At 47.4% G+C, this 121,896-nt stretch overlaps 5 protein-coding genes across 6 annotated transcripts; 2 read left to right on the top strand and 3 right to left on the bottom strand.

Moving 5' to 3' along the window:
- Positions 1-4,039: 4,039 nt before the first annotated feature.
- Positions 4,040-12,328, bottom strand: ABCG4 (ATP binding cassette subfamily G member 4). Its single transcript, XM_050911017.1, is given in 16 exon segments — positions 4,040-4,265; positions 4,377-4,495; positions 4,664-4,822; positions 5,018-5,118; positions 5,694-5,862; positions 6,060-6,158; positions 6,482-6,621; positions 6,923-7,037; positions 7,288-7,411; positions 7,743-7,888; positions 8,101-8,151; positions 8,429-8,561; positions 8,645-8,762; positions 11,317-11,554; positions 12,150-12,227; positions 12,230-12,328. Coding segments are annotated over 16 exon segments (2,115 nt in total).
- A 7,255-nt stretch (positions 12,329-19,583) lies between these two features.
- On the bottom strand, positions 19,584-24,927 carry HINFP (histone H4 transcription factor). 2 transcript variants are annotated; one of them, XM_050911043.1, is made up of 10 exons: positions 24,640-24,927; positions 24,184-24,410; positions 23,863-23,974; positions 23,221-23,373; positions 22,534-22,611; positions 22,320-22,440; positions 22,068-22,206; positions 21,646-21,770; positions 20,801-20,930; positions 19,584-20,503 (listed from the first exon to the last, which is right to left on the bottom strand). In XM_050911043.1, the coding sequence occupies exons 1-10, from the start codon at positions 24,800-24,802 to the stop codon at positions 20,408-20,410; spliced, it is 1,344 nt and encodes a 447-aa protein (XP_050767000.1). In that variant the 5' UTR covers positions 24,803-24,927; the 3' UTR covers positions 19,584-20,407. The 2 variants fall into 2 exon arrangements, with proteins under 2 accessions (XP_050767000.1, XP_050766998.1); XM_050911041.1 differs by having other exon boundaries at positions 19,584-20,930.
- A 5,717-nt stretch (positions 24,928-30,644) lies between these two features.
- POU2AF2 (POU class 2 homeobox associating factor 2) lies at positions 30,645-36,842 on the top strand. The gene is made up of 4 exons (XM_050910846.1): positions 30,645-30,797; positions 34,725-34,767; positions 35,518-35,813; positions 36,441-36,842. Exons 1-4 carry the CDS (start codon positions 30,645-30,647, stop codon positions 36,840-36,842), a joined length of 894 nt encoding a protein of 297 aa, XP_050766803.1.
- A 3,667-nt stretch (positions 36,843-40,509) lies between these two features.
- POU2AF3 (POU class 2 homeobox associating factor 3) lies at positions 40,510-48,617 on the top strand. Its single transcript, XM_050910845.1, has 5 exons — positions 40,510-40,532; positions 43,422-43,539; positions 45,898-45,955; positions 47,542-47,768; positions 48,279-48,617. The coding sequence occupies exons 1-5, from the start codon at positions 40,510-40,512 to the stop codon at positions 48,615-48,617; spliced, it is 765 nt and encodes a 254-aa protein (XP_050766802.1).
- Positions 48,618-51,241: 2,624 nt separating this feature from the next.
- On the bottom strand, positions 51,242-69,511 carry POU2AF1 (POU class 2 homeobox associating factor 1). The gene is made up of 11 exons (XM_050910844.1): positions 69,463-69,511; positions 68,703-68,745; positions 68,341-68,612; positions 66,630-66,901; positions 63,275-63,380; positions 62,513-62,659; positions 60,106-60,157; positions 59,526-59,692; positions 59,054-59,170; positions 55,199-55,363; positions 51,242-51,313 (listed from the first exon to the last, which is right to left on the bottom strand). The coding sequence occupies exons 1-11, from the start codon at positions 69,475-69,477 to the stop codon at positions 51,242-51,244; spliced, it is 1,428 nt and encodes a 475-aa protein (XP_050766801.1). The 5' UTR covers positions 69,478-69,511.
- Positions 69,512-121,896: the final 52,385 nt, after the last annotated feature.

Below are 121,896 nucleotides of genomic sequence, written 5' to 3'. Positions count from 1 at the left end.
CAGTACCTGATACAACTGTGCCTGTGGGCTGAAGGAGCCAGGCTAAGGGGCTGAAGCAGTGTTAGATGGGTTGAGGTTCAACCAGTGCTCCCAGGGAGCTGGAGCCACGGCCTGAACCACATCCTCATCCATTCAAAGTGCATTGCAAGGGAAGGCAGGGGCCAGGAGGGGAGAGGAGGTGTGGGGGAAGAAGCCTGCTCTCCTCCATCACACTCCTCATGATTATCCAGACGCATTCCCTGGTGGGATTCCTGCAGCCAGAAGCACCCACGGCCCCGCTCCCCTGCTCTGATAAAGTGCATCCTCGCTGCTGCGTGCCAGCCCAGGATGTGGGTGCTCCCCACCCACTCAGGACAACGCAAGACCCAGCCTGGGCACCCCTGGCCCCACACCACAAAACGACCAGTGTTATTGCCAAGGAGTCCCGCCACAGCCCGGCTTGGTGCCTATCTTGCCCTGAAGAGACTGTCCCAGAGAGATGCCTGCTAGTCAGTGGGCTGGAGCAGCCGAGCCTTGCTCCACTAAGGGCCCCCTGGAGCAGGGCGGCTGCACCCATGCCAGGGCAGAGACAACCCCTCTTGTCTGGCTCCTGGTGAGGCAGGGGGCCACCCGGGCAGCGGAGGGGCAATATACCCCGAGTGCTCGGCTCAGCCACGACAGCCTGCGGGGCTCAGTGCAAATGTGCTTGGTCCTTTGCATTTCTCTATGCCTTCCACCATCTCTGGGATTGTTGTCGCTGAGAGGGAAGGGGAAATGGATGGCCCCATTCTGACACCTTGGCTCAGTTCACTCCTCAGGCACCATTTGCCCTTGGGCATTACCAAGGGCGCCTTTGCCTCTGTGCCATGGGATGCCCAGATCCCTCACTCATTGCGGTCCCTTTGTACCAACACATTCACTTGCTGGTTCCACTGGGAGTGCCAGTGCCCTTCTCCGGGGCACTTCAGGCCTCCCGCTGCCCTGGCTGGGGGGATGAGGGGCACCTGCCCCATAACCCCCACTCCCCAGCGCCCTTGCCCAGCTCGGGGACACAGCCATCCTCCATCTCCAGGGCTTGCCCTGGCCCTCTGCCCTGCAGTGGCCGCGTACCTGGTCAGCTGGGACTCTGCAACCTGTGCACTCACCGGCACAGGAGGCCCAGGCTGTGCTGAACTGTTCTGGAGATCCTGGGGATGCTGCCATCTGCCCCATCCTGGACAGGCTGGTCCAAGCAGCCACCTGTGGAGCAACCTGCCCCGGCAGTCTCCCTCTGGCCATGCCAAGCTCGGGCAGCCTGTCCCGTGGGGTTTCTCTGCAAGCAGCAGAGGCTGGTCAGCAAAGGCTTCTGTTGCAGCATCCCTGCACGTGGGGGACATGGGCAGTGGCAGTCACAGGTACTTGCTGGTAGCCCCCTCCGCTCCACACATGGGCCGTCACTCGTCCGTCTTGTCCTGGTCCTTCTGGGACTGGCGGTGGCACTGACTGCGATGGCACAGGGGTGTCCCAGGAGGCGCCGTGTGCTGGGTGCAGACGGCAGCAGGACACAGTGCTGGGAACGGCAGTGCCTCTGGTGTGCAGGAAGCAGGACCCACCACAAGAGTCCCCGCTGCCAGGGAGTGGGCAGGAGGCAGGAGCTGTGCAAAGCTGCACCACTGGCACCTCCTGCTGTCTTCGTATCCATCCAGGGGAAAACCCTCAGCCCAGCAGTCCACACTGCGCTGGGCAAGGCTTAACTAGCCACAGCCCAAGAACCAGGACAGAAGTGGGACATCAGCCCCACAAACAGTGAGATGGAGAAAGGTGACAGCCCGCAGCTCCACCATCCCCCTGGCTCCCTGCCCATCCATCCATCTCATGACAGAGCAGACATAGGGACCATTCCCCGCTTGACCATGCCCCTGTGGCTGTGGTTGGCAGCATCGTGCCCAGGAAACTGCAGCCCCCCAAGCTGGCATGGCTCCATTGCAGAGCACGGCACAGGGCTGACAGTGAAGGAAGATCCAGGAGCACAGGGGAATTTTGTGAGGGACAGTGGTAAGTCAGACAAGAGCCCCTGGGGAAAACCCCAATGCTCAGCATGGAAAGGGCATCAGGGCATGTCCTGCTTCCAGACTCTCTGTGCAGGAGAGCCCCATGGCTACAAGCTCCTCGCAGCGATGCTGTCTAGGCAGGGGAACCCTGACCTTGCTGAGTGCCCAGCATCAGTGCTGCCACACGTCTGCTGTCCACCTGCAGGCCAGCCAGACCCTGCTGTGCAGAACCGTCCCAACACAAGCCAGTAACAGCAAAGAACAGTCTCAACGATTTTGCTGAAATCTGGCATTTGCCCTGCAATCCCCTACTGCTCAGAGAGTGCCAGCAGCAGCATCTCACAGACTACACTTGAACCAGGGCCCAGCATACCAGGATGGGGCAGAGCTGCCTTCCCCATGTCCGTGCTCACTAAAAAGCAGTGGGTTCCCATGTGTGTGGGTGACCGGTGCAGCCCTGCGACACCAGTGCCAGCACACCCACAGAGACAGGCCTGTGCTATGTAGCTAAGCAGCGTGCTGTGTTCCCAGCACAGCAGCATGTGCAGATGCCCCACCAGCTCTGGTCTCAGCTCTGTTGCTTTGGAGAGCCAGCAAGGTGCCAAAGAGCCTTCCTTCTGCAAGGGGTGTGGAGAGGCAGGTGACTTTGGAGGAGCCACCAGAGACACTCGCCAAGAGGGACCTTTTCCAGTCACAAAGTGCAAAGCCCTTCCCAGTGTCAGGGTCGCCCAATGCAAGCAAACTGCTTTGAGATCTCACCTGCTTTCCAGTCTGGCACTGCTGGGACCCCCTTCTGTACAGTGTTATCCTGGGAGGTTTGCACTGTGATGAGGCCGGGTGTCCTTGGGGCTGGCATCCCCTCCTTGCACAACTGGTGCTGAGCAAGGCTCATCCCTGTTCTGCTGAGACAGCCACAGTTGTGCCGGGGGAAGAGGAGTGAGGAGCGAGATAGTGCAAGGGAAGGGCTCAGGGCCAGTTGTTCTCCTGCAGTAGAGGCTCCAGCGATGGCATGGCTGAGCCCAGCCCTGCTTTTCAGCTGCCTGGCACCGGCAGGGTATGGGAACCTAAATCCTCCCTGCTCCATGCAGCACTTGAAGGGACCAGTCACTTCTCTCCGTGTTGGTTGACTTTATCCTCTTGACTTGGACCCCAAAGACAACAGGGTCTGAACGTGAGACTCCCTAAGGTCTGAGAATACTGTCCCATTCCCACAGACCCTGCCACATCCCCGGGTTTGAAGATCCCGTCTCTGAGGATGGCATCCCAGCAGAAGTCTGAGACAGAGCCCCAGGTCCTTCTCTGCCTGCTGGCTTCCTTTCCCCTCCATGCAGACTGGGAAGCAGTGGGGCTTATAAAAAAAGAGAGAAAAGAAAAAAGGGGAAGGAAAAAAAAAAAAAAAGAGGGAGGATTTGTGCAGAAAGAAAAAGAGGATGCAGCAATTTCTGTGGCTATGGCAACAGGAAACACTAAAGCCTTGTACAACTTGGCCTATTGCATCTTTGGGCTCTTCTTAGCACTGACACACATGCTGCTGGCCAAGGCGAGCAACGGGGCTATGAGCTGCACTACCGATCCAGGCTCTGCAGGTGTCTCCTCCCGGCTTCAGCCACAGGCTCAGGCAGCCCCAGGGTGCCGCTCCCCTCCTGCCCGGAGCAGCCGGCTCCTCTCGGCCTTGCTCAGCAGACAGCCACCTCCACGGGACTGACCCCGGTGTCCCAATGTGTTTGGTGGAGAAGGGCAGTGCCGGGCAGGGGCAACAAGAGGGGACCCAAGCTCTGTGGGGTTCGGCAGTCCTGGGGGAGAGGGTGGCACATGCCAGGGCTGTACAAAACTTTTGCAATGAAGAGTGTGTGGAAAGGTTAAAACAGTTCCGAGATGTCTCAAAACCCTTCTCGACTGAGCCAGGCCTGGCTGGCACCTACCGACGCCTCCGCCGCGGTCCGTGACCTGCTAGGAGCACTGTGTCCATCTGCAGAACGTCTCTCACAGCAGGCCAGGCCCGGGAATGCCACTGGGGCCCCATGGCCCCTTTATCTCTCTGATTTGACTTTGTACCTGAGGACCAGGTAAGCCAGGAGCCGCAGGATGACAAAGAAGATGCCCAGGATGAGGAAGTCCAGGTAGAGCTTGGCCTCCTCCACGTCCAGCTCCTGCAGGATCTTGATGGGTTTTTGGAAAGGGCAGAAGTCCTCGAGGCACTCCAGGTCCTCGCGTTCCATGGCATAGATGGTGAGAATGACGCCCTCGAAACCATACCTAGGGCAGAGCACACCACGAGAATCACCGCATGCCCCAGGCAGCCCCATTCTCTCCCCAGCCCATGGAAGCCCAGGGCAGGGAGCTTCTGGCCAGAGCACAGGGTCCCACCTGACATACGAGACGTAGGAGCTCCACTGCAGGTAGGTGGGGATGGTCTTGAAGCTGACAAAGAAGCCCGAGAAGAGCAGGACGGGGATGGCAGTGACGGGTCCCACAAAGGTGGCCACCTGGGGAGCAGAGGCCACTGGGTGTCATGTCCCTGTCCACAGGCACACCGCCTGTGGCGCTCACGCCTGCCTACGGGCAACGCTTCCCTCCACCCGTCCTTGTTGTGGGACCCCCTGCAACTCTCCTCCTGTTTCCACATAACAGGCAAAGCTAGGGCCCCATCTGACCTGTAGGGAAGTGGAAGCAGCTCCAATGAGAAGCCCAAGGGACTGGGCCACCAGGGCCGTGGCAGTGGCCAGGGCAGAGAAGAGGAGGAAGCGCGTGGCTTCGGGTGGCTGGCCCGTCATCCAGTACACAATGCTGCAGTATGCGATGGGGCAGATCACCTGGAGAGGGACAAGCAAAGAGACCGCTCTGCTGGACCCATGTCCATCCTTACCCCACAAACCCTCCCTGGGGGATGGAGGGCTGCAGGGACCCCTCCAAGGCCAGCCCAGGGTATTGGGGTAGCCAGGCAATTGGCTGTGCCAAGGAAGGCACATCAGCATCAGGGCCACGCTTTAGTCCAGCCAAAAGCTCACCTGGAAGGGCACATCTGCCATGGTCTTTGCCAGATAATAGGCTTTCAGGCTGTACCAGTAGTTCAAGTGCTCTCGCAGGAATACAGACATCTCCTGGGGGACTGCACAGAAACAAGGGGTTAGCAGCCAGCAGTGCCCTGGCCTGGGCTGCTCCAGCTCCCACTCCCACCGGCTCTGGTGCAGGCAGATGTGATGCTGCCTCGGCACAGAGCACCAGGCAGCCTCCTGCCTGTGCCATGAGTGGGTACTCAAATCTTCACCAGGGAGAAAAGTCAGTGACCGATGTGGGAACTTTCTGCATGGAAAAGTCAGCTTGGCTGGGGGTTTTTAGGCAAACTTTTTGAGGAAGTGAAAGAGAGGTGAAGCAGCTGAAAATGCAGCTTTACAGACATTTTCTCAGCAAAAAAAAAATTCCAGCATTCTGCTTTGAGCCAGCAAGTACATTATAGCCAAACATTAAATAAAGGGCAAAACTGCAATACACCCAAACAAAAGCTTTTCCCCCTCTTCTTTGTTTGAATTTTTTTCCTCTCCTCTCTTATTTCCCCCCTTTTGTCCAACTGATCTGGCTCCACCATACACTGCCCAGCAGACACGCTCCCACACAGCTGGAGCACCCCCCTCTGCCCCAAGGGTTGGGAGCAGTGAATGGGTGTTGGGGGAAGGAGCTCCTTACAGGTGAGGATGGTGGGCATCAGCGCGGCAAACATGAGGAAGAGCATGGAGAAGAAGAGAAAGCCAGTGTTGTTGAAGACTTTGCCCGCATCGTTGCCAATGTGCAGGTAGAGCAGCCCAATCAGCACCCCGATGCAGATGTGGGACATGAACCGCAGGTGGGTCAGCACCTGCAGGCAGAGAGAGTACAGGGGCTCAGTGAGGCAGGGCCGCATCCCATGAGCATCCCAGGGGAGCACAGGACAGCCTGCCTGCTCCTCAAGGGGTGAGCCCCACTCCAGCCCCCATTCAACTCCTGTCTCTGCCTGCCCCCAGTGACTGACAGGCCCCATCCCCTCAGCCCTGGCCCAGCCTCCCCTGCCCTCACCGTGTCTCTCAGGATGCAGATAAAGGTTCTTTTGAAGAGGATGCAGAACTGAGTTGAAGTGCTGGTGGCAAACGTGTGGCTCTCAATGTGGTCCACGTCCTGCAAGACCACAGGCAAGTCAGGGACATAGGTCAAGTTCACAACACATCTCCCTACTAGGATGGCACCCAAACGCTCCCAGGGTGCTCCTTGTGAGCACCCCTGGTGAGAAAAGGCACTGCCAGCTGCAAACACAGAGCTGTTGCTCAAGACAAGCAGAGGCTGGCTGAACACCTCCATGCTCCCCACCATATCCAAGGGGCTCTAGGCATCACAGGATATCCGTGCACTGTGGGGCAGGGGGGACTGAGGTGTCCCTGGGTGGGCATCCCATTATCTGCTGCTCCCCGTCACCACAGGAGGCTCCTCTCATCCCCACTCACCGTCACACAGTGTGCCGGGCATGACGGATCTGCCTTGTCGGGACTGCTCTTCTTCTCAGCCATGGTGCACATGCCATTCTGGACGGCGCGGAACAGGACAGGGTTGAGGTCCCCGTACTCTCCTGAGGCCACCTCAATAACTGTGGAGGAGGACAGGACCCCTGAGAGATGCTGAGCCAGCCCTTGCCATCACTTTGTTCAGCCTGCCCAGACCATGACCCCGTGGGGCAGGGGGGTGGGAGCTCAGCACAACCACCACCCTGCAATACTGCACCACGTGGCAGCACTGCCCAGCCAGCACCTAACAGGAAGGGCATGGGCAGCCCTGCTCCCTGGGCAACCCGGGGGAACACTGGGCAGCCCCCAGGGCTTGGGCACTGGGTTTGGACCTTGCCACCCTCTGCTCCCCACCACAGCCCCAGCTGGGGCAGGGGCACTCACTGAAGTCGGCAGGGTTGTGGTATGTGGGGCAGTGGAGGCCAAGACCCTTCAGGTAGGGGATGAGATTGGTCACGATGCCTTTGAAGATGCACTGGCCCTGGCTCAGGATGTACAGCTGCAAGAAAAAGCCAGGATATGGCAGGTGCAGAGCAGCCAGGAGGGGCACTGGCGCCTGCTCCTACCCACCTCCCTGTCCTAGGGTGAGACAGGGCACCCTTGCCAGACCCCGGCCATCAGGGCTGTGTGCCACACAAGCCCCAGGTCAAATGCCTGCAGCCCATCCCTCCCATGGCCTCTTTCCTGGGTCTTGGGGCCGGAGGCACCCTGCACCCCTGAAGAATCCTGTGTCCTAGCCCAGCCCAAACCTTGTCGAACATCTCAAAGAGCTTGGCGCTGGGCTGGTGGATGGTGCAGATGATGGTGCGCCCACCCTGAGCCAGGGACCGCATCAGGGAAACCACCTGGAAGCAGGAGGCACTGTCCAGACCGCTGTGGCCACGCAGGATGGGGTGGAGGAGAAAGAGACAGCAGAGAGAGAAGGGGAGAGTTGAGAGGGGGAGAAGAACATCCTAAAGATGCCCGCGCTTGCCTCCCCTTGTGGGCACCCTTGTCTCAGATCGAAGGAGAAGAGCATCCCTTTGCAGCCCCAGCCCTGCCATGCCCCAGCCTTCTTGGAGCCCTGGTAGGCACAGTCACATCCCACCCTCAGGTCTCGCAGCCCTGCTGTGCTCCAGAGGGTGCCGGCCACCCCGGTGTCCCCTGGCAGGGGAAGCCCAACTGGGCAGGCAGTGCTGAGGAGCCCCGGCCCCTGCAGCCTCACCTCGTGGGCTCATCGAAGAACATGACCGGAGGGTTGTTCACCAGCTCCAGGGCGATGGCCAGGCGCTTGCGCTGGCCCCCCGACAGCGAGATGGTGCGGGTGTAGGAGCACTCCAGCAACCCCAGGGCCGTCAGGATCTCGTTCACCTGTGAGACAGCCTCATTCACTATGGGCTCCCACAGACCCTCACCCCATCTCTGCCACCTCCCTTCAGACCTCCATTGCTGGGAGCCCCTCGGCACCCCCTGGTCCCCTCAGGGCCCTCCCTTCCCTACTGTCCCTGTCTTGGGGAGACATGAGGGGGCCTCTCCCCAAGGAGAAGGATGAAGGAGCTGGGACCACCTTCCTCTGCACTTACCAGCTCCTTCTTCACCTCCTGCTTCTCACTCAGCTTCAGGTTAGCAGAGACCTGCAGGGAGAGGATGGGCAGGGAGACATGACTGTCAGATGTAGGGAATAGAATCGGCTGCACCGTGGCCCTGTCCCTGCCTGGCTGAGGGCTGGGAGCAGTGGCTCAGGATGAAGGGAGCAAGAACAGCAGGATTTTGCTCCCGTGTCCCAGAGCCCTTGAAAATGCCTGATGTCAGTGTGGGCTCAGTGCCCGAGGACACAGGATGCCCCACAGAGCCCAGCATCGATGCCCCACAGAGCCAGCAGGTGAGCTACCTGGCTCCTGCATTGCTCACCATCATAGCCTCCAGCACGGTGAGGTGTGGCAGGAGCATGTCGTCCTGCATGATGTAGCAGGACATCTTGCGGAAGGTACGCAGGTCCCGTGGCCGGCCATTCACCAGGATCTGGCCCTTCATGCCGGTCTCCCTGCAGGAAAGAAGCGCGGGGGAATGTAGCACAGGGCCCCCAGCCCTGCATCCCCAGACCCGCTGGCTTCCCCCCAGCCTCACCTGTAGCCAGCCAGGATGTTCATGAGTGTGGACTTCCCAGCACCAGACGGCCCCATGATCCCAATGAGCTCCCTCTGGCAGAACTTCCCTGACAGGCATTTGAGGAGAGTCTTGTACCCTGGAGGGAGAGAGCAGCATGGGTTGGGCTTTCCAGAGCAGCAGCAGCGCTACAGGGACTGCGATGCCATCCCAGCACCTGGGGGACCTTAGGACCTCCATGCGTCTTGCCAGGGGCTGCATGTGCCTGGAGACTGTCCCCATCAGCATCCCCAGGACTATAGCCACAGCAGTTGTCATTTCCAGCATGATTCCTGACCCTGGTCCTCGGCCGACCCTACCAATTTCCAGCACTGAAGAGGCACATGGCCTGGATCGTGGCAAAGACCAGGGAAATCCTTGGGCCAGGGCATGTAGCTGCTGAGGAAGATTACCAGGCTGTGACATTGGTCCTGGGCATGTTGTCAGATCCCAGTCCCTAGGGCCAGTGGAGAGGGGCAGTGAGAAGCAGGGTAGCAAGGGGCAGGCAGAGTCCTCAAGCCTGCTGGATGCCCGGCTGTTGCCTTCATTGGCATTCATGCTGTGACACCCAACAGCAGCCACTGCTAATCAGACCTGGAATTATCTCTCCTTTAAACACAGCTGATTAGCATTTTCTGGCAGAAGGAACATGATGTGTTGGGAGTAGGGAACAGGCACAGCCATAGGCTCTCAGGAGCTGCCCCCAAAACACAGCCCTGGCAGGAAAGCAAGGGTATACAGGGTGGTAGGACCATGCTGAACCACAGACCAAGTCTAAGCATCTCCCTGCTGGAAATATGCCCCCCCTGCGCCCCGTGGTGGCAGCTAGTGTTGGGCCAGGGCAACACGTCCATCCCCTGCCCACAGGCTGGGGCAAGCCTCAGGGCCAGACCAGCTCACGGTCCTAGTACCTAGGTACCTAGTACTCTAGGGCGGCAGCCTCTCTAGCTTGTCCATCCCCAGGACAGGGGGGCCGGCACCACAAGCTCCTGGTTCCTCCTCTGCACCTCAGAGTCAGGTGCCCTGCATCCAGGAGCAGGCCCCACTGGCAGAGGGGCAGCGAGGGCTAGGCTAGGAGGGGAGGGCAGGGGGCTGTGCATGATGACAGCGGAGCGAGCATGCCCGGCAGCTCCCCCCCCCCCCCCCCCCGGCGCATCCCAGCACCACGCACACAGCTCCGGCACCGCGCATGCTGCTCACGTCGGCGCCACTGCAGCTTGCACAGCGGTTACTTGCGTTCATTGACTGCCAGTAACCTTCTGCTTCAGCAGAGCAGGGCAGCCCGGCAGGATCCTGGGGACCGTGGCCAAAGGCCCTGGCAGCTCCCCGCCAGCTCCTCCACCTGTGCCTGGCCTGGGGGAGAGTAGAGTCCCTCCCACTGCCACCCCGGGATCCCAGCAGCCCTCGGCATGCTCCTATCTGGTCCAGCTGCCCGAGCCTTTCCCCCTCCCTCCCTGCAGGGCACCGGCCCACTGGCAAGCAGCCGGTCCCCAGGACTCCTGGGTGCTACAGCACACTCTGCCGTGGGGAACCCATGGTCGTGCCATGGCTCCTCCTGGGATGCTTCCTCAGCATCCCAGACAAACAGGCAGACCTCATCCTGGGGGATGTCAGGGCTGGTCCCGCTGTCTTTCAGTGCCTCAGTTTCCCTAGCTGCAGAGCCTGGTTGGGGACAGGGTCAGAGGCCTCACCCAGCGCTCCTGGCTGGCAGGGCACCCCGCTGAGCTTCCCTGCGCCCTCGGTCTGCTCACCCCAGGTCCCCACTCATCCCTGCCTGCCTTCAGCTCCTGCAGATCAGCTCCCCCTCCATCTCATGGGGCTGCCTGATTGGCATCCCATTAATTGAGAGAGCTAATTAAAGCAGACTACCACCCACCAGCCGCCATCTGCCTCCCCCTCTCCCCTCCCTGAGCTCTCGGCCAGAGTTGCACACAGGAAAGGGGACCGTGGCCTCAGCTGCACAGGGAGCTGCTGGAGAGGAAATCCCCTGGAAACCACACATATTCTCCTTGGCAGACTCTGAGCTGGGGCACCCCTTGGGGTCTCCTGCTGTCAGCACGTCACACACAGCCATCACATCCCAAACAACAGGGTGGGGGAAACTCATCCATCCTGGCTGCCCCTGAACCAGGACATCTGCCCCATCTCCCCCATGCAGCCCTGGCCAAAGGCTTCCCTGGGATGTGATCTGCTTTCCTCCAGCATTGCACAGCAGAGGCACGCAGCAACTGCTGTGGGACATGAGCCTGCCCTCCACCCATGGGCGCCCAGCAAGGACAGCCAGCCACAGCATGGTTGCAAACAGCACCTGGCACTCAGACAGACCACAGGGCCGGACAGCCTGACCACCCAGCCAGCCCCCACTGCCGCACGGGACAGCAGGGCGACCGGCTCCAGCATCTCCCGCTGTGGCTCCCTGTGTGCAGCCCCGCTGCCACGCACTGAGGCAAGCTCCTGCCAGCAGGCAGAGAGCTGAGGCGCTCTGTGCTTGCAGAGGCTGGGACTGCCTGGAGCAGGAATTGGCGGAGAAGCGACGAATCCAGCACAGAGGCAGATGCTGGGGACCTGGGTGAGATCAAGGCATACAGAACGGGGAGGGGTGTGATAGCCCTGCAGGTCCCCTCCCCTGCCCTTCTACAGCCAGCAGCTCCTACCTCTCTTCCTCCACCAGGAGCCTTCACGCACAGAGTAGGACAGGTCAATGAACTCAATGTTGACGGCCGAGCGCTTCGGGAGGTGGGAAAACCTCTGGGCCTCTGTGATGTGGTTCTCCACCTTCTTCAAGTGGGTGGTGAGGAGCGGGGCATCTGGGGGGCTGGCGTGGCACACTGTGTCCTCCAGGGCAATGGAGACACACGCGGGATCCATACCCTTCTCTGCCATCTTGCTGCTCTGTGGGAAACGCACAGGGATCAACTCACAGTAGGGCCCTCTCTCAGGGCCAGGGACTAGCCCACAGCAAGTCCTCTCACACCCTTTCCTGCTGGCTCCAGGCCTCACTGCCCCCCTCCACCCTGTGATACAGTGCCCAGCTGTGGTCTAGCACCTACAGCTGGATAGAAGGATGGACCTCGCCAGGGCATCCAAGCCTGCACCGAGGGGCTCACAGCAAGGAGCAGCTGATCAGCTCCACAGTCAATAAATTCATCTACCTCCTGTGGATGGGTCCAGCTCTGACAGCAGAGCTGGCAGGCTGTTCAGCTCCCCCGGCCCCACTGCTGCTGGGCTCCCTGCCCTGCTCCTGTCTGCCATGGTGGGTGCAGAATGAGAGGTGGGAGAGCTGATGTCTGCTTCAACAGGGGACACCCAGCTGCACCTGGATGTCCCTAAGGGCTCACCAGGAACTACCCCTGCCTGGCCTGGCCAGGGCTCGGGGGACACAGGTGTGGGGTCCCAAGCAACCAAACTGTTCTAGCCAGTTTCTCGGACAAAGTATGCCATGTCTCACCCAGGCTCCTGGGGCAGAGCACTCCTGGCTAGATTAGACCCTCAGCTGGTGCCCACGGTCCCCATGGGCTTGCTGGGACAGACTTAATAGAACCGGGGGGGGGGGTGGGGGGTGGGCCTGCTAGTGCCAGTCCTTCTCTGCCTCCCTTGGCTTATTTCACCTTCCTAGCTCTTACCAGCACAGCCTCAGAGACCACGCCAGTACTTAACTGGGGCCATTGCATGATGCTAATACACACACCTGCCCAAACGCTCTCCTGCTGGGCAGTGTCTTCTGCCTGCAGTCCTCCCTACAGCCAGCTGCAGCACGGCCAAGCTCCTCGCATCTCTGCTTGGCTTGAGGACTCTCTGCGGTGCTGGGGGGCTCTTAAGCCAAGCAGGGTGGGGAGCACGCTAACCCCAGGTCCCATTGCGGCACCAAAGACTGGGAGGGGGTTGGGGATCCCCACAGCATCAGCAAAAGGAGCCTGAGCTGTGCCTAAGCAGGCTGGGCCCAGCACTCATCTTGCCTCCAAGGCTGGGGTCACAATGCTTCGCTAACCTACATTTTGCTGAGGCGCAGGATGCAGGCAGCTCCTCGCTACAGCTGCAATGCACACACACAATCCCCTGAAAGGGGAAGCCGGCCTCACGAGGAGCTGTGCCGAGATCTTCCTAGCCCTCTCTCCATTGCAGACAGATCCCTTTCAGGGCTGGAAGAAAGCCAGCCCCAGCCCCAGGGAAGAAGAGGTGGGAACGAGGGCTGCGGGATCCCAGCACTCAGATCCCCCTCTCAGCAGCCGCGAGGTCTGGGACACGCTTGGCACAGCGGCTCCGCCGTGGCACGCAGCCCCAGGGTGCGGGCCAGCGGGAACGGGGGTCTCGGGGGGGGGGGCGCAGGCATAAAGCGCCCTCAGGCTCACCTTGACTGCTTCGGCCAGGCGTTACAAGGAACGCTAAATCCCGCAAGCCGCTCTCCGCGGCTTAGCCCATCCCGGAGGCGAGGGGTGGGGAAGAGAGCTTTGCCGAGGATGTTCTTCCTTCATCCCGGCTCCTCGCCGGCCTCCTCCATCCCCGGGCGCCCCCAGCCCCCCACCGCCCCCCCCCCCGGCCCCCGCCCCGGGCAGGGGAGGGGGCCCCTCCGGGGAAGGGGCGCCCGCAGGCTCTCCCCGCAGGCTCACCTGGCAGGCTGCGGGCGCGGCGGCTCCTCTCCCCGCCGGCAGCGGCTGTGCCCCCGCCGCCGCTCTGCGCCCAGCCGTGCCTCCGCCGCAGCGCCCTCCGCCGCTCCCTCCTCCGCAGACAAAGGGGCGATGCCCGCGGCGGGGGCTGCGGGACGGCGCCGGGCGCCCCGGCCGGGCAGGGAGCGGCTGGGCGGCAGCCGGCCGGTCCTCAGCGCCGGGACCCAGGCTGGGCGCTGCCCCTGCGGCTCCCCAGCCGGGGTCTCCTCCCCATCCCTCCGCAGGGCTGGGCTGGGCAGCGGGCTGGGCTGGGCGGCGGGCGGGCAGGGCAGGGCAGGGCAGGGCAGGAGGGGGGGATCTCCGACCCCAGCCCAGCAGTGGCTAGCCGCCCCCCGGGCCCGGCTGCTCGCCGGTGCCCCTCTCCGCCAGCTTTGTCTCTGCTGCTGCTGCCTGTCGGGGCGGCAGGATGGGCTGCCCAGGCAGGCAGCACTGCCAGGCAGCGAAAAATCCTCTTAAAGGGACCGGCCCTATTTCCTCTCCCCGCAAGCCAGAAGGCCCTGAGCATCCCCAGCGCGCAAGCCTGGGATTTGCCAGCCCTGTCCCCGCACCCCGCCTCGCTGCCTGCTCCTGTTCACACATGGGGCAGAGCCCACCGCAGCTCCCTCCATTGCCACCTCAGCCCAACACCCCGTGAGCCCAACACCCCCTAAGTCCACTGCTGCCCGGGACGTTTCTGCCCCCCGCTCAGCCCCGCACTGACCTGGGACAGAGGCCGCACCACCATGCAGCCACGCCAATGGGGGCACAAGCTGGGTGAAACTGGGGCTGCAATGCAGAGCACTGCCTGGGAAGCCCACACCAGGCATCAAGAGCCAGGGCTGGAGGGGTTACAGCTGGCTGCAAAGGGCCTTGATAGGAGGGTGCCCCCCCAGGGCTTTAGCCCCAGCACACACTCCCCTCTGCAGCTCATCATGCAGGACCTGCCATCCCCCTGCACCTCCACCCTCCACAGCACCACGCCTGGCTCCATCCTCACTGTTACTCACACCTCTCACCCACGACAGCACTTAAACATGAAAGACATATGGAAATGAGTGTCACTAACAATAGCATTAATTAAAAAAACCATCTGTTGAGCCAAGGAAAGCTTTCCCCTCCCACAGCCAGCCTTGGGCTGGGACAGAGCCTAGGGCAGTGATTTGGCTCTTTGGAGGAGCAGGATCCAGCCAGAGAAGAGACTGTGGGGCAGGGCAGCCCACAGGCTGGGCAGGGGCAGGGTACAAGGAGGTAGTCATTGAGCCAAGCTCCACATGGAGGTCTTAAGCCATCTCCTCATGGAGCAAAACGCACACCGGAGCCATCCAGTTTGCTCTGCATTCAGCACGCTGACTCCCATCCCCAGGGCACTCACTGTTAGCAGGTCTCAGCCCAGGCCCCCTCTGCACAGTGCCAAACAGCCCCGCTTCCCTACAGGTGGGCACAAGCAGGGCCTGGGAGTGAAGCCCCTTGATGCTAAAGCCCCTTCCTTCTTAACTGCTCGAGGCTGGGTCGGGAGCTCCTGAGACCAAGCTGGTGGCCATACAGCAACCAGCAGCTGCTGCAGCAGCATCTTGCTGTGGAGTCATTTCAAGGTGGAAGGCCAGCAGGGATAGGAGTCCAGTGCCCAGAAAGGCTTGGTGGCCAGTGCCACAGGCACATTCAGCATCCATCTGGTCCCCAGCTAGGACCTTCCTACAGTGGCCTTGACCGTGGCTGTGTCCCCATGGTGGCTCACATGTTCAGGACAGTATCAGTGGCAGAAGGAGCCTGACCTGGCTCTGTCAAGTATGTCCAGGGCTCCAGGGACAGAGCAGGCAGCAGAATCTCTTTGCATGACTGGAAAACCTGTGTGATTTCCTGTAAACATATTTTTAATTACCCATGGTGGTGCTGCTGGTCCTCCAGCTCCCCTGGCAATCCCATCACACATGCTCCAGACCACCTTCTCCTTCCCTGGGCGAATAAAAATTCTGGCTTTTCCCTTGCTGCTTCAGAGGGAGCCAGGATGGCTCCCAAGGAGCACAAGGCTGTTCCTGGCTGGAGCCAGGTATGAGCATCAGCACGAATGCAACCCGCTGAGCACTGCCCCAGTGAGAAGTGAAGGGCCAGTAGGGAGAACAAAGAGTTTAGGGAAAGGAGCCTGGTCAGAAACCCACTCCTGAGAAGAGAGGTGGCATAGCACAGGGTTACAGCAGTGCCCATGATGGCTGCTCCTACCAAGGGCCACATTAATAGCAGCTGTGCACAGGCTGAAAGGCTCCATGATAGGCAGTGAGAGCCTGCAGCCCCAGCTCCCTTCTCAAGTGCCTGGAAGAAGCCATTGGGGGCCCACACCCCAGGTCTTTTTCTCCAGCTATAGGACCAAAGGGGGCCCTGCTGTGCTCAGGACACCCCCCTTATATCTCCTTACCCACCTTGGCTGCAGGGCATTGGCTACCATGTCTCTTTGTGGCCTCAGGCTGCTGGGAGAGAAGTCCCTGGGGAAGGGGGCTCTCAGGGCAAGACTGTAGACCCCTGGAAGGAGCATGCCCTGCAGCCAGTGTGCAGATCAGGCCATGGGAAAGACTTTGCATCTGAGAGCTGAGACCTTCCCTCACACCGTTAGCTGTCCTGGGAGGCTGTAGGGCAGTTTGTCCCACTGTAACTCTTGATTCTTCAGCAATGGGTGGTGCAGCCCTGGCCAGGCTGCTCTGCCCCAAGAGCTCTGCCTGTGGCATGGGGATAGCAGGCAGACCCCACACTCCAGCTCTGCCTGACAGCTGCAGCAAGCACAGAGGGCAGATCTAGCTCTCAGCCCAGGGCCTGGCCCATGTGCAGGAAATACCTGGCAGGGAGAAATCACAGCCTGCAGCACAGATGGGATAGATACTTCTGCAACAGGCACAGGCACATATGCTATCTCCCCACTAAAAGGGGGTATGAGCCTCCTCTAGGAAGCAGCCGGGCAAACGGAGGCCGAGACACCAATGTCCCCAAGCCCAGCTGCAGGAAACACATGCAGGTCCCCAGCACCTGCTGCTCACAGAGCATCCCCTGCCGCTGGAGAGTCACGGGATGGGGCCAGGCAGGAAGGCAGCCCTGTGAGAGAGTGAGTCCAGAACATCTCCTCTCCTCTCAGATGACAGCCTTGGGACGGACGGAGCTTATGGAAGGAGCGCAGCGATGGAGACACGTGGTGAAGGGAAGCAGACATCCAGGGTGGAAGCCTCCCTCGGCATGGGGCCAGTGGCCACAGCCCTGGACAGCCCAGCTCTACCCAGAGGAAGCTGTAAGGAGAGCAAGAGCAGCAGATTTTGAGCTGTTTGGCACCCCCAGCTCTCAGCGTCAACCCTTCCCAGAAAACAGTGAGACAGGCCCTTACCAAAGGTGGGCAGCTGCTACCAGGACTCACCGCATGGAACGTGGCAGTCACACTCGCAGACGTTGCAGCGCAGGAACCAGCGGGCCCAGCCCGAGTACTTGGTGACACAGGCTGAGATCTTGATGCAGCCACGGTTGAGGAAGGCTCCCAGGTGGGCCTGAGTGCTGCAAGACGAAGAGCACCTCCCAGTAACGTCCCGCTCGCTGATCTCGATCCGACCTCGCAGACAGATCCCTGCAAGAGCAGGGCCGGAGCACATCACAGGGTGCCCACCAGCCCTACAGCCCTCCCGCAGGGGGCTGGGGAAAAGAGGGATCAGAGACATGCCTACAGCCCTCCCGCCTGCTCCCCATGCAGGCAGGGTGCCCCCTCAGGCGCAGTGTGACACCCAGCGGTACTCACGGAGGCAGGTGGGCTTGGGGGTCCAGCGGCCATCAGACTGGCAGGCGCTGGCCGGGTCCCCCAGCAGCAGGAATCCAGGCCGGCAGCTGTACCTCACCACCGAGCCGACCCACCAGTCGTTGCCGTACACCACCGAGTTGAAGTCTGCTTCGGGTCGCCCGCAGTTCACTGGGGACAGGGAGGTTCCCGTGGGCAGCGTGGGGCTACCACCCTGTGCCGCCTGCTCAGCAGAGTGGCAGCCCAAGGGGATGCACCTAGACAAGGTTGTGGATCCTGGGCGAGGACCAGGGTGCTGGGCAGGATCTGCAGGTGCCCCAGGCTGCGTCCTCTTGTGGCCTGAGGACCAGGCTGCTGGAGAGACTCCACGCACGTGTGCGGCACAAAACCTGCCCTCCCCAGGCTGGCTGCGCCAAGCCCTGCAGCCTTTCCCAGGCCCCCCAGTCTCCCCCCTGTGGCTGTACCTCGGCAGAAGGACTTGTAGCCCAGCCAGCAGCAGCTGCCGTTCCCGCACTGGCTCCTCTTCAGCTCCTTGTGCTTCCCTTTGCAGCCCCCCAAACAGATCGGCGCTGTGCCAGACCAGTAAGTATCCAGGTCTCCTGGTACCACAGGGAGCAAGACAGAGCAGGGCTGGGCTGGGGGCCGAGGACCACCCTTCCTGCCAGCTCCCCATCCCTCAGAGACCCACAGGGAGGTGGTGTAAGCCCAGTGAAGACTCGTCTCAGCCCACCCCCTGACCCCTGCTGCAGCGAGGAGTGCATCCACTAGCAGCCCCCAGCTCTTCTGCAAGCCAGCTCCCGCTTCCCCTGTGCCAAGCCTCGGCATAGGGACGTGACAAAGGTCTTGCTCCCTGCTGGGGAAGAGCGGTCCAGCCAGGCGCCAGCAGCTCTGGGGCACCCTGTAAGCCCCTCTTCCCCCAAACACCCTGTTACCTTCTGGGTCCTCGCAGGAGACCAGCAGGGCCAGCACGGCGAGGAAGAGGAGGCCCAGTCCCATAGCACACACTCTTCTCTCCTCCCCTTGCCCCTCAAATCAAAGGCCTTCTCTCTGCTTGCCCAGGAGAAAGTGAACTTGGTTTCCATACACACAGGACAGGGGATGCTTAGGACATGGGGGAAGGGAGGAGACATTCCCTTTAATGCCAATCCTCTCCCCAGCAGATAATCTCTGGCAGATTACCCTCCCTGGACCCAGTGTTTAAAGGGACAACTCCTCCCAGCCACCACAGCCTCCCCTCCGCTCCCGACACCTAGCACTTACGTTGTGCAGGAGCACTGTAGTCCAAGATAATGCAGGCGCAGCCATGGCTTTGGCAGCAGAGCCCTGAGGCCCGCATGTTGGAAAGAGGGCCAAGCTGGAAGTGCTGCGAATGCAAACCTGGCAGGAGGCCCTTCTCTCGAAGGTATCCTCGGCCCAGCTCTGCCAAGTACCAGGGAGCAAGGGCCAGGCAGTGGCGGGAAAGGCTGGGCAAGGCCCGGCCACATCACATGCCGGCAGCCCAGGGATGCTCTCCCCAGAACTAGAAGCATCCTCCTGCAGTGCATGCTGTCAGGGCTTCTGGGACAGCCAGCTGCCTCCTACCCTGCCTCACCCCAAGCACAAGGTGCCCATCGCATGGCCCTAGCTGCGTTTCACTGGCCCATGGGAGGCACTCTGCGTGCACGCCCCTGGAGAGAGCAGTATTGGGGTGCATGGGTGTGCGTTGCCCTTCACACATGGATCCAGCCCCAGGAAACCTGGGGCGGGCAGCTCTGCCCACTTCATCCCTGCTCCTTACCCAGCCCCTGTGTATGGCAACTACGGAGCATGCTGCCCCTCACCCAGGGTGCAGGCCTAAGGGGCTGCTCTCATCACCCCATCCCAAGGGCGCAGCCACAAATCACACCCACAGTGTTTGTAATTAGAAAGCAACCAGATGGCCAAGGGTTTAGTATAAAGTGGTTTCCTCCATTAACCTGGAATTCCAACAGCTTTTGCTGAACTGCTTGAGAAAGGAAGCGAGGGGAAAAAGTCAGCGTTCAGCCTAGGAGATGAGCAGGACGCCTCCCTGCCTCCATCTGGGCACATCACCTCCACACACAGGGCAGTGAGGGCTCGAGTGTCACTCCAGTGACACCAGCTTCACACTGTCCTCATCCAAATCACTTGACACAGGGCAAGCTGGCTCTGCTCACAAGCCCAGGCTACTCTCTATATTAAAAAAATGACATTGCATGCAGCTGACATTCACGCCCTGAAGGAGGCAGCAAAAATCAAACCCACATCAGGACAGCAGGGAACGAGAGTACCAGAGCTAAACCTGGCCTTCCAGTGCCACCTCTGGGGACGTGGCACAACACACTCTCCAAGGCAGTCGCCAGCTGCACCAAGCGGCAGCACACAGGACATGTCAAGAGATCCTGGCAGCTCTTCAGTGCCCACCTCCCACACTGCAGGCTCTAGGCAACTCGGTCTCATGCTCTCACCACAACATGCCCCAGCTGGCAGGGATGGGGCTGAAACAGACACCAGACACTGGTTGGCCGGGCAGTCTGACTTTTATTTGTCTTGCCAAAGTACACTTTGCCCAACGAGGAGCCCAAACCCCAATGTGGGGAGGAAACCCAGGGAAGGACAAAAGCAGTAAAAAGCTCCCAATCCCCCAGTGCTGCGGGGCAGCAGTAGCCTGCAAGGGACAGCACCACCAGCCCTCTCCTCCCAGAGATCAGTGCAGTGTAATGGGATCAGTGGTACAACCAACCACCAACAGCACCAGCTGATCGACCTAGGAAAGACCATGTGCAGGGAAGTGCTGATGAAGGCAGAAGCAGAGCATGCCATCCCTTGGAGAACAAAGTATGGATGGGGGAGAACAGGCCTGCTAAGGGCCACACATCTCCCCAGGGAAGAGGCTTCAGCCGCAGTGTCTGCTCAGCACACCACCCTGCCTGGGGAGATCCCAGCTGAGGACCACGCTCAGCAAGGGCTGACAACTTAGCTGCACAGCAGCAGGGACCACACCACCCATGAGTGACCAAGAGGGGAAGGCCTGTCAGGCTAAGGCCAAACCTCCTGGAAGGGGGGGAGAGGCTTGCTAGTCCCTAATCCCCAAAAGGAGGAGGCAGGCAGCTCTTTCCAGCTCAGATCGCTTGACCCACAACTGAGAGAGACCTGTCCTTCCCCTCTCCCCATGCTGACCAGAACCGGCAGCCAGTGAGGCTGGGGCAGCAGAGGGGGAAGTTAGCCAGCTGCAGGTACGTGAAGAAAAGCTCAGCCCTCTCCCCCAAGCACTTCCCAACCTCCCCCACCAGCACATCCCATGGAGGCCCAAGTTTTCCTCCTGCAGAGAGGCAAGTGAGCACCTCACACAATCTGGATGCCCAGCTCCTCAGCTGTCTTCTGCAGACGGTCCATGACGTTCTCCTCCAGCTCCATAGCCAGCCCGCCGGGTACTGCCACCTGCTCCTCTGAGGATGTGCTGGCCATGACATAATACACAGTCTCACTCTCCCCATGCTCGTTGGTCCGGTTCACCACACGGATGATGGGGTTGGCCGGGGCACCGGGTTCTTGCTCCGACGACAGTGCTGCTCCTGGGAAGGCACTCGGTCGTCCTGGCTCAGGGTTGTCAGCAGAGCAAGGGGCCGGGCGCGGCGGGGCCACCTGCAGCTCAGCAATACTGTTCTCCACCAGGGGAGCCTCTGCCGGGGCCTCCAGAATGATGCCCTGCAGGTTGCCCTCACCCTCGGACAGCACCACACACTCAGTTGAGCCATCCAGTGCCTCCCCCCGCTTCTCTCTGTCCTTCAGTAGCTGCTCTGTCAGCTCCACGCTCTCGTAACGCACCAGCTGCAGCCTCATGTAGCCATCCTCATGTTCCTTGTACCTGAGCAGAGATAGGCAGGAGTGATGGAGCCAGTCACACTGCAACCCCTTCCCAAGAGACAGGCAGCAGCCTGAAAAGGCAGCCAAGGAAGGGGTACTATATTCTAGGTTCCAATGCCCAGTGCTACATAGATGATACTGGGCAAGTAAGACAAAAATGCTTCAGCCCCTACCCCTAAAAGCACATCCATGTGGCAGCTTCTGAGCTTTCTGCCGGGCCTCTATCATCTCCCAAGCCCATCTCCTTCCACCACTCTGTTTCACTGGGAGCATTTGAAGTCCATCCTCTTCCCCTCCCAGCTTTTAGGCTCTGGAAACCCTTTGGAGTTTCCTAGAGAGGATGCAGCAGAGGCATCTGTCAAGAGACTGATCTGCAGCAGCTCTCTATCTAGAGTGGGACACCTGAACCTGGCCCCTGCCAAGCTCAGAAGCATCCCACCAGATGCAGCTGTGATGGCACCACTGCTGCCCTTGCCCCTAATCTCTGACCCGCTGCTGGAGCTGCCACCCAGCACTGCTCTGTCACTGTGCCAGATCCCACCGAACGCTTGCTGCCCAGTGCCTCCCAGCCACTTGGAAATGGGTCTTGAGCGCATTACAGGCAAATGTCAGAGCCCGAGCACTGCCAGGTCTCTGCTCCAGCAAGACGCAGGATGCAGCTCCAGCTGCCTCTTGCACTAGAGAGGACGTAGTGAGGAGCTAAGGATGGGCAGTACCTGAAGCGAGGATGCCCCGAGGGCCATTTGAACTGGTGTTTCTTCCTGAGGTGGACAGTGAGGTTGTTCCCACGTGTGAAGCACTTGTCACAGACATGGCACTTGTACCGGGGCTCTGAGTCACCCTGAAGGGCAGAAAGAAGGATGTGAATACCCCATAAGCCTGATCAGAGGGCCTGGTACCCACACATGTGCATAGGAGGAGGAATCAGGTTCTCTGAGAAGACTGACATGATATATCATTGCAGCAGTAAGAGAGGAACGCAACCTGACCTCACATTCCTACAGCCCTGGTCAGCATGGGGCACTCCACATGACTTTAGCTTTTTTCCTCATGCTTCTGTACAGCATGTTGCACTTAGCAGTTCTCAGCCTCACTGGGAGAGAGTACACAGCAGAATAGCCCTCTGCTCCCTTCCCACCTCATGGACTTTCCGGTAGTGCAGTTTGATGGAGCAGAGGGAACGTGCAGTGAAGCTGCAAGCCTCAAACTCGCAGCGATAGGCTGGCTCTTTGCTGTGCGTGTCCAGATGTTTCCTCAAGTCAATGAGATTCTTGCAGCTAAAAGGAAATGATAAGGGAACAAAGCTGAACACTGTGTAGCACACACACACATGTGCCTCTGGGTGCTTCTCCATCACCGGTCTGGGAAGACGGAAAGCCCTGGTCCTCACCTGTAGTCACAGTAGTCACACTTGAACGGCCGCTCCTCGCTGTGCCGAAAACGAATGTGATTGCGCAGGGAGGAGGGCAGCGGGCAGGTCATGTCACACAGAGGGCACTTGTAATGGTTCACTGTGTGAAAGAACGGGTGGAAAACATTACCAAAAAGCAGGGGAGAGCACACACTTTTCAGAGCCTCAGCTGGGAGAAGGGGCCTCTACTCACCGTGGTTCCTCATATGGTCACGGAGCAGCCTCTCTGTGGCAAACCTCTTGGAGCAGTGAGAACACTGAAACCTCTGCTCTGCAGCATCAAGGCCAGGGAGAAAGGGGAGAGGGTGGTGAGAAAAGAGATCAAAGCAGAGAGAACAGCACAAAGAGCAGCAAGTGAGAAAAAGAGGTGGTTACAGTGGAGCTGGGAACTCTTCTCTCCAGGCAGAGATAGAAGACACTGACTACAAAGCCAAACAAAAAAAAAAAACACTTGCAAAGACCAATCTGCTTCCCCTTCACACAGCCTCCTTGTGCTGCCAGTGCAGGAACAGGGGAGCAACGATTACACACACATCGCCAGCACAACACAAGGGAACTCAACAACAAGCAAATCCTGGTGCTGTTGCAAGTGCCCAGCTGCTGCCTTTGACTTCAGTCCTGGGTCCCGACAGGAGGAACAGCTCTGGCTGCAGCAGTGTGAGCCCTGTGCAGCCTTGTCAGCCTCCAACCCTCCTGCCTCTGCAAGAAGACACTTCTCAGAGATTCATCAGTGTCTGAGTTCCCAGCCATCAGAGAAGCCAGGCTGTTTCCAAGCACATCCGTGCCCTTTGCTTGCAGAGAACAGGCAGCTCTAGCAAACCAAATGGCCCAGCCAAAGGACTGCTCACAACCCCCTCCTCCCCCGCCTGCAGGAGCTTACGGTCTAGTGCAGTCTGACGGCGGATATGGTCAAAGAACTTGGTGTTGTTGGCGAACATCCCCCCACAGGTAGGACAGGCCACCACCTTCTCCTGCGTGTGGCTGCGCAAGTGCTCCCGCAGTTTGCAGCGCCCCTTGAAGGTGCAATCGCAGTCTGAACAGAAACAACAGAATGCCATTAAGATCCTTCACACGTGGGCAACGATTCACAACCTGACTGAACGGCAGGCTTCTTGCTTCTGTTTTGACTAGCAAGGATCAACTCCCTGCTCCAAAAAGCCCACAGAGTAGGGTCACAGCAGGATGAGATCACTAGTGTACAACTGGCATGGCTCCCCCCACCGCAAGCAGCTAAGGCAATTGCACAAACACAGGAGAGAGGAGTTATTGAAAAAAATAAACTGGAGCCTTTTCTTCTAGGTACTAATTAATATTGAACTTTTCATTTATATTTAAGCACTCAAGTGGATCCCCTGAAGGAAATTCTACAGGAACATTTCACTGCTAGGACCATACACTCATATTTTAGAAGTTCAAGAGGCTCTCTGAAACGCTGCCAAGGAGTGCAGAGTTCTCCTGTACAACGTTTGCAACCGAGCCCTGTGCAAAGCTCTCTAGAGAAGCCTTGCATGCACCCACTAACCTTTCCAGCCACAGAGGACCACGTGGTTCTCCTTCCCTGCTGCCTTGTACTCCGAACAGAAGCTGTGATCCTCCACATGCCGATAGAACCACTCAGGATTATCAAATGATCTCTGTTGGGGAGCAAGGACAGACAGAACAGGGCGAAGAGATCAGCACAAGCTGGCCTCAGCCAGAGCACAACAGACGCTTTCACACAGATACAAACACAGCCAACATGCAGGCATGCAGGTGAGCTGCAGGACAAAAGCAGCTCTCCTTCCCTTGGCTGCCACATCACAGATAACACATATGAAAGCAAAACTGGGTCCCCTGTTCTCACCTCACAGTACTCCCACAGACACTGAAAGTTCTCCTGGATCTCAGGGATGATATTGCGGCTCTGGAAGTCCAGCTGGCAATGGCTCACATCTGACTGGCTCTGCAGGGCCCGCAGCCCCCACTGCTTCAGCTTGGTGTGGTAGCAGTGGAAATAGACGTGGCGAATGAGGTCAGCGGAGCTCTCTGGGGAACAGAAACCACATTCCTGCCACAAACACGTGTATTCCTCTGCAACACAAACAGGAGATATACAGGCTATAACGGTCTGGTGGAAGCTCTCCAAGTAAAGCTCAGGTTCCCGCAGACTGAGAAAGACCATGGCTTTTTTCATGAGATTCCAGTCCTGCAGCAGGCAGTGCTGCTCTCCTCCGGGAGAGGAAGATTCTCTCACAATGAAATATCTCAGAGAAGAGGGCGGGCTCATGAGCCGCAGCGGTCGCGGCCGCCAGCTCCTTACCGAGAGGGTCCATCTCGTCCCGGTGTTCCCCGGGAAGGTGCTGCTGCAGGTGCTGGGCCACGTGCTCGCAAAACTCCTCCATCTTCGAGGCCACGTAGGTGCACACCTCCCACTCGCACTGCAGCACCAAGGCCCCCTTGCCGCCGGCCTTGGCGGGCGGCATGGCCGGGGCCGCCGGCCCCGAAGGGCAGGGCGGAGACGCCAAGGGCTCCCCTCACCGTCGCGGTCACCCACCGCCCGAAACCGGCCCGGGCGCTGTCCGGCAGGCCTCGGCGAGGGCAGGGGCGGCCCCGCGCTCTCGCAGCGGCGGGGGCCGGAGTCGGGGCTGAGCCACCGCGGCGGGCCGCCGGGCCCAGCGGCACCGAACCGGCGGGCGGGGCAGGGGGGAAGCCCCGGGGCGCCGGGCAGAGCGGGGCGCGGCAGACCGCCCCACTCCCCTCCGCCCGCCCCTGCCCCGCCGGGGGGCGCCGGAACCCAACGGACCGCGCCCGCCCGCCCAATAGCAGCCACCCCCGCCGAACGGCCGCCCAATCCCCGTGCAGGAGCCGGCTGCGCGCGTGCAGCGCCCGAGCGGGCCCGCCGGGAAGCGGCGCCGGCTCACAAAGGTTCCCAGGTCGGTTGGGGCAGACGCGCTAGCGAAATGCTTTCAGACACCCGCGGGACTAAGTCGCGTTTGGTTTTGGGAAATTCGCATCCCGGGAGCCAGGTCCACTTTTGTTACTATACGGTTTGGCACGGGACCTGGCTTTGCGGTGGTGGAGCGTGAAGACCAGCCCAGGCTTTGCTACCGCCACATGAGCTGGTTTCTGGCGCCTCCAGAATCATTCCTCGCCCAAACACGGGAGTCCTCGCAGCGCAAAGACCGCAGTCCAAATCCACACAACTGGGCATCCCGGCCAATCGCCGAATACAAACCCCATCAGTATTGCAGTTCCTGCTGTGAGATAATGCAACATATTATCTTTACTCAGTAAAGAGAAGACAGATTGAAATGACAGTTTGAATTAAACAAATATACATTGACTATTACGTCTGCTGTTCCAGGCTTTTGTAACACAAAATGGAGACACAATTCTCAGAAAGTTTGCTTTGGCACAGGTAAATGCCACGCTAAAACCAAATGGGATTGTATAAAACGTGCCACAAAGCGCACCTTGCCAATACACAATTGCTTCTGCAACTCCTGTCGTGCACACAGGCTCTCCCCTCTGGCATGAATGGGAAGTACATGCCCAAATTCACTAAATTATATAGAAAAATCTGGGTCTGATGCTTTTTCAAATGAAAATGTAAGGTAAGAGAAGGATCTCATCTAAAAACAGGTTGCCTGAGTTTTTATTTTATCTCTGTTTATTTGTTTTCTGCAGAATCTGTTGTTTTCAATGTAATTATTGTGTAATCAGTATAGAAAACACCTGGACTGGCTAGACAGTGCAAACCTATTAGCTTGATTGGGGCTGGAATTTAACTTGTATATCCTAACCAAAGTATATAAATATCCGGCACAGGAGACAAAACTATCTGGGAAGCCTGCCAGGAGGCAGGTGGCAAAATAAGCCTATTGCGGACAAAGCAAAGACAGCCCTCTTCTGTTGTGACTTTACATCTGCCAATGCTTCCCCGACCTGCCTGGTGCTTCCTGCCCATTCTATTACCTGTCAGCCAAATCCAAGACACCTGTAGGTACCGGGAGAGTTGGCCAGGAATGGATGGGCCAAAATAAGACTTGTCTTATATAAGAGGGCATATATACATGGTGAAAGACTCTGTATACAGGAGCTCGAGTCTTCCATGACCTTGACTGTGTGATGTCCTCTTAGTCCTGAGCTCCGTGTCTGACCAGGCAGAATATTCAAGTCATTCTGCAAGTTAAGAATATTGGGAATTATTCAGGATGTTATTTCAGCTCTGCCTTCCCCACTTGCCTCAATGGCCTGAGCAGATGCAGCCTTTGCAGGTGCTGCTCTTTGTATTTTATTTTTCTTCTGAAGGAAAAGAATAATTACACTTAAAAACCCAATAGCCTTCCCCAGGAAGGCAATTCACATGACAGGCCAAATTCATCTCTGGGCCAATGCTGAGGAAAGCGCATGGAATTACGAAGAGGGACGGATCTTACCTAATAGACCCGCAAGCTGGCAGCAGACTCCACAAGAGGAGAAATATTCAATTATAAGGAACGTATTGGCGCCAGTCTTGTTCTGCTCGTGTAAGATGAGCACAGCAATGCTGCACGTCAGCCCACTCTGCTTGTACACAAAACACTCCAGAGATCATCTGCCTCACCACAGCCTGTCCTCACTGTATTGATAAGTTGTGCTAGCCATGTTGCAGGGAAAATGGCTCTCTTACAGCAAATGCAGATATGTTTCAGAACTAGGATATAAGCTATGGTGCTTAAAGAAGAATTTAAAGGCTTGACTCTGCTTCTTGGTTCAGATATTGCAGAAACAGACTTGCTACCATTTGGAGGCTGGGACCAGAGGAATGGCTATAGCAGGCCTGGCCAAAGGTCCCTTTAATCTGGGTCCAGCAGCAGTGTAAGAACAGATCCTTTCCTAGCTGCTGTTTCCCCTCCTGGCACCTCACTGGAGACCCACCTCAGACCTTCAGAAAGGGAACCCCTCACTTCATAATGGAGAGCCAAACCCTGGCCTCCCCACCAGGAGCATGTGGGTTTGCTAAAGGATGTTCCTGCCAGTCCCATGAGCATGCTGTCCCCGGCTGACTATTACCTCTCTCCTCACAGGTGCTAGTGGATGCCATGCAAAGTCTCCTGGGTTCACAGTGTCCAAAGATCCAGTTTTAATTGTGTAATGCACAAGCTAGCCTGTGAGGTCCCAGAGAGACAGTACTACTCCCCAAGTAAGTGGAGTAATGCGTGCATCTTCAACAGCACATGGGCATCTCACACTTACACACGAGAAGATGCTCTTGTCCCAAGCCTTGTTTTTCCAGCCAGGTTCCTCACCTGTAAGGAGATGGCTCATCACTGCAAGACTTACCAGCCTTTCACTTTAACCCAAGATTTTTCCATCAGTAAACCTCAGCTCAGTTTTCATCCATGACATGTCAGTTCAGACAGGAAAGAGACTTTTCGGGAATGATCCACACTGGCCATGCAAATTGGAGTGAAACACACATCAAGACATTTGCATTTAAGCAAATCCCAAACAAGGTATCGTGGAGACACGACTAAATTGTGGAAAACATATTTCCGTCAGGCTCAGCTGGAACTTTACCAGTGGAGTATGAGCACCGACTCCACTCTCCTCTGGGAAGCTCATGACGGACGGCCTTTCTCCAAAGTCCTGCAGAATCTGAGAGCTGGGACTTGTCAGCAGTGACGACAATGGAAACAGGTGAGTTTCAGCACCTTGACTTTTCACAAGCTTAAAGATGCATCTTCATGGAAATATCAGGGAAAGAACACACTGTGCCATCCTTGGGCTCATATTAAAAAAAAAAAAAAAGTCAGAAAGAAGAATTGTCTAAAATCCATGTGTGGCATCTTTAATGTCCCAAGAATTTAATAGTATCTAGTAGCATGTTCTGCCTTCTCTAGGCACCTTTTCCAAAAGGTGATCAAAGCCATGTGAAATATGATTCAATTTGCTTGAAAATTATATAAACTCGGGCCTAAATTAGCATTCCCTTCCCCGATGCTGCCAATAGCAGAGTTATCTGGAGTTTTAATAGCACAGCATCAGATCCTGCTGAATAACTCACTGAAAGCAACAGGTTTATTTATGTGAGGCTGGACTGCTAAGTTAAAAACAAGGTTAAAGGACAGAGCCATTACATTGCTTACTTATAAGAATTTGAGCAGAGGAGTAACTGTGAGTATATGAGTGAAGTAACTTCAATAGCACAGCACCCATGTGTAAAAGTAAGGAGGTGTGGAAGTGTTTTTCTAATGTCTTTAGACCATAGTAAAGGTGTTAGTAGAACAGGACTGCAGAAATGCAGAGCATCAGACACTTGCTAGAAATCGTCACAGAGAAGCAAGGTCACTTAACACAAAGAGGTTGTAGGATTTGGCAATATCAGACTGCAGAATAAAAGAATAAAAGCTGCTCACAGCTTTTCCAGTGATGCTATTTTAGAAATATCCCTATTCTGAAAATTAAATATAAGACTGTCTCCTTGGCTTCGGTCCTCCTCCAAAAGCTCTGTGCTGAATCAAGACCTGAATCTTCAACTGGATGCAGCTAGCAAAGGCTGCATGAGTTATCACAGGTATCAAACCATGACAGAGCTCAATGAACTGTGCTATGCAGTTCAGGCTTTTCTAGCAAATTGCAACGCTGTATCTCTAAAGGAACTCTCATGCAAAGATGCGAAGTGTCCGATGCAGAAAGTATAGCTGTTTCTGCCAGTTATACCTGCTCTGCCACAGATTTTGAGCTCCAGCTACATGTGCACACCAGGTACCTGTGCTTCCAACTGCTCTCAGTAAAAACAGCCCTGAAAAGGGACTACAGCAGGGAGATTTCTTCCTTGGGCCATGGAAAAGAGCCAGCCCCAGTATACAGATTCCTCTCAGCTGCAAGAGCTGATATCCATTTCTGGCTGTGTCCCGGCTTGTCCACAGATACTCACTGGTTGGTATGCAGACTCAGCGTTCACCGCTATTTTGACTATTTTGATCATAAGCTTTCTGGGGCACTGTCTCTTGCAATGTGTTTGCCTTGTGCCCAGTCTTGGCTGAAGTCTCTCTGGTTAGTACTCAAACACCAAAACCAAGTTGCAGTTGCCCAAAATTGCAATTGCTGTGGCCCAACAGAAAACATTTGGGGTAACTGTAAGCCAGTACTGAGATTCTGTGTTGTTTAAACCCTCTGCTCTTCCCTTTCTAAGCTATCCATGTGTATGTGCACCTGGGGACACAATGCCACAGGAATGAAAGTGATAAATGGAGCCAACTGACGCATCCTGAAAAGCAGAAAGGCAAAATGATAAATTACAATTTTAGAGATCAAACACATCAGCTGTGGAATGGCTGTTTGTGTTCCCTCAGGAGAACACGGCTGCATGTTTTCCAAGGGATTAGCTTCAAAGTTAAGTTCTTCTCTGGAAGATTTCAATAAAAGCCCATATGGACACCCCTCCCTGGCTCCACAGGTGCGTGCTCTCTGTTCGGGCACAGCCTGCTAGCCAGGATAAAAGAGCTGTCCCTGGTATTGTTCCTCATACCTCTCTGTCCTCACTTGTGCCAAAAAGCCTGTACACAAGGCAGATCTTGCAAAGCTTTATCCAGGCAGAGGAAGAGGACAGATGCTTCACACCAAAAGTCACACAGACCCTATGGACAGGTTGTGCTGCATGCCAGGCAGGTCAAGAAAACAGAGCCAGGCCTGCCATCAGCCTCTTGGGTGACATGGCCGAGACCTCGTACCCCTCCGTGTCTTCCTCAATAACCTTGGTAAAACAAGAGAGTCCCCAAGTCCCTGTCTGTACTTGCTGTGGATACAAAGCAGGCTGAGCAGTCAGCTCCTTTTCCTTTCCTGAGATCTGCACTGTGATTCACATCACCATTCAGAGGAGCCACTCCAACTGTCCAGGGTATTTCCACCTTTGCTGTACTGAGATCAAAGCTCGCATAGCGATGTGCTGAAAGCCAGCAACTCCAGAAGGGCAAGGAGCGGCTAAACCACAGCATCTCTGCTGAAAGCAATAGGGGCTGTATAGTTCAATCAAATTTTGCTGGCCCAAAGGGGTAATGTAAGATGCCCCAGAGCTCTCTTTGAAAAAACAAAAGGCAAAAACCATCAGCCAGCCATATCTGGCACAGAGGGAGCTGCATGGAGACCACATGGCACCCAATGCTGAAATACAGGGTAGGGCACCTCAGTCTTTGTTCTCTGCAAATGAGCAGCCCTCACTGTTGGGCTCCTAAGGGATGATTTTGTATTAATAATAGCAGTCTTATATGCTTCCTTCCTAACTTGGTGTACAGAGACAATGAATTTGCTTCTTCCGTAACAACCTCTTCCAGCTTCTATATGCTTTCATTGAACTCCTCTAATGCTCATTTCATTCCCTCAGTCCCTACAGATTTTGGCAAACGGGTGTACCAAGGAGTGCGAGTGAAACACACAGTCAAAGATCTTCTTGCTGAAAAACGATCCAGGCAAAGCAGTGGCTCCTGCTTCAGTGTAAGTAGCTTCCCACTCTGCCCCCCCCCCCCTTTTTTTTTTTAAACCAGAAAAGTCATGTCACGTAATCCTCTGGTTTGAAGAACATTTATGTTGAGTTCAGGGCACTGCCAATATTGACAGGGAATAGCAAAAACATTTGCAACACTAGTGTTTGCCCCAAAAGATCACAGATGGCTCCTTGACTTTTTACATCAGTGAACCTTTGAGAGATTAAAGTCTTTTTTTTTTAAGCAAATCGGTAATGCTAAATTTCTCATTCCTTTCACATCCTGCATATGACACCTTTCCAAGACAACTTCCTTTTTCACTAGCTACACTTGAACAACTCGGTGCCACAAAAATAGATGTTCTTCCCTGAATGTTGTGCTCCTTCCAGCTCCTTTCTGGCATACTAGAGTGCCAGGGGAGATGCAGTGATGTTATGGCCTGGAAAGAGGCCAAGCATCAGTTTGTAAAAGATGATTTCTTCTTATAGTGGTTCTATGGCAACAGGAAACCTAAGTCAAATTATAGTATGCTACATTGTTTTTTCTCAATTACTAGCCAGAAAAGCAATGCTGTCCCCAGAAGAGGACACAATATTGCAGGTGCCAGCACGTGGCATCCAGTGGCACAGTAAGCCATTCCCTGTGTGCTCTCAAGACTCACCTTTACCAAGCAGCAGCACTTCACTTCCAGGCTAATTGGGAGCAATGGGGCCACTGACAGATGAGGAGATGCAGTCAAGCTGCTGAAACTGTGTCCTGGAAGAAAAGGGTGGGAGCAGAGACCCGAATTACTGGCAGCAGAAGACACACATTAGGAGTTTTGATGCTCTTTTACCCCCAAGCCATTTGCCTCAGGCTTTTTGCCTTTAGCAAAACAAAGAGACCTCAAAGGGACTTGCAAGTATTTTCTCGCTGTTACTTTCATGCATGTTAACTCTGTGTAACAAAACAGGCAGAAAAACAGCATGGGCATTACCAAACAAAGCAAGATCTAGCCATAGATATCTTCACAGCCTTCAGCTAATGCAGAAAGGCAGAAGACCCCCTGAGCCATGGACAGTCACTGGGAAACACATGCTCCCACCAGGCAGGCATTTAGGAGGACTGCTTTGGGGAACAGCAGGAAACAACTGCTGTGTTTGCACTCACTGAGAAAACAGATCCTGGTTGGTGACTATCATGCTTTACCTGCTCCCCTTTCTGGAGGCAGCAGCTTCAATGGCTGCAATCAAAAGCCCTAGGAACTGTAAAACACTTGCTGCTTGCTTTATTGCCCTTTGCTTTGTATTCCAAAGCTTAGCAGTTGTGTGTCTGTCTAATGCAAAATCAGCCCTCTTGCTAATTCCATATGAGAGATGGAAAATTACTGTGCAGGGCAAACATCCGTATTTGCTCGAACAAATCATGACAAGAACAGCTGTAAGTGCAGCTCTGTTTATCTGACATAATATAATCCAGAATCAAAGCAAACGGCAGATAACTGAACACCCCTTTGTATATTTATGATGCAGTGTAATTTAGCTGCATCTTTTGTTTGAACATGATCTTTGCTCCAAAATCAGTAAGCCTTTGTTGTGCAAGGGGAGGTCTATGGAGGAGATCTGTGCTGCTAAGGAAAGGTCATTGCTTATCAGAGGTGAGCTGCTGGGCTGTTTACTGAGGCAGCAGAACAGCAACAATTTCATGACAGCCAGGCCCTGCACATATCAAATGATAGGAAACCAGTGTGTACTGTGATGAAAACCACACAATTTGGGCTTCTGAGTTCCCACCAACTGCAGGGCAGAAGGGCTTGGTCCTGGGCTTTAGGGAGGGTCTGACTTTTTTCCTTTGGCTCATCCACTGCATAGGCATTAACCAGCAGTTACCCTCTGCATGATAGAAGGATCACCCTCTTTTCTCAGGTGGGGAAAACTGGTAGGTACACAGATGAAGCACTATGCCCAGCAGCACTCAGAGGCCAGTCAAGTGCGAGGCAGGCTGAGACCAAGCTTATCAACAGCTGAATATGCTGTGGGCTCAAGTGATGCTAAACAGCCACACTGATGTGTTGCAGAAGATCCAGCTCCCCCAGTCCTACAGCACTGAAAGGAAGTAATGCAGGGAGGAAATGAACTAATGGGCTTCAGTTAAGCCAAGCCATTCATCGCCTGATAAGGAGCCAGGAGGCAAGTGAAATGTAGGTCTCTGCAAGTACGCAGGTGCCTGCTATGATGGAGGCCAAGGATGGACTGCTGCAGAGGCTCTTGCAATTGAATTAAGGCAGGTAAAGCCCTTGCAGCTAATGTCAGCTCTGTGGCTATCCATCGTAGGCGTGTGCAAGAGGACCTGCTGCTGTGACACACAGTCAAGTAGTTTCAGTGGCTGTTGAACAGACAGGATCAAAGATGAACTTAGATGCACTAGTAATTTGAAATGCTCCATACTAGAGGCTGGCAGCTGCGCCCAGGGACCTTCCTGTCCCTCCAGTAAAGCATCCCAGCAGCCCTTTGACCTATAGGCAGCATCTGCACTACCTGCACCTGCTAACTTGACTTTTTCCTCAAACACAGTATTAGGGGTGCCAGATGACAGTGCTAGACCACTTCCCGGTGGGGTGTTAAGACTGGGGTCTAAACACTAGTGCAGAGGCCTGCACCATTACTTTCAAATGGATTCCTCCTCAGTGAATGCAGACATGAGCTGGCTGCAGGATACAATGGCCATGGGCAGGCAGAGGAGGTAGTGGGGAAAAACCCTGAAGCAGGAGAAGGTATTACTGAAGCGCCATGGATGCTGAGAGAGGGGTGTCTGCTGAGACCAGGTTTGCATGTGGAGGCTTTAGCTTTGCAGGGCTGTGTGCATTACCAGCTATGATCCTCACTGAGGTCTGCGGCCGAAAATGGCCCAGCTGGAGACAGGTGCATGCCCTGGCCCTGACCCTGCAACATCAACACTCTCATCTGCCCACAAGCCAAAGGGCTCCTTCCTGACACCTCCTGTCCCTCCTGCAGCCCATGTGACTTGTGTGGGCTCAGAGCTCATTTTCATGACGGAGCAGGGAGCAGCTGCAAACCTCCCTCAGCAGTAAAAGGAAGTCCTAGCACTGGCAAATTTAATTCAAATCTAAACCTCTAAATTTGGTTGCTTGCTATGGCAGGAACCTCCTGTTTGCACTATGCAAACTGAAAATAGCATGCCACCATCACTGGCCAGGGCGACAGCACAGCTGAAGTAAATGCAGCCGTGGGCACTGTATTTCTGCTTTATGGGTTTGGAGGTCCAGAGACAGAACTCAATGAAAACTCCATGTATGAGCTCTGCTCCAGAGGAACATATACCTTTGCCACAGTGCTTTGTAAGGAATTAGCCACCGTGAGCACCAGGGTCACTCAGGGCTAATTCTCCCTTACCTAGGGACCAAGAGGAGATTACTATTATCAGTATTGCTGTAGCACCCAAATAGGAGGTAGAAACAGCTGCCTTCTACACACAGCCTGCTTCTTCTGCTAGGAGAGGCCAGCTAAAGCGGCTCTGTGACAGGCAGACGCACACAGGAGAGCTGGGCTAGAACATGGGCAGTGCAGAATCTGCCTGTTTTGACCAACCAAGGGCTTAGATACCAGCTTATTGAGACCTGGTTTGTGCCAACACCAAAATGACTGTTCAGCATTATGCCTGCATTGAGAGACCCTGCAGTACATGAGAAAGAAGCCAGTTATCTTGATATTTCTACTGTTATCAGCTCTACACAAGACCTTCAAAATCTCTTCTTAGCCTATATCTGCTAATACCTCAGAGGCCCCAGGCTTGAAATCTTGTAGTTAAGCTCTTCATACTGATAGCACCAAGGCTCAAATAGTGCATCTGAATTAGGTCAACACCTTCCCAAACTACATGCTTAGAGAGCTGCCTTGCTTTGAAAATACATTTTTTAACATATCTTTATGTTTTGCAGGGCAGCACCGGCACACCGCAGTCACCATTTGTCCAAATGCCAGGTGAGGTTGTCCTCCACCAATAAATACCTTCCACGCAGGCTGGACAGTTGACACTGCTCCTGTCTCTTGTCCTCCAAAGGACATGACGCGAGCAAAGGAGCACTGGAGCAGAGCCACCCCTCAGAGAGAGCCCAGGAGGAAAGTAATTGAAAGAGTCAAAACAGGAACAGCAATAATAAAAGAATACAGCCCCTGTAATCTTATATGAAATTCCCAAAGAGGGGAAAGAGAGGTAATTAAAGCAGTTCCTACCTCTTTTGGTAGAGGTGTCACACAGAACACCTTCTTTTCCCTCTGCACCTTCCAGTTTTCCCTGGAGCTGAAGAGAGAAAGTACAAAACCAGGAGCTGAACTGTTTTGGCCCTTGAGCTCTCGGGCAGGGAAAAGGGAGTGAGGCAGGTGGTTTTGTAGCTGTAACCCCATCTTCCTCCCCAAGGGCTGCAGCAGAGCAAGGAAGAAGCAAAGGCTGGCAAAGCTAACATCAGTCCCCCTGGCCTCATACTTGAAGCTTCCCAAAACACATTTGGTTTGCTGCAGATGGAGGTCATCGGCTGGATCAGGGCAGTCCGAGGTGCTAAAAGCACTTGGGCTGACACACCCGTTTCAAGACAGGATTGACTCCTGCCCTGGGTGATGCTAGAGAGAAAAGGGCTCTACTTTGCACCTGCAGAGGTGCCCATAGCTCTGTGGCTCCCCAGGTGCTGCTGTTATGGTTTCTTTTTAGCCAACCCTTTTTTCTGACCACCACAGGCTCACCAACCACGGCTGGTTACTACGGCGTCAGGAGGTCCTTCACAACTGAGTTGGATTTCCACAACACAAAGCAGTTTGTCAGTGATGTCTACTCATCCCCCATAGGGTCCAAGCCCTTCTCGTGCGATTCCTCTGCCACTCAGGGCTACTCAGCACTTCTGGACCCATACGTCACCGACCAATATGGGGATTACCATGCTACTCCCCTCACAGCTGGTACCAGCTCCTTCTTCAGCCCTTCTGTGCCCCCTCTCCTGCCATCCTTCCCTAATGACACAGCGCACTTCCTACTAGTGAGTGAGTCTACAGTTCTCAGTCACCCAATGAAAGATTACCCAATTTAAAGCTGGGGTTAAGTCAGGGGGACTCATGCGGGAAGGATGTGGCTGTTACAGGAGGCAGCCACGGCAGAGCACACAGCAGATGGGGCAGGGCTGAGAGGGAATGTTTATTCTCTTTGTTGCCATCCTCTATCTAATTGTCCCCTCTTCCTGTTGGAGGCCAGGTCCTAAATTAACAACCCCCTGCTCCCCAAAACAACTACTCCATTAAGCTCCTTAAGTTTCTAGAAGCATCATTTGTCAGCTCCAGACCGTTGCCTATCCCCATCCCTGTCACTTCCCAGGAGCCAGCTCCATTAACACCCCCAGAGCAGAGCTCCTGGGCCCTGCAGGGTCAGGGCAGGTCAGTCCCACCGGGAGCCTGTTCCAGGTCTTGCTCACTATTGACAGCATGGACGTTTCCTTCAACATTTTTAACACCAAATACTGCTCCAGAGCAACAGAAACCCTTGTGAGTGTTCCCAGCTAGGCTCTGGGGATAGCTTGGCTTGGTGAAGCCAAGCTAGATATGCCATTACATCCAGAACAAGCTTTTATTCTTAAGGGACTTTCTTGCCTTCTCTCCCCACTTCCATGCAGAGAGAGCCTGGGGAGCAGACCTCACCCAACAGTCTCAGCCAGTCGGATGGTGCGTGCTCAGACCCTCTGCAAGCACTGCCTGCCAGTGCCAGCTGCCTCTCCTCACACGAGTCCGGAGGCATTTCCCCATACCGAAGCTCAGGTTGGACCCCAGCCATCCCCGGAGCCCAGCCCTACCCTCTGCATCCTCTTGAAGATGTCCACTACTCCCCCAGCTGTGCTGCCACCTCACCCTACTCCTTTTCACCATTCATGACTGTGGCAAACGAGCTTACCTCCAGGATAAGCCACCTCTCACCAGAGCAGTCCTTGGAGATGTTGCCCCTTCACGATAACTCTGCCTGGGCAAAAGAGGATGGAAGTCCCATCTGGGGGACTTATGAATGCCGGAGAACTTACTGATGAGAGATAACAGTTGGAGGAAAAGAAAAATGGACCATTATTGAAGCAAGTTAATTACTTGTACGCGTTTTCCTAAAGCTGGTCCTTCAAACAGAGGATGCTAACAACATGCAATGTTTTATGGTCTGTTTAGAAATACAATCACTTGGATATACCACATTTAGCTCATAGTGGTGCCTTCTAGAGCCTTATGAAAGTCATTGCTCACAGTCACGCTGTGCTACAAGTAAAGTACACAGCCTGAAAAATATCTGCAATCTATGGGCCTTTCCTACAAACAAGGATCTCAGGTATTTCTTTTCAGATGCTGAGAAAACACATTGCTCTGAACCTTAAACTACATCTACAGAGCAGCATTACCAGAAGAGATTTGGGAAGGCTGGGGAGCAAGGCAGGGGCTGGGGGAAGCCCTCCTTAATAGCACAGAGTCTGTATAATGGTAAGCAGCATAAACGTATGTCCCTAATGCTAGCATGCTGTGAACATGGCATTGTCTTGGGCAACAGTTATGGCCAGAGTAGCAAAGGCATGGCACATTTGAGCATACAGCACAGAAGGCTACAACCAAATAAAGCTCACCATACTACACCAGGGCCTGGCAGACAGCTTAGGGTGTTGGCAGGGACTGTCAGGGCACCGTCCTGCCTGCTGATCTGGGCACGAGGAAGCCTCACCATCCTTCCCACCTGCAATGCACAAAACACCTCCTCCCCAATTTCCCTCTTGCCCTGAAGAAAACACAGAGCTGTTCCCCCCCCTTGCCTACGCCAGATCAATACCAGTGACATGACCCGAAGCCTTGTGTCAGTGGGCATAAGGCAGACTGCTTCCAGCCCCTTGCCAAGAGGCACCCACCTGGGACTGTAATTGGGAACAAGGCTGATTTGAAGTCCCAGTGCCAGGCCGGGGCCCACGGCCACTAGAGGTAGCTCTGCACACGCGAACACACGCACAGAGGAGTCCTGTACAACCCTCACAGATGCAGCCAATCCCGCCTGCTGTGTCCATACCCGGTAGAGGCTACCCTCTTTGCCCCATCTCGTCCCCCAGTCTGGCACCCACAGAAGCAGCAACAAAAGCCTCGCTGAGGAAGAACAGGAGCTTTCCAGGACCTGAGAGTGTGTCATGATGAAATGCTTTAAGGCCCTCCTTGCCTTTTCTCCTCAAATCCTGGGGCTGATGGGGCATTTCGAGCCTTCTCAGCACCCTCCAGGGATCATAAATGGCACCGGGGTCACAGGATCGGGCCCAGGGCATCACTTCGTGCCATGCTGCCTGGAGGCACCTCTCTGCGGGGGAACGTGGACTGGGGACACAGCACTGCACGTAGAAACAGGCAGCAATATCAGGCCCCTGTAAGCAACGCTACAGAGAGCTGCCAAGGGGCCCAGGCCAGTCCTCTACACAAAGCCCTTTCTTTTACAGGCACACCACCTAGCACCATGCCTGGCAACCCTCATCCTGTAGGCCAGGAACGTCCCTGCTCCTCAGTGCGCACACAGCAATCGTACAAGCCCCTTGCTCAGCCCACATCTGGCAGACAACACCTCCCTGGCTGTTCAGGCACCCGCAAACCATCCAGGGTGTGTTCTGGCATCAAAGGGTGGAACGAGTGCTCCCAGGGATCTCGGCAGCTGCCCCAGAAGAGAAGGCTCTGCGCAGGCTGCCGCGGGGACAGACCGCTCACCCTGACCCCTCGCAGCACAGCTGAGAAGCAGCTGCAAGAGCCGGAGCCCCAGCAGCCCTGCTGCAACGTGCCCGGCAGAGCCCATTTATGTCTTCAGGGGCTCAGCGCAGCCCCTGCTTCCACCCCGCGGGGGTCCGCAGCCCGCCGCAGCAGCGGGCGGCAGGGACGGACGGCCGGCCGCCCGCCCGCAGGCGTCGCTGCGCTCCCGGGGCAGCGGCCCCGGAGCCGTGCCGGGCTTACAGCCGCGGGCCAGCCCCGCCCGCCGTGCGAAGCTCGCCCCCGCGCCCGCGCCCCCGCCCCGCCGCTGGGCTGCGCCCAGGCTTCCCCGGGGGCCGAGCCCCCGGAGCCCTGGCTCGGGCAGAGGCCCGCGGCCGGCCGGGAGCGCCGGGCTCCGGTCCTGGCTGGGCTGGGGTCCCTCCCAATGCTTCCTGATTCCCCAGCCTTGTTCAGACCTGCTCGGAAAAGCAAACTCCAGCGGCTCTCTGTGCCTCAAATCACGCCTCTGCCCACCCCGCGGGCTGCGCCCTTCTTTTTGCTAGTTGGGCCCCAGAGAGACAGGGAAAGCTCAGCCCAGGGAAAGAGCCAGCAGCCAGGGCTCCTCCGCACACGTGGCCGTGAGCCCGGCTGCCTGCCCGTTTGGTCCGTGGGCACCACAGGCTCCCGCGAGCGGCAGGTGTGAGGCATCCCGGGGCGACACCCGCTCAGCCAGAGCTGCTCCCCTGACTGCGAGCCAGGGCAAGGCAAGGAGCCCCAGAGCATCTTGGGGTGTGCCCAGGTCTCCTTGCCCCGCGCCCAGCCCCTGTGCCCCCAAACCTGAAGCCTGCACGAGCCCGCAGCCTTGTTCCACACCACAGCTTGACAACGCCGCCAGGCTAAATTGCTGTCCATAGCTGCTGTTTGACAAAGTGGCAAAGCAGTCTCCATCAGCTATCTCAGCTGTACCTTCTTCAAGGGCCTTGCATGGATGGGGACACCAGCTCAGTCTGGCTGTATTCCTGTCAGGCTCTGAGGGAGAAGCAGGGACAGAAAGTTTTTGAGCTGTCTTGGAAGTGTTTGACCCACTCTGGCACTTGGCTCTTAACCAAGGCAGGGTCTCTGTGAGCCTGGAAATGCTCTGAAACCCAGGATACGCAGGAACACCCTGAACATGGGTGCTTCATGTTTCCTTAAGGCATACAGCTCAGTCATGACTGGAGCTGAGCAGCCTGCACACTCCGCTCTGTGGTCTCTGGTTACAGAGGTAAACATTACCCCGGCTCTCAGGAGTGCCAGCTCCCCCGCACAGCGCTCGTGGCCTCACCGGGCTCTACCCACCCACCACCAATGCTTCAGCACGAAGCAGCCCCAGCAACGCAAGAGCTTCGGGTCCCAAACAACTTAGCATAGGCAGGCCTGTGTACTCCCCTGCGATCCCCCCCCTGCAACTGCCCCAGCACAGCATGCTCCTTTTTGCTGCATCGTAGGTGGGGGGAGAGGGCTCCTCCTTGCAGAGCCACCCCAAGCAAGGCTTGGCCTACCAGGAGCTGCAGAGGCACATTTCAGCACAAGGAATGGCATCGCTGCTGCGACCACTCCCCACAGAAATCAAGCGTATTTGTTCAACTTAAACGAAAAGAAAAGATTCAGCTGCAACAATAGCCAAACTGAACTGCTAGTAGATTATTAACAGCCTGGCCTGCCTTCTGCCTCGCCAGCTATTCCCGGGGCACGGCAGAGACTGCTGTGCCCAGGGAAAAGTTTAAACGCAACCTAAAAAACCCAACTATGTCAGTATTGTGTAGTGATGAAGGATTATCCAAAAACTGTGTCATCCTACCACATGCTGAAACCCCACCACTTGCAGCACACGGGGCAGGCCAGCACTGAAGCGTGTAAGAAGAGAGGGGCCAATTTGTGCAGCAAGAGCAAATAGTCTGAATTAGGGGAAAACACAAATAAACTCCAATATAAGCCCAGCATCTGGGCAGAGGGAAGGGAGTGATGTGGAAAGAAGTGGGATTCAGGTAGCTTCAGCTACCTGGGTGCCCAGGGCAGCCTCTTCGTTACGCCACGCCTGCCCACTGCCATTTCGGCCCAAAAACCTTAGTATTTAGCCTTAAAATGTGAAAAAAATGTGCAAAAAGCAGCTCAGTCCCTTGCAGAGTCCTCTCTGCAGGTAGCAAATGAAATATGAGAGGGCTGGAGCCCAGCCTGTGCGTCTGAGGGGAAAATACTGAGCCAGTTTCGAGGCATCTGCTTCGGTTGGGGAAAGATGGATAAAACCCCGCAAATGTCCCAAAAGCAAAGGGTGGGGAGGGTGGCCCCAACAAATCTTATTCCCCCAGACCCTCTGCTAGATGGGGATGTGCTCCGTTTCACAAAAAGATAGCCCATTTTGTGGAGCCTTTGAATATTCAAATTGAAAGTATCGCGCAATCATTGATTGTCAAATCATTGGTTTCTAGAGGTTTTAAATACTTGGCATTAGGAGAGAAAAACTCAAACTTATACCCGTAGGGATAAAACAATAATATTGTCGGGATCCACCTGGCATTGCCACCAGGCAAGCAGGTCCCTTCGCCCCCAAATTTTAAGCCTATCTCCTCTTGCCCCCTTCACCTGCTCTGGGGCCGGGGCCGGGGCCGGGGCCACCGCTGCCGCTGCACTGGGCGCCCGGCGAGGTGCTGCCCGCTCCCGCTCAGGATGTCCGGTAAGCCCCGCCGCGCCTCCCCTGCCCGCCCCCCGCCCCCCCCGTTTTGGGGCTGTTTCGGGGTTCGCCGGGGTCATTTCGCGAGTGAGGCAATCTCGCCTCCCAAGCGAGCAGGAACCGCGGAGGGCGGGGAGGAGGGAAGGAGGAGGCAGGGAAGGGGTCCTGCCCGCCAAGTGCCAGCCCCGGCCGGCCGCGGGGCCGCCGCCGCGGGGCCGGGGCGCAGCGGGGCGCAGCGGAGCGCAGCGGGCAGGGCCGGCCCGGCGGCAGCGGCCGGCGGAGGGAGCCGGGGCGCCGCAGAGGCGGCCCAGCCCGGCCCGGCGCCGCTCGCCCTCCGGCGGCCATCCCCGTGGCTCCCGGCGGGGAAGCGCCGCCGTCCCGAGCCCCTGCGGCGGGGCGGGGGACGCGGCCCCCGCACTCTTGCCCCCCACCTCTTTGTGCCCTCCCCACGCAGCCTGCCCTCGCCACGCTGCTCTTGACCCTCAGCCTGCCCTGACCGCCCTGCTCCCCGATCCCAAGTCCACCCTGAGCCCCAGCCTGCCCTTGTCACCCTGCTCCCGGTTCCCAGCCTGCCCTGACCACCCCGTTGCCTGACCCCCCGCCCACCCTCACCACCCTGCTCCTTGACCCCCGGCTTCATCACCCTGCCCCTTCCGTCCACAGCCTGGCCAGGTCAGGAGAGCTGGCCGTGGTAGCCCGGCTCTCAATGCCTCAGCTGCATGCAGACCGCATTGGGGCCTCGGGGTGCTAGAAAAGCAGGATCCTTGAGGCACGGGGGTGTGGGCTGCCTGACAGCCAGCCCCTGGGTTATAGATGTGTCCATACCTCACCTGCTAGTTTGTCTTTAAGGTGCTCATAGTGTAGCCCCTAGCCCTGTCCAACTACCTGCACAGACCAGAGCTACCTGTGCAGACCAGAGCTAAGAGGCTGTATGCAGCACGAACCCAAACTTGCAGAAGGGGCTGCTAGCTCAGGGCCCTCCCTGGCTATAGGGAGGCCTGGTAACAGGGTGTTCTCGTCAAATTCAACCCTTCCCTCCCCTCATTTTCCCCATCTTCAGTTTGTTGAATAGAAACAAAACATAACAACATGAGATGAATAATCCCCAGGTGCTGAGAGCACAGCTCAGGAAACTCCCCTCAAGGCAGACCCAGCTCAGCCTGCCACCTTCCCGGAGGGACCTGTATGCCTGTTACAGCTCAACCAGAGCACCAAGGGGGCAGCAGGAGGGCTGGGAGTGGGCAGACAGGAGGGTGAAGATGCTGTACAGCCATCAGCAACGCAGAGAGGTTATAGCAGAAGAGGACAGTGCCTCCAGTGTGGGATTTCTTGGATGGGCGAGCGGAACCTGCAAATCCAGCACTGTCATCTTGCTGCGTGGAGCAGCAATAGAACAGGGAACGTGCAACCAGCTGCCTCCACTGGGGAACAGCTCACTGCAGGATGAGACAACATTAGTGTTTGAAGGATCTGCTACCGGATGAAAATAACAGCAGAAAGTTAGGACAGAAACAGAACTGCCAGAGGCTTTAAGTATTTTACCATGAGTACAGCAAGTGAAAGTGATTTTTCAGAATAGGTAAATTCTTTACCATTTCCTGTACTAAAAATCCCTCATCAGGTAGTGCCTGATGATTGCTGATTGGTTTTGGCTGGATTAAAGACATCCTAAATGCTTGTTTGAAATAAATGGGAGTTGTACAGAATGAGCAAAATAAAGAGAGAATCTAGACTTTGCAAGAAGTGATTAATGAAACCAGTCATTTTATTTGTGTTTTGTTTAGCCCTCTGAATAACTGACCACATATTTCCATTGTTTTATTCCTGGTCTTCATCTGCCAGATGAAGTGCTTCCCACATTTATTTTCAGGTCCTAAGAGTGGCAAATATGATAGGAATTTAAAAAAATTCAATTGTAGCACCAGATGGAGCTTGGTATTAGGACACCTGGAGGGTGGGGGGGAAGGAGGAGATAGAAAAGAATAAAACATGTATGATTACTAAATATAATCAACACCAACTTTTTCATAAATATCTGCTTGCCACAAGCTTGAATAGCAGGTGTTAAAGACAGCTATAAACTGTGATTACAAGCGACTTAACAGTGACCAGATAATCATGTTAACTCTAAGCAGACTCCGCATAGAGCATGCCTTAAAACATGCTGGATTTGCTGTATGTTCTGAAAGTCTCCCAGCTTGTAAAGTGTTTTTCCACAAATTCTTTCAGGAAAGCCCAAGGTGTATCAAGGTGTTAGAGTAAAGATTACAGTTAAGGAGTTACTGCAGCAGAGAAGAGCACGACAAGAAGCAACCGGTGCAGCGGTAAGTAAAAATCTTTTGGTGCTTACTCTGTCTCTTCTCTCTTAATCTTTTTTGCCAAGACTGTAATCTCTGGGTCAAGGAGACTGCCAAAGTCTGAATGTAGCAGGCTGGTCAGGATGGGGGAGAAGAATATTCAGCCAGGGTAACTGCAGCAGTGATCTAAACAGGTGAAGGTCTGAGCCATTAGAGCAGGGAAAAAGCAGAGCTGGTGCTCCAGAAACGTAACTCTTTCTGGGATGAAAGGCCCACGTGGACAAATTTCAGTCCAACTTACAGTTATCACAGCAATTCCAGTATCATTATGCTGGATGAGCAAGGCAGGCTATGGTCACTGCCCCCCATTTACAATGTGGCCTGGCCGTGCTGAAGCATGCACCAAACTGTTTCGCAGCATCAGGTGAAGCATATGCCCAGGGCACGCCTTTGACCTGACCTGTGCAGCTTTGAGGAGCAACCAGTGCAAAGCTCTCTCACACTAAAGCTCCCCTAACCTCCCCCTTTTCCTCAAGTCTCAGCCCCCCAGGAAGCTGCTTTCAACCACCCCCTGCCCCTGGAGGCTTTCTCTTGTCCAGTTAGATCAGGCAGGAAATGAAGGCACCAGAGGTACCGTGTCTCCAGCAGCTCCCAGGCAGTGGAGAGGGTTTGGGAATTTGGGTCTTAGCAACAGCCCCAAATTTTGGCTAGCAGAAAGGAAGAAAACAAGGCATGGGCAAAGACTCCTTAAGCAGGGCTCCATCCTGCTCCATTAGGGCTTCTTAGCATAATATTCAAGCGTGCCTGACTGAATTCAGGTCTCCAATGTTTTTAAGTACCACTGGGGCAGTTCCTAGCACCATCTCTTCTAAAGGAGGAGATGAAGATCTGCATGTGTGTACACACACACGTGTACACTCTCTCTCTCACTCACACTTCCAGTCTTTGTAGGAGTCCTCTAGCTCCAGCCACTTTAGGGATTTGCATAAAGAGGTTGGTAAATCATTACTTCTTCCTGGTTCATGACATTACAGCTTTGGATGGTTTTCAGATTTCATCTGCCACCTCCTGTACCTTGTTGCCGCTGATTGCACAAAAGGCTGATCAGCCTGCAAGCCACAGGCGGAGAGGCCTGGGTGGACAGTGCACAAAACTGCTAGGATTTGGAAATGCTGGGTCACTCCTCCCCTCCAGCCCTGATCGAAGCAGCCTCTTCATCGCAGCCAGGCGTCACAGGGCTGTGTGGAACTGGTTTTTGCTTCCCACAGCGAGTTTACACAGCGCTCATTTTGCCCACACAGGAAAAAGTGAAAAGTGGCAGTGCAGGAGGTTACCTTTGTGATCCGCAAAAGGTATGCGTTGTCCTGGAGAGGCCCCAGAGGTTAGGGCCGGCAGGATAAGCTGCCTCCGTGCACTGAAAAAAGCCAAACCTGAAAACTTCTGCTGCTGGTGGTATGGCTCTGTCTGCTTTGTTACACATCTGCAGCCAAAGAGAAGAGGGGTAGTCCTACAGGCACTTTCAGCCCAGAATAGCCACTATTTAATGAATTAAATGCACAGGGATATGCTAGGAAATTGTTGCTAGGGAAATGAGCCACTAACTTGAGAGCATTTTGAATAAAGGAAATGAAGTGGAAGTCTGTATGAATTAAAACTGAGGAAAAAAACCCAGTATTTGTATTTGCAGAGTAAAAGCCTGGTCCCAAACAACAAGCATCAAAACTCCCGTTGCTGTTGGGGTGGATTTCTCCCCTATAGCAGGTCAGGTTCCTAGAACAGATTTCTAAGCATCCCTTAGAAAATGAGACTCTCCATTTTCATAGAGGCACATAGCTGTGTTAGAGTGGGGAGTAATGTCAGAGCTGGTTCTCAAATGACTTCAACACCAAGCACAATGACCCAGTCTGATGCCCAGCTGTGGGGATACCTGCAATTGTCTTTAGTCATGTTTCAAGAGTTATCGCTACAATTTGATAGTTACTCATTCTCAATCATATTTATCCCTACAAATTCTTCGGGATCCCTCCACTGTGGAATTCATGGTCCTAGAAATTAACATGTTAGTTTCAAAGGCAGCCACATCTCTGCTGAATTAACAGTAATAATGCAGTAGGAAGAGCACACTAGCAAGATGCTGTATCAAGGGCTTTACACCAGGTTGGTGTTGTGCTCCTCCAGTGCTGTTATAGCCTCAGGGAAAAATCATGTTATGCACATTAATCTTGTTCTGTCAACGCTAGGGAAGTTTTCCATGTCACAGCCATGAGGTAAATAAGGTTTACACAAATAGGTTGAAGCGAAATCCTGGCTTACCTCAGCATGCAAAAAAACGCTCCTCTGTGTTACAGTATCTACAATTCCTTTTCTTCCCTTCTCTTTGGTCAGGTTTCTTGGGGCGGCAGCAGCATCCAGTTTTCAGAGTCTGTGTCTCCTCCTCACCCAGGTTGGTACTAAAGCCCATCCACACGTCCCTTCCCAATTTCTCCCACAGCCCAGAGTTTTTCCAGCCCTTGGTTGAGGCAGGCACTACCAGATAACCGGCAATGCAGCCAATCAACACCTGAAAGGAGCCCACAAAATGCAGATGAGGATGCCGTGAGGCCAGCAGGGTACATATTACCCCATTCAGGAGCACGCTTACATGCTTTCATTTGTGCAGTTTATTTTTCCCACAGCAAGGAGAGAGATCCCCTTCAGGAAGGGATGCTCATCCCCTAGGGAATAACACTGCTGGCATCACCTTCTCCAGGCTGCAGTCTGTGGGTCCAATTGGAGCTAGAGGGTCAGATCGCCCTGGAGCACTTTGCTGAGCTCCAGCAGAGCTGGCTGTTCTCACTCTCCTGGCAGCATCCATAGGAGTGAGAGGAGTGTCAGGTTTTCAGCAACACAAAGAGTTTCTTCCTCCTGTGTGTGAATATCCAAGGAAAGGGGAAAGGGGTGGGGGGAATAGCACTTTGGGCTCACAGATCCTTCAATTGTTCCGCAGCCAAAGCAGAGAGACCTAAAAGGTTGGGCAGGTGTGAATATATACATTGTATGGACAAGGAAATTATTAGATCATCAATATTTGGGAATCAATTTGCTTATGTTAAATCAGAAACGTGAGACATACCAAAGCTTTTTCAGGCTGGAAAGTCTCCATCTGTTATGTATTTCAGGTGCTTCTCACTTCCTCCCCACATCCAGCTAAACACTGCCACCTTGAACCTGCAAACAATTATGACTCTGAGTGACTCTCTACCCACGTGCAGTTCCATTGCCTTCAGACCTGTGCCCCTCCATATGGATAGGGCTTTGCTTTTAACCATATTTGAACACAGCATGAAAAGATAATAATTCTGAAAAGTCAGATCTGCTGTGAGCTTTCATACCCGCAGCAAGCATGTTACAGTACAGTGAGAGTCTGACCCTACAGCTTTCTAGGAACTTGCACTTTCGCCAGTAACACTACGTGGACGCAATGCCACTTTACCACTGACTTGCCCCATTTTGCCTGCTCAGAAGTTTGTCTTCTGTCTGGCTGTTTGGAGGATAAAAGAGCAAATTATTCTTCTGTTATCCCCTTCTTCCTGCAGATGTAGCTACCCTGCATCTGGAGACTGGGTGAGGCAAAGGTGCAAGCCATCTGCCAATCTGTGAAGCATAAATCACTGCACGGCAAGCTTCTAGGTCTGTAAACAGTTGACATTTGAAGGGAGGCCAGAGGGTCAACAGTCTGAGGGATTTTCCAGCTGGATCCCTGTCCTGTTCTGCTGGAGCCAGAAGAGTTTCCAGCAGTACTTAAAGAGCTTTGGAGCTTTCTAAGGGGACTAAAGTTCCCCAAGTTATTTGCATGCTTTTGAGCATCTTCCTCCTGGTGTCTGCTTCCCTCGAAAATTCACCCTGAACTTGAAGGACCTTTTTCCTTGTCTAAATCCATAGGGCTACTGAACATATGAGAGTACTGAAACCTGACCTGGGGCAACACCTGCCCTTTGTGAAGACAGATACTGAATAATCTGCTACTGTCTGGTTTACCTTCTCTCCTAGCGCCTTTTGATGCAGAACCCATCTCTTCTGTTCCCAACTATTGTCCATCATGGCAGTTTTTGAATTGCCTCTCCTGTGAAGAAAGCCCTAGCTATTTGGAGCAGCTGGTAGATTCCTGTCTTCAGACAGATGCGCCCTTAGACCCAGCCTTCAGTGCTTTCCAGACATCCTCACACTACACATCAGATGCCTTCCAGCCAGTCCCGCTCTGCTTTAACCAGGGCCTGGTAAGCTTTGTGTCCCAGGGGAGCAGCCACAGGTGCACTCAGAGGGAAGATGGGGAAGGGAGTCACATCCTGGGGCAGAACAGCAGTAAGCTGATTTGGAAATGTGGCTGCTTTTAGGGGCATGGGGTACAGCCAGAGCAATGCAGGCTGCTTGTGTGGACTTCTGCATGGTTGCCCATCGGGAGCAGGGGACAGGGAGGCCCAGCCAAACCTAGGAACAGGCTGCAGAATAGGGAATGTCCCTTCTACGGATCCTGTAGATTTTCTGCAAAGAATAGCCCAGTTCCAGCTAGTGGTTGTCTAACTCGCAGAGAAGCTCCCTATTAACAATAATGTCACAGGAGCTGCCTCTTGGGTTTAGGCGTCCAAGGGCCAAACCATCTCCCTGGGTAGCCAGAGGCTCCCGAGAAAGGCAACGGCATGGAAATTCTGGCTGCTGTCCACATTTCCCCAAATGACGCCCTGAAACGTCCTGTTGTTTGTTTGTTTTTTTTTTCTCTCAAACTCTAGGCTGCTGGATCCTCCAGTTCAGCTGATCTGTCCAGCTCATTAAACTATAGCTGCTCTCCTCCTCAGCTATCTCCTTTCACCTCGCTGACCCACAGCCCACCCTCTGCTCTGGACACCAAGACCTATGGCTACCCTGCGGAGGAGTGGTCCTGCCATACCCCCTCCCCATACACCACCTCTGCCTGCTGCTGCACAGCCTGTGGCTCCCAGCATGTGGACGACAGGGTCCCGCAGTACTTCCCCTGCCCCAGCACGGACTGCATGGACTACCTACCGCCCATGGCCATGGCTGATGACTTCTTCAGAAGGGATAGGAACTGTGACATCTGCTATAGCTAATGGGGACTGTGGTTTTACACATCCACTGTATCCAAATCAGATTAATTGCCCATGAACTATGCAAAGTTGCGCTGCCTAACACAGTCCAGTTTATCCTTCACTACTCACACATTTTTTACATGACACTGTCACTACATTAGTCCTCCTGTATTGTATGGTCAGGGGTGTTTTGTTGTTGTGGTGGTGGTTTGGGGTTTTTTTTTCTGTTTGTTGTTGTTGTTGTTGTTGTTGTTTTTTAAAGAAATCCTAAGCTGCCTTACCAAACGCATGTCATTAAGCCAGCTCTTTTTGATACAAATAAATAATTTGGTATGCATGCTGAAGCCTGTTCATTCCTCCTGTGCTAAATGTCAGTGCTTTTCTCTTCTGCTAATGGTCCAGGATCCTGGCCCTGTTCTCACAAAGGTGAGGAAGAGATACTCTCAGCAACCTACACAAGGAGCAATTACTCAGCAGCATGAAAGCCTCACTTACCCTTTTCAGCAGATAAAAAGTCTATACGTATCTCAGCACCCAGCACACTATCCACAGAGAAAGCTGTGCAGCACCCCGCTCTCAGATGGATCTGCAGCTTCTTAGCTACTGCTCCTGCTCAGGCTGCCGTGATGATATTCTCTAGCAGTTCTTGCAGAAAAGGAAAACCACTGTTTTCCATGCAAGCTCAGGGCTTAGCCCATTGGTCATGTGCCAGAAAGGCCCCTCAGGCCTGCACAGAGGTTGAATCCAGTGCCAAACTTCTTTGGCTGCTGCTCAACACCAGCTTCCCTGTGAAGGCAGAGTTTCAGTGAGAGGCTGATGTAGTTTGGCAGCCCTTTGTATAGTTTGGTCTGTTGATATCAGGTTTTCTGCACCTTTTCAGCGTAATCAACTGAACAGGAGCTAAATGATTTATTTTTTTTTTTTGAAGTAGGTAATGGGAAAGTTATCATACCTGAGGATTCCCTGTTTCTTGCATAAACCCAGACCTTTCTAAGACTGTGTGTCACTGCCTTTTAATAGCACTTGGTGAGGCAGACTGCCAAGCCACCAGTTTCTCAGCTGAGCACCCAGACTGGAAAGAAAGAAGCATCTCTCCATATTAAATCAAACACAAATGAAAAAACTAACTACACCTGTGAAGACAAGTACGTAATTTAACTAGCTGTATGCTCACCTTCTTCTCCAGACACTTCTACAATTAAGTGAAAAGCTTTCCTCTCCCTAGAGCTGAAATTACCCATATGGCCGAGGATGCAACAGACACACATATCTGGCTGGCAAACAGGGAGGTTTCCTTCATTCTACCAAAAAACCCAACCAATATTTCCTCACCCTGTGAAATCTATGAAGAACTAAGAGTAACATTTTTTTAATGAGATTTTAAAAAATATTTATATAATGCCAGTTATTTCAACCTTCTATTCTCACCTTCATCAGAAAACAGAGCTGTTACCTCCCACACAGCCTCCAGGGTTCTCCTCACTTTAAATTCTATATGAGCTAAAAATGGCATTTTTTCCATGTCCAGTCCAGGTCCCTGGACAGGACGTTTCATTTTTGCCATGCTAGACAAGGAGATTACACAGAGATAACTGTACCTTTCCAACATCCAGTTCCTTTACCTTATGTGAAGTAGCAGCTTTTTTTCCAAAACTTGCTTTAAAATACTTTGACAACTTTAAATAATATCTTCCCCTCTCCCCTGTTGTTACCTGATTAATCGCAGAGTTGTCCCAAGTGATAAACGCATTCGGTCACAGAAAGCTTGCAAATAGGAGTTAACAGCTGTATCTTTGCTGCAGTTAAAGGTGTGATTACCCCTGTGCAGAGACACTCTATTAGGTGTCATTTAGGTGCTGGCAGGTGCTTCAGCCCCTGAGTGTTATCTCATGACACTGGAGGGTTACACTTCTACTGCCCCAGCCTGCTCCACAGCTTACTCAGTGCCGGCTGCTCCTGCTTGCTGCTTGAGGAGTGGGTGCACCTTTAGCCACATGTCAAAGCCCCTTATCAGCAATATGAAAGAGCCACAAGAAGATAAGGTTGAGGCAAGATATTTGAGGCTTCTAGTGGAAATGAGGTGACCACATCCTCCCCATGGGCTGCCAACGTTGGCCTGAGCTTAACAGAGCCAACATAAGGTGTTCTCACACAGCAAAAGAAAGAGCGTGTGAAAATGGTAAGTAAGCATTCAACAAGGAGAGCGCTCATACTAACACCTCTTACAGCAAGGTTAATAGTATCCCAGTCTACACAACAGTGCCAGCAAGGAAGTCAAGTGTTACAGTCTAACAACGTATCTCTCATCTCCACATCAGGCGGATATCTAAATCTAATACGTTATCAGCAGGTTGCACATTTATCAGCATATTGCGGCATAGATCTGTACAGCTATCAGTGGTTACGCTGCATCTCCAAAGAGGACTGCTCTGTGCAAAGACTGTGGTGTGCAGTGGAGAGGTTGTGCCCATCATTGAACCTATGGCTGCTGTTTAGGCATGACCACTTAGGAATGGCAGTGTGAGCATGAGCACTACAAACCACCCTACATCCCATTCTTATTCCTGCTTCTTGGATGTTGCCTGACTCAGGCAAAAAAAGCACTCCTCCAGTGGGGGAAGCTCTCTTGAAGGGCTGGTGTGGTCTCACCACTGAGCTTCCACAATTCCAGGGCTTGCAGGTGGCTGAGGTCCTGAGATGGGAGCATGCAGTACGTTCTTAAAGACAGCAGACGTTTAACAGCTATTGGCCTCATGCTGCATGGGACCAGCTGCTCTGAAATGATCGACTGCTCTGGTGGGACAAGGATATTTCCAGCAAAATGTTTCTATGCACCGGGGTCTCTGGACTCTAACAGCTTCCATTAAGTAAGTAGCACTGTCCTCCATCCCTTGCAGCCTCTTCCTCTTTCTCTGCTGCTCTTTCTCCAGTTGTTTTGCAATCCCCCATGCCAGGGACTGGAAACATGTTTTAGACACTGTTCCCCAGCTCCATGTCAATAGCTCCAGGTGACATATGCAGTACAAGTAAAAGCTTGCTGACTGTTGACACAATGATGTCTTGTTGACACAAGAAAGGAAAAAAAAAACAACAGAGGAGCACTATTCAAAGGTTGATTGTGCATTTTCTGGCTATGAGGAACACATTCTTTCCCCCCTTTATCTCCCCACCCCATCTCCCCCCCCAAAAAAAAGGAGGTTAAAGAAAAGTAGCTTGGGTCATATCTCCAACAGAGCTGGCACAGCACTACTGAAATGCTGGCATTTCATCAGTCCTTGCCAGGTGAAGTTCTGCCAGCCTATATAAACATGTGTTTACACAAAAGTGAGGATCATCCCATTCTTACAAAAGCCATGAATAACTCCAGAAGTAACCCACAGTTATAGAGAAAATAAAAGGTTCTTATTTTCAGGTTCTTTACCAGTTCCACAGAGTATTTGACCAAAAAGTTTTCCTCGCCAGTCGACTGGCGACTTTTCTATGGTGCCACTTCAGAACATTTGTTTGGTGATAACAAGCCTTTGTTATTAGCAACTTATCCAAAGCCACAGGTAGGAAGAGATAAACTGTGCAAATAAAGGGGTATCACACACTGCCAGTACTGCTAAGGTTATAAAAGGCACATTTCCCCTGAAACAGTTATAAAAAATTGAGGGGTTAACTGTGAACTAAGATACTGCTCAAATCAATGAAATTCACCCCAGCACAGAAGACTTAACACTTAGGCCACTTTTGAGCCTTAAAAGGGATTTTCTTGATACACAGGCTGGGAACTGGCTGGCTTGACAGGGAAAGGGAAAGGTGCTTTAAATGCATGGGGAAGCATCAGGCTCCAACTGTCTCATGGATCCAGTCCAAAGACAATATGAACAGGTTGTTGATTGTGGCTGGCTTCAGAGCAGGTCTCTAATGCATGAGCTTTGGGAAGCTGAACACAGATGTGCCTGTAGAGAGAACAAATCCTTCCTGGGTTGGTCACAGGTTCTTCCCTCTGCAAATCTCATCTATCAGCTCTGAGTAACACAGGCTGCCAGGGTGATGCTTTGAATGAAGCCACATCCATCCCTTCCCAGACCGATATTTTCCCTGATATTCTGGAGATGGTGATGTTTACAGACTACAAGTCACTGATGGCGTTGCTCTGTATTAAACATCCAACAGCAGGCAGATTAAACAATAGAGAGATAAGCCACTCTAGAAAACAGGTCATGTATTTTTTTCACTTGCTGCAAACGGACTTCTGTCATCTTACAGACATTTCTAGATGGCAAAAAGCTTTTTACATTTTCCCTAGTGCATCACATGCCACATGCTAGTCACAGTTTTACAGTTTTGTTGCTAGCAAGTTCAAGAAATGGATATTTTATTGACCATTTTGCCTTGACACGCAGTACTAACTCACCTATGCAGTTATCACTCCATTCAGGTCTTGTTGTAACATCCCTTCAAAGTAAGAAAGCACATGCTTTTGCTGGCCTATGCCCAGATACATGCAAATTTATGCAAACACATGCAAATACGTGTCTGCTTTTTTGTCAGTGGATGTTGGCAGGTTTGTAGATATGATGTAGTGAGAAGCAATAGCAAAACAGCAGAGAGGAGGGCTGAGAAAGTTGAGAAGATCTCCGCATTTCTTAAGAGCTTTTGTTCAAGTCTGCTAAACAGTTGTTTTAACAGTCCAGGTCTGTGAGACTGACAAGTGCTTTAGAAAACCCCATCCCATTGAGTTAGTCAGTGGGTGATCAAGGAAGTTACTGCAGTGATTTAAGACATCTGCCCTTCATCTTATTGTTCAGTCCGGTTAGAAAAAATAACTTGTGCAACATTGAGAAATCAGCAAACTATAATTCAGAATGTGTACTGAAGATGAGACATCCTCTGTGAAAGGGTTGTCAAAACATGGCTTTCACTCCCTTCAGGCATCTACCTTCAATCCTATTGACCCGGCAGAAACACTTGCCAGTTGATTGCACAGCAATTCACAAATCATTTCACAGAAAGAATAAGAAGAATCTATTAAAACGCCCCCCTAGATGAGAATGGGAATAGGAGAGCACTTACCACATTGCATTCTGACCCTGCTGTGTACAGGCCCACATGGCTCAAAGGTTTTCTACCCTGTCCATGCCTAAAAGCTGTTGAAGACCCAAAAGAAGCCTCTGTCTCCTACACAGGCATTAGCTCAGGTGAGGGTTCAGCTCCCCACTTTGAGGTGCTTCCAGAGATATTCTTTGCCATCAGAGCTGGAGGCTTGGATTGAATCAGATGTCTCAAAGATGAATCCCTTCCCTGGGAAGCACTCAGGAGCCGTATAAACCTGCGCTGCTGAGAACCTGCCCCATGTACTTGCTCTTACAAGCATTTGTTTTCTTTTCTTGAGATGGGATGAGAGACTGTGGCAATGGACAGCTGCTTCAGCTTTCTTCCACAAAGTGCTAAGAAATGGGGTAGTAGCAGCTTGCAGGAACCCTCACTTGGAGCTCTTGAGTTCGGATGTCCATTTACTCAGGTGAAATACAGCCATGGATGACTCCTCAGGCTGACTTGACCTCTTCCATGCAGTCTTTTCCCTCCCCTCAGGTTCCTGCATTCCTAGGCTAGCAGGAACAATGGAGGTAATTGCACATCACAAAGGCTTCAGCATTTCAACCAGTACCCCTGTGCAGGATCTAACAAGAGGCACAGTTCGAGCATGTCTTAGAGCAGTATTTCTCAACGTTTTATAGCCAAACTACCATCTTGTGTTCCGTCACCACCATGGGTTTCTGTTGCCACCAAATCAAAGGTTGGCTGCACTTTGAACATTTGCTTATTTATGCAACAGCCATTTGCTTTGCTCGCCTCCTTGCTTGCAAGCAATGCTTGAGGTTTATTAGTATTCTTTGTTAATAAAATAAAGTTTTCAACCATTTGAAAGCTCATCTTCTGATATCTTACATGCTACACGTGGTCCACAGGTTGAGAAACACTGCCATCCCACCCTGGTTTAAAGACTCTAGGAGCAGGGACATGTTGGTTAACCATCTTCACAGTTTTTCTAAGAGGCATTGTGCAATGAGCAAGCTGAAGTTGAAGCCATTCCAGAAATTGCAGGCAACCTAGGATCTGGCATTTCGGCGACAGGAAATGAATGCAGATGCTACTTTCCCTTTCTTCAGCAAATGCCTAACCTGCCAAAAAATGTAGCAGTTCATAACGTACCATCTGAAACTGTGCATGCAGACACCCCAACACATATATACACACACACTTATATACATGTATATATGTAATTAAATACACATATAAACATATCAGAGACTACAATGAGCTCCAGGAGCCTTTTCATACCTGTAGGCATGAAACCCGATCATCCCTTGAGATTTGCTGCCATTATGAAAGAACTACACATTGATACCTCCCCAGATGTATTTGGACTACCAGCTAATGCCTGCTTTGTGCTCCTCAATTATGGATTTACTGAAGTGGGGAACGCCCAAGCCTACACCACTGCAACGTCAGACCTGTGTCATACAACTTGTCCTCACTGTTCTCCTGGTAAGGACAGACAGCTGTGGTGTGCACAGATGTGTTAGGAAGCAGCAGCAATGCAGATCTTGTACCTGATCCCCAGCTTTTCCAGAAGGAGCCATGTGGATTGGCTGATCATTGTCTAAGTTTCGGATGCTCGGGTCTGCCCCATGGTCAAGAAGCAACTGGACGATTTCTTTCTGGTTCTTGTCACGAGGCAATGCAGCTGCCATATGCAAAGCTGTGTTGCCGTGTGCCTAATGCAGTGGAAGAAAAAAGAAAAAAAAAGAGAGAAACCTCCTGATAAGCTGTGCCACCTACCCAGAATTGTCCTAGAAATGGAGACTTGTGGAACGAGAGCTGAAGAAGCCTCACACAATTACTTACCGGGAGGTTAGGGAGTATCCCTGCTCTGTTTCTCCCATGTATGGCTGCTCATGCAGGAGATTTGTGGATTTACATTTTTCTCTCTGAGAGAGCACTACAAATTGGGGGGCTTTGATGCTTTGGGTACAGCTAACAAATAGTTCTGTATCAGCAACATTCCTAATCACTCTGCAAACCCCTGCTAAATCGTACTCTCATGTAAGCAGAGACCTGATGAGTTATTTGAAAAAGAGAAGGATAGAGGCCATGTAACATGCTTATTTATCCAGGAGAAACAACAGGAACTATTTCACTGGGAAACATTTAAGTCAGTCTAAGGGACACAAAACACATTATGCTATGTTACTCATCACACATGGGCTATGCAAGGATTGACAATAGCAGGCCCATTTGTACTCCACACGTCTCCACTACTCCCTTTTACAATCACTTGCAAGTGCCAGAAAGTTGCAAAGAGACCTGCAAAGTGAAAGCCAGACCCAATACTGTATAGGTTATACACGAGACTCAGGCTGATCTCTTGGATACCAGGCATCTTTGACACTGCGAGTCCTCCCAGGTCACCAAACTCATGGCATTAAAAAGAGGTGTTTTGAAAGGTACCAAGCCGTCCCGGGGGTCCAGCTGAGTCAGAGGTCCAGCAGTGCATGTCCCTCAGTGACTTTGTGTACCGTGGACCAAACAGGGCTGCAGGTGGCTTGGCTCTGCAGCAGACAAAATAAATCATGCCGGGCTCCAAACCTTCTCCTGGTTCCTTCCCAGAGTGCTGAAGGTAGTGCTTGGCTTTATTTTCATGGCGCTGTCATTAAGCAGAGTCCTGAGGTCAAGGGCCTACTTAAGCATATATTGACTCCAGCTTTTTCAGTAACAGGGTTTGCACAGAAACGATAGACAAAATTTGTTGAGAAGCCACGGGGGGGCGCAGGACGGAGCATGCTGCAATTTGTTGCTGAAAACTCTGGTATCACCAGACCGTGTAGAAATCGGTGCCCCTGCCTAGTCAGGTATGGCTGGTAACGGTTATAAATGAGAAAAACCTAATAAGCAAATGCATAAGGCAAGGTATTTTTAGTCTGCAAAAAGTCTCATTTAGGCAGCTGTATATTTTCTCTCTCGGAAACAATCATACATTTGTCATGAACTTGGAATGGCTGGACACAAATTGCAACATGTATTACTATTCCAGCTGTTAAAAGGAATATGTATGATTTTCAGGTCCTATTTACCACTGAGACATAAGGGACATTGAAGCACCAAACAAAATAGCAAAATCTTAACTGCTATTCTCAGACAAGGCATTTTTTACAAGCCCTGAACAAGCAGATCCTTGTCAATTTTATCATCCCATAGAGTCAAGGGATAATTACAAGCTCTTTATAGGACTTCTCGTTAAGATGGAAACATCTGCCTTTGTTTGCCACATCTTTGTGGCAGGAGCACTTGATAGCTTCCAAATCCAGGCATGGGGCTAAGAAAACAAGGCAGCCTGACAATGCCTGATCTTGAAGCCTCCCATTGACTTTAATAGGGCTTATGTGAGACAATGGTCCAGTGCACCAATACGTGGGCTCTAGGAATCCTTCAGGTGAAAAATATCTCAAAGGCCTCAATGCTTTTCTCATCGTGAAATCCACAAGGAAATGCGTTTGGAATGAGACAATTACAGCAAGCAGTGAGTGAGCCAGGGGAGCCAAAACATGGACTCCAGCATCCCTGTTTTCTTGTCTTCTTCATACTTGGAAGAGCTAAAAAGCCAGGATGGGTATCAGACAACCTTGCCATCATATTTCTCACTGTCCCAGACAGCTCACCAACAAGACTGAAGACTCCAAGTGATCCTATCACAGTAGGAAGCTCTCACAGGATTGTGATCAAGAGACAGCAGACTCCCACGGACAAGCTAGCACCTGCCTAATGGGTCTTAAAAGATACAAAAAGAATGTAGTGAAAAGGCAGTGTAAGGCCCTTCACTGTACAGAAAGACAGAAACTCAGTGTTATTACCCTCATACACAAAGCAAAACATGTTTCCTCCAGTCCAACGGAAATCTGTAGGGCAAAAAAACCCATGAAGCTGCCCAGTACCTGCTTCCCAAGTGAGCAACTGAGTTGATAGAAAACATTCAATTCCTTTCCGATGGACACATGCATGTGGATGTTCGAGGGAGTACAAGCAAGGCTGAGACTGAAACTGTTGAAATGAAAAGCTAATGCACTGACCGTCTCAAAACAGGGAGCCCTAGCCTTGTCCTCTCCTCCCTCTGTTCTTTCCTGCTCAAGGGTACCCTTCTGCAGAAGCACCCAGAATCACCCACTTAGTCCTGCTGAGAGGGGGCAGCTAGTCAAGAGCCAAAGCTCTGGCTGATGGCGCAGAGCAATGTCTCAGCTAAGGCACAGGAATGTCAGGATTTTTGCTTAGGAGGATGGGTGAAGCTGATACATCTGCAAGATAGTGTCACTGCTTGGTATCTGCTCAGAGGTGAAGTATAGGGCAGCAAGGGGACGGGTGACACAATAGCAGCCCTGGGAAAGTTTCTAGTTTGCTTTATACAGCCTAGGAATGGCTGGTGCCTCCAGAAACCCTGCACTGAGGAACCAATGTTAGCAAAACTTCAGCTCAGTAAGCAGGGTTGTATACAGTGCCTAAAGCAGGGTCTTGAGCCCCCAGAGTCAGAGGTGGTCTACTTGCCACAGTGCCTAGGCTCCTGCATGCTCAGCAAGGATGCTGCCTCGCTTCAATGAGCTGATTTCCCCATGTTTCACCTGCCTGGCAATGTCAGCCACTGGTTCACTGCCTGTAGCATGTGTCTGTCTTCTGTTATTGCTCCTGGCAGCTGTTAGGCCTTGGTGGGCCCTGTGAACATTTTGATTCTCCAGGCTCAAACTTGCAGGCAGCCATCACAATAACCAGTTTGTGCCCAGGCACAAACAGAGCCAGAAGACTTGCAAGTAACATTTAAGGCAGAAAGAGTCACCCTCTCCCTTAACTGAAATAGGAGCTTCGTCCTTCATGTGGATGGCATGTTTGACAGGAGAGATTACTTGATACATGGCTGCCCTAAACTGCTGTCTTTCAGTATTACGTTGCTGCCAACAGCAAACCGTTGCATCATTGCAGATCTGTTTTCTCAATCTTCAGCCTAATGTAATAAAGTTCATGTTCCTCCTGAAGTAACCACTTCCCACGTCCTTCCTCTTCCCTGGTTATCTCGCTCTCTCATTCTGTCAGCTTCTGCCTGCTGGGAGAGGGACCTGTGTTTCACGACACAACTCAGAGTTCAAACTAGTCACTGCTTTCCAGGTGAAGTGTCTATTTACTGGAAAATGCGGTTTCAGGTTAAAAAAAAAAAAAGAAGATTCAGATTCAGAAACTGTTGCTCTTTCCCTCCAGAAAAAACGTGTGTGGGAAGAGAATAACTGGTTTCTGCAGGACCCCACAGATCTCCTAACGCCTCTGTCTGCATGCAGCCTCCCACCACAGCACAGCTCTCACACTGCTCTCGGCATCTCCTCTGCCTGTGGATGTGCACACAAATCCTGTCCACGCAAAGCGTGACTCACCTTGTTGTTGACAAAGTCCTTGGACTTGAAAGCATTCAGCTCCAAGAAGTATCTGAGCAGGGAGATGTTCCCATCCTGGACTGTATAATGAACAACTGTCTTGTTGCTTTTCACATCCTATTTAAAAACAGAAAAATCAAACAAAATAAGAAATGTTCTGCAGAACAACCTGAAGATACTATATAAACGTTGGAGAAAAGTCCAGGCCAGCTCTGCAGCTTATGTGGAGCACCTCCTCCCCTTCAGTGGCCCTCTTACTGTCCAGTGTTTGCTTCAGGCTGCAAGAAAGTAACTCCAAAAGGCAGCAACTAACTCTGCAACCAGCCACTTGAAAGGGGAACAGGCTTGGTCCTTCTGTCAGCAGTTCATTCCTTCTCCAATTCTACAGTTTGAGCATAGCACAAGTGTCAGGCAGGGCAGGGGAGTTGCGATACAAACAAACAACATAAGGATAACTGAGCCAATCCCTTACCCGGCTGTAGATGGAGGCTCCTGTCTGCACCAGGAGGTGGATACAGGACTCCAGCTCTTCGCTCTGGTGCTGAAGATCTTTCTGCTGCTCCTCTGTCAATGTCTGGCAACCCTGCTCTCGGAGGAGGGCATTGTGGGCCAGAACAGCACAGTGGAGTGGGGTATGGCCTGGAAAACCAAGTATGGAGGGCAGATAACGACAGTCCCAATGAAGATACTCATGTACAGAGAGGAAGCGAGGGCTGGCGAGGAGAGCGTATACATCTCTGCACATGCGTTGTTAAGGCACAAGCCCTTCTCTGGTTTCAAAGGTACCATATTGGCTGTATAGACACTTTATGGGGCACTCCAGCATCTGCTCAGTTCCAATTGTGCATTGAATCGCCACTGAATCATCAACATCATTGAATTCTGTGGCATTCGAGCGCACAGCAATGACTCTCCCCCAGGCAGTTTCTGAGGCCACTCTGGCCCCCTAGCACACCACCAAATACCAATGAGCATCAGTCAATGAAAGAGCCAATACAGTTTTTCATTTTTTTTAATAGGTACAAATAAAATATTTGTACAAAGGGTTTTACCTTCAAAATCCTTCATTTCTAGATCAAGAGGGAAACCCAGTGACAGTATAACCTAGAAGCAACAGAGAAATGGAAAATTTTAGTTCAGCAGAATACTGTCCAAGCCAAAATCAGTCAAAACTAACAAAATTTAAAAACAAACAAACAAACAAACAAACAAATAGTCAGATAATTATCATTTAACTACAAACTAAGCCTTTGTTTGACACTAGATTTCAGTGTTGTGAATCTATTTCCTAACAGGGACATTCAGGGTTACACAAGATGATCATGTTCCCTAGTTTCCTAAACCCCACCTGAGTGTAGTATCCTGTTAGATTCTCAGTTCAGACCCATAAAATTAAGTCACTGCTCCCAGCTCAAGAGTGCTAGCCTCCTCACTTTCAACCTAGATTAAGCAAAGGCACCAATAAGACCAGTTCATATTTATTCTGAGTTATTCTTGGCAAGGATAAATGATCTCTCCTTGACATGTACAGCCAAACTTTATTACCTAAAAGTTTGCTGATGCTGGAAATTCTCAGACCGGATTTATTTACTTTTTCTTTTTAACGTGCAGCAGATGTGCAGCAGTGTGACAGGTTAAAACCACAGCTTGTTGCAATGGCTACAGCAATGAGGATGCAGAGCCTATAAATGGCATGAAATAGTGGTCTGGAGATGAACATTGCTTGGATTTAGCAGAGACTAAAAACTTTAAAACTCTTTAACTTAAGAAAATGATAGATTAGATGTGATGCAGCCAAGTAGCTCCTTGTCTATATTATTACAGAAAATGCATTTTTTTGCTCTTGATTGAATAAAGCAAGTTGTTCACATTACAGTATCTTGGCTGAGAATTTTTGCAGTGCAGTGACTCATCCAGAACCTTGTCAATTTAGACAGGGTGCAGGACAGAATCCTTCTGCTGAAAGATTATCCAGAACAGTTAGGGCTTGTGCTGTCTTTTCGTAACAATAAGATAATACATACAGATCAAATATTGACAAGTAGCTCTGACCTGCCTGATGATTAGAGATTAGATGTTTAATCCATTAGAAAAAACAATTAAAATAAATAAACCAACAAACAAGCCATAAAGCATTTCATGGCTTTGACCGCACTGAGAAGCAAGCATGTGTGCATTTTCCCTTTTTATGTCAAGGGAAAAAAAAACCCAAAACAAAACAAAAAACTAAAACACAAACCACCACATGGCACTCTGGGAGGCTTTGTTGGAATCATCTGGATGTAAAACACTTTTCCCCACTGAATGAAACACCTGTTTTCCAAAGAACTCGCAATGTTACACATTAACTGCCTGCTCATGACTTAACCCAGGGCATGTGCAAGGCAGAGCTAAGGAATACTGAAGATGGAATGCCAGCATGCCAGGTACGCCCTGGCACTTCCACTGACACACCCCTCATCCTCAGAGGACCCAGTGCTCTGCCCTCAGCTAAACGCATCAGGAGCCATGCTGCTGCAATGAAACTCTGCACTGAAGCTGCCTATACTCAGTCCTGACATGAATCAAGGAAGACATGTTTTATTAATTCCATTTTATGGCCAATAGCTAAGCATTTAAGAGACACATTCCAGTATGCTTATCTCTGCTATGTAATCCCTTCCAAAAACTCCCACAGTGCCTTTTCTAATGTGTTAATTTGCTCTTCAGGGCTGTTAGTGTGGCTGGCCCACAACTTAGATGTAGACCCTGTCTACAGAAAGATCCGTGAAGCAATAGGGAAGCAGAGATCTGGTCATGTAAGTCATGAAAGCTCTAGTAGATTCTGGCCATACAGGAGTGTCTAGTTTCTCTCACGCCCTGGAAAATCTTCTCGATGGATCTTGGTTTTGCATAAAATCTGAAAAATGTATCTCCTTTTGAAGGCTGTGCCTGTGCTGGCTCTGTCTGCAGGGTGACATCTGCTCTCTCATCAGCTGGCTTGGGTCTGGACACAATTCGTTGCTCCCGTCTCGATGACACTGACATCAGGGAGGGGGTTTCACACTGGTATTATTGCTCCCTCTCCTCACGCCCCACAGCTGCCTGCAGCCTCTGGGGAACCCCCTCCAATGCAGGCATCACTACAACACTGGGGGCTCAAGCCAGAGCAAGCCCACTCTGCCTGGCCTGCCATCAGAAGATTTAGAGCTATGATCTGCAGAAAGAATTTATGTTCCCCCACAGATATGCTAAAGCCATTTCCTCTGTAACAGGAGGCTGACGTTAGCTGCAAGCATAGTCCTAAAACAGGAATAACTTACAAAGTCAATTCCTAACACAATGAAAAAGGAGACTTTGGTCAGTCTTCGTTGCTTACTGACATCTTGCCTTCTGAGACAGTTATTTAAAGACACTAATATTGAGACTTTATTGTAGGTTTATATTGCTAGCAATTAAAACCATAAAAACTTTTCCTACCTGAAGAACTTGGGCATACCCATATGTTGCAGCAAGATGTAAAGCTGACTGCCCTTTGTTGTCTACAGCATTGACATCTGCTCCTGTCTGGATCAAATCATAGACAATAGCTGGCTGCCTGGCAGTGACAGCCACCAGCAGAGGAGTCTGAAAATAGCAGCACAGCAGACAAAATGTGAGAGTCTAGAAGCAGATGCTATCATAAAACAAGGAACGGGGAAAGGCTGTCTGGGCTGAATGGTATCTAGAATCCCAAGGATTGTGGTGCATAAACGAAAGACAGCTCACAGGCGGATTTTGAATCCCACATATTAGGAACCATGGCGTCACGAGATGGGGGGCATTTCCCAGCTCCTGCTGAACTCCCTCTAGTGTTCTTCAGCCCTAATTTGGGTGACAACCCAAGTCCAGCATTTTTGAAACACTGTTTATGTCAGGTGCAGCACTGCTAGCATAAATCTGTTGTTCATAAAACCTCCGGCCTCAGAGACTGCTGCCAACATACACATATTTTCCTGGACCAGTGTTGTCTTAAATCACTCTATGAACCATGGGCTGAAAAAAGAAAAAGCTCATTCGCATCCCACCTAATTTTAGGATCCTGCCAGAGGCACCTAAGCAAGGCATGTCAATGCCCAAGGCTTCCTTTGCAGTAACAGAGAGACAGAGCTGGATTTTTCAGGGCATCAGTTGCTCCCAGTCATGCAAAGCCCATGCCCATCCCAAACACCACTGTTTGCAGGAGAAAGTGGTCCATATTACCTTTCCTCTGTGTTCCTTGGCATCAAGTCTTCGCAGCAATTTCATGCGCTCTGCAGCTGCCAATGTATACGCCCTCATACCTTTAGCTGCATAAATATGTAGAATTCTAAGACAGTAAATAAAGACACTGATCACTGCTTGGCCATGAACCACCCTGGGAGCAAACAGTTTTACAGGGTAGCATAGCCGCTTTGGGGGTTTTATATCCAGTGTTCCACAAAACCATGCCATAAGCCCCAAAGGGCTTGCCCTTGAAAGCACCCGCTCCCATGGAAAGGGCTTCCTACCTCAAAATAACTGCGGTGTTCAAGAGCCCTCAGCACTCCTGAGCTTTGACATGCTGTCTCCTTTCCACTTCAGCACTTTCTTTCAGGTCAGATTCACCCTTGTGCTGGGAGGTATCTAAGTCCTCCACAAAGCTTAGTGTTGGGGCCCAGCGTACCATATCGTATGTATGTATCACTTGTTGGGGTGATACGGCCTTGTATGCATTGGTGATATCTCACCGTCCAGGGTAACAAACAGCCTCTTCTAAATGGTGTATCTGTAAGCAGTCTGTTAAGCTCTACTTCTTTATCAAAACTACTAGTGAGAGGGACCGAGGCCTTATCTTGTGCATAAGACAAAGATTTGTCACAACCCATAGCAGTTATGGGCTTGCTGGTGACATGGTCCTTAGTGACGCGGAAAACACTTCACTGCTTCACTTTGGTTGCCTGGCTCTATGGCTGGAGCTGGAGAGAATTACACAGAGCTACTCACCACTTCCATTCCCCCAGGTCCTATTTGCAAGGGCACTGGGCATGCACAGGTAGCTTTGCAATTCCCCTTTGTGCAGGAGACCACCATCCTACAGGCAGTCATACCAGCCCCTGGGGTTTTTTTGCTCCAGACAGCAACATTTGATACTTTTTAGTCAGAAGGTGGTAGGCAGTGGTTTCTTTCCTCAGGTAATTTTGTACCCCAGAACCACACCTTGCAATTTCAGGAAGTAGAAATGCAATTTTATGGCTAGTCTGATTTTCAGTCAAGCTCAGCATTAGCTGTGGCTGCACACCCACACATCCCCAGGGATGCCAATAGAGGATAATAGTGATTGAAATAACATCTGAACTGCAGGAGTGCTTCTGTGAGTAAGGACTGCTTGAGTAAACAGTGTCTCCAGGCCATGTTTGGATCATGGAGTTCCTCCTTAGTCTGCCTTAATGTGCAAAATTAGCAGAGAGTCTAACAGCTGATCTCTGGTTCTAGCCTGTACATATGTGATTGAACTAATTGATTGCTAAACCAATGCTGGGTTACCCTTTTGCATAGGAAATAAAACACTCTAGGCATATGAAAGTTACTGTAGATCTTTATTGAAAAAGATTTTGTCTTTTTCTAACCAGAACAACCCAGAAAGAAATTCTGAAACAGTTCATCATTGTTTTATATTCACACACAGAATTTACATACATTGGAGTGAAAGAAATTTAAAAGCAATCTTAGCAACCACAGGCTTGATTCACAACTGCATTATCCCAGTTTTACCTACTGAATGTCTTTGTACTTATAAAACTGGAGTAAGCAGTGGTGAACTAAGCTCCTTCTAATTAATTTCTTTGCTGGGTTTTTCTGCAAATGTAAGCCACTAATTTCAATGCACCTGAACTACTGCTATTTTCAAACAACTTTATGATCACTTACATGATCTATTGCTTATGTCTTCCAGATTTGTCAAGATTAGATAGCAAAATATGCTTTGAAAGTCCTCAAAACTTTCAACCTGAGCTTGCAAACCTCACTCAGGCATAAACTGTAAGGTCACTTGAAATATTGCCTGGGTGGCAACTGGAGTGCTGGACACCAGGTAGTAAGCAGTGTAATAAATTATTTCGCAGTTAGTCTTGCAAATAATAAAATCACCTAAGGATCCTGGGCTTTAGAAAGCAGAAAAACCCAGAGAAATTGTGTTCGCCAGCCAAGAGTCCCTTGTTGATTAAGAAAACAATAAACAGAGTTAGAAGGGGATATATCTCCTGCAAATATATTTGCCTGTGGCATGGCACTCCTGAACATCAACAATAATATTTACAGTTGCATCAGAGGAAAAAGTAAAGCTACTCATTCTCCAGGAAAGAAAATCAGAAAGCTACAAAGACAATGTGTGCACCTGTGGGCCTGGGAGACTACAGCACAGAGAAACTTTCCATAGCATTAAGGCACAAGAGAGGTCACTAAGGTTCCCTGGCTCAGCATGACATCACTGACTTCACACTCAAATGCTACAGAACAAACAAAAGTATTGCTGGCTAATAGTAATGCCATGAATTCCTTGTTAGACTGAAGTCCAGACTTTGGAAGACCCTGTCTTCTCAATGATCTCCTGATATAGGGCCATGTCTTGCAATCCTGACTCAGGCAAAACTCCCGGTGACTTCAGTGGGACCAGGATCTGTCCATTGGTAGAACATGCAGCATTACCAGCCAGACACAAAATCAGCTCCCCATCTTGAAGGTGGATATTTCAGAGTCCAAAAACATTTTGCAGCTGAAAGACCATGACTCCTAACCACTGTCCCACACCTACATGGCTGTCTTCCAATGGTAGACAAGGTGAGACCTTCAAGTTACACCTTTGTGTGAACTCAAACGTTTCATCTAGGCTACTCTGTGTTGCTCTGTAAATAGGGATGTCTGACCGCACTGGCGTTTAGTATTGACTTTTTATATTCAGACTAATGCACCTACCTGCACCAGTAGAACAAAACTACACTTTACATTTTCCTGTTTTCCAAAGGAGCAGTTCAATTTAGGCAAGAACAAAGTCAATTTAGGCCCCCAAAATGTTTTCTAGTGGCCTAGATCAGGTAGAGGTTCCTCCATGGAAAGGGCAAAGATACACACAAGGCATTTACACTGAGCTCTGGAAAGCGGTCCTATTGAACTAGGTCTTGCCAGTATTTAGAGGCAAGTGTACCCTCACCAAATGCTACAGTTGGCCATGGCTACACTATAGTATGTCAATTTGAGACCATGCCCTGTGTCTGAGGATGGAAGTTACCTTGTGCTGATGCTGAGCACAAGAACTATGCAGTATCAAAGCCTGCGTGGGAGAGGTAGCAGGAACTGTAACAGCAGAGAAATCTTGTGCTGGGCCCCAGGACAAAGCAAGTTTCACACAACACACAAGTCATGGTGTGCTAGAGGTGGACACCAAAATTGCAAGTAAAGTTCCCACCCCACCCCCCAGCCTGCTTTTCCTCTGTACTCAAAACTCACTGTGGTGCCAGGTGGAGTATTGAGTAGGTGAGGATCAGGCCCCAGATGTGCAACTTAAAGCCCTTCAACAGAGAGAGCATGGTTTAAAACATACGTATCATTGTCTTCATCTTCTAGAAGCAGCTTCTCAATGGGCAGTGTGCCGATGACTCGTCTGGCATCCTCCAGCTCCTGGGGGGCTGGTTCAGGAATGGAGATCGGCAAGGGCACAAACTGCGGCCCAGAAAGCGTGGAAGAAGCTGGCTGGTACTGCAAAGTGGAGGCTGGCAGTGCAGAGAGGGGCTGTGCCCATGGGAAGTATGTGAGAGGTGGCTGCTGATCCGTCACCTCGAGCTGAGGCACTACAGCAGGGGTTGTGCTTCGGGGCTGTTAAAATAGAAGAGAAATAAAACAAAATAAAACAATTGGCCAGGTGGGGTGGGGGGAGGACACAAAACAGCAGGCTAAGGATGCTCAGTCTCACTTTTAACATCCCTTTTCCTGTCTCTCTGGGTAAAGCGTTATACTGAGTGTGACAGTTTTCCCACGCTGGCTCCCATGAGAGCGGTGGCTGTGGGTGTCCCAGGTGCTTGCTGCCAGTAGCTCACACTCATGTCAAGTTCCCTCTAGCTTTCTGTTCCCACTCCCACCCTCACTGTAAGCCCATGAGACAGTTACACCCTGTGCTGAAAACTGCCTTCTTTGACAGTCTCTCTTGCAAGCTGAATGCATGGGCACAACTTTGCTGCCACAAGGCTGAAGGCAGCTTACTCTGGCCTCTGCAACAGTCCATCCTGACCAGCCCCTGTCAGCCAAGGCAGAGCCACCTTTGAAACGATAGCCCTTCCTCACCAGTGAAGGCCACAGGACGCAGGCATGGGCCTTTGCTGATTTGGTGTGTCAGTGTCAGCAGCTGAACGGAAACATTAAAACGAAAATAAGCTGCTTGAGTTCACTTGAAACAGAATTCTCTGCCCTTCTCCTCTAAGGAAGAACAAATCATCTTGAGTCAGCCAAACAGATTTTGTCCAGCCTGAAACCAAATATTTTGCTATGTTTATGTGCCATTTTGGCCTTGCTCTTCCATCTTTAAATAGCAATCTTTGAGAAATTTATTGCCAAGTCATTCTTCCAGCTTCACCTGGTGGATGTGTTTCCTGGAATCCCATTTACTTTTTTTTTTAAGTTTGGAATTAAATAGTGAAGAAGCCCCTGGATACTGCTCAGATCTCTGGTGGGACCATGTCCTAAGTATTTGTCCAGACAACAGTATTTATTGACAATAATGTGCATCCACTCAGAGAACTACTTTAATTCTGCGCCCTCAGGTATTCCAAATCCAAGCTGAAGAACAGCTCCTCAAGTTGGAAGTGATGACAACAGTAAATGTAACATTTCCCATTATTATCCTTGAGCTGCAAACAGTATTCTCCTACTGTAAATAACAGTTCATAGCCTTGAACATACTCAGGGCAATGGCAGCCCTGCTGCTGACTTGATGAGAGATGACTCATTTCCCAGGACAACAGCAAAGAACAGTGTATGTGTTAATAACGTGGGAAGTCTGGAGGAGTGCAGAGAGCTGGAGAAATGGCAGTGAAGTATGCCTGATTTCGATGCAACCACAAATTTTGTCCTGCTCAAACCATACTAATGTCCAGCACAGTGCAGACAGGGCCAGTGCTAGAACAATTATGTGGCATGGATGCAAAGACACACATTATAGTAATTAAATATATTATACTAGTTACATCTGGCACTCCCCACAGCTCTTGCTAGAAGGTGAGGAATTTGCTGTCATTTATACCTAGGTATTTTTGACTTACTGCAAAATTGGTGATCAGCGGTTGAGAAGTGTAAGTCAGAACAGATGAAGGTCCAACCAGTGTGTAACTGGGACACATAGGCTGAACATACATATCTGCTGTGTATGGACAGCTGACTGCTTCGTGGGACACATAATCAGGGTAAGTGGTCCACTGAGTTAAAGGCTGTAAGGATGTGGGAGAGGGCTGGGAGATCCAGCCAGAACAGAGTGCTCCTTCATCTGTGACAGGCAATGCAGAGGCAGCAACATCCATATCAATGCAAGGCTGGCCTAAAAAACAGGACAGAATTAAAGCCCAGTTCAGCACAGCTTTCCCTGCAGCAGGGCTGACAAGCACTTAGAAAGTCAGGGAAACATTACCCATTGGTGAATAGGAAGGAAGCGGCTGATGGGGCAAAACAACCTAGAAGAGAGAAGAAAAATATCCAGGGATTAAGACCATAAGCATTAAATTCAGTCCCCTCTCTGAGAATCACTGAAGGACAGAGCATATTAGCTATTACCAGCTGATTATCAGCTACTTCAATGTCACTGCCTGAATGTTCCCACTTGCCTCTACAGAAGGGCCAGGAGAACTGAGCCTGGCAGCCAGTACACATAACCCCAGCCCTGTTCATGAGCCTAGTCAAAGTCCACATGTCCCTTCAGCTCAAGGGGGCCTTAAACAGTATTTAAACCTTGTGTTGCAGAGGGGAATTCCTCTTCAGAGGGGCCAGTCAATCTGCTTCCTCCTGGGAGGATGGATAGAGGTTGGCTGAAACTAAGAAGCAGATAGCCAAGGATGGCTCTGGCTGATCTCTTTTTGAGCTCTTGAGCAAGCTACTTAGCTTCCAAGCCACTTTCTGTTCCTAGGAGTTAGATCCTGCCAAGTGCAAAGCACTTTCACCCTTCCATTAAGTCAATGGTGATTGAAGGTGCTCAGCACCCTAAAGGCACTCCACCTAAAGTAAAGATATATTTAATAGTATCTCCAGGTAACATGAGGCTGCATTGCCTTCAAAATGCTTTAGAGATGCAAAGATTTCTTTCATCGCCAAAGTATTGCCAGCTGGTGCCAGGGCTGGTCAATCATTTAGCTACTGAGGAAGAATTTTCCAGCTGTGTTTGTTTTTTCTCCTACCGTTGTAGCTGCCATTGCACCGGCATTATGAACATTTCCCCGTTTCCTTTTCAATAGCTCCTTCACTGGCTCTTTGACACGGACACCTTGATAGGGGCGAGGCTGCGGCTGCTGTTCTGAAGCAGAAGCTGAGGAAAAAAAAAAATGCGGGTGACAGTTATTTTCCTTTCCTGCCATTTGCACAGAGCCAAAATCCCTACAGCAGCCTGCTTGTCTGTGGGCTGTACTAGTCAACGTGGCTGGAGTCTGGACTCATAAACATTTTTTCCTTAGCTAATGATGTCTTTTGGCCCATACATGATGTCAGATGGCATAGGCCTTCTCTCTACCTTTGCTGCTTGGATGCTGTGATTATACAGATGGATCACGAGGACAACCTAACCCGAAATAAGTATGCTTGCAATTCCCTCCAGCTGTTGAATAGCTGCAGCAATACTGAGAAACTGAGCCCCTTTTTTTTGCAAAAGAGCGTTCATACATAATTCACAGCATGAGAGCTTGCGCAGGCCTCACAGCCGGGATGGTCTGGAAGCCAGAGCTGGTAGTTTCCCTGCCGCGTTGGCAGGTGTTTTTATGGTCTGCAGAACCCATGTCCTATCAGGCACAGGGTGGAATGAACATGTTCTGTTGAATAAATAAGCATATTGCTCTAAACATTTATGAAAGCCAGGGAGTATGTGATACAAGGAAAAGTGGTTGCTGCTGTTACACAGAGGATAATACTCCATTCCTAAAAGCAATGGCTATCAACAGATCTCCACCTCCCTATGGGGATATGTTTTATATACGCATGAAATGAGAGTAGTAGTGGTGAGCCACACACTCTGAAGGGAGGTGAAAAAGGGCGTCCCTCTTCAAAACTTACCAACTAGGTAGACAAAAAACAAAAATAGAGAGAGGCAACAAAAAAATGCTGGTTTTCCTAAACCTTTCATTCTGCTGCCTTCAATGAGGTTTCAGTGTGTTAATTGTGATGTTCTACTTTTTTTTTTCTCCTAAATCCCTGAGCCTGAAATTCTGTTTTCTTTAGGCTTCCGACAAAAATAGAGTGTTTATTTTATTCCTCCTGGCTTCACTTGTGTGTATCTGCTTTATGTTGCTTCAGTGCCACTGATCTGCAGTGCAGCGATTTACACCCACCTGAAGGACAAATCAGGCATATAATACAGACTGGTTAATAGATATGTAGCCTATGACATAACATAATTGCCAGCCAGGTAGATACACAAAAAAGGTAGAGATTAGATATTCAAGAAAAATACATTATATTCTGTACTTAGGCGCAAGCTATAATGCAACCCAAATTAGAAAAGCATCCTCATTTGGAAAGCCATTTAACTCATCACTAGTTTGACATGCGTACCTCACAGCTGTTGAGAACAGGCAGGTATACTTAAGTGCCATCCTGGACCAGAGTCATGTTTCTGTTCCGAACAGAGCTTTGCTCATAACCTGGCCAGGAGATTTATAACTTGGTGAGCTGGTACGTTATACTGACAACATATCTCAGAGCTTATACCCATAAACTCTGATCCATTTTGAAAAGTAAAGCTTACAGCCAGCTAAAAAGGCCTATCACACAGCCTTGCGACACGTGAAAGTAGAGGAAGCACAGTTCTTCGTAAGCCAATATTATCAACCCATATTTTACATGAAGAATTTGGAGGCAATTGATAGCAGAAGGAAACCATAGGATATCAAAGCTCAGAGAGGCCCAATATTTGTAAAGCCACTGATAGCAGTAGTGGCTACCTGCCCCTAAAAAGGGGCACTTTGATTTGTAAATATGCTAATTGATAAGTTTCCATTTCTAAAGATTGCAATTGGCTTTTGGTTTTATGAAGTACAGGTGGATATCCAGCTCAAATCTTAAACTTAAAATATTATTCCACCCAGGAAGCATTTATTCAGATTTACATTCTGTGCTTCACATCACAGAAGAAGATGAATCATTTTACTTCTGATCATCTCTCCCAGTTACATGCAATTATATGCACATTGAGATGTTTCTGTTACACCTTTCGGGGGGGGAGAAAAACTGGGTCTAAATACAGACATTGTAATTCAACCTCAAAAAATATTTAACAGAATAAACATTTCTGCTTTACTTTCTTTTTAAAAAATGAAATACTTCTTTCCCTTCAACTTTGCTCTCCCATTAACTCTTTCTGACTCCTTACGTACCATTTGATCATGAAATCTTGATTGGCCATTATAAATACTTTTGGTACCAGACAGCACTACATTTATGTGTTGAACTGTTGTCTTTGTTACCTTTATGCATATTGGGAAAATACTTTGCTTTAAAATAGTAGCTGAAGAAAAGATGATTTTTCAGCCTTTGCCTGATCTACCTTTGCTTTCTGTGGACATTCTTTGTGGGTCTTTAAATTGGGTTACTTGCATTCTCATGAATCCTGTGGCTTTGGAAATGCAGTTAACAAAGAGAATTAAGATTGCTTTAATTCTGCATACAAGCATCCACAAAGGCTTTTAATACAGTTCACATTTTGCTTTTTAAATTTAATTGGTATTAATTTATCTGAGTGCGAACAACAGTGCTAAAAAGTGCTGTGGTATGAGCTGTACTGAGAACTCTGAAAAGGAGCTGAATACTAGACAGGAGGTCTGAAATAAAGATCATCACAAAGGTGCTTTCTTGATCTTAGAAGAGATTTATTTACATTTGGAAATTGTTTATTTGTACTTTACTGAAAAGCTCTTCAGAGTCAGACATTGCTGCTGTTCTTTATGCTGTGTGAAAACATCAACTCCACCAAAGCAAATATGAGCTCTGCTATAGATTGCATGAGAGGCAGAACTGTACCTCTTGGGTAGTATCTTATCCCTGAGTCATCATACTGATTTCAAAGGGCCTCCTTGCAGAATTAGGGTGGGGAAGGATGGCAGTTTCTGGCTCCAGGTTTGGGGGATGGGAAAGAAGAAATTTACTGTAAAAGCTGACAAATATACCTATTCAGAGTTTCCGGTGTAAGCAGAGTAACCAAAAAAAAAAAAAAAAAAAAAAGAAAAAGAAAAGAAAAAAACCCCAAAGTCTGCAGAACATATTTCAGTTCCCCCAAGCTGACCTCCAGAAATAAAAATAATGCTAGCACAGCTGCTTTTCCACTGTTCAAGTGTGTACCAGGTCTGAACATTACAGACGAACCACAGCAAAATAACTTTTGGCTTCAATGTACAATTCCTCATAAAGCAAAAGAAATATGATCATTTAAAAATAAAAGCATTTTGAGAAATAATGACACTTTAAATATCCTTGTAAAGGAAGTACCTGGATTTAGTAGTCTCCAACTCCTTATACCAGGATTGTCTTAATAAACTATGAAGTGTGCCTTGGAGCAAGTTTCAATTATATTTTTATTTAAGTCATGAGCTGCAAATGCAGCAAGGTCCGCATGCCCAAATTCCATTCAAACAAATAAAAGGAACGGCAGCACATGTGCTCCAGTGCTCAAGTGCCCACTGTGTTCTAGCTTGTCTCATACAATTCAAGGACCACAGAACAGCCATATGCTGTTCTGGAATAGGTACTGGATCTTGATCTGCAACTGCTTTCTGAAGTTGGAGCAGTATGAAGCGTCAGAATTCAAGAAAGAAGAAAGGGAATCTAATCCAACCAGTAGGAAACTTTGCAATAGCTTCTACTTGTAAATATATTTTAGCTCATTGCAATGCTTTTGTCAGGCTGCCTTACAAATCCATGGTGTGTGTATACGCTCGGGCTCCTTTCATCAACGTTATCACTTACTGTATTTGTTGAATGTCGACAAAAGCCTAGCACAAACCTTGAAGACTTTTGAGTAATATTTCAAAGTGACTGGATAACACAACAGCTAATGAAAAGGTACCAACTGCAGCAGTCCCACTAGCTCTAAATATCAAGTGACAACAGAAGAAAACCCATAATGATGTTTGATTCCAGATCGCTCTGCAACTCAGCCTGAAAGTGTCCAGACTGCACAGACAAGGTTGAAGGTTGCCAGTTTCAGTGGACTCTGGATGAAGATTTGACAGCTCCGTTAGTGTTGTTGTTAAGGTCAACACACTCATCTCTCTACATTGGTTATCCCTCTGCCAATTGGTTTGCACCTAGGAAAAAATATAATTTTTCCTGCTGAGTATGAATCCAAGTTGTGCTGAACATAGCAAGCACAGCCAATGGGGATCTTGCTGTTTGCCTTTGCGGAGCAGCTCCAACCCCAGCTCATGGGCTGACAAGAGCTTCAGGAACACGCTTCACAAGACCCCTTGCCCAAGGCGAGCAAAACACTGAGCAGACTAATGTACTGGGTGGTAATCCTATAAACCTTGGCCTTCCCATTGTTTGTGCTTTGGAGAACCTAACTGAGCGATGTCTGCAGCATCTAGTGCAACAGTCAACAGTATCCCATTTTTGCATGACATTTGTCATCCCCACATTTTTGTCAGTACATTATCTATATGCCGATACAGTCTTTTTAAAGATACCTGCTTAATAACATCCATTAAATGCTGGTCTGAGTAAAAGATCAGACAGGGAAAGCATACCAAGACATTGCCAAACAATTAAACCAAGCAACTTCAAAATGCATCTTCCTCTACATTTTTATTTAACCATTGCTGAAATTGGAGGGAAGATAATGGCAAAACAGCTGTTGGAAGACTGCAAGTATTGAAGCGTGACAAGTTTCAGATCGCTAAACTTCATATTAGCACCACTGGCCTTCACACACACATGAACTGCAGATCAGTTTAAACCTTCAGCCTTTCAAACAAGTCAGAACGATTTCCCATCAGGCCAGTTTTCAGTTTGAAATACACTGCTAGTCTTTAAGAGTTTGCATGACTACCCGCCTGCAACAGCAAATGACACACTTGTCACTGTTTCAGAAGTTTTACTGTTTCTTTGCTCACACACTGACATGTGATAAGCTTATCAATTGATCAGCGTTAACAGTGTAAATATTTTTCTCTTTTCTTCTTTCACCTCCAGTATAATAAAAAATTGAAAAGAAACACAATAGAAAACTTTTTCTTATTTGCAGTAACACCAAAAAGCAAACAGTAACTCTTGAACAACAAGAAAAATTTAGATTTCAATTAACAAACTAGTGAATTTCTGGCTTGGATATTGAAGACCAAATTACATTAGGCAGCTGCTCACACTTTTATCGTACACAGTGAACTTTGGCTAATAAAAAGAAAAAAGCGGCTTAGCTTTGTATACACTACTTGGATGCTTAGACTCTACTCAAAATCTTTTTACAATAAGACATCAATGCCCATTTAGCAAGGGACTAAATATTTCATCATGGTTGTCTGCATTTTACATTGACTTCAGATACAGAACCCTTCAAAAATATTTTTTTAAACGTATTAAAGCTAGTAATATTATTTTAGGTCTGTTGCTGCTTTGGAAATGAATTATGTGATCAGAGCTGACATTAGAACTGAAACGGCTGCTTCTGTGATATTGATAATGTTCCACAGCACATCATGGATCACTGTGAAAAGCACTTTGATAAAATGTAGCTCTTAACAGGTAGGCAGGCAATCCTTTGTATGAGAATTATTTAATCAGCTCCCCTTGTATTTACATCCAGCCTACCTAACCATTCATAGCAGTGGATCAGCAAGGAAAGACAAGGAAATCTAAGTCCAATTCTTAGCTCTGCCAGGATCCCTGTACAAAGCTGAGGGAAGGGTCACCTAATTGGTAGATCTCCGAAGTTATTTAGCTGCCCAAGGACAAGTGCTTTAATCGAATTGTCAAAAGCACTTTTCAGTAGTTTTAGAAATCCCCGCAAAGGAGGATCTGCTGTCCTTAGGCAGTTATATTCCCCTTGAAAACTCAGAACTTTACAAATCTATACAACCAGCAGAAAAACAGTCCATATTCCTTTTGGCTTTCTTGTGTTTGTACCACTCTTACGACAACCTGCCAGTCCCCACAGGGGTATTTAGGTGGTGGTGGAAAGGTAATCCAACTGCAGCCATTCTCATGGCAACAGCCAGAGCTTGGATGCTTTGACTCTAATCACAACACCAGTACCCATTTATGCAAGGCAGTAAATAGTGTAATATTTGTTCAGGTCTTTGTGCTCCCTCAAGCATAGCCATCCAGCTGGGAGGCTTAAAGTGCATTGCAGAATGAGGGTTCCCTGGTCATGACCAGAGACGATGAGCCCTGTCCTTATTTGCTGGCTAATTACAGAGTTTCCCTCAATATGTTACTAAGAGTGAAAAAACAGAGTGATCTTTCTTTGTCTCTGCTTTGTGGTTAAGTCCAGGACAGGGAAACAAAGCACTGAAGTTCATTTAACTGTCCAAGATCCCAGATAGTAACATCACAGGGAGTCACTCAGGAGAAAGGTTCTTCACTTCAACTTCATCCCTAGCCCTCAGCATCCTCCAGGGTGTGTCCCTTTTTCAACTGATCCGACCAATCAGTCAAAAGTGAAACACTCCAAAGTGACCCATCTGCAACTCATGCCCCTGGAAACAAAAATCAGTTATTTCTACCAAGATCTATCTTAGCGAGTTGTGTTGGTGGTAACAGGCTTGGGCGGCTAGTAAATACCAGGTCCCTGGTACCTGGCTTAAATTGACTAATACAGACCTGACTAATACATTCTCTGGCTGGCCCCAAGAATTAATAACCTGCCATACTGTGCTCAGACACAAAATCATGTGTACAGCATTGCCAAATAAATCATGAAACAACGCAGAAAATGTTTATCTGTATTCCATTTGGCTATTGCTTGCTTCATTATCTTGTCAAAAGCCTTTCCATCTGAAATTATATGTCTCAAGGCCCCAGGTTTGCATGTCAAGACCCATTTGAAAGACTGAACATGCAGCTTTTTTTGTGCATGTGACACATCCCAAATCTCCTTTGAAGTGTTACTATTGTTTTTTGTAGACAACCCTGACAAGGAAAACTGGACTGGAGTGGATTATTGTCTATACTGTTTGTCGCACTACGGGTGGGTATTTCAATAAAGATTTAGTTAAATGCAAAGCACTAAGCAAACATCTGGGCAAAGAATCTGCTTTACAATAAACAGAAGAACTCAGAGCATGAGCAAAAGAGCCGAGTGATGGTTCATTGCTCAGCATAAGGAAATGAACTCAGGAGGGTTCTGGGCATAATTAAATCAATAGACTAAATTTTTCACTTGCTTACCAACAACTCAGTACAGCCTTTGACTAGATCTCTTTCTGCTCTCTTATGTAGCACTGTAACTACCAAAGTCAGTGAAACATATTAGTTTGACAGCAGTATTTTTCGGAATTATGCCCAGTATTTTTATTTTCAGGTGTTTATCTGCAGTTGGAAGATTGCCATGAATCAAATTAGCCTTGGATTCTAGCAGATCCATGTGCCCTTGTACCCTGCCTGCACTGTTCTTGGGGGCATGGTATGCTTTTGACTACTGTCCTTTTAAAAAAGGTCTCGTTCATACCTCTGGATGGTCTAAATGAGTGGAAGTCAGGAGAGCACTGTGCAGAACCTACATTCTGCAGTTCCAACACAAGGAAGGTGTTGCAGATTGGCAAACAAAATGTTAACTTGTATTTTTCCACCTGGATAGAAACAAAATCAAGGGGAGATCTGAATACACTTGGGAGACAACATGAAAGGCTGGCTAGTAATCCCTGCTGTTTTGATTATTCTAACAAAAAAAAAAAAAAAAAAAAAGTGCTTCCAAGTGCCAAATAAGAGTTGGATGCATTGGCCATGTAGCGGTGAGGGCTACTAAAAATTATCAGTTTCAGAACAAGAGAACCCCTATTACAAAGGGGAAGCTGAGATAGACAGAAAGTGTCTTAACCATCAGTCTCACCCGCACGTCCTAATTCCTCCCAGCCCATAATACTCTTTCCATTTTAGTAATGCAAGCTTTCCATTTAATTGCTTATGTGGTCATTCGTAGAGCCTGACACCTGCTTTGTAAAGCATGGATGGGCTCAACTTTCGTACTATCCATCTTTCCCAGTGGGGTTTTACCAAAATTAAAACTCACAAGGTGCAGCATACTGCAGTTTCACCTCTCAGTCTCATTATCTGATACTTTCAGAAAAGCTGTATAGAGCCCCACATCTGTTGTGGGCACAAAAGGCTTTATGCACTTAAAAATGCATTTGGGAAGAGGTTTTCAAAGGTGCAAATTCACATATCTCTGTTGCATGGGAATCCAAGCAGTCAGTGGAACAGCTAAATAGCTGAATGTCTGCCTTATGTGCACAAGTCCCATTGGACTGCAACAGGAGTTGAGTGTTCAAAGCATTTTGACCTAGCCAAAAGCATCACTTAAGTGTGAAACTCTTGCAGAATTTCAACCTGCTTGCATACCCTCTCATAACAGAAACTATTTGCATGAAAGGTATGTTCATTTTGTTTTCAAAATACAACATGAGGTAACTATCTGCATAAAGACACGTAAGAGGAAAGTAGCTGGTGTTGCCCATTAGAAATTTCCCATCCCTGAAGGGTTGCCGGGCTGCAGAGCAGGCCTGCTTCCATTCAGCAGAATCCTGCCAAAAGCTGGGAAGCCCCGACCAGTCACTTCACTTCTGCCGTGGGAGGGGATGCTTTCAGGCTGAGACACTCTCTGGGGTTTTGCTGAGCGGAAGCTCTGGGCCCCACTCCTGCAAAGAAGTGCACTGTGCCGTGACCCTGAGGGAACGATTTCCAGCGCGCAGGGCCAGCCATGCGAGACTCCCTGGAGGACAAGAGCCTCTGACCGTAGCAGCTGAGGGCAGGGGCTGTTAGTTTTCCTTCTGTTCCTGCAGGGCTTTCTACAGAAGGGTCCCCTGAAGAAGCAGGAAACTGCCCTTCAGAAGGTGCCCATGAGAAATGCCCTCTGGTGAGGTCACACCCATTTAAATGAGTTCTTGTGTCACTCTTGGGCTTTCAGTTTGGGAGAGTCTTTTGTTCTTTGGTGTTTTTTTGTTATTGTTGGGTTTTATTTTTATAGCTGGGGAAAAAGTATGGAAATTATACCATTTCTTTTGGAACCTCCTCTTTTGCTAAAAAACAATTTTAATCCAAGTCAAGGCGTCCTGATGGAAGAGGTTGCCAGGACTTCTACGTAGTGTCCTTTCACACAGGTACAGATAGAACAAAAATCTCTGCCTCTGCCTTTGCTTTTAAGCTGACACTGCGCTTGACTGGAATTGCAGCTCCGGCCGGGGAACCAACTCTGTACCAGTAAGTAAGGAATGCCTTAGTATCCAGCATGCCCTTTGCTTCCTCCAGCAACATAATGGTACATAACCATTTCATATCCCCATGTTCCCTAGTCATCCTGCTGTTTAAGCATGTAAAGTTGGACTTAATAATTGTCTTGTTTTTTAATCCAGCCTCCTGCAGAAAACAGGTCCATACTATGAAATTTGCAAAGAAGCCTTAGGAAATAAAATGCCCGACTCCACTGGACTTTCACTGGCACTTCAGTTTGTGCCTCACTTTGTCTTCCTTCTGGCTCAGTTATTGCAGGGTTCCTGCTGTCTCTGACAGATCACAAGTGGGATAAAGGTCTCTTTTACATGTGCCCCAGTACATGGTCATACGCCTCTCTAGTCTGGTTACTCCATAATACAGCAGCTTAGACCACAGGGAAGTAATTTACCTGCAGGGTGAGAAATGTCAAACCCTGACATCCGTTCCTGGGAGTGCATGGCTAGGTGTCAGCCTAGGTCTCATTTACCTGGCTCTCTGGCAGCACAGTACCACAGGTGTGCGAAACAAACCAGTTGCTCTTGCCAGGATTAGAGCCATCTGTTTCTACACCGAATATGGGATGCTTTGTCCCATACTTGGCGAAAAGCTTCACCCACCCCTCAGAAGCTCCCCACAGACTTATTGCCCATCTATCCAGGATGCCCTTTTGCCAGAATACCTGAGTAACTCATTTTGGTTTTAATTGTGCTGAAACTCTCCGCGTGGCAGAGGAAAGCTCCTCCTATTTCCTAGGTAGGGAGCAGAGCAGAGCAGGGCTTTTTTGCTCTCACATTAGCCTAGGGCTCATGCAAGCACACACCAAGTTCCCTGGTCACCCATGCTGCCTCTGCATCAATTTATACTTTAGAGCAAGCCAATGGCTCTCATGTGGGTACTGGGACATCCATGTGGTCACAGGTGGTTTGAACCAGGTGGTGCAGAAAACTTGAGGCCACAGCTGGTCACACTAACAGGAAATATAGGTGCACCAGAGACACCAAATGGAGACTCACAGAGATACTGAGAAGTCTAACTTCCACTGAAGCCTTTGGGACCTGGCACCTGAATACCTGTACTGACCTAAGCAATCTACCTACAGTCGCACAGGGGTTCTCCAGTAGAGCAGGCAGTTGTGCCCAAGCTGCCTGCATCCCAGTCATCAGAATACTCTTCCTGCCTACCTTCAAAGCCAAAGCACATAATTCATTACTGTAATGGTATAGAAAAGAATCAGGGTTAATGAGATAACATTTCCATGTTGGAAAAAGGAACCCTAACCATGCAATGACACAGCAGACAAAGACAGCAAATGCCAACAGAGAGCACAGACTCAGCCAGGCAGCCACCTACAGAAATTTCCCCTCAGCCCCTTCTGTGTCTTAGTAAACGTAATGCCAGGCTGCTCCAGCAACCAGCCCAGAAGTCAGAGAGAAGTCTGGCCACTCCATTGGCTGCTTCATCTGACCGGTGTGAAAAGGACTTCCTCCGCAACAGAAGTCAAATCAAGGCAGTTACTATGTCTCATGCAGACTTTCAAAATGGCCAGGAAGCATTGCTATAACAGGAGATTCATGTCTTGGGAAGCTCAAGGGGCATGGAGGGACAGGCAGGTATAGGCCAGAAGTTGTCTTGTCTAGAAACTATCAACAGGGAATGGCTGACATCAAGATATAGGTTTTGATCTCTTCTCATACAGGCTTGTAATTCCTGTGTACCTTTGAAAGCACTGCATGTGTCGAAGAAAAAATACCAATTCAGTTACCGATTTTGTTCCACGTAAAACTTCAGGTTGTTAGTATTGCTTTGTCATTGCAGAAAAAAAAACCCAAACAAACCATTAATGGACTTCAGAGATGGAAGATTAGATTCAAGATTTGAAACTAATCATCTTGCAGTATGCTTCACATCACATACCTACTGATTCTGAAAACAGGACAAGATAAAGTGGGAAACAAGGTGTGTTGCCATAGTGCTCCCGCTTGCTGCTTAATACTTATCAGACAAATTGAAACACGATTGAATAAGCAGTCAGAGCTTCTTGCTACAGGACGTTAGTCTACAATATAATTTCACAAATATACATTTGAGCTTCCAAAGTGTTCAAATGAAAAAAAGCAGGAGAAATGTGTAACAAACAGACTTAAACTGCTAATAAGCTCAGAAAGGCATATGCATAGTAAACCAGTCTCTGAACAACCTACAAGCTATTATATAAAGAAGATTAATGTTAGTTCCATATCAGATAAGTTACTGGCAAATGTTTAAGAAATTAGCTTCTTCCATTCAGGTATATTGCATTATTCCAGGTTAACGGAACAGCACGGTGAAATGCAAAGGATGGCAGCACAGCTGCAAAAATGAGCATCACCTACAGATCCATACAGTGAGAATGAAAAAACTGGCAAGAAGCAAACACCTACCTGTATTATGATCAGTAAACTATTCGAGCAAAGGTGGGCCAAGAGGAGTTAAATTATCTTGAAAACAAGAAAACTGATTTCCTGTAAAGTCATAACTGTATTGCCCTCAACTGCTTTGTTCCTTATCTTTTTTATTAGTTGAAAAAAGTACATATCAAAAAAGGCAAAGAAATAAGATTTCTCACAGGTTTCACTTTTAAAAAGGAAAATTTTCTGGTATGTAACCACTGTAACCTTTGATATAATACCTGCATCCTGTTATTGTTTTTATGAATCATAGTCTTCCACTTGATTCATAGTGATGAATGCCAACAAAGCAGCAATGCCGCCCTGTGTTAATATCCCTGCTGGAAAATTAGCATCATGCCTTATCATTTGCCTCTCTTGAGCCATGCATCTCTTCACGAGCATTGTCTCCCATGCTATGCTAATGCTTAATTATTCATTACAATCTTCAGCTTTTATCACAGTTATGAAAAACAAGTCAGAGCTCACTTACATTTTTGCCAGTGCATATTCTGTGTCAGGATGGAGTCTTTTTTTCTCTTTGATGAAGATAGCTTGGCTTTTTAATAGCTAACGTGTGTTTGACTCCTTTACGGGGATGTGATAACTGACTGTCAGGATGTTTCTTTCAGCTTTTTAAAAGCCCCATGTTCCCGCTGAACCCTGTGATGTCATCACATCCTCCAACCACAACCACTTCTATATTTTCCCTTGCTCTATGTTGTTCTTCATGATGCTAAACAGTTCCTCCAAGAGCAGTGAACTCTGGAAGATATTATGCACAAAAAGACACTCGGTATCACTGAAATGTATTTGAACAAACAATCAAACCTGGAACCTGCCACTCATGGGGCTTTTACCATAGATTTGCAAGATTAGGCCAAAAGGTTGTACAGCAGAAAAAACACAAGTAGTGTGTAAGATTTTGACCTTCTGTGGCACTAAGGATGGTCTTGTTTCATGTAAGACAGCATTCTGCTGCTTCAGATGGCATAACTATTGGCTCTGTACACTTCAGCTAGACTGAACCAGCCCACATGCCATGTCTGCCTGGCCCTTTAAATGCGCAGCACTTTTAAAATACAAAACTTGAGTGTTTGCTCCTGCCTTATGAGAATCTCAACTCCCTGGGGCCACTAAATTTGAACTTATGAGGAAACACCTGTAAACACTTCAAGCCTCATTAAACGAGGACGTCCTTCATTTAAAAAAGAAACCCTTTTTCTGTTTTGTTTTTATCAAAATACAACACTTCCTACTAAAGAAGAGACAGCCCTTCCAAAATATCTTGCAAAGCCCAAGGAAGGCTGAGAGAGGCTTGCCATAGGAGATCAAATAAGTTATTAGCATTAATAACAGCACCATTATATCTCACCTATTCACATCATTGCATGAACATAACCTCTTAAACCTCTTAACATCCTTTTCTCTAAAAAGTCAGACCATCGTGATGAATTTTCACAAGTAACGCTGGCTTAGGAGCTTCATTCCCAGAGAAATATTTGTTGGAGGCTGCACAGTGAGTTTAGGATCTGGCATTCCTATCTTCCTGTTCAGTTTTTAATCACTGAATTGCCATGGGCCCAAAGTTTGCTCTCACAAATTTCTCTTCCCATAAAAAGAACAGGCAGAATTTGGTCGGTTCTTCGGCCAGGAGTCTATTAAAAGAATTTCATCCTTTCAGGGATGCCAAACACCTCTTGGGAGTAGGTCCAGTTTGTGAACCATTCTGCAACATACCATTAGCATTGCATTTAATGGAAAAACCCAGATTAATCAAATGAAGATGAATGCTTAATTGTATTCCCTCTAGTTCAAAGATTTGTCCAAAAAACACAAAGAAGCAAACCCCGAATCAAGCAGAGTGGAAAGAAATAAGGAATGTGTACCTCCACATTGCTGCCCTCCAAAATAGCACCCATCTCCTCAGTTCTCAGGCACGAGGGCATTGTTTAGCTATGTTTTGCATATCTGCATTAATGCTTACTACTAGCCACACAGTATGATACCCTCTCTGCTGTTAAGTGCTTAGTAATAGCAGGCAATCTGTTAGCTAATACTTCATAGATGGACAGGTAAGCTAGAGTCTAACTCATAGCCCAATATAGCCAGATGAAGTGACGAAGAATATTGAAACTGGCTTCAGTGGCATTTCAGTTGCACCAAAGCAGGAAGAATTTGTGGACTCTCATATCTCCGATACAAAAGTAGTATCATATTTCTCCCTAAACTTCATTTTAGAAACCTCTTAAATTTGTAGAGTTAAGATAAATGCTTGTAATGCAACAGGAAATCTCTTCCTGACAAATTATGTTCTTTAAAAGCCAGGGCCCAATCATATATTTAGATTTACTTAAAGCTTACAGCACAAGGTAATCTCAGGAAATACTGGGAGAAGTTCCTGGAGTTTGGCTTGAATCTGTGCATAAGACAATGTCAGAGAGTGTTTAGAACTGTACTCTGTTGCAGTTTTGTTCTGGAAATACCTGAATTCTGAAATCACAGAGCTACTGGAAAACAGCATGGTAAATCAATTTTTAGGTAGGTTTCTGCCAGGAATAAGACCTTATTTTTAAGTATGAGAACACATTCTGTGTACATTTGTGCCCTGCAGAGTAGTAGAAGCACAGTTTGAGATTTGTACACACCAGGTCTTATGTACATGTGAAGGCAGACTGCATAATACACAAAAATAAATATACAGACTCATATTAAAATAATCTATATATGCATATCATCTCACCTTTAACTATACTGTAATTGTGCTTAGAAAAGCTGTGGATAACACTAAATCACTCAGGATTAAACTGTTTTTAAGGTCTTTATATCAATACTTTAAAAATATGAAACCAGGCAGATGAAGTCTTGTAATAAACATCTAAAATGAGGAAGTTGCAAAAAAGGGCATGTTTTCCACAGATAAAACAGCCAGCACTATTTTGGTGGCTGATAATCATCCATTTCCATATTTTACACACAGTTACCAGATAAACTTTTGACATATTAACAAAGAATCACTCTCCAAAAAGTAACTTCACAGTTATACATTAAGATATAAAGGGGCACATGTGTGTAGCTTGGTGACCCCACACCATACCAAGTAAGCTAAAAGCTCTGTCAAATATGAGCCTCTTCTCATTTCATGCATTTTACAGAAAAACGCAATTTGGTTAAGGACCATTTTACTAATGAGGTCCAAAGGAAGAGACAAAAGCAGAGAGAAAGATGAAAAACATCACTTAGCAAGTATCCTATTTGCCTCTTCCTCTGACAACTGTTTGCAAATCATGATTCACATTTATAGTCTATAAATACGGCTAGAGCCCAGGATATTGTTAGATGATCAAACAGCACCGACAGCAGGAAGGCTGCTTGTGGATAGCTGTACCTTTAAGAGACACTCAGAAAGTTAACTGCAGCCTTTGCCGCTAGATGACTAGATGCAAATCCAGCTGCCTCCGGTCATGCCTTGACCCGTTCACCATAAGACCAAAGCAACAAGCTCTATGTCAGGCTACATGTTAGAGTCAATCAAACCTTGGTTTGGCAAGAAACATCTCTGCCCTGAGTCAGGGTACAATTTCTCATGTTCCTGGTGGCTACACTTTGAGTCATGTCCAGAGACCAAAAGATTCACAGGCAGCGTTACAATTCGGTCTGACCGCCACACACAGATGTTCAAAGGATAACCTGAAATTGGCTGCAGAGCACATTAGAGCACCCATGCACTGTATACAGTGCAGAAACCCTTCTCTTTAGACCTACAGTGAGATGCATTTCTCCTTAGCAGGGCTGGTGGCTCTGTATACACAAGAACCAATCAAGTTTTGCAGCAGATCCCAGTGCATCCCTGCAGCTGATCTCAGCAAGGATGGTAAGAGTGGAGTGCAAGGATGACTCAAACTGCATGTTCCTTAACTCCTCTTCCGGCCAAGATGATCCAAGTGTGGAAGAGAGATGCCCAGCATCAGTCTTTCCTTCATTAAGGTACGTGGGATATGTACCTCATCAGACAATGCCAGCTGGAAAACCAATACATCAGCCACAGAGTTCAGAAATCTGCAGCTCCCCTGCTAGTAAACCACCTGCCGCCAACCAGTGGGCAAGACTTTCATCTGAACACTCAAAGAAGTTGCAGACAAATCCATCCTTTCCTCTTTTACACGACAAAGACTGCCTCCATCTCCCATCTCGCCTGTGGGCAGCAGTGGATTCACCAAAATCCACTGCAAATGGCAAAGAGCCATACAGCCTCTAAACAAACCTCTTGACACTGGTTCCCCTCACTGCAGAAATGCAGATGAGCAGGATAAAGTGATTGAGAGAAGGCAGTTGTTCAGTAATCTTACAGCTAAACTCACTGCAAACACCAATGGATATATACTATAAGCCTGACGCTCCCGTTAAGGGGGAACTAAAACCAAGAAATGTGCCAATTTTGTCTGGTAGCAACTGTGCCTACTCAGTGCTGGTAGCAACATAACCCTGCAAGAATTTTGAGTATACAAATGATATAAAATCATAAGGATATATTATGTTTGACAATCTGAACCTGAGCTTTATCTCACTCCCTCATCTCTTTGATGTTGTCTTATTCCCAGGACAGGAGTTGAGCTCGTAAGTAATTTTCTTCCAAAAGTGGATTAATGCTATTGATAGATGTCCTGGGTGTTGGTTTTTGTTGTTGTTGTGGGGTATGGGGTTTTTGGGTTTTTTTTGTTTGTTTTTTTTTTAAACATGTCAATATTAGCACTTTAATCCTGCCATACAACATAAGAAGTATGAATATATAAGTAGTAGTTTGATATTTCAGAAAGCTTTGAGACTACAATAACTAAATTAATAAATGGATCTCTACCTCGTAGGTTTGAATGGGTGTTTAAAAGACAACCATGATTAGAAAAGATTCTCATAATTCTTTCCTAAAAAATCAAGAGAGAGAATAGAGGAAATGAAAAGTTGAGCCTCATCTGAGGCAAAAAGATCTGACATCTGACTGAAAAAGATTTGTTATTTCAGATTACAAATTCTATAACCCATGTCTTTATTTTGTAGCATGACATTATATGTGAAAACATAGCAAGAAACAATCCAGAACCAAAGCTCACAGAGTACGAGGCCAGGATTTGTTCCAGCAAGCTTGTGTAAATCACATCACATAACTTAGGAGCATCACACTACACGCCGTTGAACTCCCTTGGCAGAACCAAAAGAACAATAGGCATCTCCAGAGGTATGAGTCACCCAAGTCTGAATCACCTTCTGGAGGTGCTTATCTCTCTTAGTAGACCACAGAGCAGGACTAGTGCAATGAGGCTCCTAATTCTGATAGTTTGATTAGGCATCAAAAGAGTGGGATGAATGAAGGCCTAAAAAACCTCAAAGCCAAAGCCCTTCCTCAAAGTCAAAGTCTCTGCTGGATGCAGAGATGCGCCATGGCTTGCCACAAACAGTGAGAAGGTAGCTGATTTCTTTGAGAAGCACGAGGGACGTGACAGCTACTATGAACAAGGGCAGAGGACAATGGCAGTGAGCTGCATAGTGTGTCACAATGTGGAGTGAATTTTCATGCTCTATCTACAGACCATTTACCAGAGAACAAATCCTCAAACACTTCTAAAGCATGTTTGAAGCAAAAGTGTTACTTCAGTCAACAAGGTGGCAGGGGGCAGAAGAAAAATTTAAAAAAAAAAAAAAAAGTCAAAAAAAGAAGAAAATTTCCCATTTTCAGCAGAAGCTGGGGCTGGCGTGAAGGTTACCAGGACTCCATGAGTCACAGTAGGAGGGAGATCATAACAACCTGATCAGATAGATTTACCAGGCAGAGCAAGAGAGACTTTTAATGTAGGCTGTAATAAATCTCAAAGACTCTCTGGATAATGCCAGAATTTACTACATGCCCCACTGAACATGGCCTAAAAAAATGAAGGACACATTTCTGATTTCTCATGGGCTCAGGAAAGGGTCTGATACAGCTAGAGAAGATGGCATCTCCTGCTGGGACAGCCTGTTCCATCAGCTTTGTATGTTATAGACTCAGAAAAGGACAGAGACATACTAATTTTGCAGCAACCCCTCATCAATAAATAGTCCTGTGGGTTTTTTGTGGGTTTGGGAGTTCTTTGGTTTTTGTTCTGTTCTTGGGAATACTGCCCCTCTAAAGAGGTATACACTGCAAGGCAGGGCCAGGAACAGAGCTGAAGTAAGAGACATACACATCTCATCATGCAACACAGACTGAGGCACCTGATAGGAGCTTCAGTGCTTTGCTCAAGGTCATATAAGAAATCTGTAGTAGAGCTAGGAATAGCGGCCAAACTTTTGGGGATAGCCTTGTGTACAAGACTGCTTGCTAATCATGTGCTTCCTGAGGAGTGGATCACCTTTTTTTTTTTTTTAAATATTGTAAGTAACATTGAAGCAAGCATGGTACAATAAACTCAGTGATTTTTTTTTTCTTTCTTTGTTTTAATTTTTATGTGAGCCTCACACCTCCCACTTCGCCCTCTGAAAAAAGTTCTGATTCATACCTCAGCTTTGATAAGGAACAAATGATGCAGCCTTCATATACGCTTAGTGCTAGAGGTTAAGTCCTTGGGCAGTGTAAATCACCATAACCCTCATGACCTCTCAGACAGTGAGGATCTGAACCTGGGACATCCCATATCCACTCCAGGGTTACTGCACATATTTTTTCACACAAAGAAAAGTCCCATACTGATCAGGCATAACATCAGGCACAAAGAAGAGCATGAAATCCTTCAGAACTTCTGCACACAGATGCTTAAGTGAAGTAATTTCCCAGTGTCCTCAAGAAAGTTCTGAGTTCTAGAGTAAAAACAAAGTAAAAAAACCAAGCCAACACAACAAGCACTTGTGTTTTCTAACACACGTTAAGTTCTAGAACAGACCTTTCCAGGATTTCTTTGTACTTTATACTCTTTAGAAGATCATCTGGTCTGTTCCTGAGCTCCAAGATGTGATTGGTTTATCCCCCTCCAAAAAAAAAAACCAAAACAAAAAAACCCCAAACCACCCCACCACTTCTTAAAGCTAAATATGCAAGCTGTTTGTAGTGGTCACACACACATACTCTCAGATCTACCCTGTCCTTGCTTCTCCCTTCCTGCTGCTCACACACATGCCACGTTCAGCACCGTCTGCTTGCAGCCTACCCGTTCTCCTCACTCACTCAGGTGTTTGTGATTGAGTGGCAGTCACGTTTAGTTCAAGTTTCCGGTACTGAGTCAGGCAACAGGAACAATAGCACATAACACAGTCTGTGTCCATAGCGCAGCTGGAAGCGAGACATGAACTAACCTTAACTGAGCCAGCAAGAGGACCAAGAATAGTGATGATCCCACAAGCCCAGGCTTCTGTGCTTGCTCGCAAAGCTAGCCTGGGGCCACAGGCACACTACCAATGCTGCACACTGAAGTCCTTGTCACTGCAGCTTCTCTCTGCAGTTAGGTGTTCAAACTAGTTTATGTATGCCTGTGCATCTTGCAGGCTTGCCTCTGACTGCAATGCTGACAGCTGATCTTGGGTGAGCTAGCGCTGGGAGCAGCTGCACAGCCTCTCCCCTTTCAGAAGTCACAGAGTGGCTGCTAAAGCAGATGGTGAGGTGAAAGGAGCAGGGCATCTTTGTAACTTCCCCGCCTACAGTAACACCAGTCTGATGACTTGCTGGCTTCCAGAGTTTGTGCACACCAACACAGTGAAAACCACCCGTCCAAGCTATCTGTTGAGAAATTACACACAGAACCACCCCCAAAATAAACCTGAAATTGGCAGAAATCAAAAGCAGATCTCAAATGATTCATGAAGAGAAAACAGGATTAAGAATATCATTGAATGTTACGCACATAAATCGCATGACTAGCTCTGGAAGTTGGCAATGTGAGACAGCAAGAAAGCTTGGGCTTTCATCAGTTATGAAAGCGATGCAGCATAAAGGTTTGTTCCATGTTCCCACTGGAGTCTCAAACGGGCTTCCTTTTGCAGTGGTCCTGCATAGAAGCCAGTAACATGCTGCACTAAAGACTTCAGTCCCACTTTGTTAAGTCTGCCAAAGCAAAGCATTTCTTTAAGGAGTTCTTACCATCACATTTTTAATAGCCTCTCTTTCTCCTCACAGAATCAAAACTAAAGAACAAGGAAGACTTTGTGTAACATGAATTCAGTGATACTTCTCACAACCTGTATTCACCATTTGTAGAAGTGGGTTTCATTCAAAATTCATGTTACTATTGACATGATTTTCAGATGAAACCCACTTTCTGAGAATATCTCTTTTGACTGGATGCACACTAAGGAAAGTCCTTCTCGTAGGTTAACCCCAGCCAGCAACTAAGCACCATGCAGCCGCTTCCCTCTCACCCCTCCCAGTGGGATGGGGAGGAGGGGGGAAAAAAAAAGGTAAAACTTGTGGGTTGAGATAAGAACAGTTTAATAACTAAAGTAAAATAAAATACACTACTAACTAAGAATAATAATAATATTATAATAATTATAATGAAAAGGAATATAAAAAAAAAAAAGGAAATAACAACCAAGAAAAAAACGGTGATGCACAACGCAATTGCTCACCACCCGCTGACCGATGCCCGAGCAGCGATCCGCCCCTCCCGGCCAGCTCCCCCCTGTTTATATACTGGGCATGATGTTGTATGGTATGGAATACCCCTTTGGCTAGTTCGGGTCAGCTGCCCTGGCCATGCTCCCTCCCAGCTTCTTGTACACCTGCTTGCTGGCAGAGCACGGGAAACTGAAAAATCCTTGACTCAGGATAAGCGCTACTTAGCAACAACTAAAACATCAGCGTGTTATCAACAGCATTCTCACACTAAATCCAAAACACAGCACTGTACCAGCTACTAAGAAGAAAATTAACTCTATCGCAGCCGAAACCAGGACAGTCCTATAAAGGCATTTGAGTTAGAGCTCACACTCTGTGCACTCAGTTCATACAGTGGAAGTAACCAGTCTCAAACAGAAGCATTAATAGTTGAAAAAGCCACATTCAGCCAAGCCATGTGCCCAACTCAGCAGAGTAAACCAGGGACTTCAACACCTCCTTTCACATTCAGATATTGGCCTAGGCTTGCCAAAACCTAAGCAACTAGCATTTCTTCAAGCTAAGGGCTTTAAGCAGGTGCTAGATATTCTACTATTAGATCAGACCTTCTGCCAGAAACCACACTGTCAGGCTGCTTCTAGCTAGTTCATTTAGAACATGAACCTTACCACTGTTACCAAGGCAAAAGTTTGAGCCCTGATTGTGTCACAAGGAAAGTCAAGTCACCAGTGCCTGGTCCCTTCTGGAAAATGCTCATGTTGAGAGTGCTCTCTGAGCACATTTGCCCCCGGAGTTTCATAGAGAAACAGGACTCAGCAGCTTTGACAGCATCCTCATGCCTGCCTTACCCTGAAACCTGTGATGTACAGCTGCAGAGGAGTGGGCAGAGAGCTACAGAGAACTATAGCACTGTACTGAGCTGTGAATCTACAGAAAAGTTCCCATTGCTTCATTCAGCGTTTACTTTTCCGTGGTCTCCTTCAAACACCTGGGAAACCCCCTTGAGGGTGCAGTTGGTTCTGAAAACTCAGGACATTTGCTTTTCCCAGGACACAAGCAGCATGGGAGGTTAGACAGTTCTCTCTAGTGCCTGCAGGACCATCTGCAGATCTCAGCTTATTTCTTCATTCAGAAGATTAATTCTCTGCTTAGTCTAGGGGAAAGGACTCCATTAGGAAGTTGGAGGAGGGGACAGAACAGGAAAAGTTTGGGGGAATTTCCTGTCAAGGACCTCCCTTTTCATCATCAAAAGCGACAATACAGGTTTGTGGACCCTACGTGCAGAGCTACTAATCGGACCTTAGGATAGTGGAAATGTCAATTCCCCCTCCTAAAGGCATTGACCCCAATTTAGAAAACAAGACCTGTTACATCTTCGTTTGGCCCTCATGCTTAAGAGAGCGCACAAGATTTTCAAACTGATTTCACATCCAGATGAAGAAAAAGGAACTAATAACCTGCCCTCTACCTTATCAGCTCCAGTTCCTGGCCAGGCTACACTCAGAAAACCTGACTTTCAGTTTGCAAAGTTGCACCAGGGGGCTCACAGGGAGAACTTTTACCAAGGTCCTTGCCTCTTTGACAACTGATTAAAAAGAATGGAAAAAAAACATCTAGACTAAAATGCAGAATTAAAAGCTTGGTAAAGTGGAAGCATTACTGCCCACTCTAGAGAAGTGTGCACAGCTGAAAGCTCTGCACTGGAAGGGAAATTATGAATATTGGCTGTGGTTAGCAGGAACAGAAGATGAAATGCCAGTTTCTGGTCACTGCCATAGGAGCAACAACCACCTGGGTCTGTTCTAAAGTCAAATAAAACTCTAGGATTGATTGCTGGAATTCTTTCTTCATCCTCATGCTGAATTGTCTGCAGGAACTGATCATGGGTTCTCTGTAACCAATAGCTCAAGCCTCTGCTACAGGCAGGCTGCCTCTGCAAGGTTTCTTCAGCTTCTTCTGAAACACAGTGCTTCCGGTCACACTGAGAAAAGGATCCTGGAGGGAGTTTGTCTCAAGTCTACTCTTGTTTCACTAATATTTTATTTCCCCACTAGCAATGAGATTAATTTAATTAGTTTAAATGCATCATACGTAGAAGTGGAGAAATTCTGAAGATGGAAATATTCATAGGGGTGAGAAGGCACATGGCAGCTCTCTCTGGCAGCTGAGAGCGCTGAAAGTTATTAATGACTTGCTCCAGGAATTTGGATCTCAGTGCCCAGGATGTTACTAGGTGCGCCACTATCCAGGCAAATCACAATGGAAGCCTCAAAGAGGAATGTGATGATGATGGTGTCCCAAAGACTCACTCATTCTCACTCACATGTTCTCCTTGCAACACTTTATACCACACTCACCATGTATATACCCTTTCATTTTTGGTGTTACTGTGACAGTACAAAACTGTATTTTGACCAAAAAAGCAAAGTGTTGGCATTAAAAAAAGGCCACATCAGCAAGTATGAGTGACAAATTTCTCTGCCCTTGTATAGTTAGAGAGACAAGGGCTTCACGTCATGAAGCAAAACTGCATTTTTGTGTTTGAAAAAGTAACTACTTTGAGAAGAATGTTGCAGCTCTCTTTCAGGATTTAGTAAGACGTGATCTGCAGTTTCTGCAAGCCAGTGGAAAGATTTCAGCAGCCACATTCAGAAAGATACTCAAACATATGCCAGCCTTTGGATGCAGAGGTGTATAGCAACTTTTGAATGATCTGACTCACTTGTCTAAGATAAACAGTCCCTATCCACTCAAAGGAATTCTTTCCTGAATGCAAAAACCAGTATTGATTTAGAGTCCAGTACTGGACCAATGATGCCAGCAAAAGCCATGTCAATCACTTACTCGCAGTTGTCATTGTCCTGAAACTCTGTCATCAATAGCATCCAAAGGGGCAATGAAGCACAAGCACAAGCTAAAATTTAGGTAAAAACAAAAGAAATCCGCTTTTGCAGTTAGTATTTACATACAAATTTGTTTGCGTCTTAACAGATTTGTATTAGTTGGGTGAAACTGCCACCTGCTGGTCACCTCGCTGCCAAGCTCAACGGGGTTTAGGGCTCAGCAGCTGTGTTACCAGACTGACAAAGCAAAGGGAAGGGGATTTGCAAACGCACAGACACCAAATCTTGCAGCTCAGCCTTGGACAATCTGCTCTCTAACACTCATTACAGTCAGGAGTTATATAACGGCCCAAAAGAAAGAGGCCAGATTACCGAAAAGCCTGCTCCAACCCATGTTCCTGTGGTCTTGTGACACTAGGTTGGTAACAGAAAGAACGTTCCGAAGACAATTAAAAATGGTTGTCCAGAAACAGAGCAGAGGAACCAAAGTTAACAGCAATGACACATGCTCCAGGACGTGCATTGCTGTCCAGGAAAGGATGATGAAAATAACATGGCTGCCGCAACTGTTTGCACTGTATACCTCCTGCAGGTGTTTAAAATGTAAAGGTTTGGATTAAGGAAACATCAAAAAAGGAAATGTGCCCCAAACAGTTCTCAAACAGACATAAATACAGTGCTTACAGTTGTATGTGCATAAAGGCATAGCTTCCCTCAGGCAAAAGCCTTCAACAGCATGTTCTTCATGACACAGAAACTCTTAGGATATCAAGAGGACTCCTAGCCCTGCAAGTCTCTTTTACGTGCTCAGCTGCATTCATTAATATTTGTATTGTGGACGTTGAGTCCATGCAATAGGCCAGTCCTTGGTCATGTCTCTCAGCCCATCAGATGATCATGCCTAGTTACATATTAAAAAGAAAAGCTCCCTGGAAGACACACCGATGGCAAGCATGCACACACAGGCACTGACTCAATACCAAGGTCTTGAGATTACGCTTCTTCTCTTAAGTGAACCTTCAACTCCGTGTACAGTCACTTATAAAACCCAGAGAGCTGCCCTGCCTAAAGTTACACAGGCATTATGCAACACAACTGATGAGCCTTCCCCCAGGTTCCAGTCACGTCACAGACATGTCTTATTTAATAAATCTACAGCAGAACAGAATTACTGAAGGAACAAACTTCTTTTTTGGTTCCTTGTGACCAGAGCATCCAAGAGAACATCTAAATGGAGAGCTGGAAGAAAAAGCTTTCTGGTACATATGATACATGCCACTTCACATGGGAAAGTAAGTAGTGGGAGACACCCCTGGGAAGGGTAGAACTAAATAGAGTTTATGGGGTGAATTAGGGATAGTTTTCTCTTCCCCAGGGCTGATGTGCTCTGAATTTTTTTCCATTTGCTCTAACCCATGGCTTCAGTGAGGAGTTGTCTTTAACCACCAACAACCAATTGTGTCTGGAATAACAACAGTGCTTCTTGCTGTCCTGCACAGGGAAGGGTTTCAGCTCTGGAGAGAAAGCCATTCCAGGTGTACAACTTAGCAAGCCACGCACCTCAGAAGTGACTGGAAGCTCACAACACACTCAGTGGTCCAATAGCCAATGAAACTATAAGGAATAGCCAACAGTTGCAAGAACAGCTATTACTCTGTACAGGGTGCGGAAAGCAATGAGCTTCTCACAAGTAAAGGAGCTGGGAATGCAGTTGAGATACAGCATGCTCAGCAAGGAAGCAAATCTTTCCTCTGCAAATGAGAATTTTGGAATAATTTCAGAACCCCTCAGGCACAGGAGATTTTCCGTTAGTCTCATGGCCACTGCCAACACTTCTGTAAGGGAAACAATAAGGCCTGTTGCTGTGACTTAAACGGTAAAATCAGGGAACAAGCTCAAAAAATAATTCAGAGACAAACTCTTTTGTTTCCCTTGATCCTGTACTGTACATCCATTAAAAATTTGAAATCATCATTTTGAAAAGGAAACTATGCAGCAACAGGCTTAGCCAAATGTGGTATAAGAGCAGCATCATTCTCAGGCAAACATGTTTGATGTTCTGCTCTGAATTTTGTTAAGGACAGTCAGCTAAACTGCTGTATCTCTAGGAAGTTTATGGCACACTGATATAAAACTGAAACACTGTTTGCAGATGTGAATTTTCTGGTATCCATCTCCGTCTGTAAACCTTTTATTTAACCCTGATTAAAAACCGGAGATTTAAAATATAGCAGATGTTTAGAGGTTTCATCAGCATAAGTCATGTAAGTAACATCAGCAGCAATCAAAGAATGCATCTGAGAATGCTCAAACCAGATATTCTCATTTAAAATACAGCATTAACTGGTGTCTAACCATCTATGCTACATGTTTTTGAGTAATCCCTCTCTCATCTATTGCAGTGCAGAAAGATAAGGGTATTTTCTTTCATTCTAGATGCACAGAAAGCATTTGATTAACATTGACAGTTCCCTGGAAATTTAGGGGCTTTCCTTTTGTAGGACTCAGTTGCAAAAACTCCCTGCTCTTTTCTTTCAATGACTGGAACTCTCACTGGGTGATCCTTTATTGTATCAAATGCAGGTACAGAAACCAGCTATTATTGTACTTGATGATTCTGGTGCAAGTACCAATGAAGGCACTTAATATTCCATTTAACCCCCTCCTTTGTTTCTCTTTTGTTTACCTGTCAACAGTTTTGCACACTCTACAGTTTAATTTATTTTCCACACAATTTCACCTCTTAAGGTACTTTGAGCCAGGGAAAGACTAACGTTGAAAGTTTACCATGTGAGAAACTCAGGCCTCAGGAATCCTCACCTGTAATGTGAGGCTCAGCTATCAGAATTCGTTCAACTCATACTCTCTTCTGTAATGCCAGTCCTAGAACCAGTTACTGTATGACCCAGCATCTCTTCAGTAAGACGCTACAGTTACTACAATTTCATCTAGCTTTTACAGCTTGCTTCTACAGAGGAACTTTCAATGCCTGACAAAATCCGATAAACTTCAGTGATTACACTCTCAGTGTGAGATACAGAAACCTCAAGTGTTAGGACTATCACAGTTACATACTCATTTGCTCTCTTAGTTGTATTTTTTTGTTGAGAATAATATTTTATCAAAATAAGGAGGCAAATATAGCCAGAAATGTATGTTTCTGAGTGTGATCCCTGTGCAACAGTAAAATGCACAACTAGTTTTGAAAATATTAGCCAAAGTCACTTTGGAAAAACCTGCTTATAACAAAGATTCAGGGAGCTGCATTTCCCCTCTGATAGCTACCATACACTTCCTAGTCATCTCTTTGGCCCGAGTGATTCAGCGATGCGTTGCTGTGTATCCCCACCTGGCAAAGGGCCATGCAAAGATTATTTATGATTAATGAATGGAGATGCATTCAAGCTGGGCTCAGAAGAACAGCTTTTCTTCCAGCCAACATAAATCCAAAGTGGAATACATTTGCACAAGTTCTTGCAGAAAGAATTTGGGGATTTCCCCTCACACAATCAGTCTGTGAAATGCTGAATAAGTAAAAAAATAAAACTAGACTGTAACAAACCTAGTTTAAATTACTTCATTTTTTCCCCCTCTACAAAACATCACTTATAGCAGAGAAACACCAATTGCAGGATTTCCCTACTTCTGTCTTTCCGTGCTCTGTAATGTGTCAGACTTACCAGGGATATGAGCATGGCAAGAATACAAGGAGAAATGACAATGCATATTGTCAAAAGTCGAAATAACTTCCGTATGCATTCAAATTCAGGTTTTTTTCCATGCAATTTCATGCACCTAGGTCACTGAAAAGTTCCAACATCCAATTAAAACACCAAATATGAACTGGCATACAGATTTTCTCTCATTAATCCTCTTTAGATTATTGTGTGATCTGTCTACTTTTGCACCAGCACTAGTTGTAACTGCAGTTGTAACCATTTCGGAGACCTAAACCCAAATATTAAGAGAGTCAGTTGTGGGGTTTTTTTCAGATTAGGCAAGGCCAGGTGATTTCCAAAGAAAGAATTCTAAGTTGCTTTTATGTTTACAGAAGGGCAGAATTTTCATATTGGACAGAGCTCCACATGGTTTGGATTACACATTAAGCAACGTTAAAATCATTTATTCCTTTACAACTGCAGGTAGCGAGGGCACAAAGCCCAGGTCTTTGGGAGTTCAAGTGCGTTGCACAGAAGTGTGCCAAATGCAGGCACACTATGGCCAGGTGAATAAATTCACAGCTTTCAGGAGGAAGTTGCCAATGCTGACCTGAAAACTATGGGAAACACTTGGCTATAGATCACCTGTTTTCTATGCCTATCTTCCTCTCCGCTCTTGGCAAAAATCATGATCTCGGCACTGCTGCTCACCTGCAGAGCCGAGTGGATGGACTACAGCAGCCTTTCCGCTCGCATCCTGCACGCATACACACTCCCCCAGCTGCCCTTTGCAAAGGAACAGGTAGGAAGGTGAACACTTGGCTCCCCAGCCAACATTTTGCGCGTTTATCACAGTCAATCCTGTGCCATGGAAAAGGGGAAAATTCACTGGAGCTTGACAGACAGAAAAAGGAACTTTGTGTATTTTCACCAAGAATTAATCTTCTGCAGCCAGCAGCAGAAACCAGCCTTTCGAAGGCACAAGGTCAGGGCGCAAGTATCTGCATTATGCTCATGGTGCTTAAGGCTCTCCAGAATTTGCATAAAGTTTTCTGTTCTATCTGATAACATCACAGAAAAACAAAACAAATCAGATCATACTGTTCCAATTATAAGTTGCTACAGTGAGGTAAACTTGGACTTTCCCAGCTAAACATCACAATATTGTGAAAATATTATGACTCAATTATTCTGATTTGTTTCTTCTTTGTAACATATAAATGAAACATTTGAAACAAATGAACAAATACACAAATGAACTGAACTGAGATGCTAAATATTTTCATATAAAGAAAAACGTTGTTTTCAGTTTCCCTTCCAAGCTTTGTCAATGCTCATTTTAGTCAAAACTAAATGTATTATTTTCTTAACAGCCATAACAAATGGAACATTTCAGCCCTTTAACTGAGGCATAAAGACCCAAAGCACAACAGTAAATACTGCCCTGTCATTAAATCAGTGAATACTCAGAAACTGAATGAGCTTTTTGATTTGCTCTATCAAAAAAAAAAAAAAAAAAAAAAAAAAAAAAAGCCAACCAAACCCAAAAAACCCCCAAACACAATACATCCAACCAAAACCCAAATTCACAGATACAGAGCATCGAGTTCAGGATTCAGGTAGGAAGGGCCCCCAGGAGGGCCACGTTCTGTTCCCACCCTTAGTGAAAAATGCTTTTTGAAAATTGTTAGATATGTGCATTTTTTCAAATTTCTATCACCTAGTTTAACATCTCTCAGAAAGGTCCCAGTGCTTACAGGGCAAGCATTCTGCTTTTTGTGAAAATCAGTTCCTTTTAAGATATTAGAAAAGAAGTACCCTTGAAATTACTTACTCATATAACAATAATATACAATAAAATACCTAAACTTTTTTAAACTAGCTTACTTGCCTAAACTGCTCTTGTGACATATACGATCCCTTTCCACAGAGATCTCGGTCATCACAGTAATGTTTTGTTGCGATATTGCACTTTTTAACCCTGTTGACAACAAATTACTTCTTGTAGTTCTTCTTGAGCTTGAAAAGTCACCACTGCTTTCTTCACTAAATGATTATAGGAACTGAAAGATTGAAAGATGAAGGTACTAAATACTTTATTGCATTACCATTAAGTCTGCGCTTCATTTCAAGTATGCAGTCTGTTAGCTGGGATGAAAGCCTACACTGGTCCATAGTTTTAAGTGTATGCTTTGGCGATGACTGGTTGTGGTTGAAGACATTTGGCTGCAGTCACGCAGGGATTTTAGCCATATGCAATCATAACCATTTCACAAACATAGTTGCAGAAAGCTCCTCCTCATTAAACAATCCCATTAGCAGATTAGAATGTACCTCCGATAACTTTTAAGTCCTGCTCTCCATAAGCTTATACTGCTCTCCATCCTCTGTAACCACCAGAAATTTCTGGTTTATATCCTGCCCTTACTACTTTGGGAGAAGACTTAAAAGAAGAACTTTTCAGAAAAATAAGCTTTGGGAAAAGAAAGAGAGCCCAGCATGGCTGGACCCTAGGAAATCTGTCTGTTCAGGAGGAAGTTAGTTCACTAACTAAACTTAGTTTACTTCTCCCTGACTTGGACAAAAGCTCTAACGTACCATCTGTTGCTGCTTTCCTCCTACCTGGAATTTCTCTCAAGCATCAGCTACCAAACAAGGGGAGACTTTTGCTGTTTCATGTATGTTCCGTGGGAGAATAGAGAATTAAATCTCCAATAATATTGACACTGGTCCCAGGGCCACACAAAACAATCTATCTTAGAGCTTTTGCAATAACACTCATCACCTTAGCAGATGAGAATCTTGCTGGTAATTAATGCAGGCTAACAAGGCTTGCTGTGTGCTCCACGGTTTCCAGGACCTGTCTCTACTCTGGCTCAAAGATCTCCACTGGGGGACTTTTGCTTCTGGAATTACTAAAGCACAAACCACGGCAGCAAAGCATGCAAAGTATTCTGGGTATCTCTAGGCATTAAAAGCCAAAGCAAACCCAGCTGCTGACAACAGAAAATAAATAAAGTGCGGAGGAGAAGAGGCTGAGAACAGACTGTGGAGACAGAGGAAGGGCCAGCTCACAATAGTGTAGTAGCACAGTTCCTCTTCACCGGTGAGGTTGACACCCCACCTATGTCCCCCACCCTGGATGTCTTCAAGGCTTGGCAAAGATAAATCCAGTCACTCTCTAATGCTGGTTTCACATTCACATCAGCTGGTCCCATCTCTTGCAGGAGGCATGAAACCCACTGCCCAAAATTTCTTGATTGCTCCTTTTCCATTCTACCCAGAAAGACAGCAGTCAGCAGCTAGGAAGTCTGCACTAGAAGTGCAGTAAGGCAGGACACAACATGTTTTATGGGAACCATTGCATTTTTCTGACTGTGACATGTTTTATGGGGACCATTACATTTTTCTGACTGCTTGGATTTGGCTCAAGGCATAAGCGGCCTAATGAAGTGTGGCTTACTGTTGTTGACTTATGCTGAAAACGACCACTTGTCCTGCAGGAAGAGTAAGATTTGCTCAATCTCGCAGGAGCAAATTGGCAACTCTGTGAGAGAAGTGGGTGAAACAGTATGAGCAAGTAAAATGCCTCTTGTGGTACTTCATTGCCAGGTCTGAGGTGCCAAGATTTTTCACTTTTTTTCCCCTTCCAACTGTTGTGGTTTATTTTCAAATTTGCGACATTTGACATTTATCTTAAAGAACCAGCACCTGGAACCAAGTGGTTAAGAGTATATCTCCATTTAATTAAGACAGGCCAATCCCAGGGACTTAAACTGCAGAGAAGTACTTGCAAACGTGAGCCTAAGCATGTTTAAGATTCAAGAACAGACTACAAATATGAAAACACTGAAGTTTGTTTAATCCTGTTAATCTCAAGCCAATCTTATTGTTCTGAGGATCAGATTCGGGATTTTTGAGTATTTAAAGCTGGTGACATGAACAAAAGCTGGATACGGTCCTCTGAAGGTCATAAAACCACCTGGAATCTTGTCATTAGCATCCACAGGCTCTGACTCTTGCTGGCTATTGCAGCTGGAATAATAGCATTGTAATAGCATCTAGCTCACAGCACAACAACAGGAGGAGGAAAAGGATCCAATGGCAATGCAAACTTAATCCCTGGGAACAAGTAAAAAGGCAGCTAGCCTCAGAGAGGAAAAAACACAACTCTTTAGCTACTCCCAAGCTATGATAAGTCTGTCAGCACATGGAAGAGGAGAGGAAAGCCGCTAATCCTGCTGTCATTGATTCACAGAGACCTCTGGGCAAAGCGTGGATGCTCTAAGACTGTTTTTCTGTCATCCCTGCTTTTTTATATATTATTTGTTTGTTTCTGGCTTATAATTCCCCTGAAATACCTGGCAGCGAAATATTCACTGTCCAAGTGTGTATGTGTTGTGGGAGCAGAAGGCTTGTAATCACAAATAAGCTTTTTCTTCCACACCTCATCCTCTTCCCCTCGTTCCAGAAGCCAGTCTTTCATCTCCAGAGATGCATAGCCCGAGTCTAGACATTTTGTTCCAGTGTTGGGCCTGGGGCAGAGTATATGAATGTGGATAGAGGCTCAAAGTATGGCATTAAATAACTCCAAACTCAATCTACTCCAGAAACATTGTTGATTTCCAGCCTCTCCCTTTGAGGTCAGAACCAGGTACATGCACAGCAGACTCATCTGTGATACCTGAGGGGCAGCAGAGCTCAGCAGAAAAACCCAACCAACCAACCAAACAAAACCCCAAAACACAAAAAAACCCCAAACAAACAAAAACCACCACAACACCAAACCCCAAAAAACCCAAAAGAAAACAAAAAAACCCCACCAAACCCCAAAACAAGATGTGTATTCAGAGGAGACTCTTAAAGGGCTGGCTGCCACCCAGTTCAGGGACAGTTCCTCACATGAGTGACGCTCAGTATAACTGAAGATTAGGACCACAAATAGATTGAAGGTGGGAATTCCCAGCAATCTGAGTGATGCTTGAAGATGAGCCCCACTGTAAGCTACAGTTCAACCCCCATTTCTCTAGGGATCCCAATACCTCCTTCCCTGCATTGAGGAAGGATGTAATCTCTGCACATAACCTGCTATGTACCTACTCTATCTCACAATCGCTCAGGTCAAATATAGCTCTGGATTAAGAAGAGGGATTTTTTTCGTCCTAAAATAATGTTATTTCACCACTAATCCTTCCTTTCCAACTGTCAAGATCCACAAGGCCACCTCCTTGTCTATCAGATATAGCTGGAAATCAAAAAAGCAACAGAAACGTGAGATGAGGAACAGGTTATGAGAGAGCAGAACAACACATTGAGTAAGCGAGAGGACATGAAAGGTTACTGGGGTCTGCCTTGGGGCTTACAGAGGAACATGAGTCAAAGCTGTCACATGAGTTAGGCACAAGTACACAAACACTTAGCGCAGTGCCTGGAATAGACCTGTGCCAGCTCCTTCCCTTTTAGGTAGAGTGACTAAGCAAGCTCCCAAGGAAATTGCTCTTTTCAACAGTTGTTTCTGTTTCATCAGTAACACCTTCATCAAGTTTCTGACCCTTCTTCACCCATGGAAACCTACCCTACACCTGGTTCCACAGCAATTCACAGATGCAGAACACATTGCTTTAGATTTTTATCATATTAAGACCACTCTTGTTGCATACTTTGGCTCAGAGAATGGTGCACAGCATCCAGAGAGCAGAGGTGAACGTCCCACGATGAAACTGTTCTAGTGAATGCAGACAAACTCCAAGCCGTATCTTAGGAGCTTATGCTTCTAAATAGCAAAGAAAGGCTCAGATCAAGTGGAAGACATAGGCCAGCAAGAAGTGTTAACAACATGCTAGGGCCTAGCAGCATCCCCAGGAATGCAAAGATTCAAAAAACTTAGAATAGTGTCTGAAGGTTAGAGATCTAACATTTTAAGGAGCAGCAGGTTTTGGAATGAAGCAGTTTGATGGTATCGTACACGCTCAGTTTTCTGTCTGTAAAACGTGCGCAGAAGTTATCCTATTGAGCAATATATACAGCATTGTCCATTTCTTTGTTAAACCCTTCTCTCCCTGGGAAGAACAAACACAGCAGCCAATGCAAGTTACAGCCCTGCAGAATTATTGCTCCAAGTATTACTGATTATATCAGCTGCCATTCAGCTTGCTGTAACAAAAACAATTTGTCCTGAGGGAAAGCAGTATGTACAGAAAGCCACAGAGTGCAGTGAGGTATTGGATGAAGCTCACTGTCACTAAGCGGTGTAGTGTTACTCCAGTGCCTCACTGACACTAACACCCTTAGCTTAAGCTTTAGCAGAAAAACATCTGCCTCTTAAAGCCTGCCATGCACACTAGCATTCATCTGCCCTCTGTTTGCACCCTCAACAGAGAGGGCATAAGCCATACAAACTGAAATCCTCTTTACCTACAAGTAGTCATTCCCCATGCAGCTAGGACTCAGGTTATATTTTTTCAAGGGAGAAAGAAATTTTCCACCCACCAGCTCCATATAGAACAGGGAACAAGAGTCTTGTTTCCACGTCACTCTTTAAAATTCAGTCCTGCAATGAATTAGATGGTCATGGCTGACCATAGCTTGGGTAGTTCCCACGTCTGAATGGCTTTATCAGGGTTGGGGGAGGACACTTCACACTGCACATATCAGAGCCAAATCCAAAGATTTGCTAATCTGCCCCCTCAAACAGTTTGCTGCTACTAATTTGTATCTCAGTAACACCTAAACTCCACAGAAGACACCCGTCTTGTTTTACTGGGTGTTCTATATACACATTGAGCAACTAAACTTCTGTGCCAAAGAATTTACAACCTAAACCAAAAAAGGTTGGAGAAAAGACGAGTATCATTCCCACTTTACAGGCAGGGTTTTAGGCTAAGCCTTGACTGGCACTTTGCACTCCAGCCTCTGTAGCCTCCCTGCTTGCCACTAGCGCCCCAGAGTGCTTACTTCCACAGCTAGACATTTGCACACAAAAGAAAAAGAAGACAAGTTGTTAGCTTATTTGCAACTACATCTAGTAACCTCAGCTGTAATAAGCATCTCATCACTAGCTATGAAGGCGCCCAGCAAGAGAAGTCTCAGCAGTCATCTTCTCCTTCATGTACTCACTACTTCAGCAGTGAGAGCCAGCCTGCCAAAAGTGAGGCTAATTAGTAAAAAACATGTTTGACACCTGATTTCCAGTGAAACTTCACTAAAGGAGGAGCCACTAATTTGCATGCACAATCTTAAGGAACAACAAAACTGTTGTAAATTCAAAAGGATTTCTCAGGAGATTCTAGTCTAATCTGCTGAGCACAAAAGTTTTCCCTTTCATGTTGATGCATCGAATGTCTAGCTAATGACGCTAAATAAATAGTTCTTTTATTCTGACTGAAAAGCTCCCAGTGCCATCTGATGTGCATATTGCATATTCCCTGTATATTTTATCCAGCACGTGTCTCTGGCTGTTGTGGTTTACTGGGCTACTAGCACACCTGCAGTTTGTTTGCTTAATACTGCCTGTGCTTCTGACAGATTTCTATCAAAAAAAAAAAAAAAAAAGATTATAAACAAGATAAGCATGCTTCAGGGGGCCAGCAAAATAAAGGAAGAATCTCTTTTTGGTGCTTTAAAAAGATTATTGAAATATTTGTTTTAAGATGAACCTAAGAGAGGGACTGAATCTGAGACTAAAGAATTTATTTCCACTGCGTGGGCTAACTTTCAAGCTTTCCAATAATAGCAACAAAATAAAGTGTTTTCTGAACATTTAGAATGGTTATACAGGTACTACACTGTGAGCTACTTGGAAGCTAAGCCTCTGGGCCTTGCAGAAGTCTGAAACAGCTTGTTGAGTCCTGCTCCATGTATTGTATTGGTACCCTTAAAAGGGTACCTCCCATCCCTGCACAGTACGCTATATAGCCTACGGAAACACTGCTCTTAAATCTTAAAATCAGGGTAGGTTTGGACACTTACAAATGGAACAGCAATTCACTCACCGAGTTCTGTTGACTTAATGATTTCCTTGCTGTTTACTGAGTGGAAATGCAAATTAAAACGTGTATCCATATAGCACTTTCTCTGTAAAGACTATTTACATGAATGCATTTAACTTGCACAGTCATGAAAAGCTGTTACCCAACCAGGTGATACAACTCAGCTAACAGCACTAAGTCACCATGATCTGATTGTGACTGTTGGTGCAAACCATCACGTGGGAAGGGATACGAGGTGTAGAACTTGTAGTATTATTACATACCACGTCACAAGTAGGGGACGTAGAGGCAATCACTTCCAGCAGAAAAAAAACGCCCAGAATGTTTGGGGCCACATCTAGCCTCTTTTCACTGAATACCAGGTTCTGTCCCTTTCAGTGGCTAGAGAACAGGACTTGTGAGTTACCCAGAGATGGAAGCAATAGCCACAGATCTGAGAAGGGCCAAAACTACACGATAACTTTCTTTCAGAAAATTTCATTCAGCACAAAATTTAGAGCATCCACCACTCACTGAAGCTCAAGCACATTCAATACTGGAAAAAACTTGAACTTTTGTGGTTCTTAGGCATATATGCCACATAAAGCTGGACCTGTAGTTCCTGGATCAGGCCAAAGCTAACAACAAAAGCGTCAGAAACATCTGTTCACACAACACTTACACCAGTGATCACATCACCAGGGGCATGAATCTGTCTACATCCCTCAAAATCAATTTAGCCATGTTGGCTTGGTTTATTTCAATGCAGGAATTACCCTGCATTGAATAGCTTAGTTCTTCTCATGAATTCCTTTAGTACATACAAGTGGCAAGAGGGTAAAAAGTGCACCTGAGGCAGAAAAGGATGCAGAAGGACTGAGAAACAATCACAGTGTTTCTAGGGGGTCACTGTTCTCCAGAGAACTGCAGGTGACAAGTGTCTTCTTGCTTTGCACAGGTGTAAGGCTTGTACCAGATATTTGCTCCTCCTTCAGCTCTGACTTTTTGTTCTGGAATTATTGGAATGATAACAAAGAACCTACATATTTAATCTGTCAATTGGCATTTCTTTTACTAGGTAAATATTTAATTCTTTCTTCTTTTCCTTTTTTTTTTTTTAACAAGATCTCCTTGTGTGAGTTGTGCTTCCATTAGCCTCTTAACCCTGGATAAAGAGGAGCAAATTCCAAGCAACACCTGTATTTTTACATTTTCTCATTTCCCTACACAAACTTACCCTCAGTCAGTTACATATCCTAGAAAGTTGCGTCATCTCTCACCTCTGTTCCTTGATAAGTATATTTTTTTGGAACGTGATGCAGTTTACTGTAGGAATACAGCACTCATGCTGTGCCCATTGGCTCAGTTACCAAAGCCTTGCTGGAATCAGTGGAACTTCCCTAATTTAAAGCAACTAAGACTGTGGTCTGAAGTGAGAGATGTTAACCTTCTTGATGAGAATAAAACTTTTTCTCGTGGGCACTTCCATCACCTGGTAACTGTTCTCCAAGGGAGTGCCAATATGGCCCTAAAAAACCCTAAGTATCACACTGTGGACTGGTTTGGTATTTCCATTTCTTCTGTGTCTGTGTAATCCTTAGATAAAAGGAGGACTTGCTGACAGACACAGGAGCTCTGAGACTAAAGAATGAAATCTTTTAAGAGCAGAAATTGTAGGGGCAGTAGCTGTAGCATACGGAAGTGGTACTGGAACTTACCCAGCAATACAAATGACAAAGAAGGATTAGATGCAGATTTGTACTCATGGAGAAATTAGGTCAGACTCCACAAGACATGAAATGATTTATGCTAATGAAATATTAACTCACAATAAGGTGGAATATGTTGGCACTTTCATGGGAATTTACTGCTCAAGAAAAAAACATACACGTGGCAAGAAACCAACCCAAACAATCGCCAGGTTAGACTGGTTTGGTCAGAGAATCTGATCCTCAAAAGCTGGCATAGCAATCATTTATTTATTCATGGCTCAAGCAAATGATATGAACTATAGCAAGAACAATCCTAAGTAAATCTCTCCTATCACCAATAAATATATTTCTGTAAAATATAACTACTCAAGAGTAGCAATTTTCTCATTTGTCCTCTTAGACAGATTTCCAGGAGACATCAGTTGCACAGAATGAAGATTCATTCACAGACTGTTATTGGAGGGCTATGAGATACATGGTTTTTTGCTCATCTGCAGTGTGGCCTGCTTTATTTGACAAAGCTCATTGGACACAAGCAATTGTAGATGGCAAAAGCTGGTGTGAAATGGAGAATTTGTCTAGGAGCTCATATATGCAACAGAGAGGTTTTAATTTTCTGGGAAGAAAGTCTGTACACAGGTGCCTGGAGGAATGAGCACATGGTTGCCATATTTGGCTGTTCTGCATTACAACACAAAAGCTCTGGACAACCGCTTCACATTTCTGCCTGTTTAACAACTGTGGCCAGATGTTGTCAAGCTGTTGCTGTGATATTGTGATATTTCTCCTTAAACTTTGTGCCTAAGCTTAATAGAACGTAAAGGCTTGGTTATTAAAGCTATGTCAAAACAGAGCTGTGCATACATAAAACTCTTAGAGATTAGTTTATTCTGCTACAAAGGAACGGAATGCTGCTGAATACATTTCTTAGCCTTGTTGATTAATAAGGTGTACTTCCTTATATTTAGATAAATACCAGATGTCACAATTATTAAAGAAAACCAAAAAGCAATACTATACATAACATTGAACAAATAAGGTAGTTCAGTAATCTCAGAAATTTTACAGAGTTGTTTTTCAGGGTCCTGCTCTTATTCCTTGTGTTATTATCCAGAGATTAGCATAGCAATGTCTGGATCAAATTTCATAATTAAGTGTTAACTTCGGATATCGTGAAATTGATTACCCACCATAAGAGGGGTTTTGTTTGCTACGTCCCCTCAGGCCAGCCAGAATCTTATTAAATTCCTGCCTTCCATTTCTACAGGAAATGGTTTTTGTTGTTGTTTTGGGTTTTTTTAAATCAAAATTATTTCCCCATTTGCAAAGTGACTGCTTTAGGTCGAGGACAAGGGATAACAGCATTTTCACTCCTGTTTCAGCAAAGGTGCGATAATACTACAAACAACGACAATAGCTCCAGCATCTCTGATCTTCCCCACCGCTGGCTGTAAAGACCCAGTATTATATGCATGCTCAGGGTAGGTGTCCTGGTTTCGGCGGCGGGTGAATTATTTATGGCTCGGTGGGCCCATGACAGTAGGATTTTTTGGTGTGTCTCAGAAAAGCGTGATACATTTTCAGACGCAACCAGCATAAATGAGGTGAAATCTCAAGGAGCCTAACAGGTCTAAACTAATCAGTAAAGATCCCACGTCACGTTTCAAATAACTGCCAAAGGGCAAAGAGACATCCTGACCCACCTGTCTCTGCAGGGGCAAGTTAGGGGACACTTGCCTGTTTTTTCCCACACCTGACCCACCTACAGTGCAAATCGCCATGCTCAGTGGCTCTTCCCTTGTTACGTAGTCTAGGCAGAACCATGCCCAACCATACACAGAGTAAGTAGCATTTTTAGGTCTGTATGAAATCACTTCTCTCTTCTCTTATGTAGCCATGGTAGGATCACATTAACTGACTTCAGTGGGAGTTGTTTCCCTGATGCTGAAAGAATTTGGATGAAGGCCATTGGGAGTGAAATATAACCTCAGTGTATGTGGAAAAAGGCTCTGAAACTTGACCCCAGATAACAAACCATTGTTGTTTGTGACTTTCAATGTATTTGTTCAGAAGGGAAAAAGTGCATTTAGGGCCTTTATTTTCTTATCCCCACTTATGTATTACTTTAATTATTAACCCTAAATAAGCAAATTTTTATGTAGCTAACTTGCAGTTAATAGGAGAGCATTTGCAATTTGGTCCATCTTAATTCTTCTTTCATTCAGCTGCTCTGGCTTGCTGAATGACTAATAGGCTGCCTCTCTCTCTCCAGACTCCCCAACATGCAGATATTAAGGAACATTGTTTATGTGGATTTTTTCTTACATGAGAGGTTCTCTGAGGATTTGGTTGTGGAAGCATAAAGTTTCTGGCAAATATCTTCAGTGAACTTTAGAAGTCGTTGGAATTCCTTTCAAAGGCAGTAAAAACCCAACATCAAGGGACTAAAATATACTGGAAAAGAGTTGTGTGCTAATAGAAGTGGTGTTTGCCTTACAGTCTACTGCAAGAAGTTCTACTCTACTACAGGTACCTTAAAGCTTACCTCCTACAGGGAATATAAGCAGGACTTGAAACAGCCCTTGCTCTTTAAACAGAGATGCATTTGAAAACAAATCTTCTGATATCCCACAGACAATCAGAGACCCAGAAGATTTGGAGTCTGAAAATATACCAGGCAGAGCAGAGTACAGGAGATCAGGAATCACCTGTGGGATAAAGTGTCCCCATATCACCCTCTCACACATAGAATTCATGTAGCTACTGAAAAAGTTTTGACTGGTGTAGTGCATTATATGCATGAAAATCTCATAGCTACCTGTACAATTTGCATTTTAGTGTTTTCTCTACTCACTGATTGCTGCCCTGTAAGCAATCCAGTGGAGAATCACCAAACTTTCTTTGTGCTTGCCAGAACTGAGTCCGTGTCAAGCCCAGTCAGAGGTACTCAGTTATTCAGGCATCACATGTCTTTGAAGAGCAAATTCGATACCTTTGTAGACATGCCTAGCTTGATGTCAAAACTGGTGCACCAAGGAACTTCATGGAATATTTAACTACCATAAACAAAAAAGTGCAAGGGCCTCAATTCAAATAGCACATGTTTATGGTTAATGTCAGGCTAGCACTTAACTTCCTGACTTAAGTGCTTTACTGAATCCCTGCCAGAAAAGGCAGACCAAAGACAACTACAAGATAAAACATGGCAGAGAGCAACCTTGTATCCTTAAGTGACATTCTCCACTAGATCACCATCAAGTCTGAGATTAAGCAGAAAAAGAAAGACAACAGATTTTTAAGCATTTTATAGCCATCTCAGTCAAGATAGGACAAGAATGAAGAGAAAGGATTTGCAAATAAAAGAACTGTATGAAAATAATCTCAACATTTAGGGGTTTGGGGCTCAACTTCCCCACCTTTGTTGACGTGGAATAACTCACTTATCAATGTAAGCAAGAAAAACTGTTTGAGTAGAGACAGTCTCCCAACAGAACAGCAGATCCCATGTGCTTGTGTCTGTCAGGGACAGGACTTAAAAGGTGAGAGAGACAATATTGTGAAAGAGTTGGAGAAACCAAGTATTTTGACTGGCTGCCAGCCATGTCATTGTACTTCAATAACTAAGCAGATAAATGATCCTTTAAAAAAAAAAAAAGACAGTAAATAGAGAAGACTGCTCAAGTACCTAGTCTCAAAAAGAATACGTGTTTGTGGCTCTAGCTCACAGACACAAAATATTAACCCTAACTGTGCAACCTTATATTGAGTCTATCCTCTGCAGAGCCAGCAAAAGGCCTCTATTTTACTGAAGCGTTGTTTTGGTATGGATGTGTAGGTCTAAATTAAATTCACACCCAGTAACAATTCCTATAAGCTGCAGGCAGACAAAAAGGGACATTTCCAAAGGCATGAATACCAGGAAGCAGAATAGTTCAATCTTGAGATTCAGAAACGTAGATACGGTAGAAAAAAGGAGTAGCAGCTATGATATTTATAGCAAGACATTATAAAGACATTCAGAGTGAGAGCCAGCTGCCTTATTATGTGCATCTTCTGCTTGCTGAGATGCCTTGGGGTACCAAAGACATCTGCAGGGAGCTGGCAGGTGTGACACAGTACTCACAGAAGACCTGTACCATTCAAGGGGCTATGGGACATCCAGCTTATCTAAAATAACAAGATGTCTAGGCGCATGAATCAAGCCATAACTCACATGACAGAATGTGTACCACGTAGTCCCTTGTGTCCTACAATACTCACATTTAAATGTTACCTTCCATGAATCTTTTGAGATTAATAATTTCACCTGAGCTTCCACCTGGACTGTTCTGACTTAGTACCTAAGACCAGCTGCATTTTTGAAAGTGCACTGTCCCTTTCACCCTGAATTCTACTTACAGCTCACAGTGAAACCATCAGCCAGTTCAGAAACTAACACAAATATTTGACAAGTTTGAGTCACCAATTTTGCAGGGAGGGAAAAGTAATAAAAATGGTATTTCTGTCATATTCCTCACTGATGTGCATTTTAAAACAACATTGGGGAACACAGGGAAATCCTCGTACATCAGATTTGTTTCAACATGAGATTTCGACACCCTCTTATGTATTCCCCATTATGCTGCTCCTTGCTGATCTCTTCTTGTATCTCGTGTACCTCGTGTGTTTTGTCTGCTAGTGAGGGTTTCCTACGGTCTAATTCACAGCACCATCTAGTGACAGAACTTGGGATACCAGGAACAAAATTTTATATTGCTCTACTCTCGACTTTCTTGACTCGGTTTTGTTTTTCAGTTGTTGCAAATTAAAGGGATCATGAAAAATTAAATACAAATAGATTCTCAGTGAGTGACTGAAAGTGAAACAGTATACATTGAGACCGACTTACTGTTTTGGTTCCCTAGTTGCACCAAGAATGTTGAAGTCACTGAAGAGAGCTCACTGAGTCAGGTTTAAATGCTTTATTGAATTTGGGATTTATTTTTTTTTAATATGTTCTTAAAATTCAATTTCACTTTTACAAAAAAATACTTTAAAACGTTTCTTAAAAAGTCAAACCTAAGTACTTGCATTTTTGCTGTGCTTTCTGCTCAAAACTCTTTCAACCAAAAAAACTGTACAGAAATTCACAAAACAGTTTAGGCAGCCTAAATAGCATATAACAAGGAACAGAAGGTGCTGAGCCCTACTTCGAAATCACTTCACACTCGTACCCTGTAGCTACAGTTAAATGTTGGTACTCCACAATCTGAAGGTTATTTGTTTGAAAGATGAACTATCTGTGGATTTCAGAGCACAGTCAGTTTGCAAATATAATACTAAAAATTACTTTAGAGCTATTCAACGTACACACAAATGGATGTGGATGGCTTCCCCCCCGCCCCGACAATTCCTCTGCATAAGCAAAAATGTCTGGTTTTCATTTTAGAAGCAAAGGCCCCAGGAGCTCCATAGGCTTGGTTCACACTGTTTCTGTCTTTCTACATTCAGTTAGTCCAGCCTAGCTGAGGCACAATAACCCATTGTTCCTCAGTCATCACTTACGTCTGAACCTAAGAGCTAAATGTACATTGCTTCTAAAGGCTTCAGTGCTCATGATGAAGGTATGAAAAATAATGCCAAGAACAAACATCTAAGAGCCCTGTTCTCAGTAGGTGTAACTCTGTACAGTCCTATTAAAATGTAACAAGAACATGACCCAAGGACTGAGTAAAATGAAATATCTTAAAAAACTTTGTTCCCTGCCCTAGTTTCTAAAAATTATTTTGCTTGGCCCACTGAATATTCAGATTTCCAAATGACAGTGAGGTAATAAGGCATGCATGAAAAGCCTGACCCTGCGATTTCCAACAGTAACAGCATGCAGTCGTGGAGGAAGAAGGTCAATTTTATCATCAGAGACATCCCTACCTCTTCAAGCATGAGGAAATGCTCTTCCCCACCTACAGTCATGATGACTCAGCCATCTGGAAAGAATGCAGAGAGCTCAAGAAAATAGAGGGGAAATGGAAGACTACTATGAACTGATTCCCTGTCCCACAGTATGCCAGGATGGTCCCAACACATTAAAAATACAGTAAATCTAACCAGTCTATAAGGCATGAATCTACAAACCTGCTCATGCCTGCAAATGCAGACCAATTTTTGCTAACATCCATCAGCCCACTCCAATAACACATTAGCTGAATCATTCCTCTCCAGAGCTCAGCAACGGGCTTACTGTCGGTTACAAGCATGTTTTACTTCATCAGCTACATGTAACAGCAGATTATGATGCATTTTACTCTCTAGCCCCCATTGTAGATCCTCTAGGAAAACAACTATATTTTGTTAACAAACCAGCATCTGCTAGTACTTTTCAGCTGAGAAAGCACAGACAAGCCGCCTTTGAAACCAGGCTTCAGAGTACAGATCCATTCTCTAGAGCTCCTAAAGGTTTGCTTTGGCAAAGAAAACAGAGGAGGAAAAAAAAAAAAGCAACAGAGGAAACGTCTGGAAATTTTTTCTTGCAACATCTTTCCAAGGTCTGTCTGAATAAAAAACTTTCTTACTGAAAAACTAGTTAAAGTGAGAAGCAACCAAAGGAAGATCCATCGCAATTCTCCAAATAACATGATTTATCCCTTTTGTCTTTGTATGCATATTAGGCCCCTAAGTTTAAACTTTTGCCTTCAGCTTTGCTGGATATTTGTGACAGGTATAGGCTGGTGAAAATCTATGCCAGAAAACTGATGAATAAACAAGGTTAATACCATGCCTGCCTAGTTATTTGGAGAGCTGAGAAATCTTGCATATAGTTTGGGATTAGGTGATCAATTCCATAATAGATTTGTCAAGTCAATGAAATAGAAACATACACCACTGACAGCTCATCTGTGCCCATGGGAGGTCACTGTTGCTCCATAGCATGGATCAGATGTGCCAGTTTTAGGTTAACAGCACAGTTCAGATCAGGAATGCGAGCAAACCACTTTCTCTATAGTAGCTCAGAGTTTCTCTTCTCTCCTTAATTACCTTTTCGAGAAATACACCAAAAAGCAAGCATACAATTACATACTTTTGAGTGGAGACTGATACTTCTCAGAGCTGCACTAAGAGGAAACTAAATCCCATCTCCTGATTCCTGATTCCTAAGGCATTGAAAACAAGCAGATCAATATAGTTTCTTCACCCTTGATAGCCTGCAATTCTTCAAGACCTGACCACACAGCTTAGAAGGGAACTGAATGCTGTCAACAATTAACTGCATCTGATCACTACGCACAATGGCCTTAGAAACTAATGTCACACAGGAGAACCAGCTTTACTTGTCATGGTCTGAAGAGGTGCAAAAAGTCTGGAAAATTTCTTGGTTCATATCTGTGGGGGACTGAGTCAAACCAGCAGTCTGACACGAGAGAAATTTCATCACCGTTGAATAAAAGGTATTTCGGGTAGGTAAAAATAGTCTGAACATGCCATCTCTGTCATCACTAGGGAGCTCTGAATCGAAGGAAAACATTTAGAAATAACTACGGCACATCATTAAAGATAAGTCTGTAGCAGACAATTCTTGGAAATTTACAATAAAAATCATGCAAAAAGCGACAATGATATTGTCAATTACACCTTCATTACAGCTGCAATCCACTCACTCTCCTGCCTTCACTATGTATTTTCATCTTCTACAGTGAAGATGGTTCTGCAGACTTCAGATGATTTCACAAGCTCTGATGCCTTCAGCCCTCAGATAAATGGCTGTGTGAAGTGGGTGGAGAAACACAGCTATCTGTACAAAGCAAGTAGCATGACTTCTTCAGGACAGAGATAAGCTCTGTTAGAATTGAGCAAATAAACAGGAATCCTTCTGATACCCTCCCTTCTCAGGAAAGATGATCATTACAAGGGAAAGCATAGATAAAATGACATCATATAGCATCCCTAAGGAAAGGTAGAATGCATTTAGAAGGCACAAGATATGAAAACTGACCTTGTCCATGTCCTATGTTCTACTTCTGTCACCTAAATGCAAAGCAGAGCATGAATGGTTACTGAAAGAATATAATCACCATTAAGTGAAAATACATCATCTTTCGCCTAACAACTCTAAAGATTTCAAAGCCACAGGAAAGCAGGACATCCATTACCAGAACAGGCATTCTAAGGAGATTTGAATGACTGTGATTGGTAAAAGAAATTAATTTCGTCTTACAACACAGTTTTCTACTGCAGCAAGAGGTAAGTAGAGTTCACATTTCACGGTCATTGAAATGACTAAGAGCTGCTCAGGCTCACTTGCTCAGCGCTGACATCTGTCATTATAGTTTGTTTCTTTCTGAAGCATCATATACAGGCCACTGTCAGCAGACATCCCAGATGCAATTACCCAATGGCCTGTCTCAGCACAGCTAATTAGGTATTCCTGTTTACTATGAAAATGTGAGACAAACTCGATAGCAATGTCACAGCCCTATTTCACTGCCAGCATGGATGCAAGCTGTTGGAAGTATGCACATCTAGAGCACAGCATAATTTAAGCTTTGAGGGCATGCAAATGGAATCTCTGCAGCAGAGCACTGCTTTCCCAGGAGAGATACTCAGGAGAAGGAAATATCCACTCATGTTTTGCACTAGTTCTGAATTTTATACAGATTCATTATTCAGTAAGTGCCTTTTAAATTACTAGTCCTCCATTTAGTTCAAGACCTATTTACACAGTACGGTGTTCACCTTTAAAGAGAATTACATGCATACGGTTGATATTTTGTTTGTATTCTAATCAGACATTGAAAGCATGCGCAGGGGAAAGCCTTATGCTTGCTTTCTACATTAGTGCAAATTAAGCCCACCATCTCCTGATCCCTACATATGTGAAAGAGAATATTAATAAAGGAAACCTTCGCAACAAAGGATTTCATAGTCAGGTGAGTTAACAGTTGGCAAAACAACAGCATCTAAAGGGAAAGACAGACAAACACCTAACCCAGCAAATGCCGTTAAAGTGGGTGTGTACACTGAAGAAACATGTAGCAACAAGGGATGAAGGAAGCTAGAGAGCATTCATCCTACATCCAGAGATAGAAAAGGAGCTCTACCCGTTGGCAGCATAACCTGAAAGTTTACATGGAGAGAGATTTGCAGAGCTGCCCATCACAAATCAGTTGGAAAGGTATTGCTTTAATTACAGTTATCCACTAGGAACTTCCAGATGGTGACGGCCATTTTTGCTGAAAATATTACATCAGTAATCAGAATATCTAAATCAGTGTACCAGTAATTACATCAGTATACCTAAAAAGGAAAAAAAAAAAAAATCCCCCAACACAAAGGCCTGGCATGCAATTTTTCCTACGGGGAGCGTGAGCAGAAGACGAGACGTGCAAACCAGTCTTTCTTAAAGGCTCAGGCAGCTCTGTTTATGACCAAACCTATGTTTTGACTTCATCCCCTTCCCCAGATGACTGTCACTGAAGACCTTTACCCAAACGTTCATACTTGTATCCTCATTTCTTACATCTTCAATGCTTGAAATTTTCTCCCTTTCTTAGAATAGATAGTACAGGGTAGGTTAAAAAAGCAGAAGTGACTAAAACTGTGGAAGATAATGAAAATATTCTATGTTCCTGAGTAGAAAATACTTTTCCCAGCCCAGGTTTCACTGGGTAATAAGCTAAATAGTTCTGTCCATAGCTGTAGGAATCAAGAGGTACCAACTGAAGCAGTATCTACAGATCCTAGAAAGCCATATTTACAATCTCTCTGCTTGCTGTGCATGCTGAAACTTGCCTTGCCATGGACAAGATGTAGCATTATTAGTGGGTCTAAATTTAAAATTGCTATTGAAAAGACAGAGACGAAGCTGTAAACGGACAACTCATTTCCAGTAGTACTTGTTTATAGAATAAGGCTCATAAGAGCTATTTGAAATTCGAATAACAAAGTATTTGCTTAAAATATCAGGTACCTATTGAAGTTGGAAGCAGGAGAACCACAAGATTCCCAGTTAAATACAAAGCCTTGGAGACCATTTCTTGTAGTGGCCACATTCCAAGGTTTTTGTTGCTAGTTTTGGAAATCTGCTTCTCTTCTCATGGCTACAGGGATGCATTTTGGTCCTTTCTGTACCATAAAACCAGGCTAATTCCTGCTTTCACTGTGAATGTACTAGCATATTATAAACAAGCAGTGAAAACTATTCAACATACGGGTTGGAGTATGGAAGAGAATAGAAAGAGGAGAAATCTCCGGTGTGATTTACTGCCCAATAAATGCAATGATTCACCACAGTAATTTCCTGTTTGCAGTAGGCCAAATTCTCCCACCTATACAAGTGTTGAGTAGTTCCTTAAATGATGCCTCATCCTCCTGACTTAAACAGTACCATTTACAGAATAACATATTGTTTCATGTCACTAAGGAACTGGACCCTGGCTCCAGCTTGTCCTAGACTCATACAGTCAAACAAGGCAAAGTGGGTGAAACAGAAGGAAAATACTTACCAAAGCAGAGCAGTATGTGTCCTTAGTTAAAAATAGACACTCTTTGTGGCTGTCTCAATGTCAGAAAGGTAAATAATCTTTTAACTTCTGAAATATCCTTTAACAAATCATTTCCCTGAAGCAAACTGGTTACAATCCGCTAAGGAAGAAACTGGAATATTGTCTCACTACATGTCCTTAATCCCTGAACATGACCTACAGAGCCCTGTGGATTTCACAGGAATGAAAGAGAGCTGCCTGGCCTTTGTTAGTTGAAATCACGGGCAGCAATGCAAAGATGTGGATGCATTAGCCATGCCTCTCCCCTATGCATTCATGTTTTTCAGATCCAAATGCAGTAACATTACTAGATGGTAAGATCTGTGGGGCAGGGAGCCAGGTAATAGCCTTCCCAGTGCTACTGCAATGCAGACTGGTTCCTGATTCTACACTTGTTCTACAAGAGTCAAATCTCCTGGCTTTGATCAATACCTAAATAATTCTTAGAACATCCCTGAGACTGGAGTTATTATGCTCAGTACAGAGAAAGTGGGAGACAGAGGATTGTGCAGGTCTGTAGAGAGGAGTCATTACCCAGTTTAAACTAAAACCCATGTGTAACATTGTTCTTTTAACTTGCTCCGGAAAGTTGGGCTGCTTTCTGCTCAGACTGATACGTAAGATGATTCTGCTTGGCAGTAAAGCTGGAATGCTTTCCAAGACACAGCTAAGGAAGCTGCTGCATTTGATAAGCATTGTAATCTTTTTCCAAACTAGGTACTTGAGAGAAATATCTGCTTGAGTTGAAATGGCATAGCTCGCAAGTAGGATTGTACAACAAAATATATTTCCCAGGGACATGAGAATGGAGTTTAAATTCGGTACTGAAGTCTCCTTGTGACAAGGAAATAGACTTCCTATAAGAAGAGTATCCATCCAAACAGATCCTTAATCCTATTGAGTTTTAATAGTTGCACCTGTCACAACATTTAAGAACCCTTCCTTGCTAAAAAAAGACAAAAAACCCAAACCCCCACACAAATAGAAACAATATTATCCTTCATGAAGCACATAGCACTTCTCTCTCTTCATAAATTCAAAGCTATGCAGATTGTAGGGGACGTCTTTCCTTAGCTGAAACTTCATGTTTAAGGGAAGATTATTTATTTTTGCTTCATGAAGGCTATGAGGAATAGGTCCTCTTACACAGCCTTGGAAAAACTGCCTTTCTTTTTTTTAAGAAAGGAATTCACAAAACGTTTACTTCAGGATCAGTTACTTGTTTGCACAATCCTATCAACTAGTCTAATTAAGTCACAGGTTGCTTTTCCCTATTCATGCCATTTGCAGTAAATCAACTAGAGTTTAATTTTTCTGTTTCGTACCCAAGGAAAAATATTTTTCTACTTGTACTCAATCTCTTCTTGGGAAAAGTCATTTCTTCATCAGCTGCTGCATACTGTTAGGAAAAAGGGTGGGGCCTTCCTAGGCTGACGTCCTTCAAGCCATACCTGAGTATAAAGAGCGAGGGAGAATTGCAGCCAAGAAACTCTCAAAAGCTGTTTCCAGTGAATGCTGGGATTCCAAGGCTGGCTTTATTCTGCAACTGCTATAACTTGCTGCTAAAAAGAGAAGAGGGAAGCTGGACCCAGCTCATAGTGGCTAATTACGTTGGAAAATTAAATACAATTACCATGTTCTCAATGTGAAACTGGATTGAATTTTTTTTTTTTTTTTTTAACACAACCGAATAAGCTTTTTTCCTCCCCTCTTTTTTCATCTTTTTCTGCACACACAGTGGTAATGCTGCAAACAGTCTGCATGAGTCCTGAACTACTGGTCAATCAAAACATCAGTGAAAATGAAATCTGTGGCTATAGTCCAGACCAGGGATCTCCACTGCCTGGAGAAACTGCCAGTCCCAAAAGCTATTTTCAACAGAGCCCATCGTTGCCAGACTCTGGATTAACTGAAGTTAATGTTGTGAGTCCCAAGATCTACCCTCCTCCTTCACGTAAACCTCAAGAGATGTCTGCTCCCACTGGTAAGATCAAATCTTTATTCACTTTTCTATTTTATGCAACACTGTTATACTTCTTTTGCAAAGCGATAAAGTACACTGACTTGCAACTTCTTTTGTGCTAGCAGAGCGCTGTACTAACAGTAGCACATGTTATACTTCTGTGGCAATAATATTGAAGATGTACGGCGCACTCTTCTACTCATGTCTTGTTTTTATTTTGTTGTGGCCTGCTGCTGAAGTCAGAAACTACTCTGTTTTGTAACGGATGCTCAATATTCCATCATTTCTGTCTATCTCTAGCATTTTGCTGCTCATTTACATTCTCAGTTGCAAGTTTGGTTCTGAATCTGACAGCAAGGTAATAGATATGACCTTCTGAGTTATTAACATTACAAAGTCATATGAAAGTGTGTTTGGTGAATCATTGCCTTTGCCAACTTCTTCAATTTCAAGGATACATCTGGGCATGTAATCTGATCCATCATATAGGATTTTTACTGTAAAATAGCTTGAAAGATCATAATACATTAGCAATTTGGGGGTTTTTTTAATAAAGCTTTTCAGACAGGCCTTTAAAATACTCTACAAAGAGTAAATAATTCATCATCAAAACACCAGTCTAAAAAAGGAATTATTCCCATTTCTAGAGCAGTCTGAGAAATAAACTACATTTTTTGAGGTCCCAATGTTTTAATTATTCAGTGATAGGTTAAACATTCAGAAATGCCAGAAATCTTGGCACAAAATGACAATTCAATATATATTCAAAATGCAACATTTGCTACTTGAGATTCAACACCCTCCTGCTGAAGGGGTGTCAGTCTCTCATTGCCTGGAGCAGGGAAGAGCAACAATATCACGCAACTAGAAACCACATCTTGTGCGGCTGGTTTCCATGCCAATATTGCTTACTCTGAGACATCCCAAGTTTGGGGAGGTGCACCATTCCCATCTGTTGAGCTCCTACAGTTCTCCTCCACAGGACTTAGCCAGCCGGACTCCAGCAGCTGCTACAGAGCACACACATAAATTTTGGTCAAGGAGGAATATTGGCACAGGCACCTCATGTTTTACTTAATGCTAACTGCTCCTGTAATAGGAACTGCTTGTCCAAGCTGCATACACCTTTTTCATTTTAGGCTGCTGTGTTGTTTAATCATAAGTGTGTTTTAATCACAAGTGCTGTTTTCATTCCTCATGCCATGAGCTGCACTAGGAAGAGAAGCTTCTCTCTGCTCCAGCAAGCATTTCTGCTGGATGACTCCTTATTCTCAGTAGCCCACACTCTGACTCCCAACACTGAGGCTTCTTTGGAACAGTGGCCTTCTAGATGGTGTATTTTATGTGCTAACCGATTGGGAAGACCCTGAACTAATGCAATAAAGCTATCGTTTTATAATGACAATAGCTGTTACTGAATGCATTCTATACAAAGATCATTCTCGGGGGGGGAGGGGGGGCGATGATACAGTGTTACATAAAAGGTATTTCAAAAGCAATGCATTTAAGCTCCTAATCTGGGCAAGTCTTTCAAGTGTGGGGATTCAAGTGCAAGATGCAAGAAGACCTAACACAAACAATTACAGAGCAGCTTGTTTTGACGAAGACAAGCTTGTTTGGACAACTATTATATATTCTCAAATAACTATTTCGTTTCACTACAGAAAATCATTGCTTCGCTTTGAATCACACCACATTGACTTCTAAACACACCAAGAACCATTGAAGAAAGACATTGGACATAGCATCACTATCTCATTTCTGAAACAATTCTGTTCCTTATTGTTCCACTGATATCAATACAACAAACCACAGGACAGGAAACTGCAAGACAAATTTACTGCAACAGATTAAAGTTAGAACATGACTAAGAGGGGCAGTAATCTAAACAGTGTTGACATATTCCCCAAAAGCAATGATGTGCTCTAAGTCAGTATGGCAACCCTGAGCTGCAGGGCACCAAGAAAAACTGCCCAAGGCCAAGTCTCAAGACGCTACATTTATTTCTGCACCACTGAAAGCTCTAAACCAGAAACATCCAACTTCTTTTCCTTCTTTTTCCCAACCATCCATCCAAATTTCCTTCTGCATTGCTACCCTGCCCCTGTTGCCCTCTTTCCAGCTTCAGTGGCACATTTACACTTGGGACAGTCTCTCCTCTTCCTTCACTCAAAACTGAAACCAGTCCTGCACACTGGAGTTTGACAATGGCCTTCATGTGGTAATTTGCAGGTTAACTCAGCTCTCTGCTTATGCCCTCAGACTGAAGATCCCACAGCCAGCTTTGGGGTTTGTTTTTGTTTTGTTTATTAAGAAAAGAATTCCCTTTGTGAGGCCCCACAGTCTGTTGTAGCCTGAGAAGCAATGCATTAAAGTAATTGTTAAGCAGGAAGTAGGCCAGAGCTAAGGAACGTGTAGGGTGATGTGGAAATTTCCCACAATTAATGATGAACATCAGAATCACAGGCTGTCTCTCCGGGTGACCTCATCCTCCCACTATGCTATAATAGCTCAGAGAATTATGTTACTTTAAGCATCATGTTATGATTTTTCCAGACTCTGGACTTAGCTCTGATCCCCCTCAGAAGCGCTACATGGGTGTGAGAGTAAAGATGCCAGTACGGGAATTACTGAGAAAAATTCGGCTTTCCAAAGGCCTGGACCCAGCTCACAGCAAGGTGAGGACTCTTCTTGAGTTTAGAAAGGTTGCTCCCAGAGGTATAGCATCCTGGTGCATGCACTTCACACTCCCACTCTGCCAGTGTTCTGGAGAGGTTACACCTACAGCTGCTGCCTCTTCCATCCACCAAATTAATGCTTTTGATGAAGGTGGACAATACACCAAATTTTAAACAGGCTGAGGGCCTGTGCTAGGAACATATCTAAGACAGTGACAGCAAAAACCCATTCGTGCCCTGGATACTTGTGGTTTAACCCCAGCCAGCAACTAAGCACCACACAGCCGCTTCACCCTCCCCCCTCCCAGTGGGGGGGGGGGGGGGGAAGGGGAGGTAAAACTCATGGGTTGAGATAAGAACAGTTTAGTAACTAAAGTAAAATAAAATACACTACTACTACTAATAATAATAATAATGTAATAATAATAATAATAAAGAAAAGGAATATAACAAAAAAAAGGGAAATAACAACCAAGAAAAAGACAAGTGATGCACAATGCAGTTGCTCACCACCCGCTGACCGATGCCCGAGCAGCGATCTGCCCCTCCCGGCCAACTCCCCCCAGTTTATATACTGAGCATGATGTTCTGTGGTATGGAATACCCCTTTGGCTAGTTCATGTCAGCTGTCCTGGCTATGCTCCCTCCCAGCTCTTGCACACCTGCTTGCTGGCAGAGCATGGGAAACTGAAAAATCCTTAAGATAAGCGCTACTTAGCAGCAACTAGAACATCAGCATGTTAACAGCGTTCTCACGCTAAATCCAAAACACAGCACTGTACCAGCTACTAAGAAGAAAATCAACTCTATCCCAGCCAAAACCAGGACAATACCATAAGTCATGCAATCAAGCCAAAGATGGCCC

The sequence above is a fragment of the Gymnogyps californianus genome, chromosome 25 (assembly GCF_018139145.2).
Source record: "Gymnogyps californianus isolate 813 chromosome 25, ASM1813914v2, whole genome shotgun sequence".
In the NCBI taxonomy this organism is placed as follows: Eukaryota; Metazoa; Chordata; class Aves; order Accipitriformes; family Cathartidae; genus Gymnogyps; species Gymnogyps californianus.
This window is presented reverse-complemented; position numbering and strand designations above follow the sequence as displayed.

Bases quoted from the DNA above. Each gene is read 5' to 3' on its own strand.
- POU2AF1 (XM_050910844.1), bottom strand. The intron at 62,660-63,274 runs GTAATATGGACC...TGCTATTTTCAG, and splicing joins CCAAGGAACACAGAGGAAAG to ACTCCTCTGCTGGTGGCTGT. The intron at 51,314-55,198 runs GTACAAGATCTG...GCTGTCTTTAAG, and splicing joins CTGGAAAAGCTGGGGATCAG to AACGTACTGCATGCTCCCAT.
- POU2AF3 (XM_050910845.1), top strand. From the start codon at position 40,510: ATGTGGAAAGAAGTGGGATTCAG. The intron at 43,540-45,897 runs GTAAGTAAAAAT...CTCTTTGGTCAG, and splicing joins AAGAAGCAACCGGTGCAGCG to GTTTCTTGGGGCGGCAGCAG. The intron at 45,956-47,541 runs GTTGGTACTAAA...CTTCTCTCCTAG, and splicing joins TGTGTCTCCTCCTCACCCAG to CGCCTTTTGATGCAGAACCC.
- POU2AF2 (XM_050910846.1), top strand. From the start codon at position 30,645: ATGCTTTCATTGAACTCCTCTAATGCTCATTTCATTCCCTCAGTCCCT. The intron at 30,798-34,724 runs GTAAGTAGCTTC...TATGTTTTGCAG, and splicing joins GCAGTGGCTCCTGCTTCAGT to GGCAGCACCGGCACACCGCA. The intron at 34,768-35,517 runs GTGAGGTTGTCC...TGACCACCACAG, and splicing joins ACCATTTGTCCAAATGCCAG to GCTCACCAACCACGGCTGGT.
- HINFP (XM_050911041.1), bottom strand. From the start codon at position 24,802: ATGCCGCCCGCCAAGGCCGGCGGCAAGGGGGCCTTGGTGCTGCAGTGC. The intron at 24,411-24,639 runs GTAAGGAGCTGG...TTTGTGTTGCAG, and splicing joins GGACGAGATGGACCCTCTCG to AGGAATACACGTGTTTGTGG. The intron at 22,612-23,220 runs GTAAGCTCCTGC...TTGATGCTGCAG, and splicing joins CCGTCAGACTGCACTAGACC to AGCAGAGGTTTCAGTGTTCT.